Source organism: Syngnathoides biaculeatus, chromosome 8 (genome assembly GCF_019802595.1).
Source record: "Syngnathoides biaculeatus isolate LvHL_M chromosome 8, ASM1980259v1, whole genome shotgun sequence".
NCBI lineage: Eukaryota > Metazoa > Chordata > Actinopteri > Syngnathiformes > Syngnathidae > Syngnathoides > Syngnathoides biaculeatus.
The window spans coordinates 30,246,144-30,389,369 of NC_084647.1; the positions used below are offsets into that span (position 1 = coordinate 30,246,144).

The 143,226-nt window shown below is 43.2% G+C and overlaps 2 protein-coding genes and 1 long non-coding RNA gene across 4 annotated transcripts; 1 reads left to right on the forward strand and 2 right to left on the reverse strand.

The window, feature by feature from the left end:
- Positions 1-45,677: 45,677 nt before the first annotated feature.
- Positions 45,678-84,998, reverse strand: LOC133504866 (dehydrogenase/reductase SDR family member 13-like). The gene is made up of 5 exons (XM_061827559.1): positions 84,870-84,998; positions 70,911-71,029; positions 67,785-67,908; positions 53,638-53,964; positions 45,678-48,192 (listed from the first exon to the last, which is right to left on the reverse strand). Exons 1-5 carry the CDS (start codon positions 84,994-84,996, stop codon positions 47,870-47,872), a joined length of 1,020 nt encoding a protein of 339 aa, XP_061683543.1. The 5' UTR covers positions 84,997-84,998; the 3' UTR covers positions 45,678-47,869.
- An 80-nt stretch (positions 84,999-85,078) lies between these two features.
- On the forward strand, positions 85,079-93,144 carry LOC133504868 (uncharacterized). Its single transcript, XR_009796094.1, has 3 exons — positions 85,079-85,219; positions 89,382-89,479; positions 89,572-93,144. It is a non-coding gene; the product is annotated as an uncharacterized LOC133504868 (long non-coding RNA).
- Positions 93,145-102,906: 9,762 nt separating this feature from the next.
- Positions 102,907-121,034, reverse strand: dhrs13b.1 (dehydrogenase/reductase (SDR family) member 13b.1). Of its 2 annotated transcripts, none has more exons than XM_061827560.1 (5): positions 120,776-121,034; positions 120,293-120,411; positions 114,805-114,928; positions 111,363-111,689; positions 102,907-103,806 (listed from the first exon to the last, which is right to left on the reverse strand). In XM_061827560.1, the coding sequence occupies exons 1-5, from the start codon at positions 120,900-120,902 to the stop codon at positions 103,547-103,549; spliced, it is 957 nt and encodes a 318-aa protein (XP_061683544.1). In that variant the 5' UTR covers positions 120,903-121,034; the 3' UTR covers positions 102,907-103,546. The 2 variants fall into 2 exon arrangements, with proteins under 2 accessions (XP_061683544.1, XP_061683545.1); XM_061827561.1 differs by lacking the exon at positions 102,907-103,806 and adding an exon at positions 113,554-113,989 and having other exon boundaries at positions 111,438-111,689.
- Between the last annotated feature and the right edge of the window lie 22,192 nt (positions 121,035-143,226).

Consider the following 143,226-nt stretch of genomic DNA (forward strand, 5'->3'; position numbering starts at 1 on the left):
TGCCGGAGGACCAAGCCTGTCCAATCCGGGTAGGCTCTCTGACGTCCTCCGCTTCCGTGTCTTACGCTCCGCCAGCGAGGTATGAATACGTCCCGAACACGACCCGTCGGGCTCCTCATATTCTTCTGGACTCTGACTTTTCGGAATATGAGGAGGACCGTGATTTGTATGACCGGCTGCCGGAGTACGACTCCGATTATTCTGATTATGAATCTGCTCATCCGATCTTTCATCCCAGTCAGTTTGTTTCACTTCCCCACGTTTCCAGCACCCGAGCGACTTCGCCCTGTAGGTCCAAGTACACCAATCAGTACGAGGGAACCCGCTTGGCCATCTACCCGGGACCTCCGCGTGGCGGCCGGAGGAGACGCCCCGGCTGGGCACTCCCTTGTGCCTCCCGCTGCTCGGCAACTAAGACACAGTCCTCCCACTCCTCGCCGGGAACGGCGAAACCGGCAGACCCGCCGCTGGTGGCGAAGCTTCCAGCCCAGAGGGCGGAGGACCCGCCAAATCACGAGGCGTTCTACCGTGAAATGCGGGTGGAGATAGAGCGGCAGAGCGTCGAATTGGCGGCTCTCACGGCCCAGATCCGGCATGGATTGGCGAACCAGCCGAGCTACGCTGACGTCACAACTGCGACGGACTCGCTGCTGATGCAGGTTCATGTGGCAGTCCAGTGCTCTGAATGTCAAAGTGAAGAAATTCAATGAAGCGCGGGTAAACGGTGGGAGTAACTATGACTCTCTTAAGGTGCGGGTGTAGGATGACTTGGGCCCTGCTCAGTACAACTCCCGAGGGAGAGTGGGAAGGCCGGGGCCCGCCGGGTCATGGGTGGTCCGGCGAGAGTCCTTGGTCACTAAACGGTGGGTTGACCCTGGGCAAGTCAATCCCTTAGATCGAGGAGCAGTAGTTACATGGCCGCACCTCCACGTGGTACCGCCGGTAACGACTTGGGTCCGGGACTTGTCTTGGACCCTTGTCGGCTAAGTTTTGGCCAGTCCCAACCCAGGGGGTGCGCCTGACCAGCTATCCCCCTTATCTCGGTCACAAACACTATGGAAGTTATGGATGAAATAAACGGCCAGGACCACCCTTCTGGCGGATCAAAATGGGTGCCAGGGCAGCTTGAGGCGGGGCTGTGCCTGTGTGTGCGAAGCTGTCTCGCCAACATGTTTAAGGTTGGACATGTTTGGAAAGTGCGAACCAACCTACCTAGTGGGCGCTGGGACCAGCCCATTAGGTGGAAGCACCGGGTCCAAACAAGGTCAGTGTCCGTCGGCACTGACGACGAAATCTCCCACCTAGGGAAGTCCGCGTCAATAGGTACGCAGGTCCGCGAGACCGAATGGTGTAGCCGGGGGAGCGGGTGGACCTCACCTAGTAGGTTGAACGGAGCGTCCTCGGTGGAGTCAGAATTAATGACTACGGAGGGCTCGGTAATGAGGGTAGAGTCTGAAGGAGTCGTGATGGATCCACAACCTGAGCAGATCGTCGAGACACCAGGCACATCTCTGGAGGTCGTGACCGAGGCCCCCTCTGGGAACGAAGTTGATGGGGAGGTGGCTTCCACCTCCAACGACGTAAGAGTTTTCTTGCCGGACCAAAGCCCGGACTGCCCGCTGTGTGGGGTGCGGATAGGGGGTATTCGGTTGCTCGGAAAGCATTTTGCGATCCGGCATGCGGATGCCTCTGTTTTGTATGTGTGCCGCAAGTGTGGGAGGTCAAACGCCAACAGTCACTCCATCGTGTGCCATGTGCCCAAGTGCAAGGGGGCCGCGGTGGAGGAGAGCAGAGGCGGTGAGTTCAAGTGCGAGCTCTGTGGATCCGTCTTTGCTACGGAGGTTGGCGTCTCCCAGCATAAGCCGCATGTCCACGTGGCGGAGTGGAACGAGCTAAGGAAGGCAAGGAAGGGTGAGAAAGTTGAGGGGGTCAAAGGGACGAAGCTCTGGAGTGTGGGGTAGGTGCAAGAGCTGATCCGGCTTGTCAGGGAAGGCGGAGGGTCAGCCGCCTCGAACAAGCTTATCGCTGATAGGCTTGGAGGAGGTAAGACGGCCGAACAGGTGAGGAGTAAGAGGAGACTCCTGCGGATTGACGTGGCAGGCGATGGCTTAGATGTCGGGGCTGGTGAGGACCAGGCACCAAGCCTCGAGACACAATCTGTGTCAACCTCACCGTGCTCGCCTCCAATCCTGGCAGGGGCGAGGATAAGGATGGTGTTGGAGGGTGGCGGCGAGACGGAAAACGGTGAGGAGATCAGGGCCATCGCTGCTCTAGTCAGGGACGTTGACCAGAATCCTCTTCTGGTCGAAACCTCGGCGTCTGACATTATCTCTAAGCTGGGAAAGGGACGGGAGCGGCCCAGGGGGCCCAGGAAAGTAGTCCCTGAACAGAACCAAGCAGCTGGATGGGTGAGGCGGCTCACCCAAAGGCGGCGTGATTACCGGGAGCACCAATATCTGTTCTCAAGGGATCAGGCCAAACTCGCAGCGCTTGTCCTCGACGGCGCTGAGGGTCAGGAGTGTGCACTACCTGTTGAACAAATCTACGAGGCGTTCCGTCAGAGATGGGAGACAGGAGTGCCATTCCGAGGGCTTGGGGAATTCGGGATGAAAGTTAACACCGATAACTGGGAGTTCCACGTTCCGATTTTGGCAAAAGAGGTGATGGATAACCTGGCTAGAATGAAGAACGGCACGGCTCCGGGACCAGACAGGATCAGCAAGAGGGCGCTGTTGGACTGGGACCCCCGGGGCGAGCAACTGGCACGGCTGTACACAACATGGTTGGTCCGTGGAGTCATTCCCCGGGCTTTCAAGGAGTGCCGGACGCGGCTGTTGCCGAAGTCCACTGATCCGGATGAATTGCGGGATCCAACTGGGTGGCGTCCCGTGACGATAGGGTCGGTGGTTCTGAGGCTGTTTGCGAGGTGTTTGACGATGAGGCTGTCGCGAGCCTGTCCTCTTAACCCCAGACAACGCGGCTTCCTTGCTTCCTCGAGTGGGTGCGCAGAGAACTTGATGATCTTGTCTGAGATCATCAGAAACGCGAGGTCCGAGGGGAAGCCGCTGGCGGTCGTGTTTGTGGACTTTGCGAGGGCTTTTGACTCCATATCTCATGAGCATATCCTGTGTGCTCTGAGAGAACGCGGTGTCGACGAGCATGTTATTGAGTTAATTCGCAACTCATATGTGGACTGCGTGACCAGGTATCCTGTGTTGACGGCCAAACACAGCCGTTGGAGTAAAGCAAGGCGACCCAATGTCCCCACTGCTCTTCAACTTGGCCATGGATCCCCTTATCCATGGACTCGAACAGGCTAGATCCGGGCTACAATGGGGCGATATGTCTATCGCTACACTGGCCTTTGCTGACGATCTCGTGCTGGTGAGTGGTTCGGAGGAGGGGATGGGGAGGAGTCTGGCGATGCTGGACCACTTCTGTGAGTTGACAGGGTTGAGGGTCCAACCAAGGAAGTGTCACGGGTTCTACATGGAGCGAGGGGTGGTGAATGACTGTGAACCCTGGAGGATCGGTGGAACGCCTATACACATGATTCCTCCGGGGGAAGCGGTCAGTTACCTGGGTGTGCAGGTAGGACCCGTGCGCGGCGTAGTAACACCGGACCTGGCCCCGTTGATCCAGAGGTGGATCCGGAATATTGACGAGGCTCCTCTTAAGCCCTCGCAGAAGCTGAGGGTTTTAAACTCATTTGCCCTCCCGAGGGTTATTTATCAGGCGGATCTAGGTGGAGTGCCGGTTACCAAGTTAGCCCGGATTGATGGGATCGTCCGCCAAAGGCACGGCTCCCAGACGTGCCTAAACGAAAAAACAGACAATAATTAACACAGGCAGGGGTGGGCGGAAGGGGTGTCCGGAGGAGGGGACGCCCCCCCCCCCCCCGAACCCCAGTCTGGTGGCCATCCAGGCCACCAAACACAAGGCGTCCGGGTGGACAGGTCAGGAGGACGACCCGGACGCCAAGCACCAGGGTCCCCTAGGGGCGATTTGGGCGGACGACCTCTGTGAGGAACCAAACGGCGAAGCAGGAACCAGAACGAGGCAGGCCACTGCTCCGGACGAGAACCTCACATGCCGTGGTTGCAAGACAACCAGGGATTGGTCGCCACCGAGGCTTGGTCAGTAGGCAGCCGGGAGCTGGGAGCCATCTGGAGCGAATAGGATGATGGAGAGAAGGACCAGAGCCATGACCACCATCCCGAAGTCTCTCCAGCTCCTCCTGGACATCAACGTGAGAAGGCGGCGACACCATCGCTTCCCCCTGAACAGCAACGTGAGAAGGCAGCGACAGCATCACCACCTCCTGGACAGCAACGTGAGAAGGCGGCGACACCATCGCCACCTCCTGGACAGCAACGTGAGAAGGGGGCGACACAATCGCCACCTCCTGGACAGCAACGTGAGAAGGCGGCGCCACCATCGCCACCTCCTGGACAGCAACGTGAGACGGCGGCACCACCATCGCCACCTCCTGGACAGCAACATGAGACGGCGGCGCCACCATCGCCACCCCCTGGACAGCAACGTGAGACGGCGGTGCCACCATCGCCACCTCCTGGACAGCAACGGGAGGCAGCTGGGGAACTGTCGCCACCTCCTGGACAGGAACGTGAGAAGGCAGCATCAGTGTCACCGTCGCCACCTCCTGGACGGGAATGTATGGGAACGGGTAGCGACCGCGGGCCGGTCGACGACAGAGCAGGAACGGGAGCGACCGAGGGCCGGTCGCCACTGGTACTCCAGAGCACGGACGAGAAGCGGCTGTGCTTGGCGAGGTGGCGAGTCCGTTCCCACTGCAGCGTGCGCTTGGGGAGGGGACGTGTCTGTTTCCACGGCAACGTGAACGAGAATAGGCAGAGAGTCAGTCGAAACTGACACGTGGGCGTGTCTCGGGAGCGGGTCAGTTCCAACTGCCACGTGAACCTGGGTCAGCAGAGAGTCCGTAACCGTTGCGACGTCAGCATAGCTCGGCTGGTTCGCCAATCCATGCCGGACCTGGGACGTGAGAGCCACCAATTCGGTGCTGTTCCGCTCTATCACTGCCTGCATTTCACAGTAGAATGCATCGCAATTTGGCAACTCCTCTGCACTCTGGGCTGGAAGCTTCGCCACCAGCGGCGGGTCTGCTGGTTTCGCCGTTGCCGGCAAGGAGTGGGAGGACGATGTCTTAGTTGCCGAGCAGCGGGAGGCACTGGGGAGTGCCCGGCCGGGGCGTCTCCTCTGGCCGCCACGCGGAGGTTCCGGGTAGATGGCCAAGCGGGTTCCCTCATACGGATTGGTGTACTTAAACCTACCGGGCGAAGACGCTCGGGTGCTGGAAACGCGGGGAGGTAAAACAAACTGACTGGGATGAAAGATCGGACAAGCAGATTCATAATCAGGATAATCAGAGTCGTACTCAGGCAGCCGGTCATACAAATCACGGTCCTCCTCGTATTCCGAAAAGTCAGAGTCCAGAAGAATATGAGGAGCCCGACGGGTCGTGTTCGGGACGTATTCATACCTCGCTGGCGGAGCGTAAGACACGGAAGCGGAGGACATCAGTGAGCCTACCCGGATCGGACAGGCTTGGTCCTCCGGCAGACGGTCTACCTTGCATCGGTCCCGGCGACGCCGGGTCTTTCCTGCTGGGTCCTGTGTCGGCGAGTTCGTTCTGTCACGTCCCATCGAAACGGGGGTAGGACCCAAATGCAGGACTCGGAAGATGCAAGGTAGTTCAAGGAGACACGTTTATTATATGCAAAGGTGGGGGATCGAGCAGGCAGTCCGGTGCAGCAGCGGTAGTTGGGACGTCGGGCGAAGAGAGCAGGTGAGCGGACCGGCAGGAGTCGGTACACAGGAGAACAATCAAAGCAGGTTGAAGTAACGAAGGAGTCAGGCTTACAAGTTTGGTCGGAGAACAGGGGAAGGTCGGTCAACACAGGTTCGATCAGGGATACCGGAGCACACGAACGGGACATGAAGATCAACGAACTCGCACCGGCCAGTTGTCATCGCGGTCATATACATCCACAGCATAATCAGGCTGCATGAGGTGCAGGTGTGCACCTCCCAATCAGCGCACGCGCACGGGCACCCGCACTGCTCGTGCTGGAGCGGCAGGATCATGACACGTGGCATCGTACACTCTTAACTGGTTGCCAGCCAATCGCAGGGCACATGGAGACAAACAACAGTTGCACTCACAATCACAACTAGGGGCCATTTAGAGTCTCCAGTTAATGCATGTTTTTTGGGATGTGGGAGGAAACTGGAGTGCCCAGAGAAAACTCACGCAAGCCCGGGAAGAACATGCAAACTCCACACAGGCAGGGCCAGGATACAAACCCTGGTCTTCAGAACCGTGAGCCCAACGCTCTACAGCTACATCACTGTGCTACCACGCTACCGAACAATGCAAACTAAAACTTGCAGTCATTCCAACAGCTTCTTCTCTCTTGTACAGTGAAGAAAATAAGTACTTGAACACGCTATATTGCAAGTTCTCCCACTGAGAAATCGTGGAAATTTTCATCGGAGGTGCATGTCCACTGTGAGAGAGATAATCTAAAAAGAAAAATCCAGAAATCACAATGTATGATCTTTTTTAATGAATGATTTGTGTGATACAGCTGCAAATAAGTATTTGAACACCTTTCTATCAGCTAGAATTCTGACCCTTAAAGACGTGTTAGTCCGCCTTTAATGCCTTCCATGTATTATCCTGAATCAGATGCATCTGTGTGAGGTTGTTAGCTGCAGAAAGACATCTGTCCACCCCATACAACCAGTAAGACTCAAACTTGTAACATGGCCAATACCAAAGAGCTATCCAAAGACACCAGAGACGAAATTGTACAACTCCACATGGCTGGAAAGGGCTACGGAGAAATTGCCAAGCAGCTTGGTAAAAAAAAAAAGAAAAAGTCCACTGTTAGAGCAATCATTAGAAAATGGAACAAGCAAAACATGATGATCAATCTCAATTGGAGTGGAGCCCCATGCAAGACATCACCTCGTGGGGTTTCAATGATCCTTAGAAAGGTGAAGAATTTGGCCAGGACTACACGACAGGTCTTGATCAATGACCTGAAAAGAGCTGAGAGCACTGTTTCCAAGGTGACTGTTGGTAATAAACTAAGACGTTAATGGTTTGAAATCACGCATGGCACGGAAGGTTCCACTGCTTAAACCAGCACATGTCAAGGCCCATCTTAAGTTTGCCAAAGGCCATTTGGATGATACAGAGGAGTCACGGGAGAAGGTTTTGTGGTGAAATGAGCCCAAAATTGAACTTTTTGGTCATAATTCCACTAACCGTGAATAAGGAAGATGAATGATGAGTGAACGCATTCACGAGCTGTCTGAAAAGATCAATGGATTAACTAACTTGCTTTTGGAGGAAGACGAATGATGAGTTCCATCCCAAGAACACCATCCCTACTGTGAAGCATGGGGGCGGTCGCATCATGCTTTGGGGGTGTTTTTTTTTTTTTTGCACATGGGACAGGACGACTGCACTGTATTAAGAAGAGGATGACCGCTGCCATGTATTGTGAGATTTTTGGGAACAACCTCTTTCCCTTAGTCAGAGCATTGAAAATGGGGTTGTGGCTGGGTCTTTCAGCATGACAATGACCCAAAGCACACAGCCAGGAAAACCAAGGAGTGGCTCCGTAAGAAGCATATCAAGGTTGCGGCATGGTCTAGCCAGTCTCGAGACCGAAACCCAGTAGAAAATCTTTTGAGCAGGGCTCAAGAACCTATGGCTCGCAAACCATACCTGGCTCTTTTGGTTGTTTCATGTGGCTCGCGGAGCCCTCATAATGACATACTGTACATGTGATTTCTGTCGTACAGACAAGGTTTGTCCTAGTGGGGTTTCCGTTGTTCGGTGTCGGAGGCAATGCAAATGACGTAGAGACAGTTTGGCCCAGTGGGTTGCCGTAGTTTTTGCGTGGTAGTCGATGTCCAGAGGTGTGCAAGGGTCTAACGTTGATCGTGTCAGAACAACTAATTATGGAAACGCTTTTGACAAAGGTCGCTCAAAGAAAAACATATGAGGAGTCCCGAAGTTTTCAACAAGACTGGACAGCCTTTGTGAAGATGGAGGGTTCTGCTGTGTGTTTAAATTTCACAGATGGGGAGTATGCCAAAGCATTCATACTCAACGTTGCCAATCAACATTTTGCCAACTTCGCATAAAAACAAGATAATCAAACAAATACAAGACATGCCTTTGACGGCTAGAACTGTTCATCATCCTACCCGCATGATGGAAAATCAAATTGAATTAGGTTCATGATTAACAGATGGAAATCTCAACACCTGCGTGAAGCTTAATCTGACAATGTATAAAACAGACAATCAAGCCATTAGCAAAACCAGCAAGCACCTGAAGTCACATTAATGGTAAGAAGTGCTTTTGTTGTGATTGGTTCGCAACATCATAATGTTATTTAAAAGAATTCAGAGATTTTATTGTACTGTAAATTTTTAGGTCTACATAAATGCGCAAATACACATGTATTTAGTTTTTTAAATATTACATGGCTCTTTTGAAATTACGTTTTAAAACGTTTGGCATTTATGGCTCTCTCAGTCGAAAAGGTTCCCGACCCCTGCTTTGGAGGGTGCTGAAACGCCATGTTTCTCAGCCACAGCCCAGAAACCTGTCTGATCTAGAGAAGATCTGTGTGGAGGAGTGGGCCAAAATCCCTCCTGTAGTGTGTGCAAACCTGGTGAACAAATACAGGAAACGTTTAACCACTGTAATTCCAAACAAAGGCTGCTGTACCCAATATTATCATTGGTTTCCTCAGGTGTTTGTATACAGCTTTTAGGCAGCTGACAGAACTTTCTCTAACAACTACCACTGCTCCGCCACACTCTCTTTTCCCTATCTTACCTTTACACTCATAATTAAAAATGTTACAGTACTTACGCAGCCCATCAATGTGTTTTATAATGACAGCATCCACCACCGCTGCTTTACTTCACAACACAGTATGGGCAACATAGACCAAAGACGAGCTGGACATGTTGCTTATGTTGACTTTAATATATATGGAGAAAGTTAAAAAAGAAATGCTGTTGTTTTAAGATCCAATGACTGTCGGAGTATGTGAATAATCGAAGAAAAACTGGTTAAACTGGACGAGATTTTCTCTTTTCCGAGTGACAAAAGCCTGGTATGAAGCCAAAGTAGAAAGTACAGGATAAGATAGTGGGTAATTTTAAAATTCCACCATGGGACAGCCTGATCCAAGATGAAAGCACAGACAATACAGTGCACAAAAAGCTAACTCACCCCTACACTCCCACTCCATAATCATCGTTGGCTCGTGAGAGGCTGTCTGCTTGAAAAGTAGATCTTGGAGTAAAAAGGAACCAGACGAAGAAGCCCTGGGCATCCCAGTCAGTGAGAGAGTTTTGAATGGTGCAGATTTCAATGGACATGTTGGCGAAGGTAACAGGGGCGATGTAGAAATGATGGGTAAGTACGGCATCCAGGAAAGGAACTTTGAGGGTCAGAAGGTGGTGGACTGAGCAAAAAGTACGGAATTGGTAGTGATGAACACTTATTTCCAGAAGAGACAGGAACATAGTGGCCTACAAGAACAGAAGGAGCACGCAGGTGGACTATATTTTGTCCAGATGAAAAGGAAGAATGTTGTGCGGCCTTTGGGAAAGAGGTGAGACATACTCTAGATGGATAGAAAGAGCTCCCAGAAGACTGGAATATTACTGCCAAGGTTTTCAGAGAGGCAGGCAGGAGAGTACTTGGGGTGTCTTCTGGTAGGAAAGGGGAGAAGGAGACTTGGTGGTGGAACCCCAAAATACAAGAAGTCATCCAAGGGAAGAGATTAGCGAAGAAGAAGAAGTGAGACAAGGAGAGGACTGAAGAGAGGCGAAAGGAGTACATTGAGATGCGACGTATGGCAAAGGGAGCGGTGGCGAAGGCTAAACAAGAGCATATGACGACATATGCACCTGATTGGATAAGAAAGAAGGGGAGAAGGATCTCTCCAGGTTTGCCAGACAGAGGGATAGAGGTGGGAAGGATGTGCAGCAAGTAAAGGTGATTAAAGGGCTACTGTCATGAAATGGATGATTTTTAGTATGTTATTAATGAAAAAAAACGTCAGCCAATATGAGCCCATGTTTTTTCACCACAAAACATGATTTTGACATATACAGCTTTTTGTAACTCCCGCCATGAAAATCCTCTTGAGGAATTTGTTTTTGAGAAGAAGCAGGAAGTGACGTAAAGGACAGTGGCGCCCCCAAGTGGACTCGTTTGTTTCCATTAGTTTTACCTCCGGGAAGGTAGCTCGTTGTTCCTTCGCGTTAGCCAAAATGCCGTCTCATTGCATTGCTGGACATTGCTTGAACACTCAGGAGAATGGATTTACCCTTCATAAGTTCGCAAGAGACCCAGTTCGTTGTGAAAAATGGATTGCACGGGTGCAGAGGACGAGAGCTTCGTGGGTTCCAAATAACAGGTTGGTGTGGATACAGCTACTAAAAAAAATAATAGTTTGGGGCGAACCACGTAATCGGTCTCTCATAACGTAACAAAAGATCCGTGTATGAAATATGTCAATCTGCACGTCGGATGGCGTCAGGCTGCTGCTCGGACGGCGGTGAATCTGAAGAACCCAGCCAAGCAGTAAAGCGGCCCGGCTCGACGGTGTTCATTGCGTACTGTGGCGGCTATGAACAACCCCCTAAAAGCAGCACGGCTTGGCTCCATTATATGCTACTTTGGCGCCGAAAATCAGCCACACCGGCTGAGTCGCTACGTTCGGCGGTCACGGCTTCTGCGAAGGTGACACGTAGTCGGGCTTTGCGGACGGGGAGGCTCTGAAGAACCCAGCCGAGAATGCCTCAGTCAGCTGTGCGCGCGCATTAAAGCGTCCTGGCTCGACTATGTTGTTCATCGCGTACTGCGGTGTCTATGAACAGCCCCCAAAAGCAGCACCGCTCAGCTCCGTCATAAGCCACACCGGCCGGCTGCGATGAGCCACGATGGCTCATCCCCGCTGCGGAAGTGGATCGAATGGGGATGCGGTTTGGCCGTGATCGCATATCACCTGAATATGGCTCGAAATAATAGTGTAATATTGCCCCGAGAGCTTGAGACTATAGTGTAATATTGCCCCGGTAACTTCACTCAGTTGTGTGGCGTTCTCCTTTTCGAAAAGAGCTTTCGTGTCAGAAGGGCACCATAGTTAGGGTGCACCACGTGTTTTCACTGGCGAATGTCCGGGTGACGTCACAGAGGGAGGATCCAGCCAATATGGCGACCACCTGGATATTGTAGAATGACACTTCTGCAACTTTGCACATGGATGACGCGCTCTCCGCTCACATTTATTTTTTCGTATAGACATTGAAGTGAATAATGTTATATGTATTTTTCATTACAATATCTATTTTAGAATGTTTATAGGGATGACACTTGGGCTTTAAGGATAGCGATGAAAATATGTTGTCTGATGCCAGTAGTGTGCTCAGTAGATGGAAAGAGTACTTTGAGAAGTTACTAAATGAAGAAAATGGAAGAGAAGGAAGAGTAGAAGAGGCAAGCGTGAATGACCAGGAAGTGGCAATGATAAGTAAAGGGGAAGTTCGAAAGGCATTGAACGGGATGAAAAATGCAAAGACAGTTGGTCCTGATGACATACCAGTGGAGGTATGGAAGCAATTTGGAGAGGTGGCTGTGGAGTTTTTGACCAACCTAACAGAATACTTGCGGGAGAGAAAATGCCAGAAGAATGGAGGAAACGTGTACTAGTTTCCATTTTTAAAAACAAAGGTTATGTTCAGAACTGTGGAAACTACAGAGGAATAAAGATAATGAGTCACAGAATGAACTTATGGGAAAGAGTAGTGGAGGCTAGTTTCAGGTCAGAAGTAAGTATATGCGAGCAACAGTGTGGCTTCATGCCGAGAAAGAGTACCACAGATGCATTATTTTCCTTGAGGATGCTCGTGAAATAGGAATGAGAAGGTCAGAAGGAGCTCATTGTGTCTTTGTAGACCCAGAGAAAGCCTATGACAGAATACCAACAGAGGAATTGAAGAGTTTGTTTTCAAAACGAGACATAGGCATTTTTTTCAGATTTACGAAACTCGCGCCAAAATTATCCAGCTCCGAATGGATAATTTTGGCGCGAGTTTCGTAAATCTGAAAAAAATGCCTATGTCTCGTTTCGAAAACAAACTCTTCAATTGTGGTACTGCATGCGCAAGTCCGGCGTGGTGGAGTAATATGTTAGACTAGTACAGGACATGTATGAGGACAGCAGAACAGCGTAGGTGTGTCAGAAGAATTGAAAGTGGAGGTGGGACTTCATCAGGGATCCGCTCTGAGCCCCTTCCTCTTTGCGGTAGTAATGGATAGGCTGACAGAATAGGTTAGACTGGATTTTCCTTGGACCATGATGTTCACTGATCATATTGTGATCTGCAGTGAAACCAGGGAGCAGGTGGAGGAACAATTACAAAGATGGAGGCACGCCCTGGAAAGGAGAGGAATGAAGATTAGCTGTAGTCAAACAGACTATATATGCATGAATGAGAGGGGCGGAGGAGTAAGAATGAACCTCCAGGGAGAAGAGATAGCGAAGGTGGACGACTTCAAATACTTGTGGTCAACAATACAGAGCAATGGAGAGTCTGGTAAGGAAGTGAAGAATCAGGTCCAACTGGGGTGGAACAGTTGGCAGAAACTCTCTGGTGTTCTATGTGACAGAAGAGTATCCGCCAATGAAGGGCAAAATTTTTAAAACAATGGTGAGGCCGGCCATGATGTACGGATTAGAGACGGTGACCCTGAAGAAACAACAGCAAGCAGAACTTGAAGTAGAAGAAATGAAGATGTTGAGGTTCTCACTGGTGTGAACTGGTTGGATAGGTCTAGAAATGAGCTCGGGAGAGGGACAGCCAAAGTTGGATGTTTTGGAGACAAGGTGAGAGAGAGCAGACTTCAATGATTTGGACATGTTCTGACGCGAGAGAGTGAGTATGTTGGTCGAAGGGGGCTGAGGATGGAGCTTCCAGGCAAAAGAGCGGGAGGGAGACCAAAGAAAAGGTTGATGGATGTTGTGAGGGAGGACATGAGGACAGTGGGTGTTAGAGAGGAGGATGCACGAGATAGACTACAATGGAAAAAGATTACACGCTGTGGCGACCCCTAACGAGACAAGCCGAAAGAAAAAAAAGACATGGCGCAGACGTTTGGTCATGAACAATGGTGTCAGGGGCATGGCCAAGCCACTACCGCCGGCGATGCTTCCTGTGGGGGGGCATGGCCACACCACTGCCCTGGGCGGTAGGTACCACCTCTGACAGCTGTCACACAGCTGCGTTACAGTTTGGACACTAATTGACCAGGCATTTAAGGTGTGAATGTGTCAAAGTAAAACAGACTATACTGTATGTGCATGAATGAGAGGGGCAGTGGGGGAAGGGTGAACCTCCAGGGAGAAGAGACAGCGAGGGTGGACGACTTCAAATACTTGGGGTCAACAATACAGGGCAATGGAGAGTGTTGTAACGAAGTGAAGCAGCGGGTCCCAGCGGGGTGGAACAGTTGGCAGAAGGTCTCAGGTGTTCTATGTGACAGAAGAGTCTCCGCGAGAATGGCAAAGTCTATAAAATAGTTGTGATGTACGGATTAGAGACAGTGTCACTGAAGAAACAACCGGAAGCAGAACTTGAGGTTGCAGAAATCAAGATTTTGAAGTTCTCACTTGGAGTGAGCAGGTTGGATAGGATTAGAAATGAGCTCCTTAGAGGGACAGCCAAAGTTGGATGTTTTGGAGACAAAGTTAGAGAGAGCAGACATCGATGGTTTGGACATGTCCAGAGGCGAGAGATTGAATATATTGGTAGAAGGCTGCTGAGGATGGTGCTGCCAGGCAAAAGAGTGAGAGGAAGACCAAAGCAAAGGTTGATGGATGTTGTGAGGGAGGACATGAAGAATGTGGGTGTTAGAGAGGAAGATGCACGAAGATGGGCTTAATTTGAAAAAGATGATATGCTGTGCCGACCCCTCATCGGGACAAGCCGAAAGGAAAAGAAGAATCCAGAGTGAAGGCTTACAAGTTCACCAGGAAAAGGTCATCCATGCTTTTATCTCAAGTAGACTCGACTATTGTAATAGTCTTCTTAATTGGCTCCCCCAAAAGTGTATTAAACACCTACAGCTCATTCAGAATGCTGCAGCTTGGGTTCTGACCAGAACAAAGAGATCAGAGCATTTAACTCCAATTCGAAAGTCATTACTGACTTCCATACAGCTTTAGAATAGATTTTAAAATTCTAAAAAGTCTCAAGTCTATAAATCACTCAATGGTTGATATCCTGAATACATTAAATTAATACTCATGGAATACGAGAATACCAGATCAAGTGAATCAGGTCAAATAGTAAATGCATAGTCTAAAGCAAACATTTTTAAGCAGTATTTAGCTATTATGCCCTGCACAAATGGAATAAATTGACAACAATGGTTACTTCAGCCCCAAGTGTGAATGTTTTTAAATGTAGGTTAAAAAGTCTTGTTTTTTTCATGCATTTGAGTATTTACTTTTTTCAGTGATATTTCATGCACTGTACACTGTTTTAATTGTACTTGCATTTTTAATCTTTCGCCTCTTTAAAATCTTTTATTTCTTTGGGATTAAATGCTTTTAATAAAGTAAAGCACACCGAGTTTCCTTGTGTATGAAATGTGCCATAAAAATTTATTTGATTGGCTTTGCAGTACTTGTGCACTCACTGGAGTAATCTCACCACGGTGGACCATTTGGACGTGAGGAGTATCGGCAACATTTGCACAATCAACATTGTCAAAGATTACCACAGTAATAGTCACTTTAAACTGGAGAGTCGCCCCATAGCTCAGTGGTTAGAGCATTGGTTTGGAAAACCGAGGGTCATGAGTTCGTATTTCACTGCGGCCTCTACTCCCCAAGAGGGTTTGTGTCAGGAAGCGCATACATCTTCTAACTTTTAACTGTACCTTCATTGCCAGATTAAATTTAATAATATACTTTTATTTCTTCGTGACTGTTCTCGCAATGTCTTTGGGTCTCAAAACTATTCTTTGTCAATTGACTGTCTGTTGTCGTAATAGAGCGGCTCCAACTACAATAGACAAATTTCTTGGGGGTATTTGACATAGTTGGCAAAATAAAGAGGGTTGTGATTCTAGAAAAAAAAAAGAAAAATTAAAAAAATCTGTCATTTAAGTTTGTGTTCGAAAACGCTTGGGCTTCATTTTCATGAAACGTCCAAGAGGGAATCTGAGTGGAAAGAGTGGGACAAGAAGGAATGTATTTACTTTATTCATGGACTTAGTATGTGTAAAAGTCTTATTGCTAATATAATTTTAAAAAGCAATTAATTTATGTAATACTATTGAACATTGCTTCTTGTCGTCATCCTTTTATGGGCCAATCAGACTGACCTTGCCTACAAACAGTGCAGCCCTCTGGCTCATGTCCCAGACTGCTGGAGGCCTAATTCCTACTGACAGTTATTTGACATAGTTGGCAAAATAAAGAGGGTTGTGATTCTAGAAAAAAAAAAGAAAAATTAAAAAAATCTGTCATTTAAGTTTGTGTTCGAAAACGCTTGGGCTTCATTTTCATGAAACGTCCAAGAGGGAATCTGAGTGGAAAGAGTGGCACAAGAAGGAATGTATTTACTTTATTCATGGACTTAGTATGTGTAAAAGTCTTATTGCTAATATAATTTTAAAAAGCAATTAATTTATGTAATACTATTGAACGTTGCTTCTTGTCGTCATCCTTTTATGGGCCAATCAGACTGACCTTGCCTACAAACAGTGCAGCCCTCTGGCTCATGTCCCAGACTGCTGGAGGCCTAATTCCTACTGACAGTTATTTGACATAGTTGGCAAAATAAAGAGGGTTGTGATTCTAGAAAAAAAAAAGAAAAATTAAAAAAATCTGTCATTTAAGTTTGTGTTCGAAAACGCTTGGGCTTCATTTTCATGAAACGTCCAAGAGGGAATCTGAGTGGAAAGAGTGGGACAAGAAGGAATGTATTTACTTTATTCATGGACTTAGTATGTGTAAAAGTCTTATTGCTAATATAATTTTAAAAAGCAATTAATTTATGTAATACTATTGAACATTGCTTCTTGTCGTCATCCTTTTATGGGCCAATCAGACTGACCTTGCCTACAAACAGTGCAGCCCTCTGGCTCATGTCCCAGACTGCTGGAGGCCTAATTCCTACTGACAGTTAACGAATAGGCAAAATCCCCACAGTATTGACATTGTGATCTTGTTTACATGGAAGGCATCCACCACAGACAACTGGATTGGCCTGTGACCGTGAATAAACAGCAATCCCAGCAATATAACAACTTCCCAACTCCCTTCATTTGTTTGACAACCAAACAATCACAAAGACAATGCCCAATGTCATCAGTGAACTGATCAATAACTCAATAGGTACCATCCATTCACGTTTTGTGGTGGCAAAGTGGGTTACACATTCTGCTTGCTCCCAATGGTTGTCAGTGTTGGAAGTAAAAAAAAAAAAAAAAATTAAATTTTTATCCAGTTTAGTTAAACTTCACAGAGGGAGAAAAAAAAACTCTACGGTGGATATGTTTTTTTCATGTCATACTTTATTATATCTTGAGCACATCTACATAGATTGTTATAAATGTGAAAACGAGAAATTGTAAATGTACTTCTGTCGATACTTGTAAGTGTATAAAAAAAACCCCACAGACCAGTTAATCAAAATATCCAAGTAAAAGTCTTGCAGTGGAACTACTAGAAGTCCACAACATAATAACAGCCCATAACTTAATAAAGCTGCGATTTTTAAAATGTGGGTATGCGTCATAATAACTGCCCAATAATGTATTCAATGTCTTCAACCTACACTACAGTAATCCCTCGTTTTTCACAGTTAATTGGGACCAGACCCACCCATGAAAAGTGAAAAACCGCAAAGTAAAGGGGCATGTATGTTCATGTGGGTATCAAAATGCTTAAATTATGCAAACAGTAATAGTTCTTTGCTTATTTCAGACAAAAAGAGGTATTTAGTCAAGTCTTTAATTACAAAACCTTATAAAAATAATATATAATGCAGCCTTATGCTCACAAGCCAGTGAAATCTGTAGGGTAGCCCAGATAAATGCAGAGGGTTGTATTCAGCTTAAAACTTTGCCAAACAAATATGAGTGTTCATCCAAAGAATCCCATACCAGATCGGTCGTGACCCAGGTTAACATCGTCTGCCCCCGGCACCGTTAACCTGCAGGGCGTCTGTGGGAATTCAGCTACTGTGGGTCAAAGACAAAGAAGAGGTGAAAAGTGGATTTATCAGCAGAAGAAGAAGAGGAATCCACAGAGCTGACAAGTCTAGTTATTGTTTGATATCATGATTAGGAGAAATGTTGGTATATTGTATATCCAAGAGAGCTGGTGGAAAGGTAGTAAGGCTCGACGTTTAGGTCCAGGGTTTTGACATGTCCAGAGGCGAGAGAGGGAGTATTTTGGTAGAAGGGTGCTGAGGATGGCGGTGCCAGGCAAAGAAGTGAGAGGAAGACCAAAGAGGTTGATGGATGCTTTTAGGGAAGACATGAGGGCACTTGGTGTTACAAAGGAAGATGCAGGAGATGGGCTTTCATGGAAAAAGATGACGCGCTGTGGTGATCCCTAATAGGACAAGCGCGAAAGAAAAATAAGAGGACAAATATAATACAATATCTACAATATGATAAAATCATGATATAAATATAAATTATAAAACATTTACTGTATTATATCACTGGATAGTTACCATCCATCACTGTCAGGTTCAATCAGGGTGACATTTAGTTAAAACCGTTTAAAATAAGGAGGAGGCACTCCTCACCAGTTTGCTTGCATGCAAGGAAAACGGAAGAGATCTGCACCCCACAATTCTCCACTATGCTCTGGAGCATATCTCCCTGCCCCCCCCCCTTTTTTTTTTTTCACAATTACAATATCCCCAAAAGGGGGAAGGACAGCATATGTCAGATGAGTAAATAAAAAAATAATATTTGTAAGCGTTTTAGAATTAGTAAGTATGGAAAAGGTCATTTCAAAATCATCCTCCAGGTGCCCTCCATCAGTGTGGCTCTGTCTGGTCTTCTGCAGTTAGCAACTTCCTCTTTTGAGCACAGATCTGTTTTCTGTTGAAGTGCTGAATAAAGCTCTATAGCAAAGCATTTCTTCATTGAAGCAAAGCACTTCCTTTATAGCACAACAAATCCATGATAACTATATTTACAATTATTCCAACAAAGACACTTCTGCTGGAGGAGCTGGCAATGAGTTTTTTTCACTGAGATCGGGAATTGTTTTTATGTGTGGGTGTGTGTATCTGTTTGTATATGGGTACCAGAATGTTTAAAATATGTCAACTGTACAGTATTTATACTTTGCATTCCGGAGACAAAAATGACTAATGTACAAGTTAAATCTATTAATTATAAAACCTTATGCTGCAAAATGACATTTTTATTGCAGTACATAATTAACATTCATCACTCAGAGATTCTTCTGCTGGAGGTGCTGGCGGTGTACATAGCTGAGTGTTTTACCTTTGAGATGAGAAGTTGTTTTTTTGTTTTTTTTTAGTGTGTGTCTGTGGATACCAGAATGTTTCACATATGTGAAGAACAGTACAGTATGTATTTATACTTTGCATATTTGACACAGGGTGGCATGGTGGCGCAGCTGGAAAAGGTTGGCCTCACAGTTCTGAGGACCTGGGTCCATTCCCAGCCTTCTCTGTATGGAGTTTGCATGTTCTCCCCCTGCCTGTGTTTTTTCGGGCACTCCGGTTTCCTCCCACATCCCAAAAATATGTTAAAATTAATTGGACACTCTAAATTGCCCCTAGGTGTGATTGCGAGTGCGGCTGTTTCTTTCTACTGTATGTACCCTGCGATTGGCTGGTAACCAGCCTGCCTCCTGCCCATTGACATCTTGGACAGGCTCCAGCATTTCCGTGACCCTTGTGAGGATAAGCAGCAAAGAAAATGGATGGATGGATATTTGAGACAAATATTTTCAACTGTACAAGTATCTAGTTCAGACACGGGCAAACTACTGCCCAAGGGTCGTATACGTATAACCCTTTCAATACGGCCCGTTGCCATTATCCAGTTAAAAGAAAAAATTTAATCATTCATCAATAATTAATTTCATTTTGTGCAATGCCAGCCTTGAACTGGAAACTGAACATTGGTGGACCTTTGTTGGAGTGTAGCATAATCTTTATTTCACTCATTTTCCTGTCGCCGTTTGACCCCTTCTGTAAAAATGAGCGGACCAGAGAAAAGAAAAGTGAACAGTGAGTGATGGGTATTTAAAAAAAAAAAGTGGACAACAAAAGATCAACGGCTCTGTGTCTCATATCCCAAGAAGCTGCCGTGACTTTGCAACAAATTATGCAAGTTATGCTAGCAAACAGCCAGTGCAAGAACAGGCAGCTACTGTACACAGGAGGGTATTTCAACAAGAGTGGGAACTGAAATAGGAGATAAGCTCGTTTTTAGAGTTAGTGGGGGAATCCGATTAATATCACAAGGTGAGTGACGTTAACTGGCTTTGTGATTTTGCGTATGCTGTTTACATATTTTCACATTTGAATGAGCTAAATGTGAAGCTACAGGGGAAAGATCATTTTGTGCATGACATGTACCCAAATATGAGAGCCTTCAAAGTCTAAGCTGATTTTATTTTCCAGACAAATGTCAAACAAATCTTTCACTCATTTCCCCACACTAGCCAGGCAGAAAGAGACTCCCTGAAACATGAAAAAAGACTGCAAATCACGGGATGACGTGCACAGTTTTCATCAGCACAGCAATTCGGCATCATTGTGAACACGAGAGGTTATCGCACAGACAGTCAACCTCATAGAAAATGGCTGAAAGGAAGGACAAAGGCAAGGGTTGCTGGGCGAGGCTCCAATGATGCGCAGCCAATCAGCTCACGAGATTAATCGTCACATGCTCTCATTGGTCAATTTCGCACCGGGGAATGACGTTCCCAGTATCAATGCGTCTTTCCGCAATATGCTAATATGACTGTATTTTTCCAAGTTTTTTTTTTTTTTTTTTGGGGGGGGGGGTGCAAAGCAATGAAGCTGCAAAAGTGAAGCCCGAATTAGTGACGGAAGTCTGCATAACCTAGTAACTTTTGGCCAATAATGATTATTACTGTATAGCCCTCCATCCATTTTCTGAGCCACTTATCCTCACAAGGGTCACGCAAGTGATGGAGCCTATCCCAGCTGTCACCGGGGAGGAGGCTGGGTTAACCCTGACTGAACTGGTTGCCAGCCAATCACAGGGCACATGGAGACAATCAGCTGCACTCACATTCACACCCAGGGGCCATTTAGAGTGTCCAATTAATGTTGCATATTTTTGGGATGTGGGAGGAAATCGGAGTGTCCAGAAAAAACCCATGCAGGTACGGGGAGAAGATGCTCCACACAGGCAGGCTGCGATTGAACCCTGGACCTCAGAACTGTAAATTCAACGCTTTACAGCTGCTCCAATGTGCTGCCAGATATGCTGTCATCGGGCAGGACCCATCCTGCCTCAAAGTCTGCGCAGACCAACTTTCAACTCACAAAGATCTTCAACAGGTCTCTACAACTGTGTGAAGTACCAAGCTGTTTCAAAGCCATCATTACACCTGTCCACAAAAAAGCTGCAATCTCAGGTCTTAATGACGACAGACCTAATGCCTTGATATCTGTGGTCATGAAGTCCTTTGAACACCTTGTGCTGGACCACCTCAAGAGCGTCACAGGTCCTCAGCTGAACCCACTACAGTTTGCTTATCGAGCTAACAGGTCTGTGGCTGATGCCGTCAACATGGGTCTGCACTTCATCCTTGAACATCTTGACAACGAGGGTACCTATGCGAGGATCCTGTTCGTGGACTTCAGCTCTGCATTTAACACCATCATCCCCGAACTCCTCTCCTCCAAACTTCTCCAGCTCAGCGTCTTGCCTGCCATCTCCCGGTGGATTTACAATTTCCTGATGGGCAGGACACAGCAGGTGAGGCTAGGGGACACCACCTCATCCACGCGCACTATCAGCACTGGGGCACGCTCTACACTAACAACTGCACCTCGTCTCAGAGGACCTGAAGTGGGAGGCAAACATCAACTCCATCTTCAAAAAAGCCCAGCACTCCTCATTTCGTTGTATGCACAGTATATAATGGCATTAAAGGCTTTTGATTGATTTGGTTGTTTGATTGCTCTTCCACGACTATACTTATACTTAGAAGCAATAGTTCCTTCAAACAGAAATGTCTTGTTCTTTGTTCTTGTTGCTTTGTTGTAGTTCTTTGTTTTGGATGTCTGACTGCCGGAAAAATATTCCTCGTGTGTTTTTATACACTTGGCCAATAAAGCTGATTCTGATTCTAATTCTGATTCTGATGAAGACAGACGAAAATTCAACAAGTCTGTTTTTTAGTGTCAATATGTGGTGCTGTGTGTACATTAATCGGGATGGGGGAGAACAAACAAAATTGAATTGTTGAATTTTTTGTCGACTTATAGCATTGGCCTCACATTTCTGAGGACGGGGGTTGGAATTTTGACCCTTCCTGTGTGGAATTTGCATGTTCTCCCCATGCCTGCATGGGGTTTCTCTGGTTTCCTCCCACATCCCCAAAAGTCTCCATTGATTGGAGATTTTAAATTGCCCCTTGGTGTGATCGTGACTGCGATGGTTGTCTGTATTCATGCGCCTGCAATTGGCTGGCAACCAGTTCAGACTTTACTCTGCCTCCTGTCTGATGAGAGCTGGGATTGGCTCCAGGACTCCCGAGACCCTCATGAGGATAAGCGGCTCTGAAAATGAAGGTATTAAAAACTAAAATATCACACGGTCATTAGTGTTCAATCCCTTTGCTGTGACACTCACACAAGTGTCTCATATATTTAACTCAGGTGCTCTCCATTTTTTCTGACCAAGATAAAACTTTTGGGCCTTATTTCTAAGCGTTGTGTGTAGAAATCCAGGCACTCCTCATCACCTGTCCAATACAGACAGAAAAGTAAAGCATGGTGGTGGCAACAGCATGCTGTGGGGGTGTTTTTAGCAAAAGCAATGTAAATTTATTTGTGTTGCGCATTTCATACACGAAGTAACTCTATATGCTTTGCATGACTAAAGGCATTTGAAAACAAAGAGATAAAACATTTAAAACGGGCTAAAACAATAAAAATGACACACACAATGAAACACAATATTAAAAAAAAGACAATTAAAACCGCATAGAGTGCAAGTAATATGATAAAAAACTGGATATATTCTAAAAAGCATGAGAAAAAAAAGAATAGTTTTCAACCTGGATTCAAAAACATTCACACTTGGGGCTGACCTCACCTCTGTTGGCAACGTATTCCATTTGTGTGCAACATAATAGCTAAATGATGTTTCACAATGTTTGCTTTGGACTCTGCGCTCCACTATTTGACCTGAGTCAGTCAATCTCAGCGATATACAGGGTTTGTATTCCGTCAGCATTTCTTTCATGTATTCAGGACCTAAATCATTTAGTGATTTATAGACCAGTAGCAGAACTTTTAACTCTATTCTGAAGCTGACTGGAAGCCAGTGCAAGGACTTTAGAGTTATATGCTCTGACCACTTTGTTTTGGTCAGAACGCAAGCTGCAGCATTCTGAATGAGCTGCAGCTGTTTGATGCTCTTTTTGGGGAGTCCAGTCAGAAGACCATTACAGCATGGATGAGCTTTTTCTGGTCTGCTTGACACATACAAGACTTCGCTCTCGATGTGTTTTTCAGATGGTAGAAGGCAGCTTTTGTGATTGATTTGATATGATTGTTAAAAGTCAGGTCGGAATCAATCAGAACGCCAAGGTTTCAGACTTGGACTTTGTTTTTTAAAGATAGAGAGTCCAGGTGTTTACTAACAGCAATTTTATTTTCTTTATTGCCAGGCTGAACAGGAGAGGTCCAAGAACTGACCTTTGAGAGACGCCGTAGGTCATTGCCATTCGCTGAGACCGAGCACCTCCAGTGGTCACAAAGTCGCTCCTTTCCTTTAGGTAGGACCTAAATTATTTAAGGACCGTTCCATTTAGTCCTACCCACGTTTCAAACCTCTTTACCAGTATATTGTGATTTACCGTATGAAAATCCACGCTGCAATCCAACGAGACCAAAATTGACACCTTTCCTGAGTCAGTATTAAACCTTATTTCATTTAGCACTTTGATGAGATCAGATTCTGTACTTGAGTGATGAGTTCGGTAACCTGATTGAAATTTGTCAAAAGTCCATTTAAATTCAAGAAATTACTGAGTTGATTAAAAACAACATTCTCAAGAATCTTGGCTATGAACGGGAGATTTGAGATGGGTCTATAGCTTACTGACATGGAATCGTCCAGTGCTCTGTTTTTTTAGAAGAGGCTTAACAGCAGCTAGTTTGAGAGCATTTAGCAATTTGATAAGAACAGATTCTGTACTGTGATGAGTTTGGAAACCACTATTTTTTCACTAAAATAACAGCCAATCTCATTGCATTTGTCAGCTGTTACGAGTTCTGGATCTATCTAATTCGGGAGGGCGGGATTTTAAGATTGTCAACCACAACAAATGGAGCATGAGTATTTTTGAGTTTCTTATTGATGATTTCAGAAAAATGTTGCTGTCTAGCTCTAACTAACTCTTGAATAAAATTACAAAGACACTGTCTGTAGAGGTGATAGTCAATTTTGGAGTTTAGTTTTTATCCACTTGTGTTCTGCTTTCCTACACTCCGATTTAGACCATCATTGTGCTCCTCAACGGTGTTCTATGTCACCTCAGGATGGTCTTAGTTTTAACGGGAGCGACAGCATTCATGGCATTTGTGATTTTTAAGGTGAAATTGTAAAAAAAGATCATCAACAGTCTCAGCATTCACAATCTCTGGCACACCCACAGTCTCCATAAACTGAGTGGGAGCACTCTCATTTATGTACCTTTTAGTAATAGAGATAAAGGTTGTCTGAACTTTTGGAAGAATCTGGAATTCAAAACATACACAAAAATAGTCAGAAATAGCCATATCCTTCATGTCAATTGATAGAATTTCATCATCCTGAGAGATGACAGGTCTAAGACATGACCTTGAGTGTGAGTTGGAGTCTTAATTTGTTGAGAGAGGTCAATTGTGTCTAGTATTGCAGAAAGGATATCTTTTCCATTTTTTTGTCAACATAAATGTTAATGTTTCAGCTTCATGGACAGGATAACTGGTTGCAATCAAAGGAAAGATAAATGTAGTCGAGTCCAGGGATATCCATGATGAAAAACCTCTCCAGAATGCTTAGTACCCAAGACTGGGGCAAATGTTCACCTTCCAACAAAACAATGACACCAAGTACACAGCTAAATTCATGAATGGGTGGCTTCAGAAAACTTTCTGACTGTTCTTGAATGGCCAAGCCAGAGTCCTGACTTAAATTCAATTCAGCATCTCTGGACAGACCTGAAAATGGCTGATGACCAACATTCACCATCCAGCCTGACAGAAATGGTGACGACCTGGAAGGAGAAATGGCTGTCAAATGCAGAATACAGGAGCGGACCCAAATACGTGACTCAAGAGTAAGATGCCGTTCAAGAAGAGGGTTTAATGGCAGGAAAGGGTTGGTACACAGGCATGTAGTCCAGAAGGCAACAGTATCCAAATCGTAAGGCAAAAAGCAAGCTAAAAAAAACGAGGCATGATCAGATTACTATGAGTCAAAAACATGGAACAGGAAATGCGGGAACGTAACAACGAGGTACAATGAAATAGCAATGAAGAATTTGAGACACAAATGAGGTATATATGCACAGCATAATTAACACAAACAAGGCACAGGTGGAAAGGCTCTGGGTGGACTCGCAAGGATCTCGGGAGCTTCGGCTTCATAGTGGGCGGGTTGACAATGTTAGCGATGAGGGGTTGGATTCTCTTCCACTCTGGAGTTGCCCACGATGAGAGCCATCGAGCAGGTGTGGGGATACTTATTATTCCTTGCTTGGTGCCTATATGTTGGGGTTCACCCTGTTGGACGAGAGGGAAGGCATCATTATACCCTCGGTTACAGTTTTGTTGGATTATTTGGATACAGAGTTATCTCATATTTGCTTTCTTGGGTTTTTAATGCTTATGTGATGCAATGCAATCGAGAGGCACATTGGGTGCCATGGAAACCATGGCCATGGATGATGTACTTTAACAATGTGATGCTATCAAGTTATATGCCGTGGAAACACGAGACAGTGATGAAGAAAACAACATAAAGACTGACGATCTCAAGAAGATGGTGAAGACATCCCAAAGACTCACATGGCCTATTTTTGTCACAGTTGCTTTGTTTGTCACAATTTGCATTGTGTCATGCGGACCACGCTAAGGAATAAAAAAGTGGAGACGTGGAGATGTGAAAAGAGACACATCCCACGTTCTCCTTGCGAGCCAGAAGTTCCTCTTGTCTTCCTTCCTTGATAATTTTACTTTAAATGTCCTAGGCTATTTAAACCTGACAAGTTTGATAATCGACGTTGTGGTCGTGTTATCAGACCTGTGGCTGCATGTCTTGGACACTAAAGTAAAGCAAAGCAAAAAAAAAAAATAATTTATACAGTGGTACCTCAACTTACGAACGTCTCTAGTCACGAAAAATTAATGTTATGAAACGCCTCCTCGGTAAAATATTGCCTCTAGTTACAAAGGAAAATTCAGCATACGAAAGAAAAAATGTGAATGAGTGCTGGATTCGCAGAGTCAGTTTCATCAATCTGACATTCATTAAACAGGACAAAAAAGGAACCAAAGACACCAGTTCAAGTCTCGCGAGGAGAGAGGAGAGGAACTGTCTCATATAATTCACCACTGCACTCTCTGATTATCCTCTCCTCACCACCTCTATTTATTTAGTTTTAAGACGCCCCTTATTTACATGGATGCTACAGAAAGGAAACGGCAAGCAAAACAGTTGGAAACAAGGTGTACATGTTTGTTTATATGTGTGTTCATGTGTGTGGAAGATTGCTGAGTACATGTGTGGTCATCATTTCTTTAACAGGCAGCAGTTCTAACAGTTCTGATGATTATATGTTTTTGTTCTTGCTATCTCCTGCTAGGAGGCTGCCACGTTATCTCGAGCAGAGCAAAGCATTTCTTTATTGGAAGCAGATGTATGATAATTATGATCACAATTATTCCTACATTTCCCCCCTGTTTATCCTACATTTGCTACCATGTTTTCTAGAGCAGAGCAAAGCATTCTTCATTGCAGGCAGAACAAAGTATTCTTCATTGCAAGCAGAGCAGTAACTGAATTGGAGCAGAGCAAAGCATTTGTTCATTGCAGTCAGAAGCAGTTACTTAATACTATTTACATTTATTTCTACATTATCCTCCTGTTTATCCAACATTTGCTCAAATCCTTAAATCATCTAATCGATCACCCTTTTGGCATACACTCGGAGGAAAAAATAGCACTAATTACTTGGAATCTTCTGGATCAAAGAACAGGTCTGGAAGAGAAGTCATAACGTCATCATTGTGGTCAACAATATCACTGTCATTACTCTGTTGTGCCAATAGTGGATATATTTCTGCCAATTTCGAATTTGTCGGGTGTTAGGAGTTGTTTTAGTCTTTACCTCCAGGGTACACTGTGTTGGGATTTCTGCTTAAATTTCACCCAACGTAAACATCCTGTATCTTGGTTTGGTCCTATAGAGCTGCTCTCCCATGGTCTATCACTGTAGCATCTTCCTGGCATCCCATTGGATCTTTACCCATGATGCTTTTCGTGTCCCTTTGACACTTGCACTAGTCAGTGAATCACATGCTAGCCTGTGACAGCATGTGAAAGCCCTAATGGTACAGTAAAGCTCTTTTGTTACTTTTTTGTTTTTTGCAAATGCATTCATCTTTCTTCAGCCCCAGAAACATTAGTGGAATTAAGTTGTGTGTGTGTGTGTGTGTGTGTGTGGTGTGTGTGTGTGTGTGTGTGTGTGTGTCCATTTGTACAGATCGTTTCTCTCGGCTGTCAAACGTTTACCTCCTCCTCGGTCACCCACGATTCCTTTTGTTTGTCACTCACCCTTCTCTTTGCATAGTCACCCAACACCAAAGGTAAATGATAATTTATTGAACTGATGATTCATTTTTATTCTTCTTTACATTACGTACTTTTAATGCTTATTTTTGGTGGGGGTGGGGGCGATTGGAACGGCTATTTACATGTAAAAAGTGATTCTACTTTCGAAAAGATCACATTACAAAACGACTTTGGGAACAATTTAATTTCGTAAGTAGAGGTACCGCTATATAGCGCAGGGGTCGGGAATCCACAGCTCCAGAGCCGCATGCGCACGCTTTCATCCTTATGTTGGGGCTCTCTGTGGCTTGGCAAAATAAATAAGGTGTAAAAAAAAAAAAAAAAAAAAAAAGCTTGTGGTTCTGATTTCCCAACCGACCCAAAAAATTCCCGCTGACGCTAACATTTTACACCACGTAATATGTGAGGGGAGTGGTTTTCCACAGCCATGGGCGCGTGGAGCGTGTGCACCTCGAATACATCACAGAGTTTTGTTGGGTATTTGATATGCCGTCAGAACGTCAAAACAACGAGAGCTCAAACTACATAGAAACAAGTGAAATGGGCTCTTGAAAAAAGCGGGATGGGGCACATAATTAAAATGCTCGGTGCCATAGTTTGACAGCAGCTGCCGCTGCAGGCTTTCTCATGGGCACTGCTGCACCCTGATTATTCCGTGTTTAAGCCTTGTTTGTCATAACACTTGTTGCCAGATCGTTGTGTGTACGTATATGCATGTGCATTCACGAGCGTCAGCTAGCATATGTTGTCTTGTCCCATGTTACAGCTTGGATGAGCCATAGAAGGTCAAGTTACGTTTTCATGTTTTGAGATGTCCGATTTTTGACATTGTTTAATGTTTTTTGGACCAAGTCTTCATGAATTTTTGATTTTGTTATGCACGCAAGAGCCTGAATGAACGAGACTGACAAGAAAATCGTGGCATCGTGTGCTGGAGACAGATTAAAAATATATAAAATATTAATAATAATAATAATAATAATGACCTATTAACTGTAGTTTGAAAATGTAGGAAATCAGAAACAACATTTTTTTTTTTTTTTCTCTAGGCCTGATCACCATTCGCCTTCTTCACTGACGTTTGACAGTGCCCGATATGTCTACAGGCAGATTTGGCAGCCGGCATGCGCAGATAGGGCAGCGACACCAAAACTGCACAATATCTGAACAAAGTATTTTATTTCTGTTTATTTGTTTATTTAATTGGATTTATAAATTGTAAGATTATTGTGATCTCTAAATATACTATCGCTGAAAATATACGTCACAAGACTCTCAAAGACCCCAACACGCCTCCCAGACAGCAGCTTACAGTCCTGTTAAAGTGACTCACAACAGCCCTCATTTGCAGATGCTGTGAGCGGAAATTTGGGAGGAGGTAAAATAAATATTCAGGCAGTTATTTTGCAAATATGTACTTTCATTGTTCAGTGATATAGTGCTCTTTTTTTCCATTGTAATGTAATACCCTGGGCATTTGTCAATGAGGAAGAGGAGTCACCGCTGGGTTTGTGAGTTATTTTTCTTAATTAACACTCCAGAGGCACACTGAACTCTCCAACAACAACGAGCTACTGGGTTAAACTCAGCTTCCCCTATACCTTAGCCCCCCAAACCCCACCCCCTAAGCTGTCAGCTTATAGTGGTGGAAAGGTTTATGTGTCCCAATGACCCTTGGAGCTAAATTGTCTGGGGTTTCACGACCCTGGTTCAGGTCAGGTTCAAGGTAAGAAACAAGAAAAAGTAGAGCTCCATAAACACTTATGATGAGTAAAACGAATGGATTCAGGATTCGTTCCTCACCGGCCCCCCTCTGGAGCCAGGCCTGGGAGGTGGGGCTCCAATGTGAGCGCCTGGTGGCTGGGCCTTCACCCATGGGGTTCGGCCGGGTAGAGCCCAAAAGGGTAACCTGGGTCCCCCTTCCAATGTGCTCACCACCTGTGAGAGGGAACATAGAGGTCGGGTGCAATATGAGCTGCGTGGTAGCCAAACATGTGCCCTAGGTGAGCTGATCCCCGGCTACAGACACAAGCTCAAGGGACATGGAATGTCACCTCTCTGGGAGGGAAGGAGCCCAAGCTGATCCGTGAGGTCAAGAAGTTGCGACTAGTTATAGTTGGACTCGTCTCTACGCACCACTTGGGCTCTGTTACCAGTCCTTTTAGGGGGGTTGGACTCCATTCCACTCTGGAGTTGCCCATGGAGAAAGGTGCCGAGTAGGTGGCAGGTGTGGGTATAAGTATTTCCCCCCGGCTCGGTGCCTGGTGGATGAGAGGGTAGCCTCCCTCTGCTTTCAGGTGGGGGGACGGGTCTTGACCGTATTTTGTGCCAATGCACCAAAGGACAGTTCGGAGTACCACCCCCCCCCCTTTTTTTTCGCATCCTTAGAAGGAGTGCTGGAGAGCGCGCCCTCTGAGAACTCCTTCATTCTGCTGAAGGATGTTAATGCCCACGTGGGCAATGACAGACCTGGAAGGGTGTGATTGGGAAATACGCCCCCAATCACGGATTGTCCATAACGATCACCATGTTCAGGCAAAAGGGTGTCCACATGTGCACTTGGCACCAGGACACCCTAGGTCACAGTTCAATCATCAACTTTGTGGTGGGTGTCATCGGACTTGTGGCTGCATGTTTTGACACTCAGGCAAAGACAGGGGCATAGCTGTCAACTGATCACCACCTAGTAGTGAGTTGGCTCCGATGGTGTGGGAAGATCGCGGTCTGACGTGGCAGGTCGAAACATATTGTGAGGGTCTGCTGGGAACGGCTGTCAGGTTCCCCTGTCAAAAGGAATTTCAACTCCCACCTCTGAAAGAACTTCACTCATCTTCTGGGGGATGCAGGGGACATTGAGTACGAGTGGACGATGTTGCGTGCTTCTGTTACTAAGGTGGTCTATGCCTGTCCTGGCGGTAACCCCCAAACACGTTGGTGGACACCAACAGTGAGGGACGTCGTCAAGCTGAAGGACGCCTATTGGGTATTTCTGGCCTGTCAGACTCTCATGACAGCTGATTGGTACTGGATGGCCAAGCAGAATGTAGCTTTGATGGTTCCTGAGGCAAAATCCTGGGTGTGGGATGAGTTCAGTAAGGGCATGGAGAATGACTTCAAGACGACTTCAATGAAATTTATGTCCACTCTCAAGGGTTGCGGGTTCTGGTCCACTATCTCAGGTGGGGGAATCGGGGCACCTTCAACACTGTCTATAGTGAGGATCGTTCATTACTGACCTCAACTCGGGACTTCGAAGACATCAATTCCACCTTCACGCATTCACATGAGGAATCAGGGTCTGGGTTCTCTGAGGCGTGTTCTTCTATCTCTGAGATTGAGGTCACCGAGGTGGTTAAAAACCTGCACATTGGCAGGGCTCCGGGGTGGATGAGATTCACCCAGAGTTCCTAAAGGCTCTGGATGTTGTGGGGCTGTTCTGGTTGACACGCCTCTGTAACATGGTGTGGAAATCGGGGACAGTGCCTCTGGATTCGCAGACTGGGGTGGTGCTCCCCGCTTTAAAGAAGGGGGATCAGAGGGTGTGTTCCAACTACAAGGGGATCACACTCTTCAGACTCCCTGGCAAGGTCTATTTAGGGGTGCTAGAAATGATGGTCCATCAGAAAGTCGAATCTCGGATTCAAGAGGAATCATCGTGGCCGTGGAACAGTGGACCAGCTCTACAGCCTTGACAGGGTCCTTCAGGGTGCATGGGAGTTCACCCAACCAGTCTACATGTGTTTTATGGACTACTGTAGGGGCTTCTTCGGAAGTACTGAACACCCTGATACAGGCTGTCCATTCCCTGTACAACCAGTGTCAGGGTTTGGTCCACATTGCTGGCAGTAAGTCGGACTAATTTCCGATGAGAATTGGACACCACCAACGCTGCCTTATTTCACCGATTTTATTCATAACTTTTACAGACAATATTTCTATGCGCAGCCAAGGCATAGAGGGTGTCTGGTTTGGTGGCATCGGCATTGCATCCATGCTCTTTGCAGATGATGTGGTTCTGTAGACTTCATCAAGCCGTGATGTCCAACACTCAATGGAGTGGTTCGGAGATGAGTGTGAAGCATGGTCCTCAGTCAGAAAAGGGTGGGATGCCCTCTTCGGGTCGGGGATGAGATCCTGCCACAAGTGAAGGAGTTCAAGTATCTTGGAGTCTTGTTCACATGTGAAGGAAGAATGGAGCAGATCAACAGCCGGTTCAGTGCAGCATTTGCAGTGATGCAATATGTGAATCAGTTCTTTGTGGTAAAGAGGGAGCTAAGTCGAAAGGGGAAGGCGATCTACGTTCCTACCCTCACCCATGGTCGTGAGCTGTGGGTTGTGACTGAAAGAACAAGATCCTGGATCCAAGTGGCCGAAATGAGTTTCCTCCGCAGGGTGTCAGGGGTCACTTTTAGGGATAAGGTGAGAAACTTGGTCATCAGGGAGGAGCTCAGAGTAGAGCCACTGCTCCTCCACATTGAGAAGAGCCAGATGAGGTGGCTGGGGCATCTGATTCTGATGTCTCCTGGACACCTCCCTGGTGAGGTGCTCCAGGCACATCCCACCAAAGGGATACCCCAGGTACAACCCAGGACACGCTGGAGAGACTAGAACTCTCGGCTGGGTTTGGAGCACCTCAGGACCCCCCAGAAGAGCTGAATAAAGTGGCTGGGAAGAGGGAAGTCTGTCCATCCCTCCTAAAGCTACTGCCCTCACAACCTGACCTCAGATAAGTGTGACAAAATGGATGGATGGTGGATTCCAAGAAGTGATGTCAGCCCAAAATGTGAATGTTTATAAGTCCAGGTTAAAAACTATTTTTTCGTGAGTTTCAGCGCATTTCCACTTTTAAATTATCTTTATTGCTCTGTACGCCGTTTTAATTGTATTATTATTTTTCTCTCTTTAAATGTTTGAGGTACTTTTCAATTATTTCAATCATGTAAAGCTTTGGTTTAGTAGTTTGCACCACAACGTGGCACTTCAAGACTATGTGTCACATTTGAGACTACAGCAGCCAAGAAACAATCACAATTGTTGGCTTTTGAAGCAAGAAGTGATATGTAACAAATCTGGAGTTTTCTTTGAGTTTTAAAATGTAACCAGAATTCTAATCATGGAACTCTCCAGAAACAATTGTAATTTTATTTTACATTGTAGCAATAAGGTAATGAAGTATAATTCTAAAGATTTTGTTATTAAGATACATATCATTACCTCACTTTATATAAAATAATGTAACAGATCATGACATTTAAATTTTCTACTTACCAAAACTGTTGTATTTGCAAAACTGCATACATTAATTTTTTGATGTTGAATCCAAATGTTTTCAGTATAGATCTAAAATTAAGGCATTGACTTCACTGTGGGAGAGGGGAGTAGTTCAACATGGTAAAACAGATTGGGATGTTTGTTGTTTAAATGTATTTTGTGTTTTTACTCTTTTGAACAAGATGTCATGACATAACCTGTTTGTAAAATATGTGACATCCGCAATGCTGAATGTGGAAACAACTCCTTAGGGTAAAGGTCATGTGAATAGAATTACTTGTGGTTTATAGCAATTATTTTTGCGGTTTACACAACCCATTATTTTGTTTTCACGAACATGGTCCAAATATATCTCTGAATATACCTGTAAAAAAAGAAGAACGGCTATTATCTGTTAGCAAGGCATCTCTAATATGCCATATCACTTTTCTGTGGAAAGCCACATAAATTCACCTAACTCCTGTATAAAACTGTATAACGGTGTTTTAAAGTTTATGTTACCATATTTCTTTTGACAATTTTCATGTCACACAAACTACATGATCAAACCGACAAATAGAGAAGTCAAGGTGCTCTTTGCACTCAATAACAATGCATTTGGTTTGTCAATTGTGAACGTTTAACGCATTATACTTTCAAATGAATGGTGGGGCTTCCTTTTTTATTCCCATCTAGACATAGAATAACAAATATCAGTTTAATACCTATACCAAAAATATTTTATAGCTTTGTCACAAGCTACCTGACATACTGTAATTCTGTGGCGCTAATTGGCATCTAATTACCATAGCAACTATCATTACAGTATAATTTAAATACAATTAATAGCTTTTATAGCAGTCGTTTATCTGTGATGTTGGGTGCTTGATGAAGTCTGCTCAGCAAGCAGCATTTTCTCATTAGATTATTTCAAACTGCGCAAAAGAAGAAAAGAAAGAAATGAGAAGGCTCATTTACTTAAATGTTATGCTGTATTTAGGTATGCAAGGCTTTTATATTGCTGCAAACTATCTGTCAGTTTTATGTACACCCCCCCATGAGCAGTTTACTGGCTTGTAGAAAAAAAAACGAGAGAACATATGAAAAGTGTTGCAATCATTAAAAGAACTATTAACACCAGCACACCGTTAATAAATGCTCATTTGTCATCTAAAATGATTCTGTGGCAGAACATCAGATGTACAATCACAGCATACCGTAGAAAGTTGTGATTCGTGCAAAACATGTAGAAAACAAAACAATTAGTAATACTTTTACAACTAATGTAACTTGTGTTACAGTATATAGAGTATTTAGTTGCGAGCAAGCAAAAAAGATACCACAAGAAATTGGTTAAGAACATTCCAACAGTTGAGGATTGGATTCAAGAGGTCCAAGATGTCTTTAACAAGGAGAAGTTGATTTTCATTCTGAGGCAAGAACAAGACAAGTTTGAGAGACATTGGAAAAACTGGATAAAGTTTACCAGAACATTCAAATATGTCACTGCAAAATGTGAAATAAAGTCTTAAAAAAACGCAGTTCCTTACCCTACTCCAAAGGTTTGGTTTTGTTCATTGGTTCCAATCAGTTATTATTTTTATTTTTTCACCCTAGTACGTTATACTTGTATGCAATGCATTACTTTATTGAACTCACAAGTTTTATATATATATATTTTTATTATTCTCAAGACCAGGTATCATCCAATGGCTTTGCTCTTGAGAAAATATGAAACTCAAAAGATTGACATGAAGCAAACACATGATTACACATTATTTCTGGAACTTTTGTTGCAACCTGTTTTGAGGTGGTATTAACTTTTGTTGATTGTTATTATTATTTTCTTTTGAATGTTGATTCCTCTAATCACTGACTGATATGACCTTGGTTAAGGATGACCGACTGGATTGGATTCAGTAAGTGTTTATTTCAGTCGCTTGGGGTATGTCTCTCTCAGTTTTGCACATCAAGAGATGGAAATTCTTACCCTTGCAACACAGTTTGAGCTAACTGAGGTTGGATGGACAGTGTTTGTGAACAACAGTCTTCAGCTCTGCCCACAGATTCTCAATTTGATTCGGGTCTGGACTTTGACTTGGCCATCCTAACACCTGGATACGTTTATTTGTGATGAACCATTCCATTGTAGATTTGGCTTTATGTTTTAGATCACTGTCCTGTTGGCAGATAAATCTCTGTCCCAGTCTCAGGTCTTTTGCAGACTCCAATAGGTTTTCTTCCGGAATAGTCCTGTATTTGGCTCCATTCATCTTCCCATCAATTTTAACCATTTTCCCTGTCCCTCTTGAAGAAAATCAGTCCCAAACCATGAGGCTGCCACCACCATGTTTGACAGTGGGGATGGTGTGTTCAGGGTGATGAGCTGTGCTTTTACGCCAAACATATCGTTTTGCATTGTGGCCAAGAAGTTTGATTTTGGTTTCATCTGACCAGAGTAGCTTCTTCCACATGTTTGGTGTATCTCCCGGCTGGGTGGCAAACTTTAAATGAGACTTTTTATGGATATCTTTGAGAAATAGCTTTCTTCCTACCACTCTTCCATAAAGGCCTGCTTTGTGCAGTGTACGACTGATTATTGTCCTATGTACAGACGCTGCCACCTCAGCTGTTGATCTCTGCAGTTTATCCAGAGTGATCATGGGCTTTTGGCTGCATCTCTGATCAGTCTTCTCCTTGTTCGAGGAGAAAGTTGAGAGGGACGGCCGGGTCTTGGTAGATTTGCAGTGGTCTGATACTCCTTCCGTTTCAATATGATTGCTTGCACAGTGCTCCTTGAGATGTTTAAAGCTTGGGAAATCTTTTTGTATCCAAATCTGGCCTTTAACTTTTCCACAACAGTATCTTGGACCTGCCTGGTGTGTTCCTTGGTCTTCATGCTGCTCTCTGCACTTTAAACAGAACGCAGAGGCTACCACAGAGCAGGTGCATTTATACGGAGACTTGATTACACACAGGTGGATTCTATTTATCATCATTGGATCATTCAGAGATCGCACTGAAGTTCTGGAGTGAGTTTGTTACACTGAAAGCAAAGAGACCGAATAATATTGCACGCCCCACTTTTCAGTTTTTTATTTGTTAAAAAAGTATAAAATATTCAATAAGTTTTGTTCCACTTCACAATTGTGTCCCACTTGTTGATTCTTGACAAAAAAATGAAAATTTTATATCCTTATGTTTTTATGTTATGTTTGATATGTATGCTGAAATGTGGCGAAAGGTTGAAATGTTCAAGGGGGCCGAATAACTTCACAAGGCACTATATATATATATATATATATATATATATATATATATATATATATATATATATATATATATATATAGTGCACTATATAGGCACATATTGGCCCTACCCCATGAATCAGTGCTCCATCACACCACACCAGCCCCCAGTGGTGTGGTGCATTTAAAATTTGTTGGGTCAGTGAGCCCAGAAGGAAGAAGGCAGGGCTACAAAGCAATACTGCCTATCAGACAAACCCCACACCCACGACCCACTGCCCTCCAGGGGTGGGTGTAGGAGGTGCATTAAAAGGGAAATGGGATTAATGTGTGGAGTGCATTTAAAATTCAGGGGGAAGGCAGTGCAGAGGGGCAGGGCGCTTGGACCAGGCAACAGCACCAACTTGCTGGAACCTTGTCTAACACCTGCAGCTCCTTAACCCAACGTCATTCCAGATGGATACACTCCTGCCTGTCTCACTGATCACCTTGGCTGTCATAGTCCAATCTTCTAAGAGCTTCCCCTGACCGTCGAGAGCCTGTCTCACCTCTTTCTGAGACTGCACAATATTCTTCCTCGCTCATCTTCCACCACATGGTTCTCTGCTCTACCTTTGTCTTCTTAATCTTCCCACTCTCCACCAGAATTATCCTACACACAACCATCCTATGCTCTCAAGCTACACTATCCCCTACCTCTACATTACAGTCAGTAACCTCCTTCAGATTACATCGTCTGCACAAAATATAATCCACCTGCGTGCTTCTACCTCCTCTCTTGTAGGTCACCCTATGTTCCTGCCTATTCTGGAAATAAGTGTTGACTACTGCAATTTCTATCCTCTTTGCAGTCCACCACCATCTGTCCCTCAAAATTCCTTTCCTGGTTGCCGTACATGCCCATCACTTCTTCGTCACCCCCGTATCCTTCACCAACATGTCCATTACAATCTGCACCAATCACAATTCTCTCTCTGTCTGGGATGCTCTGAACTACTTCATCTAGTTCCTTCCAGAATTTCTCTTTCAACTCTAGGTCACATGCAACCTGTGGGGCACAGCTGTGAATCACATTATACATAATACCCTCAATTTCAAATTTCAGCCTGATTACTCGATCTTATACTCTTTTCACCTCCAAGACATTCTTAATCAGGTCTTATTTTAAAATAACCCCTACTCCATTTCTCTCCAATCTAATCCATGGTAAAATAATGTAAACCCTGCTCCAAAACCTCCAGCCTTACTCCCTTACCACCTGCTTGCTTGGATGCACAATATATCAACCTTTCTCCTCATCATCATGTCAACCAACTCCTGAGCTTTTCCTGTCATAGTCCCAACATTCAAAGTCGCTAGACTCAGTTATAGGCTCTGTGCATTCTTTTTCTGCGGACGAATCCATTTTCCTCCTCTACTTTATCTTTGACCCACAGTGGCTGAATTTCCACCGACGTGCAGCAGGTTAACGGTGACGGGGGCCGGCGTTGGTAACCCGGGCCACGGCCAAGCCGGTATGGTATTCTTTAGATGTACGCTAATATTTGTTTGGCATAGTTTTACGCCGGATGCCCTTCCTGACGCAACCCTCTGCATTTATCCGAGCTTGGGATCGACCTGTAAAAAGCACTGGCTTGTGCCCCCATACGACTGCATTAAGTTGTTATTTGTTGATTTTATTTAATTTTATTTATTTACAGAGTATATGTGCATGAATAAGAGGGGCCGTGGGGGAAGAGTGAAGCTCCAGGGATAAGAGATAGCGAGGGTGGACGACATCAAATAGTTGGGTTCAACAGTACAGAGCAATGGAGAGTGTGGTCAGGAAGTGAAGAAACAAGTCTAAGTGGGGTGGAACAGTTGGCGGAAGGTGTCTGGTGTTCTATGTGACAGAAGAGTTTCCCCTAGGATGAAGGGCAAAGTCTATAAAACAGTGGTGAGGCTGCCCATGATGTACGTATTAGATACGGTGGCAGTGAAGAAATAAAAGGAAGCAGAACTCGAGGTAGCAAAAATGAAGATGTTAAGGTTCTCGCTCGGAGTGAGCAGGTTGGATAGGATTAGAAATGAGCTCATTAGAGGGACAGGCAAAGTTTGATGTTTTGGAGACAAGGTTTGAGAGAGCAGACTTCAATGGTTTGGGCATGTCCAGAGGCAAGAGAGTGAGGATATCGGTAGAAAGTCCTGGGGATGGAGCTGCCAGGCAAAAGGTCGAGAGGAAGACCAAAGAAAAGGTTGACGGATGTTGTGAGGGAGGAGATGAAGACTGTGGGTGTTAAAGAGGAAGATGCACGACATAGGCTTAGATGGAAAAAGATGACATGCTCTGCCGACCCCTAACGTGACAAGCTGAAAGAAATAGAAGAAAAATTTAATTTTTTTCTTCCCTAATCAAATGGTGCAATAAGTCAGTCAAAAATGATTTCACTTTAAAGGAGAAATCCAGTGATTTGCATGAACAATGAATCCAATAAGTCATGTAATATGTACTCTATATTGACAATTGTTAAATCCTTCCTCGTTTAATAGTGTTTTGAGAAGATTTTTATCGACAATCATGAATTTTCAGGGGCGCTGCCATTTTCGTGATTCCCATGACTTACGTGCACGGATGTGACGTGTAAGGTGCCGCACCAAAGCCTTGATTACATTGTGCCCAGCACTGATTTCTTGGCTTATCCTCATCTGATGAAGAAATAGCAGTATCGGTTGATCGGGAAGACAGAGGAATACTTCCATACAGATTTCAACATGTGGCTGTAAACAATGTTGAATATTCGGATGGTTCTTCGGGCGGAATGACGCTTGAGTCTGACTACTCTGAGACCTACACACGGGACGTAAGTGTGTAAACAAAGGCCCCTGGTCCGGCATCGGTGGATGGGAATGACGCGGAGTCTGCCAAGCGAGCTCTGGCGGCGGGCTGCGAGCCAAGCTTCAGCATCCGGCGGAGGCCGTTAGCCGAGCTTCAGAGCTTCTGGATATCTTTTTCATGCAAAGCACTGGATTTTCCCTTGAAAAAAAAAAAAAACGAGCATTTCAATTGTGTGCGCTCTCCCGTTTTTTTTTTTTTTTTTTTTTTAAATGTACTCATTATGCTTGTACAATGTAGTTTGAGCTCATGTTGTTTTGATAACGACCTGAAGCCATTGGGCTCTTGTTTTGGACTGCTGCGCTGCTTCCAGGTTCCTCGCATCAGATATGACACATTTCTTTTAAGGTGCTGTTGCTGATCATTTTTAGTCTTACTTTAAGTTAAAAAAAAATCATAGGCAGTCGTTTCTGATGTTTGGTGCAGTGGCAACAAATACGCTACGCTAACGATCGTAAAATGCGAAGCTCCCCCGAGGAGATCAGAGAGCTAAGGTTTGGGGCGCACATTACCTTAAAATATATAAATGTCTAAAATAAGACATTGAATATCATATCAAAATGCATATGTATTTTTTTAACCATTCTATGTCCCTGTATATGACTATTCAATGTAATTGCATTTTTTATTTTTCATCTATACCTAAATATCATGCATTCTATTAACTTTTTGAAAATATTTTTGGAAAAAAATTGTGCATTATTTTCGAGAAATTATAGTAATTTTAGAAATGAAGGGGTCGTAGTGCTGAGATATTTTTGTCTCCAGATTTGTAGGAATATTCTCCCCCGAGTATTTACTTTTTTTTCTCATTCCAGTTTATATTAAGTTCTTCCCTGATTGACTGGCTAGGACAGACATAGTCTAACTATGGCCCCCCGGCCGTATAAGGCCCATTAGGCTTTTCAATACGGCCTGCCGCACATATCCACCTAAAAAAAAAGTCATAATCATTCATTCACCCATCCATTTTATTAGCCGCTTATCCTCACAAGGGTCATGGGGAGTGCTGGAGCCTATCCCAGCTGTCAACGGGCAGGAGGAGGGGTACACCCTGAACTGGTTGCCAGCCAATTCCAGGGCACATTGAGACAAACAGGCACACTCACAATCACACCTAAGGGCGATTTAGAGTGTCCAATTAATGTTGCATGTTTTTGGGATGTGGGAGGAAACCGGACTCCACGGAGAAAACCCATGCAGGCTCAGGGAGATCATGCAAAGTCCACACAGGTGGGTTCGGGATTGAACCCAGGACCTCAGAACTGTGAGGACAAAGCTTTCCAGCTGATCCACCATGCCGCCCACAATCATTCATCAATGATTTATTTCATCTTGTCCCTGTAATGCCAGCGTTCCCCCAATAAATAGCACACTGAACATTGAACTGAACAACAGCTTGCTCATGACAGAACCCCCCCAAGGCACGGATCCCAGATTCAACAAAATAAAAAGAAAACACAACCCCTCCAACCCTCAGGCTAGCTGGTAGCTGTCCAGACCACACAAAGCAAAGCGTCCGACCAGGTAGGTCAGGAGGTCAGCCAGGACGCCAAGCACCTGGGTCCCCACGGGGCAATTCAGGTGTATGTCCTCAAGGAGGAACCCAAAGGCGAAGCAGGAACCAGACAGGGGGAGGCGACGGCTCCAGATGAAGACCTCCCAGGATGTGGTCGGGAGGTGACCGGTTATCAGTCGCCACCGAGGCTTAGTCGTGAAGCGGCCATGGATTGCTCATCACCAAAGCTTGGCTGTGAGGCGGCCGTGGATTTGTTGCCGCTGAAACAGGAACGTGGGGCAGTCGGGGAGTCGTGGCCACCGCCGAAACAGGAACGTGAGGGGGCCAGGGAGTTGTGGCCGCCACAGAATCAGGAACGTGAGGTGGCCGGGGAGTTGTGGACCCCGCCGAAACAGGAATGTGAGGCTGCTGGGGAGTCATGGCCACCGCCGAAACAGGAGTGTGAGGCGGCTGCAAAGTTGTCGCCACCGCCGACACAGGAGCGGGAGGCGGCCGCAAAGTCGTCACTGCCGCCGAAACAGGAGTGGGAGGTGGCCGTGAAATCATTGCCGCCGCCGAAACAGGAACGGGAGGAGGCCGTGGGTCGCTCGCCGACGAGGTGCAGACATGGCTCGGCAGAGGCTCGGTCTCATTCGAGGCATGAGTGTGGTTCAGCAGTGGGCCGGTCACCACCGGTGAATGTGCGAGAATAAGCAGTAGCTTTGCCAGGGGGAGATTGCTTAATCTCCGCTCACAGTGCTCCTCGAAATGGCGGTAGTAGGCAGCAAATTCTTCGGCCTGTTACGTCTGAAGGGCAATGAATTCTTTAAGTCACAGGCTTAGAGGTTTCATGTCCATCCCCTTTGAGACCGCTGAGTCCAGTTCGTTCTGTCACATCCCAGTGTTGTGGAAGCGGATCCAAATGCACGACTCCCAGGCAAATGCATAATGTTCAGTGGGTTTTATTCTTAACTGAAGAGATGCACAATTACACTGTCCAAGAAAGCAGGATCCAAAAAAACGAGAAACAGGGTTCAATGACTATGAAGCTCAGTAGCAGAGTAACCCAGGATGCGGTGAAGCATTCTCACTCACTCATTCTCTGCTCACGCAAAGCAACGAACTGGCAAATGCCAGTGACAAAACTCCAATTTAAATACTTGGGTCTAATCACTGTGCCTCATGCGAAACAGCTGTGACCTGTGAATAGGTGTCAGAGATGACACCGCCCAGAGCAGCGGCCCTGCCACGGCCCTCCTGGTAGTGCCCAAGCCTTGCTCATGACATGAACAAAATAATGTGTATGATTTATTTTTCAGGACACCCCTGTTTGTAGAGGATCTCTATAGTTTTTTTTTTCCACATTGTCTATTTGTGACTTCCAGCATTGTTAGTTTCACATCAATTGTGTCTTCATTCATGAAGCAAAAAGTAATGAGCCTATTTTGACAAAATAAGAAGTAGAAAGTAAAGACCCCCCCCCCTACACACACACACACACACAAAATATAGAGACTAAAAGTAAAACCTTGTCAGGAGAGAAAGTGTTGTTGACTTTGGGGGGGGGGGATGTTATATATTCAGAAGTATTTTCTGTACTTTCATCATGCAGCAAAGGAGAGGTAAAGGAAGGGGTCAGAGGAACAGTTCATGGGAGGATAGGAATAAATTGTTTCAGGTTAAATTAATTAAATTAACAACGGGGCTAACTGAAATGTCTACAGAGAGAAATGTCTTACTGAGTAATTACAAAACCACCTAGATGACCTTGCTTTCATTCCAGCCCATGTTAATAATCAGTGCTCATAAGGAAGAACAATCCATAGGTCTTTTAGGTTAAGGTGTTCAGCAACCTTCCTTCAGGGAATTATTTTCAGTGAGGAGAGGTTGGGATTTGACATGCTGTTACGCTACTGCCCCCTTGTGAAGGAATGTATTATTACGTTCATGAAGGGGATTTCTTCATTAATGTACTCCGGTTTAAAGACCACGAGAATTCTTTGACAGTATCCTGTGCGTTTAAATAACATTCACAGATAAAATACTGAGACTGAGCAACAATTCAAAACCATACTGCGAACTACATGACTGAACAATGTATTAGATATGTATATATTTAAGCACGACATCCCTCATTTAGCTATTGTTGTTCCCTTTTTTTTTCGTCAACTCATTCTATATAATTGTAGTTTGTTAAAAAAAGTCTGGAGCAAATTGAAAATACATTTATGAATATGAATAAATGTACCAGCACGATGGAACAGCTGTATGGCGTTGGCCTCACAGTTCTGAGGACTGAAGTTCTAGTGCCAGCCCCGCCTGTTGGGAGTTTAAATGTTCTCCCCGTGCCTATGTGTTTTTTCTTTTTTTTTTTCCGGCACTCTGGTTTCCTCCCACGTCCCAAAAATCTGCATTAACTGGAGATTCTAAGGTGACACAGTTCGCAGCTGGAATGTGTTGGCCTCACAGTGCTGAGGACCCGGGTTTTATCCCAGCTCTCCCTGTATGGAGTTTGCATGTTCTCCTCATCCCTGCATAGGTTTTCTCCAGGCACTCCTAATTGCCTCTAGGTGTGATTGTGAGTGCAACTGTTGTTCGTCCTGATGTGCCATGCAATTGGCTGACAACTGATTCAGGGCGTACCCTGTCACCAGCCCCATGACAGCTGGGATAGGCTCCAGCACTCTTGCAACACTTATGAGGATAAGTGACAAAGAAAATGGACCAATGGATAGTGACCGTATGCTTCAATGGGTATACAAATCAGCAGTGAGGATAAGCAGTTTGATTTTTGTTTGTTTTTTTATTCCAGGTTGATCTAATGTTGCTCCATCAAACAAAAAATTCCCAGCGGTAAATGCATGTTTGTTGCTGCGTGAGGGGTTAGGTGTAACTTCAAATGCAGATATTGAAGTGAAAAAAGCATTGTCAGAGACTAAAGAATACAAGCCAGTGAAAGTACAGCTGTACAGTATATACTGTACACTATAAAGTCTACGCTTCACTTGGAGACTTCTGTGTGAATTCCTCTCTTCCAAGCTTCTCGAGCTCTGTCACCTTCCTGACAGGCGGTTTGAATTACCTCCTATTTAATTATTGTACACATTTAGACATTTATTTTAGGCCACCAGACAATCTCTAATTGAACTTTAACGAAACTATTTCATTAAGAAAAATGATGAAGGTCCTGGAACTTTCAGAGAAATACAATCATGGCAGATTTTGTTATGTAATAGACACATAATACATGTATATCCTTCTTTTTTTCCAGTCGGGTTGTCCCGTTAGGGGTCGCCACAGCTTGTCATCTTTTTCCCTCTAAGCCTATCTCATGCATCTTCCTCTCTAACAGCCACTGTTCTCATGTCCTCCCTCACAACATCCATCCACCATTTCTTTGGTCTTCCTCTCGCTCTTTTGCCTGGCAGTTCCATCCTCAGCACCCTTCTACCAACATAGTCACTCTCTCGCCTTTGAACATGTCCAAATCATCGTAGTCGGCTCTCTCAAACTTCGTCTCCAAAACATCAAACTTTGCCTGTCCCTCTAATGAGCTAATTTCTAATCCTATCCAACCTGCTCACTCCGAGCGAGAACCATAACATCTTCATTTTTGCTACCTCGAGTTCTGCTTCCTTTTATTACTTCACTGCCACCGTCTCTAATCCGTACATCATGGCCGGCCTCACCACTGTTTTGTAAACTTTGCCCTTCATCCGAGCGGAGACTCTTCTGTCAAATAAAACACCAGACACTTTCCGCCAACTGTTCCACCCCGCTTGGACCTGTTTTTTCACTTCATTACCACACTCTCCATTGCTCTGTATTGTGTATTTGAAGTTGTCCACCCTTGCTATCTCTTCTCCTGGGAGATTCACTCTTCTTCCTTCGCCCCTCACATTAATGCACATATATTCTGTTTTTAGCGTCTGAAGTGCATGTTTTGTGTCATTTATTTATTCACGAGGTAACTCAATGTGCTTTACATGATTAAATGCATTTGAAAACAAAGAGATAAATGCTAACACCCTCATGCTTCACAGTAGGGAGGGTGTTCTTAGGATGGAATTCTTCATTCGTCGTCCTCCAAACACGATTAGTGCAATAATGACCAAAAAGTTCAATTTTGGTCTCATCAGACCACAAAACTTTCACCCATGACTCCTTTGTATCATCCAAATAGTCATTGGCAAACTTAAGACGGGCCTTGACATTTGCTGGTTTAAGCAGGGGAACCTTCCGTCCCATGTATGATTTTAAACCATGACGTCTTAGTGTATTAGCAACAGTCACCTTGGAAACGGTGGTCCCAGCTCTTTTCAGGTCATTGACCAAGTCCTGTCATGTAGTCCCGGGCTGATTTCTCACCTTTGTAATGATCATTGATACCCCACATGGTGATATCTTGCACGGGGCTCCACTCCGATTGAAAGTGACCGTCATGTTCAGCATCTTCCATTTTCTCATGAATGCTCCAACAGTGGACCTTTTTTCACCAAGCTGCTTGGCAATTTCTCTGTATCCCTTTCCAGCTGTGTGGAGTTGTACAATTTTGTTCCTGGTCTCTTTGGACAGCTCTTTGGTCTTGGCCATGTTACAAGTTTGAGTCTTACTGATTGTATAGGGTGGACATGTGTCTTTATGCAGCTAACGACCTCACACAGGTGCATCTGATTCAGGATAATACATGTAGTGGTGGACTTTTAAAGGCGGACTAACAGGTCTTTGAGGGTCAGCATTCTAGCTGATAGACAGGCGTTCAAATACTTATTTGGAGCTGTATCACACAAATAAACCGTTAAAAAAAATAATACATTGTGATTTCTGGATTTTTCTTTTTTAGATTATCTCTCTCAGAGTGGACATGCAACTACGATGAAAATTTCAGACCCCTCCATGATTTCTAAGTGAGAGAACTTGCAATATAGCAGGGTGTCCAAATACTTATTTTCTTCACTGTATATTGAGTATTATTCCTACATATGCGTTCATTGGCACCGGACTCCACATCAGACGAGAGACCCGATGAAATATTCAAAATGACTGGCCTATAATTGTTCGATTTCCTCACCATTTTACAAGTCTTGTGCATGTGTAGTGTACTCAGGAGGACCCATGCTGCGCGAAGTAAATACGTCAGGGGTGCCCAGACATCTCCCCGCCAGTCACCGCCCGACCCACTTTCCGCGTCGGGGGAAAACGGCGGCCTATGCACATCGACAAATTGAGCACCCCTCACTAATTATACTTTACTATATGTACACATGTACATGGGCGCCACACTGCCTTCTGTCTTTTTGACATTTCCGGAATATTTGCTGGAAATAACATTCGTTTATTTGGAACATTGGATTCAACTATGGTGCCTACACGTCATTTGGCTAGTTAGCTTGTTTTACACACTACTAAACTGTCTTTGTACTTATAGTTTGTTGTTTTGATTCAATTGTCTTAAACGCAATACAAGTCTTGGTTACATTTTGCTAGTTTGACCAAGAGGATTTATTCTAAATTCACACGTACAATATGCTATTAACTGTAAGACAAATTATTCCCCCCCCCCAAACTGTTTTTTTTTTTTTAAATAGCTCTATTCACACACCTACCTGTCATTTGAAACCCACAAAGCTTGTGTCTTTTGCACCTGTCCAATCAATTTTTTATGACGAATCGGGTCTTTTGGAAACGTCTGAAGAGTGAATCCATTGTCCCGAGTGTTTGAGTAAAATCCAGTGACAAAACGAGCCGGCATTTTGGCTAACATGCAGAAAAAATGGGTAATTTCTCGCCGGTACAAGAGGTAAAGACACTCAACTCCACTGCAGTAGGTGTCTGCAAAATATGTCACTTCCGGCTTCTTCTTCAACTCAAAACAGTCGACAGAATTTTCATGGCAGGTGAAAAAAATTGATGTAAGACAACATTCTGACGTGTTGTGAACAAATGGATGATTAAATTCCGGGTGATTTTTTTTTGGTTAAAGAGCAACTGACACCAAAATAAACATTTTAAAATGGATATTATGAAAACTACCTATAATATTATTCACTTCGATGTCAATATGAAAAAAAAAGTGAGCGCAAAGTTGCGGAAGTCTCACTCGACATCCCAGTAAGGGGTCATTTACAGACGTCACACTGGGAATGTCACCATAGAAAAGACGCTGTGCCATCTGCTATGGCATATGGACGACAGATTTTTGGATTTTTCTGACCCACCTTCTGAGACTGAAGCTGTTTTTGAAGAAGGGAACATCTCAGAAGCAAGTGAAGTGACCGGGTCCATATTACTATATTATTTTGAGCCATATGAGACGAAATGCAGATCACTTCTGACAACAGATTCCTCGACAGACGAGGATGAGGCCCTGGCTTGACACGTCCCTCTCGCTGTATTGTCCCAGAAGCAATGCTTGTTGTCAGTAGCGTAGATCTCTTGACCATCATTATGCTCCTCCACGTTGTTCATGGTCGCCTCAGGATGGTCTTAGTTTTAACAGGAGTGACGGCATTCATGGCATTTGTGAATTTTGAAGTGAAATTGTCCAAAAGTTCATCAACTGTCTCAGCATTCACAGTCTGTGGCGCAGCCACAGTCTCCATAAACTTAGTGGAAGTACTCTCATTTATGTACCTTTTCTTAATAGAGATAGAGGTTGGCTGAACTTTTGGAAGAATCTGAAATTCAAATAGCCATATCCTTAATGTCAATTGATAAAATTTCATCATCCTGAGAGATGACCAGGTCTAAGACGTGACCTTGAGTGTGAGTTGGAGTCTTAATTTATTGAGAGAGGTCAATTGTGTCTAGTATTGCAGAAAGTTCTTTGGATATTTTTTCCATTTTATTGTCAACATGTAGTTAATGTTTCAGCTGCACGGACAGGATAACTGGTTGCAATCAAAGGAAAGAAAAATGCAGTCAAGTCCAGGGATATCCATGAAACCTCTCCAGAATGCTCAGTAACCAAGACTGGGCCAAATGTTCACCTTCCAACAAAACAATGATACCAAGTACACAGCTAAATTCGTGTAAATAGCCATATCCTGATTGTCAATTGAGAGAATTTCAACATCCATGGAGATGACCAAGTCTAAGATGTGACCTAGAGTGTGAGTTGGACTCTTAATTTGTTGAGATAGGCAAAATCCAGCAATACAACGAGCCAGTATTTTGGCAAACATGCAGAAAAAAAAGGATTATTTTTCGCCGGTAAAACGGGTGAAAACACTCGAACTTGCCACTGTAGGCGTCACTTCCTGGTTTTTCACCAACACAAATAACTCAAGAGAACTTTCATAGCGGGAGATGAAAAAAATCTAGATACAGCAACATTCTGACGTGCTGTGAACAAATGGATGGGTCCATTCCGGCTGATGTTTTGTTGGTTAACAACATACCCAAAATTGTTTTAGGTGTCAGTGCCCCTTTAATAACTAAATTTCATGTTGTAGGTGTCTGTGGCAGTTTAAACAATTCTGTAAAGAAGAATGGGACAAAATTCCTCCAGAGCGATGTGAAAGAATCATCAACAATTATCGCAAATGCTTGATTTCAGTTATTCCTGCCAAGGGTGACACAGCTTGTTATGGTTAGATTCAGGCGGAATTATTTTTTTACAGAGGGTCAAAAAGCTTTAGATTTTTGGTGCCTAAATTGAATTAAAAACTGCATATTGCATTTCCTTGGGTTTTCTCAGAGTGATAGTAAAATTGGTTTAATGATTTAAAACCTGTGTGTGTGAAGGAAAAAAAAGTCAGCGATTAGGAAGCATTGTAGTTGATGAGACAGAGATGTGTCATAGAGTCCTTGGAGGTTCAGAACCAATTAACTTCAAAAGTGTTACAGAAAATGGATGGCTGGATGATAAATCTGTCAATCTCTCACTCAACACCCACAGCTTCTTTGCCAGGGCATCATCTTGGCCTTTGTGTCCCACCTGTTGCAGGGCACAGTTGGAAAAATAGCGCCCACTCAGAGTCTCGATGCCCTCTTGGAGGGCACAGTGCAGGGTGGTCTGGGACCCATCCTCGGGGTCGAGAAAGAAAACCTTAGCAAATGGCATTATCAGACACTGCTGACACAGGCTCATATTGCGGTATAATTTGGTGTAGATAATCCCTGTGAAGGACAGAAATGACAAATTTTTCCAAACTTATTCAAACAATTTCTTTCATTTCATCTTTTTATTTGAACTCTTCATCTTACCTGTTAGTCCCCAACCCTCCTCGGTTGACGAGGGTTTTCCCCGCCACTAGTTGTAAGTTCAGCACATCTTTATCGACAGGTTAAATAATACCTGTCATAATTTTATTATATACAGTGCCTTGAGAAAGTATTCAGCCCCCTTGAACTTTTCAATGTTTCGCCACATTTCAGGCTTCAAACATAAAGATTTTTTTTGTCAAGAATCAACAACAAGTGGGACACAACCATGTTTAAAGTTTTTTTTTTTTAAAAATAATAACCTGAAAAATGCAGCAAACTCACTCCAGAAGTTCAGTGAGGATCTCTGAATGATGCAATGTTGACTGATGATGATGATATATAGAATCCACCTGTGTGTAATCAAGTCCCTGTATAAATGCACCTGCTCTGTGATAGTCTCAGAGTTCTGTTTAAAGTGCAGAGAGCATCATGAAGACAAAGGAACACACCAGGCAGGTCCGAGATACAGTTGTGGAGAAGTTGAAAGCCAGATTTGGATCCAAAAAGATTTTACAAGCTTTAAACATCTCAAGGAGCACTGTGCAAGCAATCATATTGAAAAAGAAGGAGTATCAGGCCACTGCAAATCTACCAAGACCCAGCCGCCCAGCTAAACGTTCACCTCGAACAAGAAGAGGACTGACCAGAGATGTAGCCAAGGGGCCCATGATCACTCTGGATGAACTGCAGAGATCTACAGCTGAGGTGGGAGAGTCTGTCCATAGGACAACAATCAGTCGTCAACTGCACAAATCTGGCCTTTATGGAAGAGTGTCAAGAAGAAAGACATTTCTCAAAAGATATCCATAAAAAGTCTTGTTTAATGTTTGGCACAAGCCACCTCAGAGACCCACCAAACATATGGAAGAAGGTGCTCTGGTTAGATGAAACCAAAATCTAACTTTTTGGCCACAATGCAAAACGATATGTTTGGCGGAAAAGCAACACAGCTCATCACCCTGAACACACCATCCCCACTGTCAAACATGGTGGTGGCAGGCTCATGGTGTGGACCAGCTTTTCTTCAGCAAGGACAGGGAAGATGGTTAAAATTGATGAGAAGATGAATGGAGCCAAATACATGACCATTCTGGAGGAAAACCTTTGGAGTGTGCAAAGATCTGAGACTGAGACAGAGATTTATCTTCCAACAGGACAATGATTCAAAACTTGAAGCCAAATCTACAATGGAATTTTTCACAAATAAACGTATCTAGGTGTTTGAATGGCCAAGTCAAAGTCCAGACCTGAATCAAATTGGGAATCTGTGGGCAGAGCTGAAGAATGCTGTTCACAAACGCTTTCCATCCAACCTCACTGAGCTCAAGTTGTTTTGCAAGTAAGAATGGGCATGAATTTCAGTCTCTCAATGTGCAAAACTGATAGAGACATACCCCAAGCGGGTTGCAGCTGTAATTGAAGCAAAAGGTAGTGCTACAAAGTATTAATGCATGGGAGCCGAATAATATTGCATGCCCAATTTTCAGGTTTTTATTTGTTAAAAAAGTTTAAAATATCCAATAAATCTCGTTCCACTTCATGATTGTGTCCCACTTGTTGTTGATTCTTGCCAAAACAAAATATATTGTACATCTTTATGTTTGAAGCCTGAAATGTGGCGAAAAGTTGAAAAGTTCAAGGGGGCAAAATACTTTCACAAGGCACTGTAGATAGATAGATAGATAGATAGATAGATATAGATAGATAGATAGATAGATAGATAGATAGATAGATAGATAGATAGATAGATAGATAGATAGATAGATAGATAGATAGATAGATAGATAGATAGATAGATCGATAGATAGATAGATAGATAGATAGATAATAGATAGATAGATAGATAGATAGACACAGACACGCACGCACACACAAAATTTGAAAAACTAAAAATCCAACCTCTTCTTAAAGAAAAATAAAACATACTCTGGACCTGGATAGCGTAGAGTACATCAAGCCTCCTAATACATCCATCTTCTACCGCTTCTCCGGGTCGGGTCCCAGGGGCAGGAGCTTAAGCAGCGATACCCAGACTTCCCTTTCCCCAGCCACTTCTTCCAGCTCTTCCGTAGGGATCCCGAGGCGTTCCCAGGCCTACTGACGGACATAGTCTCTCCAGCGTGTCCTGAGTTGTCCACGGGGTCTCTTTCCGGTGGGACATGCCCGGAACACCTCACCAGGGAGGCGTCCGGGAGGCATCCGGATCAGATGCCCCAGCTACCTCATCTGGGTCCTCTCAATGGGGAGGAGCAGCGGCTTGACACTGAGCCCCTCCTGGATGACCAAGCTTCTTGCCCTATCTCTAAGGGAGAGCCTAGACACCCTGTGGAGGGAACTCATTTCGGCTGCTTGTGTCCTGGGTCTTGTTATTTCGGTCATAACAGCTCGTGACCATAGGTGAGGCTAGGAACGTAGCTCGACTGGTAAGTTGAGAGCTTTGCCTTTCGACGTAGCAAGCTCTTCACCACAACGGCCAATACAAAGTCCGCATCACAACAGACAATGCATCAATCCGTCTATCGATCTCCCGCTCCATTCTTCCCTCACTCGTGAACAAGGCTCCAAGATATTTGAACTCCTCCACTTGGGGCAGGATCTCATTTCCGACCCGGAAAGGGTATGCCACCCTTTTCCGACTGTGGACCATGGTCTCTGATTTGGAGGTGCTGAGTCTCATCCCAGCCGCTTCACAATCAGCTGCGAACAGCTCCAGTGAGCATTGGACATCACGGCTTGATGAAGCCAACAGAACCACATCATCTACAAAGAGCAGAGATGCATTGCTCAGGCCACCAAACCGACCACCCTCTGCAGTTCAGCTTTGCCTAGAAATCTTGTCCATAAAAGTTATGAACAAAATTGGTAACAAAGGGCAGTCAAACTCTCACTGGAAACCAGTCCGACTTATTGCCGGTAATGAGGATCAAACTCTGACACCGGTCGTACAGGGACAGTACATCCTGTATCAGGGGGTTTGCTACCCCATACTCCCAAAGAACCCCCACAGGACTCCCCGAGCAACACGGTTGAACGCCTTCTCCAAGTCCACAAAATACTACAATTACTCGTTGGGCGAACTCTCATGCACCGTCGAGGATCTTGCCGAGGGTTTCATGGCCAGGACGAAAACCACATTGCTCCTTCTGAACCTGAGACTGGAATTTCCAATGGAACCTCCTCTACAGCACCCCTGAATAGACCTTACCAGGGATACTGAGGAGCGTGATCCACCTTTACTTGGAACACACCCCTTCTTAAAAAGAGGGACTACCACCCTTGTCTGCCAATACAGAGGCACTGTCCCCAATGTCAACTCAATGTTGCAGAGGCATTCCAACCAGGATAGTCCCACAACATTCAGAGCCTTAAGGAATCTCATGGCCGGATCTCATCCACTCCTGGGGCCTTGGCACTGAGGAGCTTTTTAACCACCTCAGTGACCTCAACCCCAGAGACAGAAGAGCCCGCCTGAGAGAACCAAGACTCTGCTTCCTCAAAGGAAGATGATTTGGTGGAATTGAATAGGTCTTTGAAGTATTCTCCCCACGGACTCATAATGTTCCAAGTTCTCACTATACAGTGTTGACGGTGCACTGCTTCCCCCTCTCGAGACGCCGGACAGTGGAATTTCCTCGAAGCTGTCTTGAAGTCATTTTTCATGGCCTCACCGAATAACTCTCATGCCCGGGATTTTGCCTCAGCAACCACCAAAGCTGCATTCTGCTTGGCCAGCAGGTATCTATCAGCTGCCTCGGGAGTTCCACAGGCCAGAAATTCCCGATAGGACTCCTCCTTCAGCCTGATGGCATACCTTACTGTTGTTCCCAATCACGCCTTTCCAGATCTAACTGTGACTGCCCACATGGGCATTGAAGTCCGCCAGCAGAATCTTCTTTTTCTTTCGGCTTGTCCCATTAGGGGTCTCCACAGCGTGTCATCTTTTTCCATCCACGCCTATATTGTGCATCCTACTCTCCAACACCCACTGTCCTCATGTCCTCCCTCAGAACATCCATCAAAATTTTCTTTGGTCTTCCTCCTGCTCTTTTGCCTGTCAGCTCCATCCTCGGCACCCTTCTACCAACATACTCACTCTCCAACTTTGGCTGTCCCTCTAATGAGCTCATTTCTAATCCTATCCAACCTGTTCACACCAAGCGAGAACCTCAACATCTTCATTTCTGCTACCTCCAGTTCTCCTTCCTTTTGTTTCTTCAGAGCCACTGTCTCTAATATGTACATCATGGCCGGCCTCACCACTGTTTTACAAACTTTGCCCTTCATCCTAGCTTCTGTCACATAACAGACCCCTTTCGCCAGCTGTTCCAACCTGCTTGGACCTGTTTCTTCACTTCCTTGCCAGACTCTCCATTGCTCTGTATTGTTGACCGCAAGTATATGAAGTCGTCCACCCTCGCTATTTCTTCGCCCCTCTCATTCTCGCACATATAATCTGTTTTACTTCAGCTAATCTTCATTCCTCTCCTTTCCAATGCATACCTCCAGCTTTCTAATTGTTCCTCCGCCTGTTCCCTGCTTTCACTGCAGATCACAATATCATCTGCGAACATCATGGTCTAACCTCGTCTGTCAGCCTATCCATTACTACCGAAAATGGGAAGGGGGTCAGCGCAGATATATATATATATATATATCCTACAAAACTATTTACTCTCCTTGTTTCCTGACAAAGCAACTCCAGTCAATCAGTGAGTCTTCTAAACAGTCAGTATGATTAACAAGAGAAAAAATAATCTTTTGCTTTAAAACAACTGAAAACACTTTTACAATGAGAGAGATGAGATACAGTTAGAGAGATACAATGAGATACAGAGTTATGCCGGGTGTTAGACAGCAGCCGTGACGGGCGGTGGCGTGGCCGTGTGCTACTTCCTCGTGCGCAGTGATTATGTTGTGCATCTTAGCCTTTTCATGCCACTTGTTGCCAGATCGTTGTGTGTACGTATATGCATGTGTGGTCACGAGCGTCAGTTTGTGTAACTGTCTCGTCCAATGTCATAGTGTTACTGAGCCATATCAAGTCAAGTTACATTTAATATTTTGCTGTGTCCATTTTTTTTAGCCTGATTTAACGAGACCTGACAACAAAATGGCAGCACCACATGCTGAAAGAGTCAAAGTATTTTGTAAAAAAAAAAACAAAACAAAAAAAACACCAACCATAGTTCTGAAATGTAGGAAATCGGAACCAAAGCATTTTTTGTTGTTGTTGTTTGGCCCAAGTGGACTACATGCCAAGATTGATGATATAATTGAATGAGACATTTGTTTCCATATTTTTGGAGAAATGGAAATAAAAAAAGATGACAGTAGTGGACTTGTGCAAGTTTCACTAACCTGGGTGGAGACTGTAGCAAGTCACTTTTGAGCCCACAAGTTTGTTGGAAAGTTCTCTGGTGAAGAGCACATTACACAGCTTGCTGTTGCAGTAGGCCTGAAAGTTGTTCCAGGTTGACTGGCCTGTCACAAAATCTTTGTTGAAAGCCAGAGAGGAGAAATCAATGTTGCCAAGGCGATGGAGAAAAGCAGAGACATTTACGACGCGACTGGGCCCGCATTCCTGCATTCTCTGGAGGAGAAGGTTGGTCAGCAGGAAGTGACCCAGGTAGTTGACCCCAAGCACCAAACTAAAACCATCCTGTGTGCATCCAGGGCCCATTAGACCTGAAATACAGTATATATAATGGAGAAGAAAAAAATGATACATGTACTCACACGCTGTACATGTGTTAATTCACCTTTGATCTAAACTTCTAATTTATTCTGATCAATTACGTTTATTGTCATCCCATTATTCCTCATGAATGTACCATATTTTCACGACTATAAGGCACACTTAAAAGTCTGAAATTTTTTCCAAAATTAACGGGGTGTCTTTTAATGCAGAGCACCTTATGTGTGCACCGATACCCAAAATCTGTAACTGACGGCGAGCATTTCTTGCCGACACACTAGTTATATCAAGGAAAAGCGGATGTGAGAGAGAGGACAGCATGCGGATGTTCCAGGGGGCAGTGTGGGCATGGGAGAGGACGGTAAAGGCCCTACTCCCGGAAGATATAAAATGCCAGTGTGTGTTTTGTGCTAAACATCAATCTGGATCCAAAAACCGCACTAACAAAGAGACAGTTTATGATGCACAGGTGAAACTGCAAACTATCAGTTACGCGGAGAAACATGGGAATCAAGCAGCCACGAGAGAATTAAAGATAATTTAATCCATGGTTTGTAAGTAGAGGAAACGGGAAAACGAGCTTCGCCAAGTTAAGAAGATGAAGCTGAGTTTCCACAGACACAAGGTGAGGTGGTCCGAGTTGGAAGAGCAACGGATGAATGGTCAAAAAACAAACGACAAAAAACTGCCGTGACAAATGTGCAGCAAATGAACTCGGAGCTTGCTAATATTCCAGGAGGCTTGATGAAGCAACTCCATCCGCTGAAAATTGGTGTAAACAGGGTGTTCAAAGTGAAGTTGCAAGTGGCATGGGAGTGATAGATGACAAATGGTGAACACATCTTCATTAAAGGATGACTATGTAAAAAAAAATGGGGATGGAGGCACACATTGAAAGTTAGTAGATGAGGGTTCAGTGTTTCTTTTAATGCCAAAATTCACCAGATTTCACATCGAAACATCTGTAAATTGATTATTTTTGTAAATGCCGCACAATTCTTTTCTCAATCAGAGATGCAGATTACCCCGGCTGCAAAACTGACAGCCAACCACCAATTCCTACGTCACTCGTGCTTCCTTATCTGATCCCATTCCTTGGCGATAGTTTCACCAAACAGACATCCACTATCTGGCATTTCATGGCTGATTTTTGTGAAAAATATTTAGTGTTAGGGGTTTGTTAATGTACAATGTTGAAGCCTATGCGTTTGAGCCAGAATACACACGGGCGGAACTTGACATGTTGGAGAGGGGACATGACAGTGACGACGAAGCACAACAACAGTCCCAAAATATGGAACTTAAGAGATTTTCCAGACAGGCTCGTTTTTAAAAGACTGATGTTTGTGTTGTCTTTGTGACCTAATGCCAACTGTGGCGGAATGCCAGTGTTGTAAATTTGAAAAGGTCGAACAAAAAATGGAGCGTATTGGAATGAACTTAGATCTCGATCCACATGTCTGCATCACTGCCTAAGATAGATAAAGTTTTTTGTTTGGATGAAGACGTTTCACATATCAATTTACTTATGAACCATGACAGTTGGCTGAAAGGACCATTTATTAATCCAGTGGAAAACTGGTGAGTAAAAATTTTTAATGATCTTGGAATGCAAATGGGTGGCACGATAGAACAGCCAGTAAAGCATTGGCCTCACAGATTTGAGGACCTGGGTTCGGTCCCAGCCCCGCCTGTGTGGAGTTTGCATGTTATCCCCGTGCCTGCGTGGGTTTTCTCCGGGCACTCCAGTTTCCTCCCACATCCCAAAAACATGGAACATTAATTGGACACTCTAAATTTCTCCGAGGTGTGATTGTGAGTGCGGCTGTTTGTCTCCATGTGCCCTGCGATTGGTTGGCAAACAGTTCAGGGTGTACCCTGCCTTCTGCCTGTTGACAGCAGGGATACACTCCAGCACTCTCCACGACCCTCGTGAGGATAAGCGACAAAGAAAATGGATGGATGGATGGAATGCAAATGGGCTACGTCCAAAGTTTATCAAAAATGCAAGCTTATTTTCCAAGTACAGCGTGAGCCTATCTAATAGTTTATTTATATCTGGAATATCAAATGCTAAGACTAAATTTTTGGACTTCCTTAAAGTGATTACACGTATATATCCTTGCGTTATTTTATATTGTTGCATACATGAACACCAAAAAGACTATCTACAAATATTCATCATTACTTGACAGCTTCAAATGTAAATATAGTGCCAAGCTCTATTTCAAATTCATTTATACACTACTTATGGTAAAATTTAGATTAATCTAGATGAAGAGATAGGCTCCAGAACTCCCGTGACCCTCATGAGAATAAGCGGCTGAGAAAATGGATGGATATAAACATATGTTAATAACTTGCCTGCACACTTTTATGGTATGTTGGCATACGGCACTATGACGCCTTGACAAAAGTGACTCCACGATCTGTATGTCTTGCGACTGAACAGGTTGTTGGTTGAGTGCATTGCTGACACATACAGCGACACAGACACTTGCCATTTGGACCTGATGTATTCCGAAATATTAACTGTAACTGATATACACAAACTGCATTGGATAACACTGTGTCTGGAGAAAATTATTGGACAAGAATATGTGAACTCTGAATGATTATCAAATTTATCAATGGATAAATTGTTCACCAGAATATTGTGATATGAATGGAAACTCATCAGTAGTCTCTTCGTCACTTGTGCATGTTGAGAATGCCCAGGTCCCCTAAGATTTCTCTGTTTCAGGGATTCATCAATAAATTGTAGGATAATAATAAAACTTAATTCATCAATAGCCAGAAGGTAACCTGTTTAAAAAAAAAAAAAAATGAATACCGTAATTTCTGGACTATAAGACACACCTGATTATAAGCCTCACCCAGTACATTTTTAAAAGAAAAAACATTTTGTACATACATAAGCCGCACCTGTCTATAAACTGCATGTGCCCACATTGAAACATGAAATATTTACAAAGAAATACGGTACACTGAAAGAGTTTTTAAACTTTTAATAATATACCTTAGCTCAGGGATGCTCAGATCAAAGCGTCGAACGCGATCGACCAGTCAATGTCATTTTTTAAGTGCGTTTGCCCCATCTGCCAGTGAAGTAAAATGTGTCATGGCATTTTTGAACTGTTCATGCCAAATATGACACCGACATTCCGCCGAAAAGTCTTCAATAAAATCTCTGCAGCTGGAAAGGAGTACAGTTACATGGCGCTGTAAAGCCATGGCTGGTGTGTGGAAGGACATTGGAGATTGTGTTTCTCACTGCAGTTGGACGAATCCACTGACGTGAGTGACATAGTCCAGGTATGCATTTTGATTCGTATGGTGTTTAGTGATCATCAACGTGAACTCAATAGTTACAAACAATGTTTATAGTTCACTACATTATGTTGTGCTACATTGGCTCATGTGGTTATGCAAGGCACAGAAACATACATTTACACATAAAGAATCCTCAATATACTTTAAAATAAATGTGTTTTGCATTTTTGTAGTGGGTAGATCTTTGTGGCTTGGTCATTCTATTTCATCATTGGTCATTCAAAAAAAAAAATAAAAACGTTAGACTCCCCCAGCACTGATGATCTTGGGGTAAAAAAGTCTGGGCACCCCTGTCTTACCTTTTCTTTCCTAACAGTACTCGTAACGAAGCAGTAACACAGCAGCAACATGGTAGCACATCACTAACAGGGCCGATTAAAAAAAAAAAACACACTGGTAAAAGTCACTGAGAGCCATCCAGCTTCCTCTGAAAGCTTTTTTCCTCGACACAGATATTCCACCTGTCTCACTCTTACCTTTTCTGCTTGAGAGCCCCTGGCGGCTGTTATAAAAAAAAAATGCATAAATTAGCTGCATCACTGCATAAGACGCAGGGTTGAAAGGGTGTCACAAAAGTCGCAGCTTATAGTTCAGAAATTACGGTAAACCAGAAGCAATATTTCTGAATGATTTAAAATAAACATTCCAATTAACTAATATGGATCACAAGACGACAGGCAAAAGACTTGAAGAAAAGAACTTGTATCATGAAAAGTAACAAGCTGCATTGGGCCAGGATTTTGGGTTAATTAATTAACTCTTACATTGGGTGTCTTTCAAACAATAAAATTACTGATGATAAAATAATAAAAATAGTAAAGTTGTGAAAAAAAAAACATCACCCCAAACTGAACATTGTCTTGCTGTTTTGACAAGTCAAGTCAGTCCATTCTTTTGGGATTTTAATTATTTGGGAGAGTATTTGTAATATAAAGAGTAATCCTCTAAGACTAAGAATTTATTTGGAAGGCGGAAAGAAACAATCAACAGTGATGGTATAACAACACCCATCATAAAGTATCTTGTTGGTTATACCGGCACTTGAGGCTTTAGCGAGGCAGCTAATAGTCACTAATGGTGATGTTAGCTTCTATTATTGCCCACATAAATAAGGCACGAAAACAACTTCCCTCAATTCTTCTGCGTTTTTTTTTTTGTCTGTTTATCGATAGTTCTCTTGCGGATGACTGTTTTTTTAAGTTAAAAAATAGTGGGATAGGCGTCCACTGTTAGTGTTTTCTGAAAAGAAGAAAGTTTTGGGTCCTGTTCTAGAAACCATTCTTCAGAGTGATCACTGCAGATGCGTGCAGATTTCCTCAGCTGATGAATGAGCCTCAATTGTGACAGCCACAGGCAGGTTTAAGAATGACAAATTTGGGTGCAATTTTTCCGATTGGTGCACAACATGTCAGCATCTTGGCCTAGCATGAAAGAATTGTCAAGAACGCGATGCAACATTGACGTCACGGGGCAGGGTCAAGGGAGTTTTTTTCCGGGTCTGGCTGTGAAAGCTGGCAGATATTCAGATATTGCGTGGATTTCAAATCTGCTCTTTATTTTCAATTACGCTCCTTTTTTTTTAACTTAAATGTCCAAAATATATGTAATAAAATTATTACTTCAGATTGGAGGGTTTATTGTATGTAGAAATTTTGGACAAAATCCTCCTTTAAGATTGAGCGGCAGTGCCGGAAGAGTTACTTCACAATTTGTGAATGGATTGTGGATGCTTGGGCTAACGTGTCTGCTTCCAATGTTGTTTAAAAAGCCGGCATCAGATCTGAGAAGCCGCACAGCAACGAGACTGACTGTGACAATGATGACAAGGAACCTGGCATGTTTGATGGAGAACTTGCCAGCTGTTTATTTTGGACACAGATGAAGAAGACGTGGTTAGATTTGTGGATACGGATTAATGAAAAAAAATGAGTAAGTACATTGTTAAATACTTCAATAAAGTACAACCGAACTCACTGTTTACCAGCACTTTATTGAAGTATTTAAATAATAGTATTTCAGGGAGAGAATGACCAATTTGGAAAAACCCTGAAAATGTCTGTCGATGGGGCGGGTGTGTGTGTGTGTGTGTGTGTGTTGTGTGTGTGTGTGTGGTGTGTGTGTGTGTGTGTGTGGGGGGGGGTTAAGTTTCCTCCTGGATATTTTTTGCTCCTATTGGAACACAGAGTGCACAGCACTTTGCCGGGAATGTCTACTTTTTGTATGTGTTCGGTTAGACATGTTGATAGCGTTTTCGGTCCTATCTGCACGGTTACACTTTTTTCAAGCCATGCCCGTCTGAAACAGTTTTTGATTCCAGCATCCTTGTTAATTGCCCTCGCTCGATCTTCATCCTTTTTTTCTAACACTTTCGCCATCGTAAAACTTTGAATACACCGTTGCTCTGTTTGCGCTATCTAGGTCCCACACGCCATTACTTGGCTAACTAACAAGTTACACTGCGATTTCTGAGAACCGAGAACACATGTACATGGCAATGGTAAAACTTGATTAACCACTAACACGATTGGATCGGTATAATGTATAACTCTGTTGTCCAATCGAGTAATCTGCCGCAAACAAGTTTTAATGTTTATGTCACAAAATGCAAATATTTACACGACCAAGCAAGTTATAACGGCATATGATAGTCGTGCTTGTGCTAGCACTAAGCTGAACTTGCAGCTCGGAGCCCACCACCGAGAGCCAGGCAACAATACCCTACCCCCCGAAATTTTCTTAACGGATTTGCGCTTATCTCGCGAATGGTCATTTTGGTCTGAAAAAGTCGGAAACCCGCCGGTCGGCGAAAAATTCTTATCCCTGGTATTTGAATGCTTCAGTAAAGTACAATCATACTCAGTTTTGCTCTAGGTGCCTTTTTATATAGCGTGCATGCATGCTACTGTATGTTTTAAGATAGTGTCGCTATATTGCTATATTGTATAGTTACATTGTTAAAAACATTAACAAGTACAACCAACTCACTGTTTACATTGTCAATTACTTCAATACAGTATAATCAAACTCAGTTTTGCTTTTGGGACTTTTTAAATAGTGTAAATGCATGCTACTGTGTTTTAAGACAGTGTCCCGATATAGCTACATGCTTTGCAGTGCTAAACATATAAGGAAATAGCGCTTGAAGTGCATGTTTTGTGTCATTTATTTATTCACTCATCATTCTCTCACCTCTGGAAATGTCAAAACCATCAAAGTCTGCTCTCTCTAACCTTGTCTCCAAAACATCTAACTTTGGCTGTCCCTCTACTTAGCTCATTTCTAATCCCAACCAACCTGCTCACTCCAAGCGAGAACATCAACATCTTCATTTCTGCTACCTCCAGTTCTCCTTCCTATTTTTTTCTTCAGTGCCAGTGTATCATTCATGTACATTTTTTTTTTCATTTCGGCTAATCTTTATTCCGCTTCTTTCTAGTGCGTGCCTCCATCTTTCTAATTGTCACAAAATGATCTGCGAACATCATGGTCCAAGGGGATTCCAGTATAACCTCATCTGTCAGCCTATCCATTACTACCGCAAACCGGAAGGGGCTCAGAGCGGGACCCTGATGCAGTACCACCTCCACCTTAAATTATTCTGACACACCTATGGCACATCTCACCGCTGTTCTGCTGACCTCATACATGTCCTGTACTACTCTAACATGTTTCTCCTCCACACCGGACTTCTGCATGCAGTACTAGAGTTCCTCTCTTGGTACTCTGTCATAGGCTTTCTCTAGGTCTACAAAGGCACAATGTTGCTCCTACTGACCTTCTCTGTAATTTTCCACAAGCATCCTCAAGGCAAATAATGCATCTGTGATACTCTTTCTAGGCATGAAACCATACTGTTGCTCGTCGATACTTACAGTACTTCTGTCCTGAGTTGAGCCTCCACTACTCTTTCCCATAACTTCATTGTGTGGCTCATCATCTTTATTCTTCTGTAGTTTCCCCAGTTCCGAACATCCCCTTTGTTCTTAAAAATGGGACAGAGCACACATTTCCTCCATTCGTATGGCATCTTCTCTCACACTAATATTCTATTGAATAAGTTGGTCAAAAACTCCACAGCCACCTCTCAAAATTGCTTCCATACCTTAACTGGTATGTCATCAGGACCAACTGTCTTTCCATTTTTCATCCTGTTCAGTACCTTTCTAACTTCCCCCTTACTAATCATTGCCACTTCCTGGTCATTCACACTTGTCTCTACTCTTCCTTCTCTCCCATTTTCTTCATTCATTCACTTCTCAAAGTACTCTTTCCATCTACTTAGTACAACACTGGCACCAGTCAACATATTTCCATCACTATCCTTATCACCTATACTTGCTGCACATCCTTCCCATCTCTATCCCTCTGTCTGGCCAAGCTGTAGAGATCCTTTTCTCCTCTTTGGTATCCAACCTGGTGTACATGTCGTCATATGCCTCTTGTTTAGCCTTCACCACCTGTACCTTTGCCCGACGTCGCATCTCAATGTATTCCTTTCGCCTCTCCGTGTCCCACTTCTTCTTCGCTAATCTCTTTCCTTGGATGACTTCCTGTATTTTGGGGTTCCACCACCAAGTCTCCTTCTCCCCTTTCCTACCAGAAGACACCCCAAGTACTCTCCTGCCTGCCTTTCTAATTACCTTGGCAGTAGTATTCCAGTCTTATGGGAGCTCGTCCTGTTCATCTACAGTCTGTCTCAAATCTTTCTGAAAGACCACACAACATTCTTCCTTTCTCAACTTCCACCACCTATCACCCCCAATACATTCTTAGTCAGCTCTTCCTTTAAAATAACCCTTACTCCAATTCTATCTACTCTATGGTGAAATAATTTAAACCCTGCACCTAAACTTCTAGCCTTACTCCCTTTCCACTTGCTCTCTTGGATGTACAATGTAGCAACCTTTTTCCTAATTATCATGTCGAATAACTCCTGAGCTTTTCCTGTCTTAGTCCCAACATTCAAAGTCCCTACACACAGCTTTAGGGTCTGTGCATTCCTCTTCCGCTTTCCTCCTCTTGTTTGTCTTCGACCTATATTATCTGAATTTCCACCTACGCCTTGCAGATTAACAGTGCCGGGGGGGGCGGGTGTAGTTAGCCCGGGCCATGACTTATCCATTATGGAAATCGAACTCTCATATATGTTTTACGCCGGATGCCATTCCCGACGCAACCCTCTGCATTTATTCGGGCTTGGGACCGGGTTACAGGTTGCACAATATTGTGCTCCCCATCGGCCTGCAGATAGTCAAGAAAAAGGAATCAAATAAACAAGGTCAGCACATAAGGTACACAATTCACATACTACCTAATCTATGTTAAAGTCAAAATAGAAGCAATCAAATAAAGTTAGCACATACTCTGCTAAACATTTTCTATAGAAATCTATAGAATTTGTACAGAACCACTTGTTCTATAGAACTTTGGCTGTGAATTTCTATAGAAATTCTATAGGACTTGGGTCCTAAAGTTCTATAGTTCATTAGAAATTCTTTAGAAATGTTCTATAGAAAATTTTCAGCAGGGATAAGAAACACAATTCACATAGTACCTAGTCTATGTTAAAGTTAAAAGGGTATGTGGGTAAGAAGGTTCGACTATGAAAATACAAAGGATATGTAGATTTAAAGAATATGGACATGAAAGAGAATGGCGCTCACTCCAGTAGTTGAAGGTTGCGGCCACTTGTACAATTTCCAATAAGTCCTCATGGCCCTCATTGTACAAGTTGTTTAGGTCGTACAAATAATCTAGTTACTCACATTTGATGTTTCTTTAACAGCAACGGTTTGATCACAAACACGTCTCGTTGTTAGCCAGCTAAGCTAAGGCAGTCTGGGCCTAGAAGCAAGTTTAAGTTGACGTTTCCACATGTACTCACGGTTCTCGTTATATATGATACATAGATTTTGCAGGTCGTGTAAGGACTAATGTTTGATGTTTTACTCCTCAGCAAATATTTGATTAAAGACTTGTCTTGTTGTTAGTGAGGTAGTCTAGGCTAGACCGCGCAGCTTCAATGCGAACAATACGCCTCCAATTTGAGTACTAAGATTAGACAGATGATGATTTTAGTCCACTGAAGTCGTCACCAGGGGCATCCCACGTCGGGTGTTCACAAGAATCAGTCCAAATTCAGCAGGATTTGTTTATTGTACGATCGTGCTGGCCGGAGCTTCCTTGTTTTGCTGTCACCAGTTCGGAAACCACAACCCTCACCCTTTGTTGAAAGCAGATTGCAGAAAAATGGCTTGGTGACAATAAGGAAGAGGAAGCTGATAGATTGGCGAAAAAGTCAAACTTTTGTATATGATCAAAAATGGTAGAAGTTATGCTTTTTTGTTGTTATGGAGTGAATGAATCTGTCATGATCCAGCCGCTTCAGCACGAGCTGTGCGGGTGCCCGCGCGGCTGCGCTAATTGGGAGGCGCACACCTGCGACTCATGCGGGCGGATCATCCCCTGTGTATATCTAGGACCCGGTGACGACTGGTCCTCGGCCAGTTCGTTGAGCTTTATGTCCCGTTCCAGCACCCTGGTATTCCTGACTGAACCTGTGTGTACCGACCTCCGTCCGTTCTCTGACCAACCTTGTAAGCCTGACTCCTTGACACTTCTGCCTGCGTTGTTTCCCCGTGCACCGGACTGCCTGCTCGATCCCCGAACTCTGCATACAATAAACGTGTCTCTTCTTGAACTACCTTGCGTCTTCCGAGTTCCTGCATTTGGGTCCTACCTCTCGTTCAGATGGGACGTGACAGAATCAGCCGCGACCTACATGCTAATTATGTGGCAAACATCCGTAAAATCGCTTCAATAACTTTTAATAAAAAAGCGAAATGTGTGACGCTGAACGTCAAGCTGCAATGAGGGATTCACCCCCCTCGAGGACTAGGCTTTTCGGCAAGCAAAGGTTGGTTTGATAATTGAAAACACGTGCAACAAGATGGTACGAACTGTTGAGTTTAGCAATTGTATTGACAGGGTTATGTCCTTGTACAGGGTGTTGGATTCCAAGGATTAATTGTTCATAAAGCTATCTCATATTTGCTCTAGTTTCGCTTTTAATGTATATGCTTACATTGACTCAAGTTTGCTTTGTTTGCTTACGGTTGCTTTGTTTATTGACTCACAGTTGCTTTATTTAAAAATTACATTTATTCATTCAACACAAACATTTTTAACTCTTAATAAAAAAATAAATAAATAAAAAAAATCGCAGAGTTCATGGTTTCTTTCAAATAAATTAAAAAGATAAACTTGAATTATCGGTCTAGCATCAAGCCATCGTCCTTTGGGCATTCGCAAGCGTGAAGCAGAGCCTTGACGTGAATTTAAAAATACTGTAAGATCAGTAATTATAAGTGTACCCCTTTAAAGTACTAATCCAGAGGAAATTTATTTTATTTGTCTATCTTACAAATGTAGCTAAAATTTCATAAAGAAAACATATTGAAAACATTCTCAACACAACAGAAATGAAATAAATTAACTCCAAAGTGGCATGGGGTGGCAGCATCATGCTTTGGGGGTGCTTTCTGCACATGGGGGAGGACGACTGCACTGTATTAAGGAGATGATGACCGCGGCCATCCATTGTGAGATTTTGGGGAACAACCTCTTTCCCTCAGTTAGATCAGTGAATATGGGTCGTAGCTGGGTCTTTCAACATGACAATGATCCGAAGCACACAGCCAGGGAAACCAAGAAGTGGCTCCATAAGAAGCATATCAAGGTTCTGGCGTGGCCTAGCCAGTCTGCAGACCTAAACCCAATAGAATATCTTGAGAGAGACGAAACTCCTTGTTTCTCAGCGAGAGCCCAGAAACCCATCTGATCTAGAGAAGATTTGTGTGGAGAAGTGGGCCAAAATCCCTCCTGTAGTGTGTGCATTCTGATGAACAACTACAGGAAACGTTTGACCTCTGAAATTGCAAATAAAGCCTACTGTACCAAATATTAACGTTGTATTTTTCAGGTGTTCAAATACTTATTTGGAGCTGTATCACACAAACAAATTGTTAAAAAAATATATATATTGTGATTTCAGGATTTTTCCCTTTAGATTACCTTTCTCACAGTGGACATGCATCTACGATGAAAATTTCAGATCCATCCATGATTTCTACTTGCTACTCGCAGAACTTGCAATATAGCAGGGTGTTCAAATACTTCTTTTCTTGACTGTACATAGAAATATGTAATTTGTATTTATATCTGTATTTGAAGGACATAAGGGGCAAGTTATAAATTTAACATTGTCCATTTCTTAATTGTTGTTAAGGTAGCTCTGCATACATTCAAGTATGTCATGTTTTCACTCTTCAGTCAGAAGATAATGAATGAATAAATGATAGACCTTTACGCCACAGTGGCATTATTTCAGCCTTATCATGGCGAGCAAAAGATAGTGATGAAATACAACTTTGATTCTAAAACAAACCAAATAACATTATTTTAACAGATATTTTTTTAACCCAGGTGTAAATGTGGAAATTGCCAGCCAATGCGTCCCCAGAGAGAATGCTGCTGCTGTAAGGAAATTACAGAAACCGCCTGGAAGTTGGATGGAACTGCCCTGGCTTGAATTGTTAACCGTGAAGGCTTTCATATGCCTAAACCCATTTGTATTGGAGACAGCCTGGCATGTCTTTCAATACAATTATGGCAGAAACGCCTTCACAGGAGAAGGACATCAAAGAAATCCCCACGTGGCGTACAGACAGTTGTTGAGGTAGTGTTGGGGGCCTCTCGGCAAGAGCAACAGGGTTGTTATACCATCATGTGCTGTGCAGAGAATCCGAGGTGAATTTCCACCCCCATGCGAGCTGTCATATCAAATGTGCTGTCAAACGTCTCTGAAGAAGGTGAATGGTGATCAGTGCAGTACACAAAACGATCTGGCAACGAGTGGCATGAAAAACAAGGGTTGAATTTACAACATACTCGGGGTGCCGCACCTCCCCCACAAGGGTGTAGCATACGGCCAAGCCGCCGCCCGCCGCAGCGGCTCCTGTCAAACTATGATGTCAAGCATTTTATTTTGTGCGCTCTCTCGCTTTTTCTAACGAGCCCATTACGCCGTTTCTATGTAGTTTGAGCTCTCGTTGTTTTGATGGCGACCTGACGCTATATCACTCACACGACTTAACTCTGTGCTTTAGCTGCAGTGCACGGGGGATACCGGCCGCCCGCGGTGCGAATGTGCATGTGGCCATGCAGAACCACGGCCCTACCCCATTACATGGTGTAAAAATGTTTGTGTCGGCGGGAATTTTTAGGGTCAGTCGGGAAATCAGAACCACAAGCTTTTTGTTTACGCCTCAGCGAAATTGCACAAGGTTTGAAGAAGTTAAACACTTTGACTTAATGAGAAGACATGAAAAACATTCTCGAGACAAATAACATACACTTCAAGCAGACATTTATTTTCCGAGCTACGCTGAGCCGCAACATAAGCGTAAAAGAGCCGCAAGCGCCTCTGGAGTTGCGGATTGCCGACCCTTGAACTCGACGCTTGTATTGATGTAATTTTTGTCTCAAGTATGCAAAGTATAGATCCTGTACTGTTGATTAAACATTATGGTACCCACACAGCGGTACTAGATGTCTCCGAGTGATGAATGTTAACTATACAGTAAGAGAATACAGGAAGTGTTTTATAATTTATATTTAAATTTTATATTTACTAAAAACAAAAACAAAAAAATATATATATATATATATATATATATATATACACACACACATATACACACTCCATATATCCTGCATATACTCTATTCATAAGGTTTTATAATGAAAGATTTAACTAAGCACCTCATTTTGTCTCAAATATGCAAAGTACAAAAGCCGTTTACATATTTGGAAATATTCTGTTACCCACCTAAACCTACATTACCCGCTACTTCAGCGTTCTTCACTTTTCGCGGTGAGTTTTCGTGTCAATTAACCTTGAAAAACGAGGGATTACTATACTGAAATTGCACCCACAATTGAGACTGCGCCTTTTAATACGATGTGCTTTTTGGTTGAAAAAATATGGTATTTGATATTTTGTCTGTGTTGTACTACAGTGTTTTGTTTTGATATTCCGACTCAAAGTAGGGGGCTTACCCTTTGCACGAGTACACTGACACGTGAACCGACTTGCATGATGTAATGAAAGCGAAACAGGACATTTGGTAGGATGATACAATCACTTGTGGATCCAGAATATTATTTTTTAAAGTTACGATGCACAGGGGGGGATATACACAGAAAGACTATAAACATTCACATTTGCTATTTAGGGGATGAGGGGACTATTACTGCTTCCCTTTAGGAGTAGTCACATTTTATTTAATGTTTTTTGCTGCCCGTCACTTCCTCCTCCTCAAAATAAGGTTCTACACAGGCACAATAAAAATATAATTTAGTTTATTTCAGAGACTTCTGTAAAATGTGACATTTGGATCTATTTGAATCATCTTACCTGCATTGTTGATTAGAATGTCCAATCTGGGCTCAGTTTTTAAGAAGGTTTCAGCAAATGTGCGTACAGACTGAAAGCTTGCAAGATCCAACAGCATGAACACAACTTGATTGTTCCCACTTTCCTAGGAGATAAGAATACTACATGAGGCTATGTGTGAAAAGGTGTAAAGGGAGTAAGGTTTGAAGTTTAGGAGCAGGATTTAAATTATTTTACCATGAAGTAGATGGGAAGAGAAATGGATTTGGGTTCATTTTAAAAGGAAGAGCTCTCAAAGAACGTCTTGGAGGTGAAAAGAGTATCAGATAGAGTGAAGAGGCTGAAATCTAGAACTGAGGGTGTTATGTGTATTGTGATTAGCGGCTATGCCCCACAGGCAGGATGTGACCAAAAGTTGAAAAAGAAATTAATGAATGCCATTTATAGTCATTGCACAACTGAACAATGAAATTGGAAAAATAAATGAGAATCCCAGACTGAGAGAGAGTTCTGATTGGTGCAGATTATAATGGACATATTGGTGAAGGAAACGGGGGTGATGAAAAAGTGATAGGTAAGTACAGCATTCATGAAAGCAACTTTGAGGGTCAGATGGTGGTGGACTTTGCAAAAAGGACAGGAAATGGCAGTAGTGAACACTTTTTTCCAGAAGAGACGAACATATCGTGACCTACAAGAGCAGAGGTAGAAGCACCCAGGTGGATTATATTCTGTGCAGACGATGTATTCTGAAGGAGGTTACTGAGTGTAAAGTAGTGGTAGGGAGAGTGTAGCTCGACAACACAGGATGGTGGTGTGTAGGACGACTCTGGTGCTGGGTAGGAAAATTAAGAAGACAAAAGGTGGGGCAGAGAACCAGCTGGAGGAAGCTGAGAAAAGAAGAATGCTGTGCGGCCTTCCAAAAAAGGGTGAGACAGGAGGAGCTACCCGAAGACTGAACTACTACTACCTTCAGATTACACCGTCTGCACAAAATATAATCGACCTGCGTGCTTCCAACTCCGCTCTATGTTCTTGTCTCTTCTGGAAATAAGTGTTCACCACTGCCAATTCCATCCTTTTTGCGAAGTCCACCACCATCTGCTGTACTTACCCATCACTTCTTCATCGCCCCCGTTTCCTTGGCCAACATGTCAATTGAAATCTCCATGAATCAAATCACATCTCTCTCTCTCTCTCTCTCTCTCTCTCTCTCTCTCTCTCTCTCTCTCTCTCTCTCTCTCTCCTCTCTCTCTCTCTCTCTCTCTCTCTCTCTCTCTCTCTCTCTCAAAAAATTTCTCTTTCAACTCGAGGTCTCAGCTCATCTTTTAAAATAATCCCTAATCCATTTCTCTTCCCATCTACTCCATGATAAAATAATTTAAACTTCTCTCCTTACTCCCTTTCCAAATGCTCTCTTGGAGTCACAATATATCAAGCTTTCTGCTAATCATCATGTCAACTACCTCCTGAGCTTTTTCTTGTCATCCTCCCAACATTCAATATCCCTACATACAGCTGCAGGGTTTGTGCATTCCTCTTCTTCTGACGAAGCTGCTTCCCACCTCTTTTTTGATTTTGGCCTAGATGATCTAAATTTCTACCTACGCCGTGCGGGTGTAGGAACCCCAGGCTACGACTTAACCGTTATGGAATCCGTATGATGAACGCTCATATATGTTTGGCACTGTTTTACGCTGGATGCCCTTCCTGATGCAACCCTCTGCTTTTATCCGCGCTTGGGACCGGCCGACATGTAGCACAATAATGTGCTGCCCAACGGGCTGCAGATAATCAAAAAGAAGAAGTAATAAAATCAACAAAGTCAGCACATGAGATGCACAATTAACTTACGACCTAATCTATGTTAAAGTTAAGGTCAAAATGGAGCAATCACAAGGCATTATTTGCCTTGAGGATGCTAATTGGAAAGTACAGAGAAGGTCAGAAGGAGCTACATTGTGTCTTTGTGGATCTAGAGAAAGCCTATGACAGAGTACCAAGAGAGGAACTGTGGTACTGCATGCGTAAGTCTGGTGTGGGATGTTGGAATAGTACAGGACATGTATGAGGGCAGCAGAACAGTGGTGAGGTGTGCAGTAGATGTAACAGAAGAATTTAAGGTGAAGGTGGGATTGCATTAAGGATCAGCTCTGAGCCCCTACCTGTTCGCTGTGGTAATGGATAGGCTGACAGATGAGGTTAGACTGGAATCCCCTTGGACCATGATGTTAGCAGATGATATTGTGATAGGCAGTGAAAGCAGGGAGCAGATGGAGGAACAATTAGAATGATGGAGGCATGCACTGGAAAGGAGAGGAATGAAGATTTGGTCAAGTAAAACGGAATATATGTGCATGAATGAGAGGGGTGGAGGAGGAAGAAGCTCGAGGGAGAAGCCGTAGCGAGAGTGGACGACTTCAAATACTTGGGGACAACAATCCAGAGTGAGTGTGTTAAGGCAGTGAAGAAATAGGTCCAAGCTGGTTGGAACAGCTGGCGGAAGGTGTCTGGTGTCTTATGTGACAGTCGAGTCTTTGCTAGGATGAAGAGCAAAATTTATAAAACAGTGGTGAGGCCTGCCATTATATACGGATGAGAGACGGTGGCATTGAAGTGACAGGAAGCGCAGAACGAGAGTTGGCAGAAATGAAGATGTTGAGGTTCTAGCTCGGAGTGAACAGGTTGGATAGGATTAGAAATGAGCTAATTAGAGGAACAGCCAAAGTTGGAGACCAGACTTGATGACTTGACAGATGGTTTGGACATGTCCAGAGGCGAAAGAGTGAGTGTATTGGTAAAAGGGTGCTGAGGATGTAGCTGCCAGGGAAAAGAGCGAGAGGAAGAGCAAAGAAAAGGTTGATGGATGTTGTGAGGGAAGACATGAGGACAGTGGGTGTTAGAGAGGAAGATGCATGAGATACGCTTTGATGGAAAATGAAAAAGACCCCTAACAGGACAAGCCAAAAGGAAAAGAAGAAGAGTGGAAATCCATCGAGATTTGATGAGTTTTGGCTGACATAGTCAATAAGATTGTAATTTCAAACACATTTTGTTCAGATAGTTAAATTAAAATGCCTCAATACAGTCCATTGCATTTCACAGTAAAAACAATAACTTCAACATAAAAGTGTCGTTGTATCTTACTCTGCGGATGTCAAACACAGCAGCTTCAGCTTTCTTCCTATTACGGCAGGCTAAAATGATCCTGGCTCCTCTCTTCGCCAATTCAAGACCTGTGGCCTTACCAATACCAGTGTTGCCCCCTGAAAGGAAATACCATTTGTTGCACCATAAAATAACACTGAAAAAAGATCTGTCAGTAAATACTTACAATGGTCCACAGGGACATGCACACATGGGCACAAAGTGGTGCTGAAGCACCTGCCCTTTTGAACCAAGTGGTGTTTTTGGAGCACCAATTTCTTTCTTTTCATCGATATTTTTAAAGTTAAAATTATCTCCTGTCATGAATACCAAGTGTTTTGATGGCTATTTATTTGAGTCCTTGTTGGAATTATACATTTGATATGATTAGGTGTAGGGGGAAAAAAAAAGGTTGTGGTTACGATTTCCCAACCGACCCTAAAAATTCTCGCTGACGCTAACATTTTTACACCACGTAATAAATATGTCACGGGCGTGGTTCTCCACGGCCCCCGTGCACATAGGCGAATGTGTGTGCCCTTTTGCTGCAGAAGCACAAAGTCATTGTTTGACTGCAAACGCGGCGGGCGGTGGTGTGGCAGTGTGCCACTTCCTCATGCACGCTGGTGCACCACATTGCATCCTGATTACATTGTGTATTTAAGTCTTGTTTTTCATGCAACTTGTTGCATGTTGTGTATATGCATGTGTGTTAACGAGTGTCAGTTAGTGTAACTGCCTCGTCCCATGTCATTGCGTTACTGAGCCATATCAAGTCAAGTTACGTTTTCATGTTTCGTTTTTTGGACGAAAGCTTTTGCCTTGTAATTTTTGTCCAATTGCCCTGTTGGCCTTCCCATTTACGACCTGTGCCTGGCAGTAAACCTTGCTAAAATCCAAGCTTACGTCTCATCTTCCTGTATCTGGTTGTACTGACCGGCTCATTCGTGACAAAATCAAGTTTATTTATCATCTCTGCCATGTTTCGCAATGCGAAACGACATCATGAATTTTTATCTCATTATGCACGCGAGTGTGTGAACTAACGAGAACTGATGAGAAAATGGCAGCACCATGTGCTGGAGATTGGGTAAAAATATCCATTCATCCATCCATCCATTTTCTGGGCCGCTTATCCTCACGAGGATTGCAGGAGTGCTGGAGCCTATCCCAGCCATCATCGGGCAGGAGGCAGGGTACACCCTGGATTGATTGCCAGCCAATCGCACGACACATGGAGACAGACAACTTTCACTCACAAGTACATCTAGGGCCAATTTAAAGTGTCTAATTAACAAGTAACAAGTAAAAATATTTTAAAAAAAAAAAAAAAAAAAAAAAAAAAAAAGAAAATCAAAAACTACCTACCGAACATTATTCTGAAATGTAGGAAATTGGAACCACAATTTTCTAGGGGTCGATACTTTTGGAATTGTTGTGTTCCCTTCTTATGAAGAATGAGATCTCTCTGATGCTGCGGAAGCTCTTTGCGGACCATGGCTGGTGTTATAACATATGACAAAATAAATGTCCACAAAAGCACAGTCGAGGAGCAAATATGCATTTTGGAGTTAATCAGAGGTGTTTTAAATAGTGACAGTTGTGTGTTGCTCCCCATTTAACATGTTTAAATGTTATTGCTTTTTTCTGAACATCCATCCATTTTCTATCACTTTTCCGGGTCGGGTCGCAGGGGAAGTAGCATCAGGAGGGATACCCAGACTTTCCTTACCCCAGCCACTTCTTCCAGCTCTTCCGGAAGGATCCCGAGGCGTTCCCAGACCAGCTGAGAGACATAGTCTCTCCAGTGTGTCCTGGGTCGTCCCCATGGTCTCTTTCTGGTGGGACATTCCCAGAACACCTCACCAGGGAGGCATCCAGATTAGATTCCCCAGCCACCTCATCTCGCTCCTCTCAATGTGGAGAAGCAGCGGCTCGACACTGAGCTCCTCCCGGATGACTGAGCTTCTCACCCTATCCCTAAGGGAGAGCTCAGACAACCTGCAGGGGGGAACTCATTTCAACTGCTTGTATCCGTGATCTTGCCCATAGTTGAGGATAGAAATTTAGATAGACTAGTAAATTGAGAGCTTCGCCTTTCGTCTTAGCTCCCTCTTTACCACAATGGACCGAAATAAAGTCCGCATCACTGCAGACGCTGCACCGATCCACCTGTGGATCTCCCGCTCCATTCTTCCTTCACTTGTGAACAAGACCCCAAGATACATTACTCCTCCACTTGGGGCAGGAACTCATCCCGGAGCCAGAGAGGGCACGCCACCCTTTTCTGACTGAGGACCATGATCTCAGATTTGGAGATGCTGATTCTCATCCCAGCCGCTTCACACTAGGCTGCGAACCACTCCAGTGAAAGGCGGCGATCACGGCTGGGTGAAGTCAACAGAACCACATCATCTGCAAAGAGCAGAGATGTGATCCTGAGGCCACCAAACCGGACACACTCTACGCATCGGCTGCACCTAGAGATTCTGTCCATAAAAATAATGAACAAAATCAGTGACAAAGGGCAGACTTGTCAGAATCAAACTCTCACCGGAAACAAGTCCGACTTATTGGGGACAATGCGGACCAAACTCTGACACCGGTCGTACAGGGTCCTAACACAGGGTTCATACTCAGTCTGACCAAAAAAATTTAAGGGCTTTTTAGGGCATTCTTAGGGGCTGACACGAAAAATTTAGGGCTGACACTGAAAAAATTTCGGGCCGACACGAAATATTTTGGGGCCATCGTGGGGAATCAAGAGTAACCCAATGGTGCCATCAACCGTTCTTGGTTCATCAAATGTTCCAGTACCTCAGTACCTGTGACAGTTATCACCTGTCGCCCCTTGTGGTAGTTCTCATTGATATGACCATTGTTAACGTCTTCACATAACAGTATACAGAAAAACAGATTCTAACTACAATTGCAACTATATACACAAATGTCTTCTTCTGATGTCTGTTTCAGCACCCCTACTCTAGCTCCTTGAGCCTACCTATTTGTTGCTGCAGAGGTGCCAAAGTGGCTCTCTTGTCCTTTGCTCTGCCTCTGAGTGCATTGGCCTCGGTGATAAACCCCAGATTCCTCTTTTCTTCTGCCTCCTCACACAGCCTGTCAGCCTTCTCAATATGTATGTCAGTCTCTATTCTGGCTTTTTTGGCTTTGAGGCAGTAGAGATGAAAAGTGGGCAGCGATGCTAAATGTAGCCAGGTACGAAGTCTTCCTTTCCCCACAGTGGTAGTTTTTAGCAATGTCACTGTCTGGGAACATGACTGCAAACACTTTGGAATTATTTTCACAAGATTTGTAACTGTAATGGCTCCAGATCACAATTAAAGTCCACACGATCTCTGCCTTTAACGAGTCAGTGTTCGTGTATTGAACTACGTTCTTAAAGCCTGACTTCTGGCTGGTTGAAGTCGATGGCTGGACAAATGTAGGTGCGCATTAGGGATCGCAACCGGTTACAAATAACCGGTTATAACCGGTTTTCGTTTTTTTTTTTTTAAAACCGAAACCGTAGTCGGACTTTCGAAATCGGTTAAAATTTCCAATCATTTCTTCCGGTTCCGGTACTCCACATTGCGCTATTTTTTCAACATAATTTCCACTTTTTTCAAGTTTCGTTGTTAGAGTAAAGTTGGACTCAAAAGAACATTCAGTTAAATCAAAGAAACATCAAACATGGATTGAGAAAACGCTCGGTATACTTTCATGCCCTTTCTTAAAGTCCGAAAGAAGAATGTCAACATTAAAACATTTTTGCAAAAAAAATAAAAATTTAACTTACACGAGTGCGTTGTTGAAAGCCACATTTAACAAGCTTGTTTTTACCGCGGAGTAAATTAACGATTGATGGTGTAGCGCCGGAGAAAAGGAGTCGGAGACGGCGTGTCGGACACAGGAACAAAACTTGTTTTATTGGCAGACATCAAAACACTACTCGCATAACGGGGGGAACTCTGTGAACTCGTCACTCTGGAAGAGCAACAACAAAAACAGTCCGTGCGGAACCACGCACCCCAACTCGAGGTCCCGTGAATTATGTAAACACCACTATGGTACCGGTTTTAAAACCGGTTAATCGTTTTTTTGCTACAGCTGTTCGGTTAAAACCGGTTATGAAAGTAAGCGTTTTTTTGCGATCCCTAGTGCGCATGCACTGCTAGTACCACTACCTGAAGTTGATGCTTCACTATCTTGATATTTTAGAAACAGATTCATACCAACCGAAGATGAGAGTCTTCGCCAAATCAGCGTGTCTCCTGTTTTTCCGGTGCGACTCCAGCGCTTTGACGCCCATCTTTTCAAGCTGGTAACTCTGCTTGCACAGATGGCAGTAAAACATGTGCCGATCTTTTGGATCTCGACGAACCCAGCTCCCAAACTCCTTACTTTCAACCCAAACTTCTTGAAAAATGCACTTCCCCGTGATACAAGTTGGATCGATGAAAGAACTACCCTACGTCGTAACGAAGACGAAGTGAAATGCCTACTCACATAAACAAACAATGGAATATCGACAAGATGGCGACTAGTTGTCAACACGGTGACTTCCATTGACAATTTCCGGCTGATTTGGACGCCAGACGGATCGCTATTTTTTTTAAAATAAAAGATTAATTTGTTTTTTAGGGAGAATTTTGGCGGTAGAGGTCCTTGATTTTTTTTTTTATTTAAGGCCTTTTTAGGGGCTTGACTCGTTTTCGCGGATTTTAAGGACTTTTAGGAGCCCCTAAATTCACCTTTGTAAATTTAGGGGTTGGGCACCACCCGTCTGCCAATCCATTTCTGAACAAAAATACAAGACAAAAATGCAAGATATTTTGCTTTGTACAATTGTATGGGTTATGAGTTAAAAAAAAAAATCTTAAAATTTTTTATCTTGGTCTTGTTTTTTTTTTTTTTTTTTTTATAAAAGCCTGCCATTAGAACAAGGGTATGAAAAATGATTAGCTAAATGATTGGCTAAGATTTTGGTCTTCCTCTCGTTCGTTTGCCCGGCAGTTCCGTCAGCATCCTTATACCAATATAATCACTCTCTCGCCTCAGAACAAGTCCAAAAATCAAAGTCTGCTCTCTCTAATCTTGTCTCCTAAACATCCAACTTTAGCTGTCCCTCTAATGAGCTCATTTCTAACCCTATCAAAACTCTGCCCTTCATCCAAGCGGATACCCTTCTGTCACATAGAACACCAGACACCTTCCGCCAATTATTCCAACCTGCTTGGACCAGTTTCTTCATTTCCTTACCACACTCACCATTGCTCTGTATTGTTGACCCCAAGTATTTAAAGTTCTTAATCTTACTACCCGCTACCAGAGTCATCCTACACACCACCATCCTATGCTGTCAAGCCACACTCTGCACCACCACCTTACACTTGGTAACCTCCTTCAGATTATATCGTGTGCACAAAATATAATCCACCTGCGTGTCTCTACCTCTGCTCTTGTAGGTCACTCTATGTTGCTGTCTCTCCTGAATCATCCAGTGCTCTGTTTTTTAGAAGAGGCTTAACACCAGCTACTTTAAGAGCTTTGGGAAACTCGCGAGACTGAAGTGAGCAATTGATTATTTGCTGCAAATCAGGTAGCACTGACTTTACAATAGTTTTGAAAAAGTCAGATGGCATTGAGTCATTAATGTTTCAATCGATTGAATTTCAACATCCTTAGAGATGACCAGGTCTAAGATGTGACCTTGAGTGTGAGCTGGACTCTTAATATGTTGAGAGAGGTCAAATGTGTCTTGTATTGCAGAAAGTTCTTTGGATGTTTTTTCCTTGTTATTGTCAACATGAATTTTAAAGTCCCCTGTTATGACAAAATAGTTGTACTCAGTACAAATAACTGACAGCAGTTCTGAAAAATCCTAAAATTTTCCATTGTATATTGGAGGTCTATAAATGATAACCTTTGGGTCACCTATAACTAAAAATCACAGATATTCAAAAGAGGTAAAATCACCCAGTATATTTTCTTTACATTGAAATAATGATTTAAAAACAACAGCAATACCACAACCTTTTTTCCGTTTGACACTTCATAAAATTTAAATCTGATGGTGTTGCCTCATTTAAAATGGTATTACAGCTACTTTCTGTTAACCACGTTTCATTTAATAACAAAAAGTACAGACCATAGGAAGAAATTATGTCATTGATCAACACTGATTTGTTACCCAATGACCCGATACTAAAAAGAGCTAGTCTCGCAGAGATGGCTGGAGAGAATTGTTCGACAGACTCACATTTTATCCTCACTAAATTGGAAGTTCTACGTTTTTGGTGCCATATCTTTTTGACCAACTTTCTGTCCCTTGTAATTACAGAAATGAAAAATGCCTGATCTCCATAGGAGTCTAAATTATTCTGGAAAGGACCCGGTAAATATCAGACAGATTTACAGATAGTCTTCAGTTAGAGGCCCCACAGCTCAGTGGTGAGAGCATTGGTTTGGTAAACCAGGGGTCATGAGTCCATATTACACTGGGGTCTCTACTCCCCAAGAGGGGTTGCGTCAGGAAGGGCATCTGGCGTAAAAACTGTGCCAAACAAATGTAAGCGTTCATATGAGATGACACGCTGTGGTGACCTCTAACGGGACAAGCCGAAAGAAACTTACTTTATTTACAGATAGTCTTCATGGGTGGAGGAGAAGCCTTTCGCTTCTTAGTGGATGGTGGTTTCAGGCGAGGGGGGGTGGGAGGAAGATCTTGGCGTGGTATGGGCTGGACTGCATCGTTGACAATAATCTTAATCCTATCCATCCGACCCAAAATTGCATTCAGGCTGGGAGAGGGGGAGCCAACATCTACTGCGGATTCTATGGTTGTTGCAGTCATAGAGGGGAGATTCTGAGGTGTGGATGGCTCCAATGGGGCAGGAAGAGGTGTGAGAGATTTAAAGTGCAGGCACATTCCATTTGTCAGTGGATCATCAGATTGTTTGGATGACGCAAATTAATCGGTCTGCACCGTCTCACCTTATCTCTTGTACCTCCGATTGTTTGGGAACAACTGGATCTTTTTGTCCTTGGTTTTTGTAAACATTTTCTTTACAGGGCGGTGAATGACGCACATCGTAGAAAATGTTGGCAGCGAATGACTTAACCCCTGGTCTATTTAGACAGAAACCATCTGCTTTGTAAAGATTTTTACGCTCCCAAAAAAGGCAGAAATTGTCAATGAAACTTACCGATAGTGCAGTGCACTCAATTGAATAGGCAGAGCCTCAAGAAAAGTTCATCTCCAGACTGTACAAGTGGGAGCGGTTCACTTATAAAAACCTCAGCATTCATTCCTTGCACTTTTGTTCGGAGATCAATGAAATCTCGCTTCAGTACCTCTGATTGCTGCTTGAAAACATCCCGGGCCTCTGTGTATATAATGACAGATTTTAGAGTTCTAATGTGCTGTGATGTTCAGTGCTGATCAGTGATCAGTGATCTCCAGGATTTTTTGAGATATATCAGACACCGTGTCATTAGTAAAACACAGTACTTTGGTAGTGTTCTCACTGCAAAGAGTTGTTATATTTCCCCGACTGTCCAGTTAGATCCACATAAATTTCAAGACGGCAGATTTTTGATTCCAGAATTGACACCCTCTGCAGTAGTCCATGATAGTCCTGAGTAGAGAAGGGAGGCATCTTGACAGCTAGTCTTGTTGCTAACACCAGGCTTTTGCTAATTAGCAGGGCACGCTCACGTAAGGATGAAACAACTGATTATCCACAAAAAAGACAAATACAGTCCCACAGATTTAAAAGCATCGAGGACTCGCTGCTTCTAAAAAATATATTTTAGAAGGAAAACGAGCTTATCAGCAAGAAAAAAAAACTGTCAACAGAGGCAAAGCAAGCAGAGCAAGAGTAAAGAAAAAAAAAAAAAAAAAGAGTCTGTACTGCATGAGAAGCAAGAGATAAATGCTGTCACACCACTGGCAGGGAGGAAAAAGGAGCTCTTCCCCCCACCGGCCACCGGTGTCTGGGCACCCCTTATGTAGTTACTTCCCCCGGCATGGGTCCTCCTGAGTACGCTATATACACAAGTCATTGGAATATTTGATCGGGTTCCTCGTCCTCCTTGTCAGTCTGTCGGGGAGTCTGTTGTCAGTTAGGAGTGATCCGCATATCGTCTAATATGGCTCAAAACGATAATGTAATATGGCCACGGTCCATTCACTGACTTCTGAGACGTTCTCTTCTTCAAAAAAGAGCTTCAGTCTCAGAAGGGGCGTTAGAAAAATCTGAAAACCTTGCTTTGTTCATCTGCCACAGTAGGTGGGGACTGTCCCAGCGTGACATCTGCAAATGACATTGCAGGCAATATGGCTGCCACTGGGATGTCGAGTGAGACTCCCGTAACTTTGCGCATGAATGACCCGCTGTCTGCTCATTTTTTTTTTTTCATACAGACATTGACGTGAATAATATTATATGTAGTTTTCATAACAATATAAATTTCAAACGTATATGTGGATGTAGCCCTTTACAGTGCCACTGACATAAAAATCAAAGCTTAAAGGGACATTGTCATGAAATGCATGATTTTTAAGTGTGTTATTAATGAAAAAAAGGAAGCCGGAATGGACCCATCCGTTTTTTCACCACACATGATTTTGACGTATATGGCTTTTTGTCGCTCCCGCCATGAAAATCCTTTCGAGGGATTTGTTTTCAAGAAGCAGGAAGTGACGTTAGTAGCAGACGCCCACTCAAGTGGTCACGTATGTTTCTACCAATTTTACCTGCTGGAAGGTAGCTCTTTGCTCCTTCACGTTAGCCAAAATGCTAGCTCCTTGTATTGCTGGATATTGTTCGAACGGATGGATTCATTCTTCATACTTTTCAAAAAGACCCAGTTCGTCGTGAAAAATGGATTGCACGGGTGCAAAGGAAGAGAGCTTTGTGGGGTCCAAATGACAGGTAGGTGTGTGTACAAATATATATATATATATATATATAGTTGGGGGAACGTAACGAAAACGAATGTAACAAAAGATCAGCGCACGTAAGTTAGAGGTGCTAAATGTGTCAATATACCTGTCGGCTCTGAGCACAGCTTCGGCGGCCCCTCGCCCACCGTGGGCGAGGCACGGCTTTGGCTGGTCTGGCTCATACATACTGTTTGGGAGTCTGTTGTTAGTTAGAAATGATCTGCATAGCATCTAAATATGTAATCTAAATAATGCTCAAAACAATAGGGTAATATTGCCCCGGTCACTTCACCCGATTGCGAGATGTTCTCTTCTTTGAAAAAAAGCTTCTGTGTCCCATAGTAGGTGGCACACCGTGTTTTCAATGGCGAATGTCCCAGTGTGACGTAATGAAAACACGATGCAGGCAATATGGCTACCACTTGGATGTCGAATGAGACATCTGCAACTTTGCGCATGGATGATGCGCTGTGCTCATATTTATTTTTTTGTATGGACATTGAAGTGAATAATGTTACATGTATTTTTCATTACAATATCTGTTTTAGAATATTTATAGGCATGACACTTAACCTTTAAAATAGGTACTGTTATCAAAACTACAAAGAATATTATATAAGTAAAGAAAAATAATATAAGTTGCAATACAATGTGCATCACAGACAAGACGAGGGACCAGATGAAATGTTCTAAATGACTGGCCCATTATTGTTCGATTTCCTAACCCTTTTAGAAATCTTGTGTATAGAGTGTATTCAGGAGGATCCATGCCAGGCGAAGTAAATATCATGGATGTTATCGAAATTAATGTAGGTCTGTGTTATGTGTGTCTATATTGTTATTTTAGTTATTCATTCTTTTTATTTTCCTTTCTTATATACTTTATTACTTACGTCAGTCACTCACATTTCACGAGTGCTCGCAGATATGCACAGTCGAGCACGAAAAATCACGCGGGTAAAATTTGTTACCAGTAGAAAAAAATAGATATTGAAAGACGTCGCTTATTTTGTCTAGTCTTGACATTAATTTCCAAGTTTATTCCATAAACGTTACTTGAATAGCGATGAAAGTAGACTTTCGAGAAAAGTCCTGAAAATAACAATGTGAGCACTAGGGAGATCCGGGGGCATGCCGCCCTGGGAAATTTTTGAAAAAATGGATGGCTGTGGTGCATTCTGGCAATATCTGTGAACAAAATTCAAACAAAAATTGAAAGTAAAATTTCTAAGTACCGACCAAAAAAAATAATTGGGCAGAAGTTCCCCAAGGGCCAAGCCCAGAGTTTTTTTGTCCCCATTCCCCCATCACTGGATACCACAAAATCACATTTATCATTAAAACATGCCATCTTATCTCAAGACAAATGAATTAAGTGAACTATTCAGTAAAAAGACATCTAAAATTGTCCTTTTTCCCCACATTATACACATTATAGTATAAATATAGAATATACACAAAAATATATCCTAGAATTTCTACACCGTACAGCAAAACATTAAAGAAGTTGATAGCTGTAGTAATTACTATTAACGTTTAAGTCTCAAACTTCTTACGTCCCGTTGGCTTTAATATATATATATATATATATATTATATATATATATTATATATATATATATAAACGCAATCAATCACATTTGAAAACTGTTCGAGTGTGGTCAGTCATGCTCGCAGATAAAGTTGCGGGTGTGATTAGGGATGGCCTTAAAATAACTTACTGGATTAATATAACATATAATATAATAATATAACTCTAAATTAAAAATAAAAAAAAACAAATACATAACTAAAATGGAAAACTAAAATTTAAAACTCAGAAAAGATCATTTCCAATTTCAACTGATACTAGAAGAGCGTGATATAAAACAGTATTTAAAATTCTTCATCAATAAAAATTCTTGATCTGACAAACTATCTGAAGAAAAGTTAAATGCACTGGCCTGTCAAGAAATAAACATGAACGGTCTATACTCGCAATGTTTTGAAAATGCTGAAAGTTTAGTTCAACATAATCGGCGTTCGTGGCAGCAAGCTAGCGATACATTGGAACAAACATTCCTATCGGCAATCCTGACGTGTTGTTGTTGGCACCCGTCGCGGGACTGCCGTAAATAGGAGGCCGGCTAGAACGCACCTTTATGTGCATGCACTCGACGTATTGGCCACACCTGAATCAAGCGACAATGTGGATGATAGTCTAACGTGTCTTTTTTTTTTTTAACTAAACTTTCAGCATCTTCATTACATTGCAGGTATAGACCGTTCATGTTTATTCCTTGACAGGCCAGTGTATTTAACTTTTCTTCAGGTAAAGTTTGTCAGATCAAGAATTTTTGTTGATGAAACATTTTAAATACCGTTTTATATCATGTTCCACTAATATCAGTTGCAATTGGAAATGATCATGATAATAATGCTCAAAGTAAAAAAAAAAAAAGTAGTGTTGTTTTAATGAATGTCCAGGTTTATGAATAATAGCAGAAAAAGTGTCGAAACTTGATGAGATTTTCTCTTTTTTGAGTAGAAAAGGTCTGCTCTGAAGCCAAAGTAGAAACTACAGGATGAGATGGTGTATGATGTTAAAATTCCACCTTGGCACAGCCTGATCGAGAATAAAAGCACAGACAATACAGCGCACAAAAAGCTAATTCTGTATTTTAAATACAGGATGCAACGTAACATTGACCTTAAAACTGTTTGGGTGCATCATTCAGCTTGCTAAAGATATTCTAGATATAACACAGGTGTTTCAGTATCTAACTATAATAAATATGAGATTGTGATGTACTTTGACTTGATCTAAGTTCTAACATTAGACTAGTCTGTCCATATATCTAAATGAGAATGCTCATTTTCTCCCATGGTACCGCGTTATCTTGAAGTTGAAAACTTTTCCCCTCTCCATGCTTTAGGAAGAAATAGATCATCTACAGCTAGCTTTCATCAATGGAGTGACAATAGATACCGCAGTAAATTAGACTAGATAACAATACATCACGATGAAATAAAATGATTTGATTATGTGAATATTTAGTTTTGAAATTGAATGTCTATTGACCTCTTCAAAAATGTTTGTCTCAGTGCAATGTTAATAAATGATGATGATGGTATGAAGTAACAACTACATACTCGGGTATAACAACTTATTATTTTAAGGTCTTGAGATTCCATCCCTAATCACACCTGCAACTTTATCTGGGGGCATGACTGATCACACCCATACATTTTTCAAATGTGAGTGACTGTAAGTGTATGTCCACTGCGAGAGAGATAATCTAAAAAGAAAAATCCAGAAATCACAATGTATGATTTTTTTTTAACGATTTATTTGTGTGATACAGCTGAAAATAAGTAAGTATCCAAAATCTCACAATACATGGTAGGGATCGCAAACGTTTACAATTAATCGGTTATAACCGGTTTTTGATTGTTTAAAACCGTAATCGGACTTTCGAAATCGGTTAAAATTTCCAATAATTTCTTCCGGTTCTGGTATTCCACATTGCGCTATTTTTGGAGCCTATCCCAGCTGTCAACGAGCAGGAGGCGGGGCACACCCTGAACTGGTTGCCAGCCAATCGCAGGGCACATGGAGACAAACAGCCGCACGCGTAATCACACCAAGGGGTAATTTAGAGTGTCCAATTAATGTTGCATGTTTTTGAGATGTGGGAGGAAATCGGAGTGCCCGGAGAAAACCCACGCAGGCACGGGTAGAACACGCAAACTCCACACAGGCGGGGCCAGGATCAAACACGGGTCTAGGACTGTGAGACCAATGCTTTATCAGCTGATCCACTGTGCCGCCTGTGTAAAACCAGCCATCATCTATTGAAATATTGGAATTTGCATTGAAAAAATTTGAGTGGGTCCATCACTATGTGGGATTTATTCCTGACTGAGAAGAGATCCAGCAACAAAATATTTGTATGCGTCCTGACTTTTATACGCTTTCAAACTCTTCCATGTAAATCTCAACGATTTATTCACCACATAAATGTATATATCCAGTTGTTCAAGAAATTGAAGCAAATTAACAGTCAATTTTTTTATTGGCATTCAGCATTAAATATGGATCCTCTATGCCAAGTGCCTCAAATTTTTACACGTACCTTCGTTTATTACATCACCTTCTTAATGTTTAACGGTATCTGACAAAACTCTGGGTGTTGTGCAATAAGATATTTTCATTTCGTCTCAACACAATTAACTTTCAACAATGCTTTGTTTGACCAGCAATATGGCGATGTAAAGAAAAATCACTCTAGGTGCACGATCTCTATAGCACCTTTGGAAATATATTTGGTGAGAAAAATTGTGACTCAAATACTTTTAGTACAGTCGTTGTAACACCCATATTCACTCTACAATCAATATAATTTATAGGATCCCACTCTGTTTCACACTGCAATGCAGGGTTTGATGTAGCCCAAAAATGCACAAGTGAATGTCCTCAATTAAAAAAATCCTGAAAAACTAATATAGGTAAGTTTCTTTCGGCTTGTCCCTTTCGGGGTCGCCACAGCGTGTCATCTCAGATGACCGCACATATGTTTGGCACAATTTTTACGCCGGATGCCCTTCCTGACGCAACCCTTCTCAGGGAGTGGAGGCCCCAGTGGGATACGAACCCACAACCCCTGGTTTATCAAACCAGTGCTCTAACCACTGAGCTACAGGCTAATATATTTAGTAATAATTTAAATTAGTGCATATTTTAAAAGCAGCTACACTGTTACAATCTATAGGCTTTTGTATTAGGACCTGTTTGGATTATGAAAAGAAATATACTGTATATTGTCACGCTTTTTAACGTTTGGTTCAGCAATAACTTTTGAATTATTTGGAAATACCCAGCAGCTACAAATGTAACATTTCAGTAGCTGGTAAAAAGAAGTAGTTATGTCAAATAACTGTATTCAATCACACGTCCATTCTCTGTACCACTTAAATGCACAACTAACCTTCCTGTCAAGAGTTTTGCACCCGGCACGGAGACGAAAACATTACCTGTAACAATGGCTGTCTTTCCATTCAGCATTTTTGGACTCAAGCACCTCGCCCCCCTGAAGATCCAATAATACACGAACACATAGGAGGCGACCACGACCACAACGAAACCAAGAAAGATCGCCATTACTGTTATAGAATCCGCTTGTTCAGTGTGACGTTGTGAATCTACTTCCGGACCGATACAAACCAGTTTTACTGTTACAAATTTCTTTTCGAACGTCCCGGAACGCGTCAGAAAGCGTTTAAACTCCTCCAACTTTACCCGGGTGAATAGTGTGAAGATCCATGCTGGGGTTATTAGTGGAAATGTGCATGCTTCGATGAAAAACAAAAGCTACAAAGTCGAGGTATGTTAATGCATTTACACCACTGATAGTGTAGGACAATGCCATAGCGTAATCATATTAGTGCTGTCATCGAATTTTTTCAACGATATGGATAGGTTTCAGATTACGCCATCTTGTGTGTAATGGAGGTAGAAGAACACAGGTGAAAGATGAAGCGTGGGTTTTTTTTTTTTGGTTCTATCGTTAATTTATCCGATTGATTTAAAGGTGGTGGTGACGTAATTACAAACCTATCCATTGATCCCATTCATGTGAATATGACGGTTCCTTCTCATTGAGAAATGTACAATTTATGAGCAAACAAATTTAAAGGCAAAACTCTGAATACAAGTAGTTTTAGTAGGCCATGCTACCGTGAGAACGTGAGATCTCGGAAGCTAAGCGGGTTTGGCCCTGGTTAGTACTTGGATGGGAGACCGCCCGAGAATACCAGATGCTGTAAATTTCTCTCCCAGGCTAAAATGCAGAGGGGTGTTGTCAGAAAAGACATCCGGTGTAAAACTGTGCCAAACAAATATGCGTTCATCTGAGATGACACGCTTTGGCAACCCGTAACGGTACAAGTCGAAAGGAAAACAAGATGAAGAAAACCGAATATAAGTCAATCTCAATGAAAAATAACTACACTTAAGAGAAGCATATTCAATCCCTTATGGTGAGTACGTTTATAAATAGCAATCTCTCATTTAGGAAGAGTATATAAACCGGTTGATTTATATATAAGTCTATTGACATAAATCATTCATCAGCAATGTAGATGCGATATGGCTGTTAAATGTCAAACATAATTTATTTATCATAATTCTAACCTTAAATAATATATTTTCCCCTGCCACATATTTTCACCTATAATAAGCAATTGGGACTTGTTAGTATTATTTTTGTCAGTTTTTGTGGTGTTGGTGCTAGTGGCTTAATCTTTAGTGTACTCTGCATAAATGATATCCTTCCAACATGCTTCTAACAAAATGTTGAATGCATTGAAAAATTATAAAGACCGTTAGGAGGATTAAGTACAAATAAAAGGCAATTAATTTATATGCACCCAATTCTTCCTTTCATTTCAGCTTGTCTCATTAGGGGTCACCACAGCGTGTCATCTTTTTCCATCTAAGCCTATCTCATGCATCTTCTTCTCGAACACCCACTGTCCTCATGTCCTCCCTCAAAACATCCATCAACCTTTTCTTTCGTCTTCCTCTCGCTCTTTTGCCTGGGAGCTCCATCCTCAGCAATCTTCTGCCAATATACACACTCTCTCGTCTCTGAACATATCCAAACTATCTAAGTCTGCTCTCTCTTAGATTGCCTCCAAAACATCCAACTTTGGCTATCCCTCTCATGAGCTCATTTCTAATCCTATCCAACCTGTTCACTCAAATCGAGAACCTCAGCATCTTCATTTCTCCTAACTCCAATTCTGCTTCCTGTTGTTTCTACAGCGCCACCGTCTCTAATCCATACATCAAGGTTTGCCCCACCACTGTTTTAAAAACTTTGCCCTTCATCCTAGCGGAGACTTTTCTGTCGCATAGAACACCAGACACCTTCCGCCAACTCTTCCACTCCGCTTGGACCTGTTTCTTCACTTCTTGACTCCACTCTACATTGCCCTGTGTTGTTGACGCCAAGTATTTGAAGTCATCCACCCTCGCTATCTCTTCTCCCTGGAGCTTCACTCCTCTTCCTCCACCTCTCACATTCATGCACATATATTCTGTTTTACTTCGACTAATCTTCATTCCTCTCCTTTCCAGTAAGTGCCTCCATCTTTCTAATTGTTCCTCCGCCTGCTCCCTGCTTTCACTGCAGATCACAATATCATCTGCGAACATCATAGTCCAAGGGGATTCCAGTCTAACCTTATCTGTCAGGCTATCCATTACTACCGCAAACAGGAAGGGGCTCAGCGCAGATCCCTAATTCAGTCCCACCTCCACCTTAAATTCTTCTGACACACCAACGGCACACCTTACTGTTGTTCTGCTGCCCTCATACATGTCCTGTACTATTCTAACATGTTTCTCCTCCACACCGGACTTCTGCATGCAGTACTAGAGTTCCTCTCTTGGTACTCTGTCATAGGCTTTCTCTAGGTCTACAAAGACACAATGGAGCTCCTTCTGACCTTCTCTGTACTTTTCCATGAGCATCCTCAAGACTGTTGCTCGCAGATACTTACTTCTGTCCTGAGTCTAACCTCCAATACTCTTTCCCATAACTTCATTGTGTGGCTCATCATCTTTATTCCTCTATAGTTTCCACAGTTCTGAACATTGCCTTTGTTCTTAAAATGGGGACGAGCACACTTTTCCGCCATTCTTCTGGCATCTTCTCTCCTGCTAGTATTGTATTGAATAAGTTGGTCAAAAACTCCACAGCCACCTCTTCAAATTGCTTCCATACTTCCACTGGTTTGTCATCAGGACCAACTGTATTTCTATTTTTCATTCTAATCAGTGCCTTTCTAACTTCCCCGTTACTGATCATTGCCACTTCCTGGTCATTCACCCTTGTCTCTTCAACTCTACCTTCTCTCCCATCCTCTTCATTCATTAACTTCTCAAAGTACTCTTTCCATCTACTTAGCACACTACTGGCACCAGTCAACATATTTCCATTGTTATCCTTGCTCACCTTTTCTTGTGGCCAACCTGTAGAGATCCTTTTCTCCCTCTTTCGTATCCAACCTGGTGTACATGTCATCATATGCCAATTGTTTAGCCTTTGCCACCTATACTTTTGCCCTATTTCGCATCTCAGTGTATTCCTTCGGCCTCTCCTCAGTCCGCTCCATGTCCCACTTCTTCTTCGCTAATCTCTTTCCTTGGATGACTTCCTGTATTTTGGTGTTCCCCCACCAAGTCTCCCTCTCCCCTTTCCTACCAGAAGCCCCCCCCCCCAAGTACTCTCCTCCCTGTCTCTTTGAGTACCTTGGCAGTAGTATTCCAATCTTGAAGGAGCGCTTCCTGTCCATCTAGAGCCTGTCTCACCTCTTTCCGAAAGGCCACACAACATTCTTCCTTCCTCCACATCCACCACCTGATTCTCTGCTCTACCTTCTTAATCTTCCTAGCCACCACCAGGGTCATCCTACACACCACCATCCTATGCTACACTGTCTCCCAACATAACCTTACAATCAGTAACCTCCTTCAGATTACATCATCTGCACAAAATATAATCCACCTGCGTGCTCCTACCTCCGCTCTTGTAGGTCACTCTATGTTCCTGTCTCTTCTGGAAATAAGTGTTCACCACTGCCAATTCCACTCTTGTTGAGAAGTCCACCACCATCTGACCCTCAAAGTTCCTTTGCTGAATGCCGTACTTACCCATCACTTCTTCATCACCCCTGTTTCCTTTGCCAACATGTCCATTGAAATCTGCACCAATCACAACTCCTTCCAAAAATTATCTTTCAACTCAAGGTCACATCCTACTTGTGGGGCATAGCCGCTAATCACGTTATACACAATACCCTCAATTTCAAATTTCAGCCTCATCACTCGATCTAATACTCTTTTCACCTCTAAGACATTCTTGGTCAGCTCTTCTTTTAAAATAACCCCTACTCCATTTCTCTTCCCATCTACTCCACGGTAAAAGAATTTAAACCCTGGTCCTAAGCTTCTCGCCTTATAACCTTTCCACTTGCCCTCTTGGATGCACAATACATCAACCTTTCTCCTAATCATCATGTCAGCTAACTCCTAAGCTTTTCCTGTCATAGTCCCAACATTCAAAGTCACTACATACAGCTGTAGGGACTGTGCATTCCTCTTCTCCTTCTGCAGACTAAGTCGCTTTCCTCCTCTTTTTTGTCTTCGACCTACATTACCTGAATTTCTACCCCCGCCTCGCAGTTTAACATTGCCGGGGGTGGGCATAGTTAACCCGGACAATGACCTAGCCGTTATGGAAGTCATTTGATGAACGCTCATATATGTTTGGCACAGTTTTACGCTGGATGCCCCTCCTGCCGCAACCCTCTGCATTTATCCAGGCTTGGGACCAGCCTACAAGACGCACAGGAATTGTGCACCCCTTCGGGCTGCAAATAGATCGATAGATATGCACCTAATTCAATACTGTGATATCGGTATACATGCTAGAGGTCATGAGTGACCGTACATTTCTAATTTTTCGTATTTGTCTTTAGCCTATTAAGGTCTGACTCCACGAAGAATTGCGTCACTACTAGCAACTTTGGTCGAGTATTGGCTGCAGTTGGACGGAACTCTTACCCTACCTCACTCTGTAAGACTCACATTTATGATGAAACCAAATTGAGCATCACTTTTTTCAGGCTGTGGACTGGGGGCTCCTTCATGAACCTGTTGCTCTTGCAGAGTACACACTCATCACTGGCCACCCTAGAATTCCAGCAGGATTTGTACTCTCTCTAATTGGTGTTCTTCGAGCTTCATTGGATGGAATCATCGCCGCCAGCTCAATCGTTGAGGTCAAGTGCCCCTGGTCAGCCAGAAATGAAACACCCCAGCAAGCAGCTGAGAATAAATACTTTTATTTGACAATAGATGAAGTTACTGGCATCAAATACAGAGTCATCTGTACTTGGCTGAGTGTTACAGGGTTCCCACTCGTCCTGGAAAACGTGGAAAATGATTTACCAATCTTCCAGTCCTGGAAAACACATGGAAAATGACAAAAAAAGTAAAATGTCCAGGAAAAGCTCGAGTTGCAAAATAATATTTCCTCCCTCTGCTTCTCTCTGCCTTGTGGGTGAACAGAAACATTGACATTTTATACACGTTTTCAGATGTCTTTAAAGGAAGAATCGCCCCAAAATTCATATGTACAATAAACCCTTCAATGTGAAGTAGTATTATTGTTACATATTTTTTTGGACATAAATTGAAAAAAAGAACATTTTTGAAATCCAAGCAAAATCTGGATATGTGAAACATCCTTCACCCCGCCCCTGATGTCACCAGTGCTTAGGATTACAGACCATGTGTTCTAGCTAAGCCAGGATGCCGACATGTTCTGCACCAAACTGCAACAAAACTGAGAGAACGCACCCAAATTGGTCCTTCTTTAACCTCCCGTGGGGTCAACCTGACAGTATAAAGCTGTAGCTGTCACAGTTGAGGCTCGTTCATCAGCCGGGGAAATTTGCATGCATCTAATCATTACTGGTTATGAACCGCTTAGTTATAGCCTCTCGTGCTGGTACTCTATAAGCAACAACATACTTAATGAGGCGGCACGGTGGCGCAGCTGTTCAATCCCGGACCTCCGTGTGTGGAGCATGTTCTCGCCGTGTCTGCGTGTATGTAACCTGCCTCCTGCCCGTTGTTGTCCCCGTGTCTGCGTGTGTGTAACCTGCCTCCTGCCCATTAACAGCTGGGATAGGCTCTAGCACTCCTGCGACCATCATGCGGCTAAGAAAATGGATGGATGGATATACATGCCCCCTCTCCAACATGTCAACTTCCGCCTGTGTGTATAGGGTCTGGCTCAAACGCTTGAACATTGTACTTAGTTATTTTTTATCTGCTCAATGGCGGGAGTAGTAATAACGTGGAGCAACGGATGGATTTACCCTTCATAAATTTGCAAGAGACTCGGTTTGTCGAGAAAAATGGATGCAGATGATGAGAGCTTTGTGGGTTCCAAATGTCAGGTAGGTGTGTATAGAGCTACTAAAAAAATAATAGTTTGGGGCAGACCATGTAATCGGTGTCTCATAACATAACAAAAGATCCGCGTACGAAATGTGTCGATGTGCGTGTATGACGGCGTCGGGCTGCTGCGTCGCTTCGCAAGCAAAGGCTACGCTTCGGGCTCGTGGACAGTGGTGGCTCTGAAAAACACTGCCACAATGCCGCCCTCAGCCGTGTGCGACGACAACGGCATAAAGCGCCCCGCCTCGACGGTGTTTTTCATCACATGCTGCGGTGGCTATGAACAACCCCCTAAAGCAGCACGGCCAGCTCCTATTTAAAGCCACCATAGCGCCGAAAATGAGCCACACCGGGTGAGGTGCCCCGTTCGCCGGTCACAGCTTCAGTGAAGGTTCCGCGTCGGGCTTGCAGACGGCGACGGCTCTGAAGAACACAGTCGACAATGCCTCACTCAGCCGCGTGCGACGACAACGCAGTAAAGAGCCCCAGCTTGACGGTGTTGTTCATCGCGTACTGCGGCGCCTACGAACAACCCCCTAAAGCAGCACGGCTCAGCTCTGTGATAAGCCACCTCGGCGCCGAAAATGACACACACCGGCCGGCTGCAATGACCAGCGATGGCTCATCTCCAACGCGGAAGTGGATCAGATGGGGAGGCGGTTTGGCCGCGATCGCATATCATCTGAATATAGCTCAAAACAAAAGTGTAATATTGCCCCGGTAACTTCACTCGGTTGTGTGGTGTTCTCATTTTTTAAAAGAACTTTCGTGTCAGAAGGGGTGTTGTTCATCTCCCATAGTAGCGTGCACCGTGTGTTTTCATTGCCGAATGTCTGGGTGACGTCACGGACGGAGGATGCAGCCAATAAGGCGACCACTTGGATGTCGTAGAATGACACTTCTGCAACTTTGCGCATGGAAGACCTGCTCTCCGCTTACATTTATTTTTTCGTATAAACATTGAAGTATTTTTCATTACAATATCAATTTTAGAATGTTTATAGAGATGAAACTTGACCTTTAAGGGCACAGAAATCATTCCTGTGATGAGGGATCCATCCTGGGCTTGTAACCTGGATGTACCGTATTTTCCAGACTATAAGTCGTGTTTTTTGTGCGACTGGGTGCGACTTATTCTCCAGAGCAACTTGTATGTGAAATTATTAACACATTATTACATCTATCCATCCATTTTTCGAGTTGCTTATGTTATTTTCACACTGACAATCATAAGAGGGCACTCTGGGCCCGTGTATCTGATGAGGATGGAGAGCACAGCTTCCGGGTGAATCAGCCATGCAACTTTCCAGGAAATCATTGGATACCTTGACAAAGTATGGGTTCCGTGACACCAAAACCATCCTGTCAGGATTCAGAAAGGCTGGAATAGAGCTTGTGCACCTACGTCACTGAAGACACGTGACCTGCCTATTTGACGGTCTAGCAAAGCATTCTTCAATGCTAAATCGGTTGGAGACGGCATGAAAATATGTCTTATAGCACGACACCCGGAGTTTTGCCCGATACCGTTAAACATTTAGAAGGTTAGAGTAGATGAAGATACGTGGAAAAATGAGAGACACTTGGCATAGAAGATTTAATGCCGAAGTCAATGTATTCGCCGATAAGAAAGTGGACTGTTTACCCGCTTCTGCTTGTCTTTGACAACTGGATCCACACATGTATCTCGTGAGTAAGTCGTCGAGATTTACACGGAAGAGTGTGAAAGGGTAGAAAAGTCTAGACACATACAAAAACTTTCTTGCTGGATCTGTTCTCAATCAAGAATAAATTCCAGATAGTGATGGAGCCACTCAGATTTTTTCAATACAAATACCAATATTTAAATAAATGACCCCTGGTTTTGCACAAACTCACATTCATTAACTATGATTGCAAAAAAAAAGAAGACAGCAAATCGGCTCCTCCATACACAATGCGTGTTGCGGCCACATGTTAAACTTCGGTAAACTTCTCCCGGACAGATTTTTTTTTCCAATATGCATTGTTCTCAAATGAGTCCAATGCGTATTTAAAAAAAGAAAATAAACTGCTGAGATAGGCTTCAGCCCCCGTACTCCCTACCTCACACGTTAACCTTTGTAAACATCACTGTGACTGATGGTTTATTTTCTTTTTTTTTTTTAATAGGCATTGGACTCATTTGAGGACAATGCATATTAATTGCATATTATTTCCCGAAGTTCGTGTGGCCACAACAAGCTTCATGTATGGAGGAGCCGACTCCCTGTCTTTTTTTTTTTTTTTTTTTTTTTTTTTAAATGCATTGTTCTCAAATGAGCCACCTTGGAATTATAAATACTTCTTGGGAATTCGAGATTGAGAATAATGCTTCCCAATTGAAGTGAAGTGATCACTACACCGTGGTGTGTATTTGGTTAGGCACCATCCATCACGTATAATTGCCAAAATCCATCGATCTTTTCTCGTCTTTTCAGCTGGTATTTTATAGAATGATCTTTTTGAATATCTGTCTCGTCTGTTGTAACAACCAACAGTACAACAAGTTTCGGAGATTGTGTATATTCTGCTCCCGTTCAATGTCCCCCACACTGTCGAGCAGCTCTTTTTGACCGGCAATATGGCGGCGTGAAAATCGTGACGTCAAGTGCACGAGCATAGGTTAGTTGTAACTGCCACTGACGATGAGTGTGACGTAAGCGACGTAGAAGAGGAAGTGGCGTGTCGTCTACCGCTGGAGTTGGCGGATTTGTTTAGAAGATTTCATTGGATTTTAGTTAACAGACATTTGGAGTGACACGGATGGTTTTGGTAAACTTCTTCGTATATTATTTATGCTGTAGTTAATCGGAATAACTCTTAATGTTATGTTAACATACCAGGCACGTTCTCAGTTGTCATGTAACGTAAGCATAGCGTTCAGCCTGTTGTTACCTCTATTCTATTTTTAGTTTAAATTGTTCGTCATTTAAATTTTGAATGACATGTCTGTTCTTGGTGTTGGATTTTATGAAATAAATTTCCCACAAAATTTGACTTGTACTCCAGTTTGACCTATATATGTTTTTCTATGGATGATATGGGTATTGCGACTTGTACTCCGGAGCGACGTGTAGTCCGGAAAATACGGTACTTCACATATTTTACAAAAGTGATGTCCTGCCAAATGTTTTAGAAGATTTGTAAACATCACGTGCTCAATATATGTATATACCAGTTCTTTGTTTTTTTTAATATTGTTCTTTATTTTTGCAATCACAATACATAATATACAAAAGTCGCTAATATATTTTACATATCTTTCACTACAGATGAATTTGTTGACATGAGGTAAAAAGAAGTCTTTGAATCCATTAAATTTGCATTTTTTTTTTTTTTTTGCCCCCCATGAAATCAGCACTAATACAAGTAAATGAAGTATTTCTGGGTATTCACACTTGATAATCATCAACAAAAAATACAACTAACCATCAGTATGAATCCACCCATCATTACATGCTTGAATAAACCCAGGCACCAACGTTAAATCCTCTCACGCCCTATATTACATCTGCCAAGGTTGTCATAAATTTACTGATATGTGTAAGTTTGTGAACCATACTATTACAGAACCATATTACTAACTACCAAAAACAAAAAGGGATGAAATCTTTGCATCTGAAAAGACATCAAATATTCTCTAAGATACAATCATTCAGACACACATTACAAAGTGATATCATTTGATATGGTTGTAAATTAGAGAACCTGTCATTGTATTCAATTAACGTGTCATTGTATTAAATTTAATACCTACGCTATCTAGTGTTTATCACAGCCAACTTTTTAAACTCCCGACTTCGTCCGGAGAGACAAATTTGTTTAGGGCCGGCACTGGTACATGTACCACGCCAAGTACAGTACATGGATGAGTAACTGTATATGAGGATATTCCAAGTAAGTACGGTCGTACAACTGTATAGGCCTTTAGCAGGGATATGCTATGTGATTTAGTTACCTTGTGAGCTGCACCCACTTGTTTCTTTATTTTTCTTTTGATGGGAATCTGAAGAATGATAAATCAGGACAGGTTTCCTGTCGATTTGTGCACATTGGAACACAGCATTGAGGCATTTTGTTAGAGAACTTTCACAGAGAAGACATTGACCAAGAAAAACGTGTTTTTTGTTTGGGTCCAGTAGTAGTATTATCACGTGACTCATTAAGTTTGTGCCACCAGGATTTGAATGAAAAATGTCACTGAAAATTTTATGTTGTAAAATTCACATTTTTATTTCAAAGTGATCACATTTTCAATAGCTGTATTTCAGTTTAACTTTTCAATGTTAACAAATTCAACCTTTAAAATTCAAACAATATTTTCAGTCTCCTGAGATTCAACTGGCTACAATTCGCTGTCTGAAATTCGCCATCTAAATTCAGTGTTAAGAAGGCAGGGTTACATCAGGTCAGAACCCAACACCTAACCAATCCAGTTACACTTTCTTAGTATCTGATGTCACGTCACACGTGAGCACAGGAGATCACGGCTTGATGAAGCCAACAGAACCACATCATTTGCAAAGAGCAGAGATGTGATGGTGAGACCACCAAACCGGACACCCTTTATGACTCTGTTACGGATTCTGTCCATTAAACCACTCGACATACTCAAAATGTCTTGAGAGTGGTACTGAAGGCGGGTTTCAACTCAACACCTCGCCCCCTCCTCCCCACCAGGTACGAATGAAGTTATAGGCGTGACGGAGGTCCAGTTTGGTGAAGATCACATCACAAAGGGGATCAAATGAAGGGTTGATGAGGGGAATCAGATTTGATTTTCACAGTGATGTCATTGAACCTTCTGTAGTCAATGGATGGAGAATAGTGTCTTTTTTTCTCTATATAGAAGAAACCAGCAACGACAGGTTACGAGGAAAGCCATATGAGACCAGCAGCCAAGGAATCGGGCATGGAGCCATCCATGGCCTTCTTCTTGAGACGGGTGAGGTTGTTGAGGTGGGTGGTAGGAAGTGGAGCTCCAGGCAAAGGGTCAATGGTGCAGTCGTACAGGCGGTGGAGGGGTAAATAGACTTCCAAGTCTTTGCTGAATAGGGGATGAGAGGTCATAATATTCAGGCGGAACTTGTGAAAGGTCCACTGGGGCAGCTGAAGGTGGTGCGTGTTCAGCAAATGTAATAAATAGCAGTTAACAAGGAAATTGTCATTGGCACCAGAATCAATGAGGGCAGTAGTGGGGTGGTTTTGAGCAGAGATGATAATGCAAACTGGCACGGTCATTCAGGGGGAAGTGCTCACGGGAACAGAGGTTGGGCTCACTGTGATGCTCTCGTCCCTTGGGTTAGAGAGGGCACGAGGAAATAAAATGATCGGGTTGACCCAATGATGTACAATAAAACTAGACTGCGCAGAGAACTCTTTCACATGGTAATTCGGCTTCAACTTCCGGTCAGGGCAAAACATTGCCTTTGATACTATTTCATGTGAAAGTTGACATCCTTTGACATCCTTACAATTGTATATTGTGAAACATAACATCGAATTTAATTGGAATACGTTAGGTTTAGCTTTTTGGTGTCAATATGGTTAATTCTTGTTGCGCTATTGGCTGTCAAACCGTGCAGGCGGTTACTGGTTGTAAGGTAATGGTAGGGGAGAGTGGAGCTCGACAGCATAGGATGGTGGTGTGTAGGATGACTCTGGTGGTGTGTAGGAGGATTAAGAAGACAAAGGTAGAGCAGAGAACCATGTGGTGGAAGCTGAAAAAGGAAGAATGTTGTATGACCTTTTGGAAAGAGGTTAGACAGGCTCTCAATGGACGAGAGGAGCTCCCAGAAGACTGGACTACTACAGCCTAGGTGATCAGAGAGACAGGCAGGAGAGTACTTGGTGTGTCTTCTGGTAGGAAAGGGGAGAAGGAGATGTGGTGGTGCAACCCCAATTTACAGGAAATCATACAAGGAAAAAGGTTAGCAAAGAAGAAGTGGGACACTGAGAGAACTAAAAGGCAAAAGGAATACATGGACATGCGACGTAGGGAAAAGGTAGAGGTGGCAAAGGCTAGATAAGATGACATGGTTACCAGGTTGGACACAAAAAGAAAGCAAAAAGAATCTCTACAGGTTGGCCAGACAGAGGGATAGAGATGGGAAGGATCTGCAGCAGGTAAGGGTGATTAAGGATAGTGATGGAAATGTGTTGGTGCCAGTATTGTGCTAAATAGATGGAAACAATACTTTGGGAAGTTGATGAATGAAGAAAATGAGAGAAGGAAGACGAGAAGAGACAAGTGTGAAGGACCAGTAAGTGGCAATGATTAGTAAGGGGGAGGATGAGAAAGGCACTACAGAGGATGAAAAATGGAAAGGCAGTTGGTCCTGGTGATATACCTGTGGAGCTATGGAAGCAATTTGGAGAGGTGGCTGTTTTTGACCAACTTATCCAACAGAATACTAGTGGCCGAGAGGATGCCTGATGAATTGAGGAAAGGTGTGCGAGTTCCCATTTTTAAGAACAAAGGTGATTTGCGGAGCTGTGGGAACTATAGAGGAATAAGGTTGATGAGCCAAATGACGTAATGGGAAAGAGTGGTGGATGCGAGACTCAGGACAGAAGTATTTGCAAACAACAGTATGGTGTCAATGCCTAGAAAGAGTACAACAGACGTATGATTTACCTTGAGGATGCTAGTGGAAAAGTACAGAGGAGGTCAGATGGAGCTACATTGTGTCTTTATAGACCTAGAGAAAGCCTATAACAGACTACCTGTTAGAGTAACTGTACAGAGGAACTGTGGTACTGCACGCGCAAGTCTGGTGTGGTGGAGAAATATGTTAGAATAATACAAGACATGTATAAGGGCAGCAGAACAGTTGTGAGGTCTGCTGTATCAGGGAGCAGTGGCTCGGTCGCCGCCGAGACGTGGGCCAGAGGCTGCCGTGGATGAGTCGCCGCCAAGGCAGGCACCCGTGCATCAGTCGCCGCCGAGGCAGGCACCCGTGGAGGGGTCACCGCCAAGACAGGCACCCATGGAGGGGTTGCCACCCAGACAGGCGGCCGTGGATAGGTCCCCACCGAGGCTGGCACCCGTGGATGGGTCACCGTCCAGACAGGTGGCTGTGGAGTGGTCGCTGCCCAGACAGGCACCGGCGGAGGCGTCGCCGGCCTGACAGGCTGTTGTGGAGGGGTCGCCGCTGAGATAAAGCTTTTCCTGACATGTCTTTTATCATTTTGTCATTTAACAAGTTACTCCAAAATGGCCAGGATTACTGAATCTAGGAAGTAATTAGATTACAACCAATAATAGTTACCATAGAGTCAAAAATGAGATTCAAGCAATTACCTCTGGATGATGAGTGGAAGAAGTACAACCCCCATCTGTCCCATAGCACCTTACAAAATAGGCACACTGCTTCCTTTCAAACTTCATTAGGAGAATGACTGGGAGGTCTTTTTTTAATCATACAATCCACAGTGAAGGCACTAAATATCCTGGAAAAGTGCTCAGTACTGCAAGGCTTCACTGTCGCCACACTATTTATTTTCCTTCATAAAAAGTGTATTTGTTTGTTGTTATATGAGGGCAGTTGGTGTTAGAGAGGAAGATGCAGGAGATACTGTAGGCCTAGATGGAAAAAGATGACACACTGTGACGACCCCTAACGGGAGAGGTTGAAAGGAAAAGAAGAAGAAAAGTTGAGACCTTTCAACATCATCTGGAATACGCTTGTGAACCTTTTTAATGCATCACTGACATTCCTGTGCATAAGCGCTTCTCTACCTGTCAATCACCCATTGTTTTGCTGCTTAAGCAAGTGTGAGTGTGTGTGTGTGTGTGTGTGTGTGTGTGTGTGTGTGTGTGTGTGTGTGCAGAGATGGTCTGCTTAACTTGTCTCATTTTCATTTCACTTTCATAAAAAACATAGTAATGTGGGTTTTAATAACTACGTTATGAAGCTAGCAAAGCTAATAAAGCAATCTGTCTATTATCTATAGCAGACATGGGCAAACTACGCGTCTACGCCCCGTTAGGATTTTCAATACAGCCGCCAAACCTATCCTCTTTAAAAAAAAAAAAAAAAAATCAAAATCATCCATCCATCTACTTAGCCGCTTATCCTCACGGGGTTCGCAGGAGTGCTGGAATATATCCCAGCTGTCAACGGGCAGGAGGCAGGGTACACCCTGAACTGGTTGCCAGCCAATCGCAGGGCACATCGAGACAAACAGCCACACTCACAATCACACCTAGTGACAATTTAGACTGTCCATTTAATGTTGCATGTTTTTGGGATGTGGGAGTGCCCAGAGATAACCCATACAGGCACAGGGAGAATATGCAAACTCCACACAGGAGGAAACCAGTGTGCCCGGAGAAACTCCACACAGGTGAGTCCGAGATCAAACCATGGACCTCAGAACTGTGAGGCCAACGGTTTCTAGCTGTTCCACGGTTCCACCAAATCAAAATCATTCATCAGTCATTAATTTCATCTTGTCCCTGCAATGCCAGCGTTTCCCCAATAGATAGTGCACTGAACATTTGTTGGAGTGTAGTGTGCTCTTTATTTCACTCTCATTTTCCCATTGCCGTTTGATCCCTTCTGTAAAAATGAGTGGACCATAGGAAAGAAAAGTGGAGAGTGAGTGCCGAGTATTTAATAGAGTGGACAATGAAATATTTTTTTCACTGAAGCCCAATCAACGGCTGTGTGTCTCACATGCGAAGAAGCTGTTGTGGTTGTTGAAGAGTACAATATCAACCGTCAATTTGCAATGAAGCATGCAAATTATGCTCGCAAACAGTCAATGAAAGTACAGGTGGCTACTGCACAGAAAGGAGGATTTGAACAAGTGTGGGAGTTAAAAGAGGAGATAAGCTTTTGGAGTTAATCGGGAAATCCGATGAATTTCCCGAGCTGAGTGATTTGAACTGGCTTTGTGATTTTGCGTTTGGTGTGGACATCCATCCATCCATTTTCTTAGCCACTTATGCTAACAAGGATCGTGAGAGTGCTGGAGCCTATCCCAGCTGTCAACGGACTGGAGGAAGGGTACACCCTGAACTGGTTGCCAGCCAATTACAGGGCACATAGAGACATACAGCCGCACTCACAATCACACGTAGGGGCAATTTAGAGTCTGCAATGTTTTGGGGGGAATGTGGGAGGAAACCAGTGTGCCCGGAGAAAACCCACGAAGGCACGGTGAGAACATGCAAACTCCACACAGGCAGCAGGTGCTCCTGGTTCCAACAGTTCTGATGATTAGATGTTTTTGTTCTTGCTATCTCCTGCTAGGCGGCTGCCACGTTATCTAGAGCAGAGGAAAGCATTTCTTGATTGGAAGCAGATGTATGATAATTATATTCACAATTATTCCGACATTTCCCCCCTGTTTATCCTATTTTTGCAACCACATTTTCAAGAGCAGAACAAAACATACTTCATTGGAGACAGAGCAAAGCATTCTTCATTGCAGGCAGAGCAAAGCATTCTTCATTGCAGGCAGGAATAGTTACTGAATTGGAGCAGAGCAAAGCATTTCTTCATTGCAGGCAGAAGCAAAGCATTCTTCGTTGCAGGCAGGAACAGTTACTGAATTGGAGCAGAGCAAAGCATTACTTCATTGCAGGCAGAAGCAAAGCATTCTTCATTGCAGGCAGGAACAGTCACTGAATTGAAGCAGAGCAAAGGATTTCTTCATTGCAGGCAGAAGTATTGACTTAATTATATTTACAATTATTTCTACATTATCCCCCTGTTTATCCTACATTTGTTCAAATCCTCACATCATCTAATACAGTGAAGAAAATAAGTATCTCAACACCCTGCTACATTGCAAGTTCTCCCACTTAGAAATCATGGAGGGGTCTGAAATTGTCATCATAGGTGCATGTCCACTGTGAGAGAGAATCCCCCCAGAGAAAAAAAATTCCGGAAAACACAATGTATGATTTTTTTTTAACGATTTATTTATGATACAGCTGCAAATAAGTATTTGAACACCTGAGAAAACCAGTATTAATATTTGGTACAGTAGCCTTTGTTTGCAATTATAGAAGTCAAATGTGTAACGTAACGTGTCCTGTAGCTTTTCACCAGTTGCAGGAGGGATTTTGGCTCACTCCTCCACAGAGATCGTTTCTAGATCACACAGGTTTCTGGCTATCGCTGAGAAACATGGAGTTTCAGCTCCCTCCAAAGATTTTATATTGGATTTAGGTTCTGGAGACTGGCTAGGCCATGCCAGAACCTTGATATGCTTCTTACGGAGCTACTCCTTGATTTTCCTGGCTTTGTGCTTCGTGTCATTGTCATGTTGAAAGACCCGGCCACAACCCATCTTCAATGCTCTGACTGAGGGAAAGTGGTTGTTCCCCAAAATCTCACAACACATGGCCATGGTCATTCTCTCCTTAATACAGTGCAGTCGTCCTGTCCCATGCGCAGAAAAACACCCCCAAACCATGATGCTACCACTCCCATGCTTCACAGTATTCACAGTGTTTTTGAGATGGAACTCATTATTCGTCTTCCTCCAAACACGGTTCGTGGCTTTATGACCAAAAAGTTCCATTTTGGTCTCATCTCACCACAAAACTTTCTCCTATGGCTCCTCTGTATCATCCAAATCGTCATTGGCAAATTTAAGACGGGCTTTGACATGTGCTGGTTTAAGCAGGGGAATATTTCGTGCCATGCATGATTTCAACCCATGACCTCTTAGTGTATTACCAACAGTCACCTTGGAAACGGTGGTCCCAGCTCTTTTCAGGTCATTGTTGTGTAGTCCTGGGCTGATTCCTCACCATTCTAAGGATCATTGAGACCCCACGAGGTGATATCTTGCATGGTGATCCACTCCAATTGAGATTGACTGTCCTGTTTAGCTTCTTCCATTTTCTAATGATTCATTGATTCAAAAGTGGACATTTTTTCACCAAGCTGCTTGGCAATTTCTCTGTAGCCTTTTCCAGCCATGTGGAGTTGGACAGTTTTGTCTCCGGTGTCTTTGGACAGCTATTTGGTCTTGGCCATGTTACAAGTTTGAATCTTACTGTATGGGGTGGACAGGTGTCTTTATGCAGCTAACGACCTCACACAGGTGCATCTGATTGAGGAAAATACATGGAGTGGAGGTGGATTTTAAAGGCGGACTAACAGGTCTTTGAGGGTCAGAATTCTAGCTAATAGACAGGTATTCAAATGCTGATTTGCAGCTGTATCACACAAATAAATTGTTAAAAAAAATCCTACATTGTGATTTCCCGATTTTTATTTTTACATTATTTCTCTCACAGTGGACATGCACCCAAGATGAAAATTTCAGACCCCTCCATGATTTCTAAGTGGGAGAGCTTGCAATATAGCAGGGTGTTGAAATACTTATTTTCGTCACTGTATATTTTTGTGTGTGTTGAGCAAATTTATGTTTTATTTTAGTAGGACATTGGCTTTATACAAACTTCTAGTCCTTACACATTTTTTTTTCAGATGTTCTGTCTCAACTATTTTGCTATTTGTTTTTCCCGTGTTGGAGTCAGTGGTTCACCTCGGGTGACCATACTGACTTCCCCTGAACAGGGTGCCGATTACTTTCAATTTGAGGTAATTCTCGAGCTTCTACCACAAGTGGTGGAAAATTCTTACCTCTGCATCCTCAAACAGTTGTCAGTCAATTTCCTGTTCAAATGAGGTAGCGAACCTCCTCTCACACTTTTACACATGCACACGTTTTACGGAGCTCAAGTACGTAGAAGACACACGTTCCCGTTTTCTAAGTTTTCTAGACTAATTTGTCTACTCGATGGGGACTAGTATTTTCGAAGTTTGGTTCTGCCGCAGTCACCCAGACGCGCATTCACTCATTCCTCATGAGTGTGTAAGTTTCCTATTCACCAGAGATGTCTTTACTTCCTTCGGCTTCTCGTCAACCCTCAGCCTCCAGGCGCAAAGTCGAGGCCTATTCCCGGAAAGTGTCTCAAGTGCCGCGCCGCGGTCTTTGCCTGGAGATCATCTCAGCCCCTGGAAACCTCAGGTATCTTGAGATCCGGCTCGAAGGACCAAATAAATGTCAGGTTTACCAATTAGACATTTATTAAACTGGACAAAAAAATGAAGCAAAAACACCTGTACATTTTTGACAGCTCGCGAGGAGAGGAACTGTCCCGTACAATTCGCCACTGCACTCTCTGATTATCCTCTCCTCAGCACTGATATTTATTTTGTTTCAAGACGCCCTTTATTTATATGGATGTTACAAAGTTCTGTTAATTAGATGTTTTTGTTCTTGCTATCTCCTGCTAGGCGGCTGCCATGTTATCTAGAGCAGAGAAAAGCATTTCTTTATTGGAAGCAGATGTATGATAATTATATTAACAATTATTCCTACCTGCCCCAACACTTCAAACTACAAAGTGAATTGTCACATATTTCATCAACATTTTTAGTCTTGCAAAGGACTAAAAAACTATAAAGAAAATGCCAACAAAAGTGAATTGATGATGAAACAAATGTTCATGTATTTGCTCAACGTACGTCAAATAATCAAAAATGTCTTTGCATTTCCCAGAGCGAATTCTCACCGATTCGTGCATTTGCATTGACTTTATAAGTAATCACATTTGAAGTAATTACAACAACAAAAAGTTCTGATCTTCAATTCCATCACCTAAAATCAATGGTAAATCAATTTATGCAAGACCACACATTCGCTCACTGATTTCCCAGAGTTTCTTAGCTGTAGAATCATCCTTTGCTTTAGAATAGACTTCTCGCACAGCACAGTTGGAGAAGTAACGTCCACTGAAAGGTTCAATTCCCTCCTGCAGAGCACAGTGAAGAGTAGTCTGGCATCCCTGGACAGTGTTTTTGAAGAAAAAGGAAGTGATGGGCTTCATGAGGATATGGAACAATGAGCTGGTGTTCCTGGCTAACTCAGTTTTGATAGCTCCTGCAAGGGAAAAGGGGGACAAAGTTAAAGTTTTCCAGCACTTTTCCATAAACAGCCGATGTGTTGTACATTATTTGACAAAGACCGATAATAAGGCCAAGCATGGTATAGGCAACTGGCCAATAAACTAAGAGGAACTGTAAAAACGAGTCGATTTGTCTTTCACACTCATGCACATGATGAATGAGCATGCAATTTGGAGTGGTGAATTGGGTATGCGTTAAATTGTAAATTGAATAAATGTTACAAAATCACGCTGCACAGAGTAATACAGTAAGTAAGGGCATTGTGTCTCATGTCATGAAAAAGCAGAATACAGTGTTCAGCTGACATTCCAGTGACTGATACCATCTGATCCAAATCCCTGCAGGGTTTTCTTATTTGGCTATTTTCTTCACTTGATTCTTCCAACAACCACTGCATAGAAAAGAACAAAACATCTGTCCTCTCCTTGGTCAACCTCACAGAACCAACCCCCCCACACCCCATTACCATTGCCTTTTCTATTAATTAAAAAAAATTAATTTCACCATTTGTCTTTTAGATGAGAAAACATTTGTCCTTTCGGCCTTTGCAGTACAATACGGAGTGTTCTGTTATTTCCTTCCGCTTTTTGTGGGGGTATTTTGGTAACTTACTGATTTTCATGTGTAATTTTGTTTTTCATTTGCAATTTTATAAGTCACTTTTTGTAAATTACTGTCTGGAGGCCTCTGTTTTGCTCAAGTGTCCAACAGTCTAAGTACCATTTATCTTCTCCGTCGCTGGCTCTTCTCTTTGGAACTTTCTATAAACTAATCAGTGACTGCCCTTGTTAAATAAATCATTCATACGTTCTCATTTTGTACATACTGTAGTTGGTTTCCACATCACCACCTTGCTTCTACCTTTGAACTCAATGTCTTGAAAACAGATGTCATCAATCAGACAGATGTAATCAATCAAACAGTCACTCACACACACGCACACAGACACTTCCACTCATCATGTGATTTATGTAAATAAAAAGAAGCTGCAAGGGGACACAAGTTGGAGTTGGTTGGAAGCAGGGAGAAGTCCTGTCGCTCCCCTTGCAGCAAGTAAAACTTGAAGCCTTGTCTGTTCGCCTTCTTTTAATAGCGAGTCAAGCTTTTTAAACCTGACATTTGGTCCTTTGAGCCGGATCCCAACACACCACCGCCCATCGAGGAGGGAGAAGACACACCGAAGTCTGTCGACAGCCAGGAGCATTTAGCTGTTCCTGAAGAAAAGCCCTGGTGGGACGTGAATTCGTGGCCAGGACGATGCCAGAGTCCAATCTGCCTCGGTGGACGAAGGTTGACGGGATCACGAACAACTGGCGTCCAGACAACGCTTGAACCGGTAAGTAAGGCTACTCTGCCAGAAGGAGGTTTAAGGCTACTCGGCCAGAAGGAGGTTTTAAGTCTACTCCGCCAGAAGGAGTTTTTAAGGCTACTCCGCCACAAGGAGGTTTAAGGCTACTCCGCCAGAAGGAGGTTGAAGGTTACTCCGCCAGAAGGAGGTTTGGAGGCTACTCCGCCAGAAGGAGCTTTTAAGGTTACTCCACCTTTAAAGAGGGTATTTATAAGGACCCATAAATGTGTGAGTGGGTGAATGCGAGTGTGAATGCCATTACGTAATTGTGGAATCATAGGTCATGGATGGAAACCTAATGATGTGAACGGAAGTCTGTGTTCCAGTGAAGTACACAAGGTAGTGGATTAGGACTTAGGTCCTAAAAAGGACAAGTAGTCTCTCAGGGACAAACGTAGTAAAGAGTAATGGTGAACAGGAACAGTAAGTCTGCCCAAGAGGGGATGTAAACTTTATGGAATAATGTTTACCGGGCAGCGTGATGTATCTTAAAGAAATGGGAAAAAAAGGGAGAAAAATAACGTGGCTTAAATGGCAAGTTAACAGTTGAGGATGCAGCAGGTTGGTAGAAAGATTGATGGCAAGTGTTACAGGGAAATAAGGAAAAGCCAAGATTAAGACTTAATGCCAAGAGGTTGGTTAGCATAGGCAAGAAAGAGAGAGGCAAGAGAGTCAGCTGAAGTTATGCAAGTAGTGGCTATATTAAAACCAGCTACAACAGTTTAGAACAGACTAAAGAATGTGAGAGGCAGAAAGAGAGCTGTAAGAAAATCTTGGAAAAAAAAAAGAAAAAGGAAAAAAAAATGCTGTCTCCCTGGGAAATACATTCACTGATAAAAGTGCCAAGGAGGCAGCAACAGGAAAATATGGCACACACATATTAACACAATCACAAGCCCCCAACCCTCCTATTGATTTAACAGTTCTAAAAGATGTGCAAAACATGCTCCTCAAAGTGAAACCCAGTGACGGCTTACAGGAAAAACTGAATTAGAAGATAATATACATTAGTGGTCTCAAACTGGCGGTCCACGGGCCATTTGTGGCCCCCAAGATGATATTTTGCGGCCCGCACCTTACTTACTATGAAAGTTAAATGATGGTGTGGCCCTGAAGTTTTATATGAATGGCACTTTACAGTGTTGTGTGCGGAGCTGGTGAACCTACCAATCACGGTGGGGTTGTGGCTTTCCGGGTGTGACAGTGACAAGTCCTGATGTAAGGTGAGAAACATTTTTCATTGAGTGAAAGTTAGTGATTTTGCCATGGAACGTTTTATTAGTTTTGCGCACAACCTGTTGACACCAGCTTTCTTGCTTGTCTTATTTTGTGCTTAAAAAAAGACTAAAATTTTCTCCTTTAAATTGTGTGCAACTAGAATCACTGAGGGTGTACTGGTGCATACGCCTGCCTTTGGTGTAGGCAGTGTGGGATCAATTCCGGCTCAGTGACAGTATCGATATCGGCCCTGTGACTGACTGGCGACCAGTCCATGGTGTAGTCCGCCTTTCGCCCGAAGTTAGCTGGGATAGGCTCCAGCTTTCCCGCAACACTTGTGAGGATAAGCGGCTTGGATAATGACATGATATGACAAATTGTGTGCATGTACGCTGAGGCTGCATCCCAGCCTCAGCCAGAATGGGTCTCCAGCGGCCCTGAGGTGAATTGACTTTTGAGACCACTGATAGACATAATCATGGAAAACATGTATTACCAAAAAAAATCAATAAAATAATTTTGAGTCATGGGCCTTTCCATGTTTCAAGAGGAGGGATGGTAATGGTGGATATTATACAGACATTTTCGCACCTTTGGATTCAATTCTTACTCAGAAAATTGATCATGTCTTAATTGCTGCAAACACAATACTCAAGGGAACTGCAGACCTAAGAGAGGGCAGTTTCCCCAAGCTAGTGATTCTTTCCAGTTATTACACTTTAATTTGATTGAGTTAAACAAAGTCCAGCATTACAAATGTTGTTTAGTATTTATCTGGCTCTTATCTAAATGGGTGGAGATTTTTCCATGTACAAGTGCTGATGCTATTACTGTGGCAAAGTTCTTGTGTAAATATATTATTCCTTCTCATGGCATCCCAGAAAAATTGTATGGCAACAATGTGCCACATTTTGTTAATGGAAAAAAAATCAGTAAAGTAGCTGCAAATCTAGAAATAACTTTAAAAAAAATCATTGTGTAGAATTAGTTGAACGAAGCAATGGGACAGTGAAGTCTTGATTAAGGAAAACTATGGAACATACAGGAAGAACTTGAAGAGAATGTTTACATTTAGTAAAACTGTATATGAAAATAACACCAACAGATAAAGGATTGTTCCCATTTGAAATAGTATCTAGTAGATTAGATGAGACTGCCCATGGTAGACCAGCCAGTGCAGCAGTGAGAATTTAAGTGATTGGATGAAAGAGATGCTGCTAAATATAACTGTGAAAGAGGCAAATGATCTGCCACCTACTGTGCCTTCTTCACAGGTGCTGTTGGTGTCCATTGGTGATTGGGTCCTGAGAAAAGTCATCAAGAGGAAGTGTTGGTCCTCACCTCGCTGGGAAGGTCCCGACCAGATCTCCCACGGTGAAAAAGATAGCGGAACGTCCCACGTGGATACACCTGTCCCACTGCGAGCCTGTGGCTCCCTTTTCATTTAATGACAAGTAGCGGTGGAAGTCCGGCTAGAAAGGGTGGGGTAGCAATAGGCTGCCCTGGTCTCAAACCGGTGAAGAATTCATCTGATCCGCGCTTGAGCATGTTAGATAAAGGAGAGCCACTATTGGGACTGCTGGCCTTAGTGCTGATCAGAGCATGGCTCGTCCGCACTGGCCAGTCTGGGACTGTACGTGTTTGTCACTGGATCTCTGGACATGAATCATCATGGAGCAAGGACAATCCCACCTCTCCAATGGACGCCAATGCCTGGTACTCGTATGTGAAGATGGTGTCCCTCCGTGCACAACCAATGACAGATCAACAAGTGTGGTGAAGCTGGAACTACTCAGACGCCCCGCCATGAAAAGAAGTCTGCCGCAGCGACGAGTCCGACAATGCCAGCAATTCCACCAGCTGGTCCCAGACTTCATGCCAGGCCAGGAAAGGATGCAGACAGAAACCATCTGAGGTCTTCAGAACGGACCTGATCACCACCATGAAAGTGCACGACTCGTACGAGCTATACGCAGAGGATTACTGGCCAATCCATGGAAGCAGAACCGGGAAAAAGGGTGTCTAGGTGCCCGTTAGCCCACAGTCCATCCCGGAGCCCCTGGCCCAGGTGCTAACTGACAAAAGCAAGGATGTCATGTTCATCAGGCCCAAGAAGCTGATCCGCACAACTGCCACCCTGGTCTTCAGTTATGTGGACATCAGGACTTTGGTGGAGGGCATGTGTCACTACGAGAAGACGTCACCTGCAGGTCATCAACGGCGAGTTTGCAAGGTTGGCCCTTCCGCCACTGGATGAATTTGCCATGGAGTGCTCCTTGGAGGAGTTTGAGCGCCATTGTCATAACAACAGGACACACACTATTGAGACACAGTAGACAACGAGAATGAGGTGTGTGACGTGCCGGCTCCCCATCGGAGAGGATGACAACGAGATGGTGTTCTGCAACAAGTGCAATATCTGAGTAAGTGCCCGAGGTCTATGGTCTATGTCAACTGCGCCATGTGGATCCCAGAGATGAGCACTGGGAACCCGGAAAAGATGGAGCCCTTCACCAACGTGTCGCACATTCCCAGCAACAGGTGGGTGCTCAACTGCTGCCTGTGTAAAGAAAAGATGGGAGCCTGCATCCAGTTCTCTGCCAAAAACTGCCGCATTGCCTTCCATGTGACTTGCGGCCTCCACTCTGGCCTGGAGATGACCATCATCACGCAGAACGACAAAGTCAAGTTGAAGTACTACTGGCCCAAGCACTCGGGCCTTAAGGGCCAGTGACTCTGTAGAGCGGGACTCCACCACTGAAGTTGAAAATGAGAAAAGCGTTGGGAGCAAAAAGGGCAAATTGAGAGGAAGGGTTAGATGGTACAATGAAGAGGACACGGCTGTCCTCGGCCTAATCCCTTTCGCCTTGTCGTCCCCCTCGTCGTTGGAGTCGTCCTTGTCTTGTTTGTCAATGTGAGCCATAGGAAAAGCGTGTCAATGTCCGCAAGATGAAATTGCAAGAGATGGAGGAGGTCTTCTACCAGTTTGTGGATGCAGAGGAAGTGGGCCGTCACCTCAAGATGGCATCCAAGACAGTTGACTTTCTGTCTCAGTACTGGAATCTGATAAGCGCAAAGCTCCCTTCAACCAGCTGTTTCTCACGCCTAAGAAGGACAATGAGGACACCCTGGCCAGACGTGAACACGAGGTGTTGCTGAGACGACTGCAGCATCTGCGCGTGCCGGCGGGATACAGCGATGGAACCCTGTGCATCTTTTGGCTCGCCACCTCTGAAATGCAGTGGAAGCTACATCCCCATCGCGTTGCTGTCACTGCTGTCCAGTATTCTGCCAACGATGACGTGATCCTCTCTGGTGTGAAAAACGGTCTCATAGCTGTCAGTCGTGCCCTGTATCGATCAACCAATTCCACTTCCAATCATCCTTGTGGGGAACAAGTCAGATCTGCGTTCGGGTAACTCCATGGAAACCACTCACCCCATCATGAATCAGTTTTTTGAGAGTGAGACGTGTGGAGTGTTCTACAAGGAATCTGAAAAACATATCAGAGCTGTTCTACTACCCACAGAAGGTGGTCCTCCACAACACCGCCCCTCTGTATGACCCTGAAAACAAACAGCTTCAACCTCAGTGTGTCAAAGCGCTCAGTCGAATCTTTTGCATCTCTGACCAGGACAACAACCACATACTCAGCGACACTGAGCTCAACTGTTTTCAAAAATCTCGTTTTGGAAATCCACTGGCACCAGAGGCCTTAGAAGATGTAAAGACAGTTGTTTGGAAAAATACGAGCGATGGAGTGCAGGACAACGGCTTGACTTTAAATGGACGAGGACTCTGCACTGTCACCAGCAGAGCTGAAGAATCTCTTCTGTGTTTGCCCTTACATGCTGTGGGGCACCAAAGACTACAGGACTGTCCTAATCACCAACGAGAGTTACATCTCTAATCACGGCTTCCTCTGTCAGTGGAGGCTGTGTGCTTACCTCGACATCTCGTTCCCTTTCTCCTACATGTTACCCGACTCCAGTACCAAGAACATCTAGACCTGACTTGCTTGGGCTACTGTGTACCCGCACTTGATGAGTTCAGAAATGAGCAATGATGTTCACCCACCGTTTATTTATCATTATTATGATTATTATTGGTCCTGGTTCACCTCTCGACCTTGGTATTTTGTTATGATGAAGTTCCTGTACCTGTAATACCTATTCTGGGTTTGTTCTGTCTTTTCCCACGTTTGAAATCTATGATGGTTAGAGCAAGGTCAAATGTTTTTGTGAACTATGCCCTTCTACAACAAGTAGACTCTGATTATATGCAGCTACATCCATAAGGAAACTTTTGATGACTTTTATGCGCTCAAGTGTAAATGATGAACTTTCTGAAAATGCAACAGCATTCTGATGTGCCACTCTTATTTCCAAAATTATAAACAGGAGGGAAATCTTAAAGAAATCATTCATATGTTCTCATTTTGTACATACTGTTGGTTTCCACATCACCACCTAGCTTCAACCTTTGAACTCATTGTCTTGTCAAAACAGATGTCATCAATCAGACAGATGTAATCTCTCAAACAGTCACACAGACACATACACTCATCATGTGATTTATGTGAATAAAAAGCAGCTGGAAGGGGACACAAGTTGGAGTTGGTTGGAAGCAGGGAGAAGTCCTGTCGCTCCCCTTGCAGCAAGTAAAACTTGAAGCCTTGTCTGTTCGCCTTCTTTTAAAAGAGTCAAGTTTTTTTTTAAACCTGACAGCCCTAAGTTGTCAACTTTCAAATCCCTTCTCAAAACCCACCTTTTTTTCGAACCGTTTCGAATGTTTGGGTGATATTGACGATTTTAACCTGTTTCCTTTTCCTTTGAATGGGTTGCTTTTCTATACTTGTAAAACATCTGAATTTGGAAATGAGGTACATAAACTAAAGATTAGTAGATAGATTGTTTTGTATCATTTAATCAGAATGAATGTGACAGTAAATTCTCACTACTGACCTGGATGGAGGGAGTAGCAGGTGACATTGGTTCCTTGAAGTTTCTTGGCTAACTCATGGGTGAAGAGCACATTGCACAGTTTGCTGTGACAGTAAACCTGAAAAACCTCCATGAATGAAGTCCCCAGTCCCAGAGCTTTGCATTTATTTAGACATTCAAAGTCAATTTTTCCAAAGTTATGTCCCACTGATGACACATTAACCACTCGACTTGGTTCACACTCCTTCAGCCGGTCCATCAAAAGGTTGGTTAAGAGGAAGTGACCAACGTGATTGATGCCAAACATCATACCTAAACCATCCTCTGTTCGACCCTGCATATAAATTCCTGAAACAAAAAAGGTAGATGAGTATTTTTTCTCATTTTCATTCGTCATACAACAACATAACATATGCAGCAACATAGACTCAATTTACATGACTGGTAGAAATTTTTTATTTATTTTTTATTTAGACTTAAAGAGAGGCAACGTCATTTTATTTTTTTATATTATTGGGGCAGCAGAGTGGCATGACTGGTTAGTGTGTTAGCATCACAATTCTGAGGACTGGGGTTCAAATCCAGGGCCCACCTTTGTGGAGTCTTTTCTCTGTGTCTGTGTGGGTTTTCTTTGGGTATGGTTTCCTCCCAGATCCCAAAAACATGCATTAGTTGGGGACTTAAATGTGAGTGCAAATGCATGTTTCTAAGTGTCCTGTAATTGGCTGGAAACCAGTTCAGGGTGTACCCCACCGCCTGCTTGAAGATAACTGGGATAGGTTTAAGCACAGACACGACCCTTGTGATGATAGGTGACCCAGAGAATGGATGGATTATATTATTTGCTTTTATTTTAAAAATATTTAAATGTCTAATATCGACAGTGTTTAGAGATCTTCTGGACTGGTGCTTTGCAGGAATAACTCCTCCAAGCTATTTATTTTTATTTAAAGTATGTATTAATTTACTGTGCCCATTTAACATGAGTAATAGATGTGACACACCATTTGTAGAATCATTCTCTTCATCCCAGCTTGGATGAGAGTGAAATATCTTCAAAGACAAACAGTCCAGTTACAATTGATTCAGTGTCCTCAGAATGAAGTTACCTCAAAACATGAGAATTTCACTAGATTATTGTGAATAGAATTCCAAACTCTACTAGGAAATTGATCTCGGATGCAACCATGTCACTGCCTCAATTTTGAAACAATAGCATTGAGAATTATGGGGAGAAGAGCCTTGGTGAAAGGTGACACAGGTTAAACTTCAAATGACTTATCATTTGGCCAAATAACACATGGACATGGTGGGGCAACTAGTTACTGTGTTGGCTTCACAGTTCTAAGGACAGGGGTTGAAATGCCAGCCCTGCCTGAATGGAGTTTCCATGCTCCCCCCCGTGCCTACGTGGGATTGCTCCAGGCACTCCGGTTTCCTCCCGCATCCTAAAAACATGCATTGATCGGAGACTCTAAATTGCCTCAAGGTGTAATTGTGAGCACGACTGTTGTCTGTCTCTATGTGCCCTGCGATTGGCTGGCGACCCGTTCAGGGTGTACCCTGCCTCTGCCTGTTGACAGCCGGGATAGGCTCCAGCACTCCTGTGACTCTTGTGAGGATAAGCAGCTCAGAAAATAGATGTATGGATAAATAAAAAAGGATGGAGTTTGGAAAAAAGGTTTCCTGAATACTTTTTAAATACAATCTATCAGGTAATTTCGAATGGTAAATTTATAGGTAAGCTCTCAAAACAAAATTCTAAAGTTTAAATGCTGTCATGATCCTGCCACTCCAGCCCGGGCTGTGCGGGTGCCCGCGCGGCCGCGCTAACTGGAAGGCATACACCTGCGCCTCATGCGGGCTGATTATCCCCTGTATATATTGGACCCCGATAACGACTGGTTCTCGGCCAGATCATTTAGGTTCATGTCCCGTTCCAGCACTCTCGTATCCCTGATCGACAACCCATGTGTACCAACCTTCGCCTGTTCTCCGATTGACCCCGTAAGCCTGACTCCTTTGACACTTCTGCCTTCCTTGATCGTTCTCCCGTGTACCGACTGCTGCCTGTCCGCTGACCTACTTTCTACGCTCGACGTCCCAACTATCGCTGCTGCACCTGACTGCCTGCCCCATCCCCGACCTTCTAATAATAAACGTTTTCCCCTGAGCCACCTTGCATCTCCCGAGTCCTGCATTTGGGTCCTACCTCCGTTTCGATGGGTCGTGACTGAACGATCTGGCCAAAACAGGATCCAGCAGGAAAGAGCCGGCGTCGCCCGGACCCACGCAAGGTAGAGCAACTGACGGAGGACCAAGCCTGTCCGATCTGGGTAGGCTCCATGACGTCCACCGCTTCCGTGTCATATGCTCCGCCGGCGAGCTATGAATACGTCCCGACCACGACCCGTCCAGCACCGCATTATCTCTTGGACTCTGATTTTTCAGACTATGAGGAGGACCTTGATTTATATGACCAGCTGCCTGAGTACGACTCAGATTATTTCGATTATGAATCTCTTCGCCCGATCTTTCATCCCAGTCAGTTCGCTTCACCTCCCCGCGTTTCCAGCACCCGAGCGTCCTCGTCCTCCCACTCCTCGCCGGCAACGGTGAAACCAGCAGACCTGCAGCTGGTGGCGAAACTTCCAGCCCAGAGGAAGGAGCAGTGACAACAAAATAGGTTTGTGTTCAACTAAATGTGTTGACATTGAAACAAATATATGCAGCAGAGACTCCTTTTGAATTTTTGTTGCACATTGGCTCAATAAACATTGGAAAACACAGCTCTGAACAGTCAAGTGTTAAGTCAGCCTTGATTTTTCTGTACATCAAGGGAGACGACTACTACACAAATGTTCAATGCAATGCTAGGCAACAAATATGTTCTGCTGAAAGAAAAATATCTCTGCTACACTATGGGACGTATGTCAGTAAAACAGGTCTTGCTGGAAGACGTCCTCCCATCACAAATCACATGAAATGCTTTTGTTGTTCCATACCCAAGACCTACTGCCCTGTTCCAGTTCCCCCGATGCGCCCACGCACACACACACACACACACACACACATACACTTCTTTTTCTTTCGGCTTGCCCCGTTATGGGTTGCCACAGCGTGTCATCTTTTTCCATCTAAGCCTATCTCGTGCATCCTCTTCTCTAACACCCACTGTCCTCCCTCACAACATCCATCAACATTTTCTTTGGTCTTCCTCTCGCTCTTTTGCCTGATAGCTCCATCCTCAACACCCTTCTACCAATATACTCACTCTCTCGCCTCTGAACATGGCCAAACAATGAATGCTCATATGTGTTTGGTACAGTTTTACGCTGGATGCCCTTCCTGACGCAACCCAATGCATTTATTCGGTCTTAGAACCAGCCGACGGCTTGCACAATATTGTGCTGCCCAACCAACAAAAAAGAAAAATTAATTAATTAACAATTAATGCCCTTACCTGCATTATTGATGAGAATGTCCAGTCTAGGTTCACTTCTCAGGAAGGTTTCGGCAAACCTGCGAACAGACATAAGATTCCCCAGATCCAACTGCATGAACAGGACCTGATTGCTCCCACTCTCCTGTGAGGGCCAATAAACATCCTTTATATTACTCTTTTACTTACTTCACACAAACTACACATGTAAAATACAAAAAAAGTTATTCTAAATTGTAAAATGCATCAAGACTTTCTTTCATGTGTATGTACAGTAGTGTTCAAAATAATAGCAGTCCATTGTGACTTCTTCTTCTTTTTCTTTCGGCTTGTCCCGTTAGGGGTCACCACAGCGTGTCATCTTTTTCCATCTCAGCCAATCTTGTGCATCCTCCTCTCTCACACCCACTGTCCTCATGTCCTCCCTAACAACATACATCAACCTTTTCTTGGGTCTTCCTCTCGCTCTTTTGCCTGGCACCTCCATCCTCAGCACCCTTCCACCAATATATACTCCCTCTCTCGCCTCTGAACATGTCCAAACCATTTAAGTCTGCTCTCTCTAACCTTGTCTCCAAAACATCCAACTTTGGCTATCCCTCTAATGAGCTCATTTCTAATCCAATCAACCTGCTCACTCAGAGCAAGAACCTCAGCGTCATTTCTGCAACCTCCAGTTCTGCTTCCTGTTGTTTCTTTAGGGCCACTGTCTCGAATCCGTAATGATGACCGGCCTCACCATTGTTTTATAAACTTTGCCCTTCATCCTAGCGGAGACTCTTCTGTCACATAGAACACCAGACACTTTCCGCCAACTATTCCACCCCGCTTGGATCCGTTTCTTCATTTCCTTTCACACTCATCATTGCACTGTATTGTTGACCCCAAGTATTTGAAGTCATCCACCCTCGCTATCACTTCTCCCTGGAGCTTCATTCTTCCCCCTCCGGCCCTCTCATCCCACGCACATATATTCTGTTTTCAGGGATGAGAATGCCAAATGAGAAAAAAAGTCTGAAAAGTAGCCGGGGGGTCTGGGGGCCGCAGGCCCTCAGCATGGTGCAGGCAAGACCCAGCATTCATGATATTCACACACTCTTAAGGCTGTGCAATTAAACAATTTGTTGAAAGGAGTTACAAAAAAATAGCATTTATACCTTGAACCAATTTAGTCTCCCATCAATGCATGTTTTAGAATGTGGGAGAACTTTAAAAACTCGAAACTATTTTGTTTAAAATGTTTTGTTTCTAGGATTTACTAATCCCTTCAATCATAAAACTAGCCCAGGGGGCCCAACGGGGCAAAGCCCCCCTGAAGCGAAGCGATTTTAGCAATTTGTTATCCCCAAAACCATTCATTTCTACACTGAATTTAATTGTAGTTGTGGAAAAAATATCCCTTGTTTGGTGCTCTACCAGTACAGCAAAAATTGAAATATCAGTTTCATTTCTTCAATGCTTGAATTATTGTACTTATTTGAAGGACATTACATATAAGAGTTTCACAATTTGCCAAACTTCAGAATGAATCTCTTTCACTGTTTAATATGGATACACCATTATATTTTCTTTTTGATATGCAGTCAGTTATTCATAGAATTAGTATAGTGTAGAGATGAAGCACAAGTTTTTAGAACAATATGAATAAAAATTACCTTACCATTTGCTCAAGCTTCATCCTTTTTTTCTAACACTTTCGCCATCGTAAAACTTTGAACACACCGTCGCTGAGTTCGCGCTATCTAAGTCCCATGTGCCATTACTTGGCTAACTAACAAGTTACACTGCGATTTCTGAGAACCGAGAACACATGTACATGGCAATGGTGAAACTCGATTAACCACTAACACGATTGGATCGTTATACTGTATAACTCTGTTGTCCAATCGAGTGATCTGCTGCAAACAAGTTTAAATGTTTATGTCGCAAAATGCAAATATTTACACGACCAAGCAAGTCATAACGGCATATGATAGTCGTGCTTGTGCTAGCACTAAGCTGAACTTGCAGCTCGGAGCCCACCACCGAGAGGCAGGTGCACGATACTCTACCCCTACCACCCTCCCCATGAAATTTTCTCAACGGATTTGCGCTTATCTCGAGAATGGTCATTTTGGTCCGAAAAAGTCGAAAATCCGCTGATCGGCGAAAAATTCTCATCCCTGTGTTTTACTTCGGCTAATCTTCATTCCTCTCCTTTCCAGTGTGTAACAGTCCAACGTGACTAACGAGATGAATCCACGTTTTCAGTATATTTTTTTCTTGCTACATGTCAAACAAGTTATCAGTCTTCCTCTTCTTCTTCTTTTCCTTTCGGCTTGTCCCATTAGGGGTCGCCACAGCGTGTCATCTTTTGCCATCTTTGCCTATCTCCTGCATCTTCCTCTCTAACCCCAACTGCCCTCATGTCTTCCCTCACCACATTCATAAACCTTCTCTTTGGTCTTCCTCTCGCCCTTTTGCCTGGCAGCTCCATCCTCAGCACCCTACCACCAATATACTCACTCTCTCGCCTCTGAACATGTCCAAACCATCGAAGTCTGCTCTCTCGAACCTTGTCAGCAAAACATCCAACTTTGGCTGTCCCTCTAATGAGCTCATTTCTAATCCTATCCAACCTGGTCACTCCGAGCGAGAACCTCAACATCTTCATTTCTGCCACCTCCAGTTCTGCTTCCTGTTGTTTCTTCAGTGCCACCGTCTCTAATCCGTACATCATGTTTTGGAAACTTTGCCCTTCATCCTAGCAGAGACTCTTCTGTCACATAACACACCAGACACCTTTCGCCAGCTGTTTCTTCACTTCCTTACCACACTCACCATTGCTCTGGATTGTTGACCCTAAATATTTGAACTTTGCCCTTCATCCTAGCGGAGACTCTTCTGTCACATAGAACACCAGACACTTTCCGCCAACTATTCCACCCCGCTTGGATCCGTTTCTTCATTTCCTTTCACACTCATCATTGCACTGTATTGTTGACCCCAAGTATTTGAAGTCATCCACCCTCGCTATCTCTTCTCCCTGTAGCCTCACTCTTCCCCCTTGACCCCTGTCATTCAGGGACATATATTCTGTTTTACTTCGGCCAATCTTCATTCCTCTCCTTTCCAGTGCATGTCTCCATCTTTCTAATTGTTCCTCTGCATGCTCCCTGCTTTCACTGCATATCACAATATCATCTGCGAACATCATGGTGAAAGAGGATTCCAGTCTAACCTCATCTGTCAGCCTATCCATTACCACCGCAAACAGGAAGGGGCTCAGAGCTGATCCCTGATGCAGTCCCACCTCGACCTTAAATTCCTCTGTCACACCTAAGGCACACCTCACCATTGTTCTGCTGCCATCATACATGTCCTGTACTATTTTAACATACTTCTCTGCCAGACCAGACTTACGCATGCAGTACCACAGTTCCTCTCTTTGTACTCTGTCATAGGCTTTCTCTAGATCCACAAAGACACAATGTAGCTCCTTCTGACCTTCTCTGTACTTTTCCACTAGCATCCTCAAGGCAAATAATGCATCTGTGGTACTCTTTCTTGGCATGAAACCATACTGTTGCTCGCAGATATTTACTTCTGTCCTGAGTCTAGCCTCCACTACTCTTTCCCATAACCTCATTGTGTGGCTCATCAACTTTATTCCTCTATAGTTCCCACAGCTCTGAACATCTGCTTTGTTCTTAAAAATGGGAACTAGAACACTTTTCCTCCATTCTTCAGGCATCTTTTCGCCCGCTAGTATTTTGTTGAATAAGTTGGTGTTAAACTCCACAGCCATCTCTCCAAATTTCTTCCATACCTCTACCGGTATGTCATCAGGACCAACTACCTTTCCATTTTTCATCCTTTGTAGTGGCTTTCTGACTTCCCCCTGAGTAATCATTGCCACTTCCTGGTCCTTCACACTTGCCTCTTCAACTCTTCCTTCTCTCTCATTTTCTTCAAACAAGTTATCAGTAGGTGCAGTAAATTCTCAGAAAACCAACAAGACCCAGCATTCATTATATTCACACGCTTTTAAGGCTGTGCAATTAAACAATTTGTTTACTTTAAAAACTTGAAACTATTTTGTTTAAAATGTTTTGTTTCTAGGATTTACTAATCCCTTCGATCATAAAACTAATGTATAGTTGTATGACCACAGTTTTTATACCTGCTTCGCATCTGTGTGGCATGGAGTCAACCAACTTGTGGCACCTTTCAGATGTTATTCCACTCCAAGAATCCTTAACAACACTTCACAATTCATTTACATTTCTAGGTTTTGCTTCAGAAACAGCATTTTTCAATTCACTCCAAATTCTTGATTGGATTAAGGTCCAGGGATTGGGGTAGCCACTCCATCACATTAACTTTGTTGGTTTGGAACCAAGACTTTGCATGTTTAGTGGTGTGTTTGTGGTCATTGTCTTGTTGAAACACCTATTTCAAAAGCATGTCCTCTTGAGCATAAGGCAACATGACCTCTTCAAGTATTTTGACAAATGAAAACCGATTCATTATCCCTGGTATGCAATGAATCGGCCCAAAACCACAGGAGAAATATGAACATATCATGATGCTTGCAACTCCAGGCATCACTGTGTAATATGACTTTAGTTGAGAGTTTGGGGGTTGTCTCACAAACGGTCTGCGGCCCCTGGACCCAAAAAGAACAATTTTACTATCATCAGTCCACAAAAATTTCCTGTATTTCTCTTTGGGCCAGTTGATGTATTCTTTGACAAATTCCAGCCTCTTCTTGTACATCTTTTTTTAACAGAGAGATTTTGCGGGGGATTCTTGTAAATAGATTAGCTTCACACACGTTTTCTTACTGTTGCCGTACTTACAGGTAACTCCAGACTATCTTTGATCATCCTGGAGTTGTTCACTGGCTGAGCCCTTGCTATTTTAGTTATTCTGCGATCCATTTTGATGGTTTTCTTCCGTTTTCTGTCATTTGTCTCTGGTTTTGCGCTCCATTTTCGGGCATTAGAGATGATTTTAGCCAAACAGCCTATAATTTTTTGCACCTCTTTATAAGGTTTCCCTTCTCCAATTAAACTCTTAGTCAAAATACAGTGTTCTTCTGAACAATGTGTTTAAAGACCCATTTTTCTTGGGCTTTGAAGGAGAAATGCATGGTCAACAGGTGCTGGCGTCATCCTGAAATACTGTAGGAGCCATCTGATTCACACCAGTTTTTCACAAAATTGATCTCACTGACTGAGTGCCCCGCTGATATTTTTTTTAACACACCCACTTCAACAAATTGCCCAATTGCACAGTCTGAAGAGTGTGCATATAACTAATGCTGGAACCTGTTGTTTTTTGAGAATCTGCTGCACTCTTGGTAACTGGTTTGATATGTAGCACTAAAAAAATGTACTGAAAACATGGATTCATCTACTTAATCACATTGCACTGCTATTATTTTGAACACTCGATATAGTCTCTTCAAGGAAAATAAATCAAAGCGATATGTCTGCAAACCAAAGCATGACAAATTTCCTCCCACCTTTTTGACATCAACAAGAGCAGCTTCTCCTCTCTGCACATTACGACAAGCCAAAATAACTCTGGCTCCTCTTTTAGCCAGGTCAATTGCTGTAGATTTTCCAATGCCCGTGTTGCTACCTGGAGTGACAGAACACCATTCTATCGAGGTTAAATTGAAGTCAAAGTTAAATTGTTAAACTGTGAATTCAGTGGATTTTTTGTGAATTCAGTGTTAAATTTGAGACATCAGTCAATCCTAAGTCACCATTACTTGACTGGTTGTCAGGGTTGGATTTTATCAGCTGTCTGATAAAAGAAAGTAGATGGAAAGTACATAACTACATTTCCATATTCTAAGAGAAGCAACACTCATTTAGTGAGAGTTAGTTTTTACAGTTACAAATTAGAGTTAATACTTTTTGTCTATTAACCATTTTACAGAGTTAATGGCTGTAACTTCTGTGGTCCAAGTTGAGTAAGCCAGAATAAAATGGATTCTTACCGGTCACGATCACAGTCCTGCCATACAACTTTGCTTTGCTTGTGCACCGCTTCCCCTTCACCACAACCTGACGGAAAACATAAGCAACGCCGACAACTACACCCATAACCAGCAAGGCAATAAACATTGTGTTATTGTTTGAGATACCACAAGCAGAATAAATGAAATAACTTGAGTTGGCCAAGAAATTTAAGATAACGCGACTTTCTTTCAGTGCTCTTGCTCTGATACATATATAAAGACTGACTTGTCTGCTGAAACAAACACACCCATTTCCTGCCTGGGCGTGACAATGTTCTACTTGTCAACCCACAGCAAACTGGAAGGACCAGAAATCAACAACAAAGCAAAGCACAGAGAACAAGTTAGGGTCATCAAACTAGGCGTGCCCATTTACCACACAGGCTTGCAGACAACGTTGAGACTCATTTCAAGTTCATTGTTTATTTCAAAAGGCAATTGTTGTTTATCTCAAAAGGCAATGGCAATTCAGAAAAAAATAAATACAAGCAGTCCCAACAAGGGAAAGTGTCAGCAGGGTGGCTTGAAATGTAGTCATTCATTTAGAGCAAGAAGGGGAGAGGAGACAACCTTGGGGAGCCCCGGTCCTGATGGTGCATGTGGATGAGATGCTGTCCCCCAGCCTTACCTGCTGTGTCCTGCCCATTAGGAGCTTGTAAATCCACTGCCTGATTGCAGCTGAGACACTAAACTGGAGAATGTTGGAGGAGATGAGTTGAGGGATGATGGTGTTGAACGCAGAGGATCCTCACGGAGGTCTCCACACTGTCTTGGTGTTCTAGGATGATGTGCAGATTCATGTTGACTGCAACATCCGCAAACCTGTTAGCTTGGGAGGCAAACTGAAGTGGCTCCAGCTGGGGACCTGCAACACTCTTGAGGTGGTCCAGCACAAGGTATTCAAGGGACTTCATGACACATATGTCATAGCATTGTCAGAGTCTGTCGGTGTGACAGTCTGAGCGCCTTATGATTAATGCACATGCGTTACTAACAGGGGAATTCTGGGTCTGTTTCAGAACACGTACTCGGAAATCCCCTGGTCTCATAGTTCCCCTTCTTTGTGTTACACAGTGATGCAGAGCAAGCTATTCATGTCATACTTATCAGTTTGAATGAAATATGCACCACACTTTTATTGAATAGCAAAATAGTATTCTATACAAAAAAAACACAAAATAAACTTGAATAAATTGAATAAATTCAACAGTTTTTTTGCAGAAAAGATTTTAATTATTATTATTCAATTCACTGAGCAACATCAAACCTTGCTGCATGTACATTTTTTGTATGTACAAAAAAGTCTTGGTTCATGATTTATAGAATATACAATCAACTGATATTTTTCTGCATATGATGCAGAAATAAAAAAAATACATTAACAAAAAACATTGCTGCATATGAAATGAAATGGTACAATAACTAGATCTTACTACCATGCAAAAGATTGCATCTGATATTGCATAACATTTCTTGAATAGCAAAACATTTAGAACAATTACAAAAAACACAAAATAAACAAATTCAAAACTTAATAATTTCAGTAGGTTATTGTCACAGAAGAAATCTGAACGAGCGTTCTGCCCAACTTAAATCACCTGAACAGGTAGTTCCCTTTCCTGGGACAAGTGAATGGATTGGGTGATGAACTGTTTGAATACTGGATTCCTTGATTTCAGTGGTCTGACACACATTGGTTGATTTGAAATATGGCCCGAGTTGTTGCTTTTAATGTGACTCCATCTTCAGTTGTTGGTGCTAGTGTCACTCTGCATTTCATCTATTTCATCTATCCTGAAGAATATATATATATATATGATTTATGTGTGTGTGTGTGGCCAACCAATTACTTTTATACAGGGGTCCATATGTTTGTTGACAAATTGTAATACAAAGTTATGTTTACCTATAAGGGCCACACACATCTTTCTTCCTTTTCTTGCAATATTACGCATTTTATTTCTCAGAACCAAATCACCAAATCGCCGGTTTTAAAGTTAAATATCTTCACACCAACAGATTTTCTTTTTACATAATGCTCTCACTGCTTTGTTTGCGCTTTTTCCACATTCGCCTGAACCTGTGTAAAAAAGGCACAAATATTTTATGTAATTTTATGCATCAATACAGTTAAAAGGTGCACTAATGTTGCGGTATGTTATTAAAGAATTATTACGACAAAATTTCAGACTAATCTGTGACTTTATTTTATTTTACCGTTAAAATATTTGTCTTGTGGTGAAAAACACACTGTTGATTTGTTGCTGTCTCATAGAAAAGTATACTAATTAAGATTATTTTTTTAAAATACAAATATGGCAATGGTGAGTGTGGTAAAGAAGTGAAGAAATGGGTCCAAGCAGGTTGGAACAGCTGGCGGAAAGTCTCTGGTGTGTTATGTGACAGAAGAGTCTCTGCTAGGATGAAGGGCAAAGTTTATAAAACAGTGGTGAGGCCGGCCATGATGTACCGATTAGAGACGGTGGCACTGAAGAAACAACAGGAAGCAGAACTGGAGGTGGCAGAAATTAAGATGTTGAGGTTCTCGCTCGGAGTGAACAGGTTGGATTGGATTAGAAATGAGCTCATTAGAGGGACAGCGAAAGTTGGATGGTTTGGAGGCAAGGTGAGAGAGAGCAGACTTCGATGGTTTGGACATGTTCAGAGGCGAGAGAGTGACTATGTTGGCAGGAGGGTGCTGAGGATGGAGCTGCCAGGCAAAAGAGCAGGAGGAAGACCAAAGAAAAGGTTGATGGATCTTGTGAGGGAAGACATGAGGACAGTGAGTGTTAGAGAGGAAGATGCATGAGATTGTCATGCTCCTGGCATCCTGCCCAGGTGGGGAGTGGCCAGCCAATTAGTCGGCACACACCCGCACCTTGTTTCGGCTGATTACGCCCGGTACTTATAGGACCCGGTGACGACTGGTCCTCCGCCAGATCGTTGAGGTTCATGCCCCGTTCAAGCACTCTCGTATCCCTGATCGTCAACCCGTGTGTACCGACCTTCGCCTGTTCTCCGACCGACCCCGTAAAGCTGACTCCTTTGACACTTCTGCCTGCTTTGATCGTTCTCCCGTGCACCGACTACTGCCTGCCCACTGACCTGCTCTCTCCGCCCGACGTCCGAACTACCGCTGCTGCACCTGACTGCCTGCCCGATCCCCGACCATTGAATAATAAACCTTTTTTCCCGATTTACATCTGTGTCTCCCGTGTACTCCTGCATTTGGGTCCTACCTTCGTTCCGATAGGTCGTGACAGAGATAGGCTTAGATGGAAAAAAGATGACACACTGTGGCACCCCCTAACAGGACAAGTCGAAAGGAAAAGATGAAGATCAACTATTTGGATTGTGTAAGCAATCTGAGCAAGTTTTTATGCATTTCTATAAATTATGTGTGTATTTAAGAATAGTCTGTTTTTTTCATTATATTGTAAAAATATGCATGAAAAATCTAATTTTGATATTTAGCAAATATGTCTCTCTGAACAAACATACTGTAATTTGTTTTGAGTTTCCGTGACAATTTTACTTGTGGTATTAACGATCTCTGTTACATCTGTTTCTGCGACCTCTGTTATTAATCCAGACTCTTCTGTGACGGACATCTGTTATGATAACAAAAACAAGACAGTTGTAAACCAGTCCAAATACTGCTTCTACTGGAATGGAATTCAAATGAAAATTTAATAACAAACAACAATCACAATCAATGTTACATAAAAAAAAATGTTCATGCATTGCTAAAATATGCATAAATCATTTAACATTTCACCAAAAGACTTTATATGAACATTTAAATGAAATGTTCAAACCAACCTCTCTTATACAGTGAAGAAAATAAGTATTTGAATACCCTGCTATGTTGCAAGTTCTCCCACATAGAAATTATGGAGGGGTCTGAAATTTTCATCGTAGTTGCATGTCCACTCTGAGAGATAATCTAAAAAAGAAAAATCCAGAAATCACAATGTATGATTTTTTTAATGATTTACTTGTGTGATACAGCTGCAAATAAGTATTTGAACACCTGTCTACCACCTAGAATTCTGACCCTCAAAGACCTGTTAGTCCACCTTTAAAAGTCCACTTCCACTCCATGCATTTTCCTGAATCAGATGCACCATCTGTCCACCCCATACAATCAGTAAGACTCAAACTTGTAACATGGCCAAGACCAAAGGGACAAAAGTATATAACTCCACACGGCTGGAAAGGGCTACGGAGAAATTGCCAAGCAGCTTGGTGAAAAAAAAGGTCCACTGTTGGAGCAATCATTAGAAAATGGAAGAACCTAAACATGACGGTCAATCTCAATCGAAGTGGAGCCCCATGCAAGATATAACCTTAAGGTGTCTCAATGATCCTTAGAAAGGTGAGGAATCAGCCCAGGAATACACAACAGGACTTGGTCAATGACCTGAAAAGAGCTGGGACCACCGTTTCCATGGTAACTGTTGGTAATACACGAAGACATCATGGTTTGAATTCATGCATGGCACGGAAGGTTCCCTTGCTGAAACCATAACATGTCAAGGCCCATCTTAAGTTTGCCAATGACCATTTGAATGATACAGAGGAGTCATGGGAGAAAGTTTTGTGGTCAGATGAGACCGAAATTGAACATTTTGGTCATAATTCCACTAACTGTGTTTCGTTTTCCGAAAGATGAGTTCCATCCCAACAACACCACCCCTACTGTGAAGCATGGGGGTGGTAGCATCATGGTTTGGGGTGTTTTTCTGCACTTGTGACAGGACGACTGCACTGTATGAAGGAGAGGATGATCGTGGCCATGCGTTGTGAGATTTTGGGGAATAACCTCTTTCCCTCAGTGTAAGATAAGCTTACTCATTTCACAGAGGCCTGTGAAATGTATCAACTCATGTGTCATAAATCTCTTTTAATAACTCTGTTACTGTGCAAAGATGCGTGTGTGTACTGTTTGTCTATGGGAAGCTTAAGAGCTCAAAGTGACTGCAAATTTATGATAGCTGCATTCTTGTGGGTTTTTGTAACAGGAAGAACTGTGTCTAATCAGAGGACACCCGGCCTTGAGAAGATTAACTGTCTCTGCAAAACAACCTTACTTGTCTTGTGAAACCTGCTCTCCCCCACCCTATGTGTGAAACTCAATAAAATGTGTGGTTTTGGGAAAGCTCGGAGAGAGTCTTACGTGCGGGCGTGGAGAATATGTTCTTCTCCCCCCGAGCTCTCCCCAAACTGCAGTTTGGTGAAAAACAACTCTGCCTCTGTCTCATCATTTTATCCTGGTGCCGGAGCCTCTGGGTCCACATTGAGCGAGAAGTCCGTGCTTTGGACCTAACATTTCTCTGGTGCCGAAACCCGGGACCCAACAGCTTGACGCCTGGAACGACGCGGGATCAACGAGACCAAGAATCTGGTACCAGTGTCCTCCATTGAAGGATCGGTCGCATCGCTGATCCAGCGCCGGACCGGACTGTCGGGTGACGGGTCCCAACGGACCAGGGCCACGGCACTGATGTAGGATAAAACTTATTTGGTCTCATAGGATGGTTATATGGTATAAATTAACATCTAAAAATAAAATAGAGCAGAAATAAACCCAGATTTAACAAGTAGTAAAATTACGTTAAAATAGGAGACTAAAAGTGGTGTGTGAGGACCGCTCCGATACTTCCTGCCTTTTAAAACTTGTCTCTAGGTGAGACACAGACAAAATAGGTTTCTGTAAATAGTAAAATACGTGTAAGTCTCTAGGTGAGACCAAGCAGAATAGGTTTCTGCATACGCGAAGTTTCTAGGTGAAACTAAAATAGAGTAAAATACGTGTAAGTCTCTAGGTGAGACCAAGCAGAATAGGTTTCTGCATACGCGAAGTTTCTAGGTGAAACTAAAACAGAGTAATCGCTGCAGGACGCTGCACAAGTGAGCAGAGGAGGAGGAGGTTCGTGAGCCCCAACCACACCCGTCAAAATTCAGAATTTTCTAAAATAAATCTCGCCTTAGGAGCAACAAAGGACGAAAAATTGGACAAGCAGAGACAAAAGAGGTGGCTGAACCTCCTGATGTGAAATATATGCAGAGACATCATCCGGGTAGTTGTGAGTATTTGAGAAAATGGGTCAATAAATATGATTTTCGACCCGATCTTAAAGATCCGGAGGAAATTAAGAGGTTAAAAGCATGCATGAAAACTCGATGGGAAGAGAAGGTGAGAAAGGGAAAGAAGACAGGAAAAGTTGAGATGGAGTTAAGTAAGTTGAAAATTTGGGAAGACCAGTGTGTTAAAAGGCAGAGAGATATAAAAGAAAAAGAACAGAGAAAAAGAGAGAGACGAGAAAGACAAACAGGGGGGTTGATTGCCGCCCTTGGCATCAAGCCAGATGAAGAAACAACCGCGCCACAGAGAAGATCAGCAACAGGAAACGCACACCAGCAAGCTGCAAGCGCAAGAGGAAGTGAAACCACCCGAGCAGTGAGCCAGAGCCCAGCAGAAGGCGGGGCTGAAGAGGAAAAAGAAGACTGGAGAGAAGCAACGGATCCTGCAGCCTCCGCATTCTCGCCGATCACCACCAGAGGGGGACGCCGGAGGGCTGATGAGACAAAAGTGAAGATCTACCCCAGCTTATCGGATTGGCAGGAGCAGACCCCAGCAAGGAAACAACGCCACCCAGCGGGGCCAAGTGGAACTACAAGTGGAGCTGCAGAGATGTACCCACTGTATGCTGTTGCCCATCCTCATTATGGGATGGATGGAGATAACGAACCCACCATCCTAGTGCCAAGACCATGGACAGCAACTGAATGTTCTGAAGCCTGTACAGGCCTGGGGGATCCAGAGACAGACCCAACTTCCTGGTGTTCTAATTTCAGAGAACTAAAAAGCTCTTTTCACCTTAATGGGACTGAAGTGGAGACAGCATTCAAGACAGCGCTGAAACATCGCTGGGGAAGAGTGAGAGGAAATTTTAACCCCCGTGGAGGAAACAATGGACCAATCCTACGCCCAGATGACCCCCTCCTGACTACCAGGATGAATGAAGTACTGGAGCGAGTAATGACAGCTTACCAGAAGCCACCAGATTACAGCAAAATCAGACAGTGCCGCCAGAAACCAGAAGAATCAGTCCATGATTTCAAGATCAGACTGGAAGGAATATTCAAAACCAACAGTGGGCTGCCTGAAGATGCTAATGACAATGGTCCCTACCACAGCCAGCTAAGGCAATGCCTTATGGACGGTTTCCAACCACACATCAGCGGGTTCATCCAAAAACACTGTGTGACTCACAGAACTTTGAACACCAACCAATTGATGGACTGGGCCAGTCATGCAGAGGAGAACCATAGAAGAAAGAAGGGAATTGACAGCACAACAGCCATGGGAGCGCTGACTGCAGACATAAGAGGAATGGCGACGTCTACTGAGACACACGAGTCCTCTGAGGTGTACGCTATGCAAAGAGGAGGAGAAAGGAGAGGTCAAAGAAGAGGTCAAGGTCAACAAAAAGGGGGACCAAGCCTGAAGTGCTACAACTGTGGGAAACCAGGACACCTGACTAGAGAATGCAGGAGTCCCAAGAAGTGTTTCAACTGCCAGAAAGAGGGACACATGGCACGTGAATGCCCCCTCCCAGACAGCCGGAAGGGAGGGAGCAACCGAGAACCACCAAGAGACCCCCCATTCAATCCACAATATGATCAATGACTATTAGAGGGAGAAGAAGATGAGGGTGATGAGCCAGAAGAACCACCAGACCCGGAGGAAGCATCATCAATCCAAGTTTTTGACCTCTCCATCTTAAATCTGGAAGACCGCTTAAGACCCAAACCATTTTGGTGGCTCAAAGTTGAGCCATTTAAAAAACCAACAAAATTTTTATGTGACACTGGAGCAGACCATTCAGTCCTGATAGATCCAGTTAAGGGAGTAAAAGCTTCCAGAAGACAAATCATAGTGATAGGAGCTGGAGGCCTAGCACAACGCGAACTATGGTCTCACCCGGTGTTGGTAGAGGATGAAGATGGCCAAAAATTGAAACCAAGTTTGTTATGAGCAACACCTGCCCTGTGAATCTAATGGGCAGAGACCTATTGACACCACTGAGAATAAACCTGATTGCCAACTCCAGAAGATGGAGACCCGCACAGCTGCACAGACAAAACTGAAGTCTGCTGCAAGCCACGCCCAGATCTCAGAGACACTCCATTGGGAGTAGGTCACGTCGTCTATGTTGATGGGTCCTCATCCAAGACACCTGATGGAAAGAACAATACAGGCTATGCAGTGGTAACAGAAGAGGCAATACTCAAAGCGGGAAAGCAGTGTAGGGACACTTATCTGGTTTAGTGGGGAAGGCCCTGAAGCATCGCATGACGAGACTACCATGGCCCTGATGGCCCTGGAGAGGAGGGCTCTCCACGAACCTGACGACCCAATTCACATGTTCCAACAGAACTCATGGTGGAGGTACAGTAACTTCACAGCACATGAGAAGAACATGACTAACTGCTATGTGTGTGCGCATATGCCAGTGTCAACCACACACCATGGAGGCCGAGCCCACGCCCTCCACATCAATCTCACTCGCTGCCTTTTGTCAATGTCCACCCACCCAGGAACGGGTACAAAGATGTCAGATGCCAACTTCACCATCCCCTATAACAGGTCAGGATCCCCTCTCCTGGGGTCTAACTGTAGCCAAGTGCGTGATGTTTTACCTTGGCCCCAGGTCAAAGAACCATTGGTGATAAAGGATGTTGCACACCCCCACAACTTCTCTTACTGTTTCATGGGTAATGGTTCCACGAAAGTAGGACAATTGGATTCTCATTCTTGCTTACAGAGTCGTACCTTTTGCAGATACAAAAATGAAACTGCCTTTTTGGCCTGCTCCGCTAATACAACCTGCAAACAAAATTCCACTCTCTTCTCTGCAGCCAAGACACAACATTTAGAGGATGAAACCTGGTGTAACACAACGCATAGCTGCAAATGTTCTGGTATAGCTCCCACTAAATTGGGCACACGAGTTTTGGCTAACTATTATTTCCTGTGTGGAGATAACATCTATGCCAACCTTCCTCCCAACTGGGGCGGTTTATGTACGGTAGTTGCCTATACCGAGCTAATCATGATTATTCCTGAATCTGCCCTAAATCACCATCCAGTGACCAAATTGTATAGACAGCGTCGTGATGTCCTCTCTGATAGAGGTGTGCCACACAATCAAAGAATTTGGGGTAAAGGCACCACGATTGCTTATGCCTTATTCCCCAGCATGGGCCTCGATGATATTATGAGAGAAATAATGTACAATCGATTTGGATTCCTTAAATTTTTAAATGCTTCCATTGATATCCAGAACGCCACAAATGAGGAAGTTACTGCCCTTAGACTCACTGTCGTGCAACATAGAATGGTATTGGACATGTCCCTGGCCCCCCAAGGAGGTGTTTGTGCTATAATTGGTGAAGCCTGTTGTACGTACGTTCCAAACAATTCTGGTTCCGGTGGTATCATTGTTCAGAAATTGGGCGAATTGTCAAAATTACGTGATGAGGTCCAACACTCCATGGCCCAAGAGAACTGGGACTGGTGGTCATGGTTGTCCTCCGGATCATGGACCTCTGTGTTGCTCAAAGCTCTGCTCCCAATACTTGTCATACTGATCACGTTCTGCTGTTTCTGTATGTGCGTCGTACCACTGGCTCGTCGGTGTGTGGAACGAGTGGTGATAGGCGTGGTCCAGGTTCAGTATCATCAGCTGCAGCAGAGGGATGATGTGCACTTTCCTGATCTTTTCCCTGACCCGGACTATGGTGACGACCCGGTATAAATACTGACTGATTTCCTACTGTCTACGGGTGCGGTACTGAGAACCAAACCCCACCGGTGAGGACATGTGCTATAACCTCTGTCCTCCGCTTTCTTTCCCTCTTTATTTAGGTTTACTGTGTTCCCTGCCATTTTTTATTTGATTCCCCTTTCAGCCAGGCCATGAGGCTGTCGCTCCAAGCGGAGGGCAGGGGAGGAATTTTTCCCTATTAAGAGGGTTTTCGCCTCCCCCTGACTGGGTACCTATGTTGTGCATTATTATGATGTTGTGCTCTAAAACCTGTTATAGGACTGAGCTCAATTGATGTTCCAAAAATCCACAACAGGGGGGAAATGTAAGATAAGCTTACTCATTTCACAGAGGCCTGTGAAATGTATCACCTCATGTGTCATAAATCTCTTTTAATAACTCTGTTACTGTGCAAAGATGCGTGTGTGTACTGTTTGTCTATGGGAAGCTTAAGAGCTCAAAGTGACTGCAAATTTATGATAGCTGCATTCTTGTGGGTTTTTGTAACAGGAAGAACTGTGTCTAATCAGAGGACACCCGGCCTTGAGAAGATTAACTGTCTCTGCAAAACAACCTTACTTGTCTTGTGAAACCTGCTCTCCCCCACCCTATGTGTGAAACTCAATAAAATGTGTGGTTTTGGGAAAGCTCGGAGAGAGTCTTACGTGCGGGCGTGGAGAATATGTTCTTCTCCCCCCGAGCTCTCCCCAAACTGCAGTTTGGTGAAAAACAACTCTGCCTCTGTCTCATCATTTTATACTGGTGCCGGAGCCTCTGGGTCCACATTGAGCGAGAAGTCCGTGCTTTGGACCTAACACTCAGTCAGAGCATTGAAGATGGGTTGTGGTCGGGTCTTTCAACATGACAATGACTATATCAACATATCAAGGTTCTGGCGTGGCCTAGCCAGTCTCCAGGCCTAAACCCAATAGAAAATCTTTGGAGGGAGCTGAAACTCTGTGTTTCTCAGCAACAGCCCAGAAACCTGATCTGATCTAGAGAAGAGAACATCAAAACAGCTACTGTACCAAATATTAACATTAGTTTTCTCAGGTGTTCAAATACTTATTTGCAGCTGTATCACACAAATAAATCATTAAAAAATCATACATTATGATTTCTGGATTTTTGTTTTGAGATTATTTCTCTCACAGTGGACATGCACTTACAATGAAAATTTCAGACCCCTCCATGATTTCTAAGAGGGAGAACTTGCAATATAGCAGAATTTTCAAATACTTATTTTCTTCACTGTATCTCTTAGATGTCAGTGGAACATCAAAAATAATGGTTTCAATTTTGTGCTTGTTTTTGTGTTCTTATGGAATATGCAACTTTTTGAAGGAAGCAGTACCACTCATCCTGATTATCATTCACCAATTTCGAAAGGCGGTGCTTTCGAGTCTGGTTTGTCCGTTCATCTAAACCATTGCATTGTGGATGATGGGCGCTGGTGATTGGCCGCTTGATGCCTAACCTCTTACAGACTTCGTCATTTATCTGTTAAAAGAATAAACAAGCTAAGTTTGCAAAATGTTTCCGCTGCAGTTTTTAGCAATACATGTAATATATTTTTGATGTGGCATTATTTGACATACTTTTTAAATCCACAGTTGAATTATAATACACTTATGTTAGGCAAGTAATCATATCATGTCATTACTTCTTTATATCATGTCCACCGTTAAATGAAACCACCCTTTTTTGGATAAAACGGCGCAGTGGCTCTGTGCCACAGGTTCATATCCTCTATATTCCATTAAAAATGAAAGATCAGTTTTACCTTTGGCACAAACTCTTTTCCCTGGTCAGAGAGCAAACGTTCTGGCACACCGCATCTAAAAGAGAACAAAAGTGCACAATGAAAACAAAACGTTTCGTGCCTTGTGATGTTAAAAAGGTCATTGTGTGCAACTATCAAACAATGAAGACCTTTTATCATATATTATTACACACAATAATTAAAAAAATAATCTTATGATATTCTATATTGACACTTTGTGCTTACACAAAAGTTTATAGCATACAAAATATTGAACAGTGAAAAATAGAATTGAATTTGATAATAGTCACATAAGTGGAATGAAATATTAGTTACCTACACACAAATGACTTGATGGCATTCGACACACTCTGTGCTGCTTTCGCCTTTAGGGGGAAGAAATCCACAAACTTGTAGTAGTCTGTAAATGTGCAGATGTACTTATTTCCATTGGCAGTCATTGGGATTGGACCTAAAATGTCATTCTCTATTAGTGAATGTCAGCTGTATGAGTTATAACTCTTTACCATTTTTTAAAAAAATCACTGTTTATAACATTTTAAAAATTAAATAGTTTGAAAGATGACCTTTAATTAATCTGAGAATGGCCAAACGTAAAAAGTTTTCAATACCAATAATAAAAAACAAAAATTACCAATTAAGTCCATCCCCACCAGTTCTAAAGGGTCCTTGACTTTGATGGGTATAAGCTGTGGCACTTAAGTCTATATTTTGGAAAACCGCTGATATCGATCACATGACATAACCTGTAAATATACAATTTATATATACTTTATATGGATCAAGGTTAAGTTTCTCAGCATCATCATCATTATTGTAGTTTCTTATAATATATATCCATCCATCCATTTTCATTGCCGCTTATCCTCACAAGGGTCGCGGGGAATGCTGGAGCCTATCCCAGCTGTCAACTGGCAGGAGGCAGAGTACACCCTGAACTGGTTGCCAGCCAATCACAGGGCACATCGAAACAAACAACCACACTCACAATCACACCTAGGGGCAATTTAGAGTGTCCAATGTTGTTTTGTGGGAGGAAACCGGAGTGCCCAGAGAAAACCCTTGCAAACTCCAAACAGGCGGGTCTGGGATTGAAGCCGGGACCTCAGAACTGTGAGGCCAACGCTTTTCAGGTGATCCATATCTATCGATCTATCTATCTATCTATCTATCTATCTATCTATCGATCTATCTATCGATCTATCTATCTATCTATCTATCTATCTATCTATCTATCTATCTATCTATCTATCTATCTATCTATCTATCTATCTATCTATCTATCTATCTATCTATCTATATATATATATATATAGAGAGAGAGATACACACATTTTTAGCGCATGCCAGAAGATAAATGAATATTATGGCTATATTTGTACAAAAAAATCTTTTATCAATGCAAATCATATGTGTTTATTAAAATATATTTTATAACATGTCCTTACAAAGTCTTTACCATCCTCCTTCATGCCATTCCATGTGTACAGATGAATTATCTTGGCCAGGGTTTCATTTATGCCACTGTGAACTCCAATAGCTCCACTATGATAGTGCCGAATGATATGACTTCATCTTCATTTGTTACAGGTTTTTTTGTTACATTGTCCTTGCTCACCACGAACAAATAATTGTTGTTCTGAAGTAAATATTTTGAAAATAAAAGAATGAAGTTTAATAAAATGTACAAAACTGAATTAATAGAAATCCCCTACAACACTGAAGGAAAAGAAAACAAAATTTGGGTTTATAGATAATGTACTGATAAAAAAATACAAACATTACAAGTCCTGTCTTAATGAAAATATGCACAGCATGTTTGACAAATTATTCAAAATTACGTGTGAAAAACACTCCTGTGAAGTTAATCAGCTAACACCATGAATACAATACAATGGCACTGTTGATGGATTATCTTGCTATTTACACGTATTGTAATTAAATTTAGGTCTGGATGTTGCTGATAATATAAGGTGATGATCTTTATTTTCATTTAAAGCATATTCATATGACAATGTATATCGGCATCTCATAAAATGATACGTGTAAATTATTTTTTTGAAATTCATAAAATTCATTTAAACCTTAACCCTAACCAATTTCAGCTCGTTAAAATTAAATTATACTTACTTTCACTATACCAGGTGTGCCTTAATGACTGAGCCTGAACAACCCTCTGTTGATTCTTGTTCAATGCTGGAACGTGCTTTACGGTTGATAAATAAACAATTCGTTCTCATTTGTTTCTGTATTCTTTCATTCGCTGTGTTTGGTGAGACGTCCATAGTGAACATGAACACTCGGAAGAAACATGGATGGGGATTTTTCAGACTGGCATGGAAGTAGAAAAATTCAAAAATTTTACGCGCATGCGCATTAACCTGACGAAGACTTTTCAGCACTGAAAACGCTGAGACCGTCACACCGGCAATAGTTCAGACTCGTTTCCGGTGAGAGTTGGACTCTGCCAAGGCTGCACTTTGTCACCGATTTTGTTCATAACTTTTATGGACAAAATTTCTAGGCACAGCTGAGGTCTACAGGGTGTACGCTTTCATGCCCTTTACCATTGCATCTCTGCTCTTTGCAAATGATGTGGTTCTGTTGGCTTCATCAAGCCGTGATCTCCAATCCTTACTGGAGCGGTTTGCAGCAGAGTGTGAAGACTCTGTGATGAGAATAAGCACCTCTAAATCTGAGACCGTGGTCCTGAGTTGGAAAAAGGTGTCATGTCCTCTCCGGGTCGGGGATGAGATCCTGCCCCAAGTGGAGGAGTTTAAATTCTATCTTGGGGTCTTGTTCATGAGTGAGGGAAGAATGGAGCGGGATATCGACAGGCAGATCAGCATCTGCAGTGGTACAGATTTTGTTTCGGCCCAATGTGGGAAGGAAGGAGCTCAGTTGAAAGGAGAAGCTCTCAATTCACCAGTCGATCTACGTTCCTAGCCTCACTTATGGTCATGAGCATAGGAGCCAGATGAGGTGGCTGGGTCATCTGATCTGGATGCCTCCTGGACACCTCCCTGGTGAGGTGTTCAGGTTACATCCCACTGGAAAGAGACGCTGGGGATGACCCAGCACACACTGCAGAGACTATGTCTCTCAGCTGGCCTGGCACACCTCGGGATCCATCCAGAAGAGCTAGATGAATTGACTGGGAAAAGGGAAGTCTGGGTACTCCTGCTAAAGCTACTGCCCACATGACCTGACCCAGAAAAACGGTAGAAGGTGGATAAATGGATTTTTCTAAAGTAACAGGAGTAAGATAAACTCAGATTGTTTAATCATTGTCATTGAGACCTCCAAGGTGCGGAATAACCCGGACTAGCCCTTTCCTTCTTGGGATTTTTTGTGTTTATTTTTTTCTGAATTAACATTGCCTTTCGAAATAAACAATGAACTTGAAATGAGTCTTAACCTTGTCTCCAAGTCTGTGATCAACATGCATGCCTAGTTTGGTGACACTAACTTGTTAAATGTCCTTTGCTTTGTGGCTGATTTCTGGTTCTTCCAGTTTTTTCTCAGCCAGGAAAAGAGGGTGTTTACTTCAACAGTCAAGTCAGTCTTTACATATTTACAGGGATGAGAATGACCAATTTAGCTAGAAACACCACCTCGACGACAAAGTTGGTGACGTCTGCCCGGACTGTGGCACCGGGCCACACGACACGCAGCATTTGTTCAACTGCCCGGCGCGGCCTACTACGCTCACGGCAGAAGATCTATGCTGGCGACTGACCAAGGCAGCCGCTTTCCTATGGCTATAACGCTTTCGCACGATTATCTACGTCGACGCAGCAACACTTTCACGCTGGCTATCACAACAACAATCAATTTGGAAAAGCACTGAAACTGTCTGCCTTTGGCACAAACTTTTTTTACAAAACACACTATTAAATGGTGACCTCAGGTTACTTGTAACAGTGTAAATTCAGGGCAATCATAACATTTGAAAACTTAAAATATGAGTCCAAACAACTAAAATAATTTTAAAATGCAGACTGAGTGAAATTTATATCAAATAGGCTACTGCACTTACAAGTTATACTTCTGTTTGTGTATACATGTGTACACACACACACACACACACACACACACACACAATACAGTGAAGAAAATAAGTATGTAAGTATGCTGCCAGAAATCAGAATGTTGTCATTATTATAAACACCAAATTTAATGCAAACAGATAGCAATGCCGTAAACAGATAGCAAAGCCGTTTTCCGCTATCACAGCTGTGACTAAATTCACGACGAGTGTTGCCGATAGATGCTGGTCTTGATCACAGCCTCGCCCCGCGTCAAGCAGTATCCTAACCCCCCCCCAACATACACACACACACACACACACACCACCACCATTTTCTAAACGGATTTACATATTTCATAAAAATGACATTTTCATCTGAAAAAACCTTGAAAATCCGCCAATCCGCAAAAAAATATCATCCCTGTGTTTATCAGAGCAAGAGCACTGAAAGAAAGTCCTGTTAACTTAAGTTTCTTGGCCAACTAATTAATTCTGCTTGTGGTATCTCAAACAATATCACAATGTTGATTGCCTTCTTGGTTTTGGGTGTAGTTGTTGGCGCTGATTATGTTTCCCTTTCAGAAGATGGAAAATGGAAAGGCAATTGGTCCTGATGACATACCTCTGGAGGTATGGAAGCATTTTGGACAGGTGGCTGTGGGGTTTTTGAGACACTTGTTCAACAGAATACGAGCAGGTGAAAAGATGGCTGAAGAATGAATGACATGGGTTCTAGTTCCCATCAAAGGTGATGTACAGAGCTATGGCAATTACAGGGGAATAAAGTTATAAAGTTATGGGAAGGTGTACTGGAGGCTAAATTCCAGACAGAAGTATTTGCGAGCCACGGTATAGTTTCATGCCTAGAAAGAGTACCACAGATGCATTCTTTGCCTTGAGGACACTAACGGAAAGGTACAGAGAAGGAGCGGCATTGTGTCTTTGTCAATCTAGAGAAAGCCTATGACAGAGTACGAAGACAGGAACTGTGGTACAACACGCATAAGTCTGGTGACACAAAGTACGTTAGAACAACACAGGATATGTATGAGGGCAGTTCTGAGACCATGGTCCTCAGTCGGAAAAGGGTTGCATTCCCTCTCCGGGTCGGCAATGAGATCCTGCTCCAAGTGGAGGCATGAATGGAAGCTGTGTTAGCTTGTGGATTGCGCATTGCTGAAAAATGGCCCGCTGATGATGATGATGAGATTGAAAAATATGTTGATGAACTTCAAGCTGCAAGGAGGGGTCCCTCAAGGACAAGGCTTTTCGGCAACCAAAGGTTGGTTTGAAAAATTTCAAAAGCGTTACGTCTTAGAAGCGTGCCTCTGTATGGTGAGGCTTCCTCTACTGACAACAATGCTGGTCGTTGTTATACAGAGGAAGAATTTGCACGGCGTTGATAAAAAATATGGCACACACTGTCGAGTTTAGGAAATACAGATGAAAGTGGACTTTCGTGAAAATTCCTGAAAATACAAATGTGAGTATTAGTGGGGTCTGGGGGCATGACCCCCTAGAAATTTTTGAAAAAATGGATGGCTGTGGTGCATTCTGACAATATCTGTGAACAAAATTCAGACAAAAATTTAAAGTAAAATTTCTCAGTCCTGACAAAAAAAAAAAAAATGGGCAAATGTTCCCCAAGGGCCAAGACCAGATTTTTTTGCCCCCAATTCCCATATCACTGGATAGCACAAAATCACATTTGTCATTAAAATATGCTTAAAATATGCCATCTTATCTCAAGACAAATGAATTAATTGAACTATTCAGAACTATTCATTCAAAAAGACATCTAAAATTGTCCTTTTCCCCACATTGTACGCATTATGGTATAAATATAGAATATACACGAAAATATATCCGAGAATTTCGACACTGAACAGCAAAACATGTTAAAGAAGTTGATCTGTAGTAATTACTACTAACGTTTAAGTCTCAAACTTCTTACGTCGCGTTGTACTGATACACTTGACCACATTGTTCACTATCTTAGATATAGATCTAGTAATACTAATAGTATAATCAGTTCCTTAGGGATGGCCTTAAAATAACTTACTGGATTAATATGACATAACTGTAAATTAAAAATAAAATAATCAAATATATAACTAAAATAGAAAACTAAAATGTCAAACTCAAAAATGACAATTTCCAATTTCAACTGATATTAGTAGAACATGACGCTCGACGTATTGGCCACACCTGAATCAAACGACAAGGTGGATGAAAGTCTAATGTTTTTTTTTGGTTTTTTTTTTTACGCCGTCACACTGCCTCGCGACCGACGCAATGAGCACCCCTGGTGTAACTGAATTTCCTTTGACATAGCTCATGATGTTGATGACTTTCGACGTAAATGCGCTCACATTACGTGAAGCAGTTCTGAACATGCTCAATACGGTTAATTTGCATTTCCTGTTTCCGGATGAATACCGGTTGGAGCAGGCTTGTTTGGTTAACAACGTTTATGAAATAAACACGTAAATTAATGTCAAGACCACGTCATGTTTTTTTTCAGTTTTGCTTCTTTATGTTCGGGTCTTTTCTCTTGCACAACTTTGGCCTTTTTTGCAATGCATTTTTCTGTATCAATAGATATCCATTAAAAAAAATACCTGTCCAAAGAGTTTTTTTTGTGCCTCGTTTTGACTGTTTCTGAATGGGTAAGGTACGTATCATTACATAGCACCAAAGCACAACCAGTTACAACTTTTTCTGGATGTTTCTTCACCACAAAGTCAGAAACTTTCTCCCACATTGGCAACACTTCCTTTCTCTTTATTTATTTAGGACTTGCATGCAACAAGAACTAGGTCCAGACCAGGCGGGATCCTTTTGGATCCTCCACATTCTGGCCACCAGCTCTTTCAGCTCCTTCCATCGGGAAAGAGTTACAGATCAATGAAAGTCAAAACTAGCAGGCATTCGAACAGTTTTTCCCCATCCGGCAATTAAGCCATTACATTCTTGATCAGAGAACCCACTTTTTTCTGCCTTGTGCCATGTGAGGACACTCACTCACATCCTGCTGGTCCTGTCAGTATTAGTATTAGTAATATAGTTTGTAGACTATTGCAGGATTTGTCACTTTAAACTGCTCCCTTTGCACAATTGTCATTGCACTGGTCTCGAACAGGAACCGTGAACGGGTAAAGGCACTCTGTACAAGTTTAACACCACGTGGGACGTTAACACAACACTTTTTCTATCACAAACTGCCTTTCCCTCTCCATAGCCACTTCATCCAGCTCTAGCTCTAGGGGGGATTGAACTCTTCTAAGGGCATTCCAAGGTATCTGAGCTGAGGGACAGAGTCTGTCCAGCATGTCTTGGGTTGTGCCCCAGGGTCTCCTCCCACAAGGAGGGGTCCAGGAGGCATCCTAATCAGATCCCTGAGCCACCTCATTGGGCTCCTCTCAATGCAGAGCAGTAGTAGCTCTACACTACTACACTACTCACACAGCTGAGGAAACTCATTTCTTGTTCTTAATGTTGTTCTTTCAGTCACAACCCAGAGCTCGTGACCACAGGTGAGGGTAGGAATGTAGCTCGACCAGTAAATTGAGACCCTTGTCTTTTGACTTAGCTCCTGCTCCACCACAACAGAGCGATTTGTAGCAAGTTCGCATCACTGCAGACATTACACAGATCCATCCTTTTGATATCCCGTTCCATTCTACCCTCACTCGTGAACAAGACCACAAGATGTTGAACTCCTTCACTTGGGGCAGGATCTCATCCCTAACTTGGAAAGGGCGGTCCACCCTTTTCGAACTGAGGACAATGGTCTAAGTTTGGAGGTGCTGATTCTCATACCAGCAGCTTCACACTAGGCTGTGAACTACTCCAGTATGGTTTACAATCATGGGTTGATGAAGCCAAAAGAATCACATCTGCTAAAAGTAAAGCTACAAAAGAATTTGTGACAAAGGGCAGTCTTCGTGGAGTCCAACCCACACAAGAAAGGAGTCCAATTTAGTGCCGGCAATGTGGATCAAACTGACACCTGTCATCAAAGACTGAACAGCCCGTTCGATATCTCATAGTCCTGATACACAACCCACAGGACTACATGAGGGAAATGGTTGAAAACCTCAATTTCCACAAAACAGATCTAGACATGTTGGACAAACTCCCATGCACTACCAAGGACACTGCTGAAGGTGTCAAACTGGTTCACTTTTTCATGGCCAGGATGAAAACTACATTGCTGCTCCTGAATCTGACATTTGACTTCCCAATGAACCTTCTTCTCCAGCCTCCCTAAATAGACCTTACCAGTGAGGCTGAGTATGATGTCCCTGTCATTGGAATACATGCTCTTGTGCCCCTTTTTAAAAAGGGGGACCACCACCCTGTTTGCCAATCTAGAGTCAATGCAGTGTTGCAGAACAGCCCCAAAACAACCTTAACATTAACATTAACCTTTAGTTAATCCGGGCAAATCCCATCTACCTCTGGGGCCTTGCCACCAAGATCTTTTTAACCACTGACGTCACCTCAACTCCATAGATAGGAAACCCTACCTCAGAGACCCCAGACTCTGCTTCCCCATGCGTGTTGGTATAATTGAGGTCTTCAAAAGTCTTCAAAATATTCTTCCCATTGACTCACAACGTCCCGAGTCAGAGTTTTAGCCTGAGTGACTACCAAAGCCGCATCCTGTTTAGCCAGCCAGTACCCATCAGCTTCCTCAGGTGTCCCACAGGCCAAAAATGCCTGATAAGACTTTTTCTTCAGCTTGACGGCGTTCCTCACCACCGGTGCAGACCAACAGGTTCAGGGATTGTTGCTACGACAGGTACCTATAGTCATTCAGACCTGAGACTGATTCTTTTTTTGGGAACGGTATGATGGTGGAGCTTTTGAAGCAGGTTGGAACTTTACACGGTTCTGGAGAGCTGTTGAAATTTTTGTGAAGACAGGAGCTAGTTGGTCTGCACAAATTTTGAGGCAGGATGGGGACAAAAGGTCTGGGCCTGGCGCTTTGTTGAACTGTTGTTGATTGAAGATCTGCCCTACATCCCTTTTATGGATGTTAAATGGTGGAGTGGACGGTGGTGCTGTTGGTAGGCATCTTATTCTTTTTCTTTTGGCTTGTCCCGTTAGGGGTCGCCACAGCATGTCATCTTTTTCCATCTAAGCCCATGTCGTGCATCTTCCTCTCTAACACCCACTGTTCTCATCTCCTCCCTCACAACATCCATCAACCTTTTCTTTGGTCTACCTCTCGCTCTTTTGCCTGGTAGCTCCATCCTCAGCACCCTTCTACCAATATACTCACTCTCTCGCCTCGGAACATGTCCAAACCATCGAAGTCTGCTCTCTCGAATCTTGTCTCCAAAACATCCAGCTTTGGCCGTCCCTCGAATGAGCTCATTTCTAATCCTATCCAACCTGGTCACTCCGAGCGAGAACCTCAACATCTTCATTTCTGCCACCTCCAGTTGTGCTTCCTGTTGTTTCTTCAGTGCCACAGTCTCCAATCTGTACATCATGGCCGGCCTCACCACTGTTTTGTAAACTTTGCCCTTCATCCTAGCAGAGACTCTTCTGTCACATAACACACCAGACACCTTCCGCCAGCTGTTCCACCCCACTTGGACCCCTTTCTTCACTTCCTTACCACACTCACCATTGCTCTGTATTGTTAACCCCATGTGGAGTAAAAATATCCTTTTCATAACTGTAGCGATATTGGGGTCATCAGATCGCCCCCTATTGTTGCCGACTGGGGGCGGGGGGAGGTTGGGGCGTGTTGCTTGTAATCTGTGAGTGATTGTAATCCTTGCCAGACTGATTTGGTGTCATTTGCGCCAAGATGTTTTTCCAGTTTAGCTGCATAATCCCGCTTTGCAATGTTAATTTCTTTAGACATCTGGTTTCTCGTGCGATTGTAGAGGGTCCTATTCCCATTGTGATATGTGACTTCGTTAGCCTGGCGGAGTTGCTTAATCCACTTGTTATAGAATGTGCGAAAGGTTTTTGTTGGTACACACACCTGATATACGCAGTTAATTCATCAAGGCTGCCCGCTGAATTTTCAGATACCCCAGTGCAGTCAAAGCAGCTTTGAAGTTCTAATTTTGCCTCGTTGGTCCACTTTTTAACTAATCTTACCAAAGGTTTCATGGACTTAAGTGCTTGCCTGTATGTAGGTATTAAATAGCATAAGCAGTAATCAGAGGAGCCTAGGGGAGTGTGGGGAATTGCTTGATATGAGTGTTTAATGGAAGTATAGCTGTGGTCAAGAGTGTTATATTCCCTCGTCAGACATTTTACGTGGTGCTTATATTTAGGGAGTTCATGGTTAAGTTTAGCTGTGTTAAAATCTCCTTGGATAATGAGCAGTGAATTTGGGTGTTTTTTCTCTATCTCATTTACCTGCTCGGCGAGCGCTGGGAGTGCTGCGTTCATGCCAGCTTGGGGTGGAATGTAAACACCTATTAGAATGAAAGAGGCAAATTCCCGTGGCAAGTGAAACAGCTGATAGTTCAAGAACGACGACTCCAAAAGCGGGCTGAAGTCTGTGCTGAGCTGTGTAACGTCAGTGCACCTTTTCTCATTGATACAGAAGCATATTCCACTGGTTTTCGATTTCCATGCTAGCTCCGCAATGTGGTTCGCCTGATAAAGATAAAAGCCGGGTAGCGTAACGGCGCCGTCGGGGACACGTCCACAAACCCAAGTCTCCGTGAAGCACAGAGCAGCAGAACGTCCAGTCTTTGATCAGAAGCTGAAGTTCATCCATTTTGTTGGCTAGGGAGCGTAGATT

Excerpts from the sequence above, each read along its gene's own strand:
- dhrs13b.1 (XM_061827560.1), bottom strand. The coding sequence starts at position 120,902 with ATGTTTATTGCCTTGCTGGTTATGGGTGTAGTTGTCGGCGTTGCTTAT. Across the intron at positions 120,412-120,775 it reads CAGGACTGTGATCGTGACCG|GTAGCAACACGGGCATTGGA; the intron begins GTAAGAATCCAT and ends CTGTCACTCCAG. Across the intron at positions 114,929-120,292 it reads CTCTTGTTGATGTCAAAAAG|GAGAGTGGGAGCAATCAGGT; the intron begins GTGGGAGGAAAT and ends TGGCCCTCACAG.
- LOC133504866 (XM_061827559.1), bottom strand. The coding sequence starts at position 84,996 with ATGGCGATCTTTCTTGGTTTCGTTGTGGTCGTGGTCGCCTCCTATGTG. Across the intron at positions 71,030-84,869 it reads AAAGACAGCCATTGTTACAG|GGGGCAACACTGGTATTGGT; the intron begins GTAATGTTTTCG and ends ATTTCCTTTCAG. Across the intron at positions 48,193-53,637 it reads TTGCTACAGTCTCCACCCAG|GGATTATCTACACCAAATTA; the intron begins GTTAGTGAAACT and ends TGTCCTTCACAG.